The sequence below is a fragment of the Ascaphus truei genome, chromosome 5, assembly GCF_040206685.1.
Source record: "Ascaphus truei isolate aAscTru1 chromosome 5, aAscTru1.hap1, whole genome shotgun sequence".
NCBI lineage: Eukaryota > Metazoa > Chordata > Amphibia > Anura > Ascaphidae > Ascaphus > Ascaphus truei.
In genome coordinates this window covers 33,651,548-33,795,726 of record NC_134487.1, presented here as the reverse complement: position 1 = coordinate 33,795,726, position 144,179 = coordinate 33,651,548, and the positions used below count along the sequence as shown (strand labels likewise).

General features: G+C 41.1%; 1 protein-coding gene across 1 annotated transcript; it reads right to left on the bottom strand.

Annotated features, from left to right (window-relative positions):
* Window positions 1-44,025: 44,025 nt before the first annotated feature.
* Window positions 44,026-139,183, bottom strand: SEMA3C (semaphorin 3C). Its single transcript, XM_075599585.1, has 16 exons — window positions 139,028-139,183; window positions 136,478-136,540; window positions 117,641-117,760; window positions 114,959-115,049; window positions 112,873-112,992; window positions 108,140-108,282; window positions 104,390-104,504; window positions 101,656-101,725; window positions 91,320-91,464; window positions 89,738-89,960; window positions 73,490-73,578; window positions 69,711-69,752; window positions 64,431-64,588; window positions 62,852-62,919; window positions 58,918-59,048; window positions 44,026-46,896 (listed from the first exon to the last, which is right to left on the bottom strand). The coding sequence occupies exons 1-16, from the start codon at window positions 139,115-139,117 to the stop codon at window positions 46,486-46,488; spliced, it is 2,079 nt and encodes a 692-aa protein (XP_075455700.1). The 5' UTR covers window positions 139,118-139,183; the 3' UTR covers window positions 44,026-46,485.
* Window positions 139,184-144,179: the final 4,996 nt, after the last annotated feature.

Genomic DNA, 144,179 nt, shown 5'->3' with positions numbered 1-144,179 from the left:
GTAAAAAAAGTGAAAAAACCCTCCACAGGAAAGCAAATATGCAAATATAACTGTATGCTCATCTGCATGTCTTAGGCAGGTCTGCAACCCCGCCTTTCCCCATTATCACCCAGCATACTGCACTTCCACTGCAGCAAGGGATTCTGGGAAATGACATGCAAATGAGCACACAGTGTCACTTTTTGCCTCAATAACCATTTTTAACATGGTTCCCTATAGGCTTAAGCTTGCTGCATGGTCACAGCTTTGAGCACAGCCAGGGTTAAGGTGCATACCCAGAAAACCACCCACAGACAGCTGTTTCGACCTTGATGGGTCTCATCAGTGTGGGGTTGATTTTACTGGGAATGCAAGAGAGGCTATGGGATAGGCTAAACCATAATACTGAGTTAAGTTATGGTGAGTAAAAAAAGTGAAAAAACCCTCCACAGGAAAGCAAATATGCAAATATAACTGTATGCTCATCTGCATGTCTTAGGCAGGTCTGCAACCCCGCCTTTCCCCATTATCACCCAGCATACTGCACTTCCACTGCAGCAAGGGATTCTGGGAAATGACATGCAAATGAGCACACAGTGTCACTTTTTGCCTCAATAACCATTTTTAACATGGTTCCCTATAGGCTTAAGCTTGCTGCATGGTCACAGCTTTGAGCACAGCCAGGGTTAAGGTGCATACCCAGAAAACCACCCACAGACAGCTGTTTCGACCTTGATGGGTCTCATCAGTGTGGGGTTGATTTTACTGGGAATGCAAGAGAGGCTATGGGATAGGCTAAACCATAATACTGAGTTAAGTTATGGTGAGTAAAAAAAGTGAAAAAACCCTCCACAGGAAAGCAAATATGCAAATATAACTGTATGCTCATCTGCATGTCTTAGGCAGGTCTGCAACCCCGCCTTTCCCCATTATCACCCAGCATACTGCACTTCCACTGCAGCAAGGGATTCTGGGAAATGACATGCAAATGAGCACACAGTGTCACTTTTTGCCTCAATAACCATTTTTAACATGGTTCCCTATAGGCTTAAGCTTGCTGCATGGTCACAGCTTTGAGCACAGCCAGGGTTAAGGTGCATACCCAGAAAACCACCCACAGACAGCTGTTTCGACCTTGATGGGTCTCATCAGTGTGGGGTTGATTTTACTGGGAATGCAAGAGAGGCTATGGGATAGGCTAAACCATAATACTGAGTTAAGTTATGGTGAGTAAAAAAAGTGAAAAAACCCTCCACAGGAAAGCAAATATGCAAATATAACTGTATGCTCATCTGCATGTCTTAGGCAGGTCTGCAACCCCGCCTTTCCCCATTATCACCCAGCATACTGCACTTCCACTGCAGCAAGGGATTCTGGGAAATGACATGCAAATGAGCACACAGTGTCACTTTTTGCCTCAATAACCATTTTTAACATGGTTCCCTATAGGCTTAAGCTTGCTGCATGGTCACAGCTTTGAGCACAGCCAGGGTTAAGGTGCATACCCAGAAAACCACCCACAGACAGCTGTTTCGACCTTGATGGGTCTCATCAGTGTGGGGTTGATTTTACTGGGAATGCAAGAGAGGCTATGGGATAGGCTAAACCATAATACTGAGTTAAGTTATGGTGAGTAAAAAAAGTGAAAAAACCCTCCACAGGAAAGCAAATATGCAAATATAACTGTATGCTCATCTGCATGTCTTAGGCAGGTCTGCAACCCCGCCTTTCCCCATTATCACCCAGCATACTGCACTTCCACTGCAGCAAGGGATTCTGGGAAATGACATGCAAATGAGCACACAGTGTCACTTTTTGCCTCAATAACCATTTTTAACATGGTTCCCTATAGGCTTAAGCTTGCTGCATGGTCACAGCTTTGAGCACAGCCAGGGTTAAGGTGCATACCCAGAAAACCACCCACAGACAGCTGTTTCGACCTTGATGGGTCTCATCAGTGTGGGGTTGATTTTACTGGGAATGCAAGAGAGGCTATGGGATAGGCTAAACCATAATACTGAGTTAAGTTATGGTGAGTAAAAAAAGTGAAAAAACCCTCCACAGGAAAGCAAATATGCAAATATAACTGTATGCTCATCTGCATGTCTTAGGCAGGTCTGCAACCCCGCCTTTCCCCATTATCACCCAGCATACTGCACTTCCACTGCAGCAAGGGATTCTGGGAAATGACATGCAAATGAGCACACAGTGTCACTTTTTGCCTCAATAACCATTTTTAACATGGTTCCCTATAGGCTTAAGCTTGCTGCATGGTCACAGCTTTGAGCACAGCCAGGGTTAAGGTGCATACCCAGAAAACCACCCACAGACAGCTGTTTCGACCTTGATGGGTCTCATCAGTGTGGGGTTGAAAATGGTTATTGAGGCAAAAAGTGACACTGTGTGCTCATTTGCATGTCATTTCCCAGAATCCCTTGCTGCAGTGGAAGTGCAGTATGCTGGGTGATAATGGGGAAAGGCGGGGTTGCAGACCTGCCTAAGACATGCAGATGAGCATACAGTTATATTTGCATATTTGCTTTCCTGTGGAGGGTTTTTTCACTTTTTTTACTCACCATAACTTAACTCAGTATTATGGTTTAGCCTATCCCATAGCCTCTCTTGCATTCCCAGTAAAATCAACCCCACACTGATGAGACCCATCAAGGTCGAAACAGCTGTCTGTGGGTGGTTTTCTGGGTATGCACCTTAACCCTGGCTGTGCTCAAAGCTGTGACCATGCAGCAAGCTTAAGCCTATAGGGAACCATGTTAAAAATGGTTATTGAGGCAAAAAGTGACACTGTGTGCTCATTTGCATGTCATTTCCCAGAATCCCTTGCTGCAGTGGAAGTGCAGTATGCTGGGTGATAATGGGGAAAGGCGGGGTTGCAGACCTGCCTAAGACATGCAGATGAGCATACAGTTATATTTGCATATTTGCTTTCCTGTGGAGGGTTTTTTCACTTTTTTTACTCACCATAACTTAACTCAGTATTATGGTTTAGCCTATCCCATAGCCTCTCTTGCATTCCCAGTAAAATCAACCCCACACTGATGAGACCCATCAAGGTCGAAACAGCTGTCTGTGGGTGGTTTTCTGGGTATGCACCTTAACCCTGGCTGTGCTCAAAGCTGTGACCATGCAGCAAGCTTAAGCCTATAGGGAACCATGTTAAAAATGGTTATTGAGGCAAAAAGTGACACTGTGTGCTCATTTGCATGTCATTTCCCAGAATCCCTTGCTGCAGTGGAAGTGCAGTATGCTGGGTGATAATGGGGAAAGGCGGGGTTGCAGACCTGCCTAAGACATGCAGATGAGCATACAGTTATATTTGCATATATATATATATATATATATATATATATATATATATATATATATAGCAGAAAATAGCCGTGTTAGTCCAGTGCAGAATAAATGAGTTCTTCAGTATTAGGTGATACCTTTTTTATTGGACTAACAATTTATGTCATAGGACAAGCTTTCGAGAGTTCTCCTCTCTTCTTCAGGTTAGCAATACAGGTTTACACAGGAATCAATGGCTAAAACAGTGTATAGAGAGAGAAAAAAAAAAAAAGAAAACAGAAACAGGCATCTCACAACCCTGACCGAATCGTTCAGACAGAAGGGATAGAAACCAAAGACTATTGCCAAAACTATTACATCTGCACTAAAAGCCCCACGAGAATACCTGCTACAATACAGACAGAAAGAACCTACCACACGCATACCACTAGTGACCACATACAACCCTACCCTAGAGGGAATACGAAAAATAATCAAAGATCTGCAACCCATGCTGACAGAGGATGCGACATTAAAAGAAAGCTTTCCCAAACCTCCCATTCTTGCATTTAGGCAACCACCAAACCTCAAACAGAAATTAGTCAGCAGAAAACTTCACAACGATTTTAAAGACATGAATAACGGCACAAAACCGTGCAGCAACACACGCTGCAAACTCTGCAAACATATTTGCCAGGATCCCACAGCCAGTCACAACCATAGAACATTCAATGTTAAAGGATCATACAGCTGCACATCCACGAATATAGTGTATATGATTCAATGCAACAAATGTGACCAAGGTTGCTACATTGGGGAAACCAGCCAAAAATTACAAGGAAGAATGAATATGCACAGACACTCTATACTCCATCACGAAGAAGGAAGATACTGCTCACCTGTGGGACATCACTTCTCACAACCAGATCATTCCATACAGTAAATGATTTAAAAATCAAAATCCTCAATGGAATGTTTAAAAGCACCCAAGAACGGAAAACATTTGAGCTCAGAATGATAAGACTCTTTGACACCAAAACCAAAGGACTTAATGTGGACATGGGTTTTCTCACACCCTACCAAAATTGTCTGTAATTATCCTGCTTGCCTCAACTCTTATCCACACTTTCTCTCCCTCCCCCCACCCCCCCCAGCATCCCTTCCCCTCCCCACCTTTCTTTGACACTGTCTCCTGGCTTCAAACACTTAACACCCTACCTTATCTACAGTAAATATGTTTTTTTTTTCTCTCTCTCTATACACTGTTTTAGCCATTGATTCCTGTGTAAATCAGTATTGCTCGACCTGAAGAAGAGAGGAGAACTCTCGAAAGCTTGTCCTATGACATAAATTGTTAGTCCAATAAAAAAGGTATCACCTAATACTGAAGAACTCTTTTATTCTGCACTATATATATATATATATAAAACCTTAGATGTGAGTGCGCTCTTGACTTTCTGCTCTCAATACTCTTATGGATTTGGATTTAATCCATCCTAGGAGCAGCACTGACCAAAGGACTGTATTTATACATTTTCCTTTTTCACTATCACCAGTGTGTTCACTTTTTTTAAATTATCTTAAATGGTATTTGCGCGTGAACCTGGTGTCCTCATTTTAAAATATGAGCCAGAAAAGGCAAACATAAAGGTGTTTTCCCAGACAGGTATCGTTTTGGGACTGATTGAGCTCACTGGGTTAGGTGTGGAAGTAAACAACAATGGTTGGGTTGATAATCAACCAGTTGGTACTTAAAGCTGACCAAATCTAGATTTATTATTTTTGTTATGTTACGGTTAAATAAAAGCTATGCTTCAACCTGGGAATACATGGCTTTGTAAAACATGGTGGGACATCAAGATCTATGGAGTCATAGGTTTTTATTTACTGCGTTGGATGTTGTTTTGGTGCATGTTAGATTGACCCTGAATGGGATAGGTTCCCAGATACATCTTATGCACAATATATTAACGTTGCACATCTGACATGAATTATAACATAGCACTTATATGTTTGTGACAGGGTTATACCCATAGATGTGAGAGGCATTTTCAGGTGTGGGTGTTTAGCAGAACCAATTTATAAGGTTAGGGTTGTGGTTTCAGAATCCATTTCTATACTTCATGATATTTAGCATATCAGCTATACAGTATCAACTGTTTCTAAGGACTGTCTGGGAATGTCAGTGTTTACAGATAAATGTTAAATGCAGTATTTAGGTGTAGCACAATTATTTTAGATCAATTAAAGTTATAGATCTGGGTAGGTTTAGTTGGACCCAAATGTTATGGGCAAGTTTACAAATCTTTTGGGTAGTGAGAGACAATTTAATCATCCAATTGGTGGGTGAGCGCAGGGGTGCACAAACTTGGGGGCGCAAAATTTTTTGGAAGGGGGCACGGCACTTACACAGGGCCCGCGCTCTTCCCCACAACATTTAAATAAAATACTGGGGGAGCATGGGAGGCCTCTGTACTGTATGTCTCTTACATTCTTTCTGGCATGTGTCACCATGACAACGCAGAGTCAAATGATGTCGCAGGGTCAAATGGCAACGTGTTGCCATTGAATCATGACGTCACATGACATTTTGACATCGCCGATGCCGGAGGAAAGGTTAGGGGGGGGGGGGGAGCAAGCAGGGAGGGAAAGCAGGCAGGTCTGCCAAACAAAAAATGCTGTGGACCCCTGGGTTAGAGAATGACTTTAATAACTCTAAAAGTATAAACTAATTTGCTATTATACCTGTAATTTTGGTGGAGCTTGCTGTAGGTTGAACGCTTATTGAACCAACTCAGCGATACCATGGAAGATGTAGTATGTGATTGTTTTGGCTGGAGAACAAAGTATACATATTTAAGTACGTCAGTTTATTTGATGGCCTTTATCTAAATCTTGATTTGGTTATGATAACAGATGAGATATTGTGAAGTTGTTAAGAGCAATAAAGTGCAGTAGAACAGTGACTAGGGTATGATTGTCGTTAGTTATGGGTTATTGAAGGACATTATGTATTTGGTGAGGGTGAAGCTCAGTTGAAGGTATTCAATGGGCTCTCTGGTGGCAGAAAGACCTTGTCAGAGAAATGAACTGGAGATCAGTTAAGCAGGGTAAAAAGGAAGCTCTCCCCTGCTTCCACTTGGTGGATTGATTGGTAGATACAGGGCCGCACACAGGGGGGAGAGCTGGGACAAGTGTCCTGGGGCCGTTGGTTGCAGGGGGCCCGGTTGGGCCCTGCTAACCATTCTCTCATTGACGCCAGGTCCCTGCTATTCTCAGCTGTGGGCCTCCTTCACTGACACTAACACTGACTTCTGACGTCAGCGTGCGCCAGGTCTCTATGACATCGGTACCCACCGCAAGCAAGCTTGGCACAGCTTCCGGTGTGCACCGGCATGGGAGGCCCGGCATGTGCTGGCTTCAGAAGCTCGACGTGGGACAGTGTTAGTATCAGTGAGAGATGCCAGCAGCTTGGGAGAGCAGGAGCCCGGCGTCAACGAGAGGACCGGCAGCCAGAGGCCCGAGACCATCCCCAAGGTAGGTAAGTTTGTATGTATTTGGGGGGTGGCCAGGTTTTTGTTGTATCTATTTGGGGGGTGGGGGGGTTGTATCTATTTTGGGGTGGGTTTTTTTGTATGTATTTGGGAGGTGTTTTTTTTGTATGTACATGTATTTGGGTGGGTGGGTTTTTTTTGTAATGTATTTTGGGGTGGGGGTTTGTATTTATTTGGGGGATGTTTTTTTATGTATGTTGGGGTGGCTTTTTTTTATGTATTTGGGGGTTCTAATGAATTTGGGGGGTGGGGGAATTTGTATTATTTGGGGTGTGTTTTTTATGTATTTGGGGTGGTTTTTTTTTTAAGGTATTTGGGTGTGTGAGGTTTTGTATGTATTTGTTGGGTGGTGTTTTTTTTGTATAAATTTGGGGAGCGGGGGTGTTGTATGTATTTGGGGGTGGGGGTCTGTATGTATTTGAGGGGTGAGATTTTTTTGTATGTTTTGGGGGGGTTGTATGGATTTAGGGGATGGAGGTTTTGCATGTATTTGAGGGTTGTTTTTTTAATGTATTTGGGGTGTGTGGGAGGTTGTGTGTGTGTGGGGTCGGGGGGAGGGAATAAATGTGAGGAGGGTATTTTGAGTGCGAGTGGAGTAATTGATGGAGGGGGAGAGTGAGAGAAGAGAGGGGGAGTAAGAGAGGGAAAAAATAGAGGGGGCTCGCAAGACTGTCGATATGGGGGGGCCCTGGTCGTAACGCCTATTCCCCAGGAAATCTGTCTGTGGCCCTGAGTTGAGAAGTTGCTACAGCACGTGCTATGTAACAGGGTGTGGTGATGTCCTCTCATGGTGGGAGAGGTGGTGCTACAGCCAAATAGTCACCATCAGGGCATGATGGTATCATCTCATAGAGGGAGAGGCAATGCTAAAGCACATGCTTGTTGGCAGTTTGGTGCTTTGCTCTCATGGAGGTAGAGGGACGACTCATACTCAATGGTGAGCAGCAGGGCATGGTGACGTCCTTACATGGAATCTTGTTTATGGATTTTGGATTGGTCCACCAAACCGGTACTGCTGTATCTGGTGTACAAGTTCACCAGGTCCTCTTCATTTATGTATAAGATTGGGAATAAAATGCTGTGGACAATTTAACCCAGAATTGTGTCTTGGTGTTTTGTGTGTAGGAGTGGAACTTAAGTGGGGTGGTATGGATACAAAGTGAATGGGAAATTGAGGAATCTGCCAGTCATGGAAGCTATGGAGCCATAAGTACAAGGGTGGAATAACTGCAGATCTGAATAACCGGTATCAAGGCCTAAAAGGATTATGTTTAAGGGGAAGTAAACATTTTATAAGATGTGGCTGGCGAAGTGGGAAGTATGATGAAGGCTTTTTTAGGGGGGTGAAGCAAAAGGGGGAAAATTATATATTTTAGTGTTCTTGGATAGGAGCAGATGATAACACCATCCCGCCCACCCTTATAATAATGGGTTAAAGGTTGGGTAGGAGGTAGAAAGTGGTACTGTATAGCTTTTATGGAATGGGGAACCTATTAAAATAATTCTGCTTACTTTGTGCACTGGGCACAGAGATGCAGGCTGCTGCTGGCTTTAACCTTTAATAATACATTTTTATGTTTCAATCTTCACTATGAGTGTTGTGTGCTGTGTTTTGTTTTTTCTTTCTGCTGCTGGCTTCAGCTGCGTTTCATGATCCAGACCACATTTGTTGCTTTCTGGATTCCTGACTTCCTACTGCATATCATCTACTGCTGCGGCCGAGTTTATTCGAGCATTTGCCCGTTCTCGGCCGCAGTAACCTGGCGCGCGCCGGAGGGTGCCGGGCGCGCGCCGAAGCCTCGGAGGAGAGGCCCGCCGATCGGGGCTTCCCCCTCTCCTCACCGGGTCCGCCGGGTCCCCCGGAACGTCCCGCCGCCATCCTCACATCCGCGCGACACCAGGGCTCCCTCGGGGAGCCCTGGGCACGCGTACAGGCGGCACAGGCACCCGATGAGGGCACGCTGAGGGAGTGCGGCTCGCAAGCCGGGACATATCCCGGCTTGCGGAATGAGCCGTACTCAAATAAAGTGTGCCGCCTGTGTACATGCCTGTTCGCTCATTATGTTTGTGAGTTGTATTATCCCTCACTTGGCATACAGAGACACTTGCCTAGACAAGTGAGAGTACCCCTTTTGAACAAGCACTCATAATATAATTGATACAAGTAATTCAAAGAGTAACCTTTATTAGTGTCTGTGGGTAAAATAAGTGAAGTACATAAACACTCAACACAATTAAAACACGTATTCAACTTAATGTCTCTGAGTCTGAATCACAGACTGATGAAGGTAATGTTTGAAGGAATATAGTGTAACTGGCACCATGTGCAATAAAATCAAAACACAAGAAAAGAAAGGATTTTGATGTTTACAGTGTAGGATGAATAGGGTGCCTCAGTGTGGTGTGTATATTGTAGATGAAAGGATCTGGTGTGTGTCACATAGGTAAAGTGTCAATCACACCGCTTTCAAACCACATCTGATTAATATGTGGTTCTCTGACAATATGCAGGGTGTAATGTATTTAGTACTTTTCTTGCCAGACCAACATGATCATTGCTGAGTGTGGCCTGGTTGGAATCAATTGTCAGAGAGACCACCAAGAGGTTAATAAATATCCTTCAATACAACGCTGGATGAAATAAAATGTCAAAAAAGGAAGGAAGGCTACTATGTAGCTAGGGGTAGTGAGGCTAGATTGTAAAGACTTATTGGTATATAATAATACTTATATTGTTTCCCCCTGGTCAGTAATTATTCCAATATTGTTATAGCCTCAATTGAGCTCAACAAAATTTACTTAATAGATGAATAGTGAGATAAATAACTGCTCGTGTCCCCTGTGAAGGTAGCAAGTGTGTTCATAGATAGGCTAGCTGATATCTCTAAAATAATGAAGCCAATTAAAAGGGGATGACTTCAGCTGCCTAAAAAAATAAAGATCACTCTATATCTGCAGACCTCTGTAGATGGTATAGGTAGGTGATTGATTTATATAATATAGCCGCCCTGTTGGGTCAGTCCATGTGAATGTTGTAGATGGGCTGGCTATATTAACATAGACAAATTTGTCTCAGTAATTGCTTATCTTCTAGGGCGAATACGCCCTGTCTGCTGGGTATAGGCGACTAAATGTAGTATAGGTGGTGCCCTGCAGCCGCTCGATGGCGTGCCCTCTACAATACAAGGGTGCTGTGAGGGGGCTGCTGACTTGGAGCGTTTAATTCCTGCTCACGAGTGGCGGCATCTGTTGAGTCTCCGCCCGGCATGGTGTATTCATGAACACCGCTATGTAGTAAACTGCCGGGTGGAGCTCGAAGTGAAGCTGCGGCTATTGCTCCGCGCTCTGAGAACAGACGTCGCCGCACCAATGCGCGTGCTGACGTCACAAAGGACCGCCCACCGACGTACGTTTCGCGTCACACTGACGCTTTCTCAAGGTGGCACCACCTATACTACATTTAGTCGCCTATACCCTACATCTACAATATACACACCACACTGAGGCACCCTATTCATCCTACACTGTAAACATCAAAATCCTTTTCTTGTGTTTTGATTTTATTGCACATGGTGCCAGTTACACTATATTCCTTCAAACATTACCTTCATCAGTCTGTGATTCAGACTCAGAGACATTAAGTTTAATACGTGTTTTAATTGTGTTGAGTGTTTATGTACTTCACTTATTTTACCCACAGACACTAATAAAGGTTACTCTTTTAATTACTTGTATCAATTATATTATGAGTGCTTGTTCAAAAGGGGTACTCTCACTTGTCTAGGCAAGTGTCTCTGTATGCTTAATGATCCTCTCACCCCTGGCACCTAATCACAGACAGTAGCTAGAGCTTTCTATCCTTTCCCCCCTTATTCCCCATTATTATCCCTCACTTGCACACAATTATTTATAAAACAGTGGTGCGCTACTTTCTCTCTTGTGAAGTGAAACTTCTTTGCTGGCACCTCCAAAAATTTTGCTTGGACAAATCTCCTTCATGGTGACGGAAGTGTGTAACGGAAGTGACATCTTCATCCCTGCGAATGCGCAGAAGCCGGTAGCACCTTCCTCTCTGCACATGCGCAGATGCTGCTGATATGTTTCTCCCTGCGCATGCACTGAAGATGCTTTAAGCACCGGCACATGAACAGAGACCAGAAGAAAAGAAAACACACCACAATACACCACAACACACGAACACATAAGAAAACCCTCTGGTCTGTGTACACATACACAAACAACCCAAAGGAACACGGCTATTAGAGGAAATAGCAAAAAATCTTACAAATCTATAATTTATCAAAGAAACCCAGAGTGGAAAAGACCCAGGGTGTTTAAACCGGTAACACATGAAAAAATACAAGAAAAACAGCGCAATACGCAATAGTGAAGCATATAAAGATAATAAAATTATAAAAAATGATGCCATCACGGAGAGGAACCAAACTCAAGGGGACTAATCACCAAGGAGACCGAACGGTGTAACCATATGAGAGGTCACCCACCTACCTGAGGTGCATCCCACAGTTCCAGAAGCTGACGATTGCCATACCGAGGGTGGAGAGAGAGTGATTCCATCAGCCCTGTTCCAGTGTTTGGTAACCCGTGTCTTGGTACACGGAATGCTTGTTTTTTAATCCTTGATGTACGCAGAATTATTACCCTATAAATATAATTTTATTATCTTTACACGCTTCACTATTGCGTATTGCGCTGTTTTTCTTGTATTTTTTCTGTAGTATAGGGGTGTTGAGCCACCCTAATACCAGCAGCAGCAGACAACAGCACATGCTCCTATTATATACCTAAGGTTTTGTATTATTATCACTAAAGTGGTCTTTACTTTCACAGTGGGTATTATTCATTCCAAGAATATTATTTGATGATTATCTAGTTGAGCACAATATCACTTTATTCTCTATATAACACATGAATTGTACATAGATTCATATAATATAGTAACTAATGATTATTTAAAAAAACGGGATGTGTGCCGATCACGTACATTCTAAATCTTTGCGCTTTGTCACTAAAATGTGTTTTGATTTTTATGATTTACATTGAATTAAAGACTTTTGGGAGTAACAGAATTTAAATACTTTACAATCCAATATATATGTAATACAATTTCTGTGATAAAACAGTGACAAAAAACAAAGAAGTTTCACATAAAATACACGTGTTCAGCGCACACACCCTTTTTGTTTTCTTGTCTATTATATTCCTTTTGCTGAGGAAATGAAGATCCATTGATCCCCTTATATATGAAAACATCTGATTTTGTACAGTAACATGTGAGTTTACTACCATTACTGAAACCAACACACCACAATTTATTCAAAGAGCTACACAATTGTTGTTTTTTTTCTGTGTTTTCTTTTTTCCACATGTGAGAGTGTTTGCGCACGGAAGATCTTGCCCCCCTACCACCAAGACAAAGTGAAAACAAGTATTTTCTAGAGCTGCACCACACTAACCTTTTGATATATATATATATATATATATATATACTGCTGCGGCAGCTTTTATTCTAACACATCGCCTTTTTTTCCCTGGAATGCGATGCTCTTCACCTGGCGCATGCCGCGTTTATTTTACGTTCCCAGCCACGGGTCATGCGCAGCTGCCGCGCGGTTGATGCGTTTATTGAGAATGGTTCGGATTTAATAGGTTGCAATTCTTCGCGTGTCCACCAGATGGCAGATATTCATGAATTGTAATGCGCATGCGCTTCAGTAATGTGTCGACTTGCAAGTGTTTCGTTTAAAAAAGATACCACAGTGTGCTATTGTAACTTGGCCTTGAGGCTGAAGGAAGAGGTTGCAAAAAGTATCAATTTAGGCTTTTCATATTAAAGAAAGACAAAGACCAGTTTTGGTTACAGTATTCTCCAGAGACCCGCCCGCCATGAGTGTTCAAGTGCAGCTCGCTTTCCAAAAACCCGACAGAAGTTACGCGTATTTGATATGGGCCACGATTAATGCAACAGAGGATAAGATGGCAACAGTTGTTCAAATTTATCAGTATTTTGTCGAAAACTATGACTTTTACAAATTTTCGCCAACTCCTCATACGTGGAAGCGTGCAATAAGGAAAAGGTTATGTAACGATCCCTGTTTTTATCGTATTGAGCCACAATTTGTTGGAGGGTATTGGTGTGTATCACCGGCTTTTTCCTGTATCTATGATCATGATGACGGCAAAAGGCGAAGGGTCGTGTTAAAACCAACTAAGAAATGACAGTTGCTGCCAAGCAATGCACCAGCACCGGCTTCCAATGACGGTCCCGCCGTCAGTGACAACCCTGAGCCTGAGCCGCATTTCGCGTGCAGTTTCTATCAAGCTTGCATGTACCTAAGCAATTTCCAGCCTCATCAGCTGACTACAGGTGGACTAGTCCCGCTGCAAACTATCGACGTGGATGATCAAGAACGCTGGACTGGCAGTGGACCGGTGCCAGCGCCAGCTGAATGGGAAATTCTATGGTGAGTTTTGTTGCCGTATTATTTTCTGTGTTTTTTTTATTTTGACAATACAGTATCAATATCGGTGCGATTCAAAAGTCAAGCGATTCTCTTGTAAGCAATATTATTGGCTGAGCGGCTTCTACAGTACTGTACTGCAGATACTGAACTACTGTATTGGTGAAACGCTAGGCGCATGCGCATTGGAACCTTCTTGAAACGCATACAGTATGCGTATCATTACATCGACGGTAGGCGCATGCGCATGTGAACAGGAGACTCCCCCCGAGAAAATTATTGGTGGGACTGGCTGGGAACTTCTTTAGGGGGCTGACCATTACAGTAAAACTTTTCTTTTTGTTTTTCCTCAGAAAAGAAAACGGCTAATGGTGGAATTTCGATGGATAATATCGCTTTGTGTAACAATGCCTGCTGAATCGGATTTAAAAAACCACGTACCGGAGTCTACAGTTTAGCGGCCATAGTTATTGCTTAGGATAGAATACTGTAATACTGTACCTGAAACAGTATGCTGATGTTTTCCGGCCGTACAGTATACTGTACAATACTTTTTTATATACAGTACAGTATACTGTGTAATAAACCCGAAAAAATAAAAACTATGCATTTATTCTACATGTATCACATACATTATGTGTCTTCTACAGTATAAAGTGGCAGTACATACAGTACAGTACAGTTTGTGTCTTCTATTTTTTTTTAATACTCTTATACTGAGCATGCCTACAGTATACAGTGCAGTACAGTATGCCTCGACATTCTAGAAACACTGTATTTTGTTACAATAGCAAAGGAGCAAATGGAACAATGTAAAACAAATAAACATGTTCTTTTATTGGTGGAGTAAGTACAAAAACATTTATTTAGAAATACTTTACAATGTAGAAACATTGTAAGTGTACAGCAATTCAAAACATCAACAGGTGTATGGTTTACTGCTACATCTGTGAAAACATTTACAGTATGTCAGTCAGTATGGTTTACAGTCACATGTTTTAAAAACAAATTCTTTATTCATAAAATAAGCAAAACGCAACATCTCCTTTATTAAAGAATGGCAAGTCAAAACATATACTGTACAGTGGGATGGTGTGCAAAACAGTCTGCACCAGTACAGTCCTTGAGGGCAGCAAACAGGGCGGGTTTTCAGGGTAACCTTTGAAAACCGTGCCTGTATGCGGCCCCCAGGGACTGGAATTGTGCAGGTCCTGTGTGTGTGGACAGCAAGATAAAACATTTCTGTATAAATACAAGTAAAAAAACAGACAACAACATCTAAGTACAGTACAGCAGGTCAAAACATGTATAGAGTAGGTTGAAGCAACGCACAGCAAGAAGGGGGTGACAGCAGGTCTGGCAAAAATCTTCTTTATTGTGGAAGCATTAAAAATGTGGAAGGCTGCAACCTTCTACGCGTTTCGTGCAATGAAAGTTGCACTTTATCAAGAAGTTGATAAAGTGCAACTTTCATTGCACGAAACGCGTAGAAGGTTGCAGCCTTCCACATTTTTAATGCTTCCACAATAAAGAAGATTTTTGCCAGACCTGCTGTCACCCCCTTCTTGCTGTGCGTTGCTTCAACCTACTCTGTATTGGATTCTACCCTCTGGCGACAGCACGCAGATTGTGAGTAACCCTGGTGATTTACACATTCAATTGTTAGTACTACTGGGGGCCAGCCCAATGAGGTTAGGGGTGGGTGTTTTCATGCAACTACCCCTGCCTTCAGGGTAACTGGAGCCCTTCTTATAGTTGTACTGTATTCAAGTCCCAGGAGGTTACTTCATTAATGACTTTAACAATCACAAGTAATGGGACTACATACTTGAGCACCATATTACCCTTTTGTATGCCTACAAAACATGTATAGTACAATACAGTTCAGCACAACAGTATGGTCTTACCTGTGATTACAAAAAAATTTTTATTCATAAAATAAAGTATACAAACGAAACATCTCCTTTATTAAAGAAACATATACAGTACAGTTGGATGGTGTGAAAAACTTTCAGTCAGACCTGCACCACTACAGTCCTCGAGGGCAGCAAACAGGGCAAGTTTTCAGGACAACCTTGAAAACCGTGCCTGTTTGCGGCCCTCAATGAAAGGAATTGTGCAGGTCCTACAGTATGTGTGTGGACAGCAAGTTAAAACATTTCTGTATAAATACAAGTAAAAATACACACAACAACATCTCCTTTATTTAAGTACAGCAGGTCAAATCATGTAGAGTACAATACAGTTCAGCACAACAGTATGGTCTTACAAAAAGTCCTCCACATTGTCCGTCCATGGCCGATTCCTTGCATGGCGCAAAATCCCATTAATGCAGTCTGGAACGCCTTTCATTACAGGATCTGTAATTGGATAAAAGCGCCGCATTTCATCCTGAATGTTCTTTCTTAAATTGTCAGGAAGTGCCTTTTTAACGCGATTTCCTTCGTAGTTCACTTTGAAGGCCCAGTCGCAGTACAACGAGTAGGGAACATGGTGCTTAAAAAGTAACAACGCATACTTGTGGGGTGCACCAGCACTCTTCACCCTATACTTCTCCCTGAGCGCCGGTGGCAGATCGCACAGGGTGATGTCGGGCACCGTATCGATGCGAGCGAATGTAGGTCTTTTGGGAGCGGGTGTGCTTGATGCGATGGGCGATGGTAGGTTGTCTGGGAGGAAGCTTTCCTCCGGTCTTGGTAGCCGTGTTGTCTCCTGGCGTGATCTTGACGGGGTTGTCATGTCCTCCTCAACGGCATACATGTACAGTACATCTTCTGGTGGAGGGGGTGCGCTTGGTGATGGAAGGGGGTCGAAGGTCCCATTCATCACATCCATGTCACCCCCCTGCTCCAGCGTCGGGGAAACAGGGGCATTAACACCGAGCAAATAATGTATGCCCGCTATGTCAGCCTCTATCTTCTCCATCCGTCGATCCATCCGTTGATCCATATCTAGCATCTGTTGATCCATATGTATCATCCGTTGATCCATATGTAGCATCCGTTGCTCCACATTTAGCATTGTCTCCAGAAGCAGATCTATCTTTGCTAGCACAATAGAATTCCCGGGGAGATCCACAGTTATCCCATTCAGCATCCGGTCTAACGAGCTGCTTCTTGTGCATGGCGTGTGAACATCTGGGTGGATGGGTGCAACGGAGGATGAGATGGGGGTTCCATGGAGAGAAGCGGCAGCGACGTCGAAGAAGAGTGGAGGAGGTGACCTGTGGATATTCGCTAGAGGAGAAGTGGCAGCGTCGTCGAAGAGGGATGGAGAAAATGACCTTTGGATTTCCGGGCGAGAAGCAGAGTCGTCTAAGAGCAAAGGAGAAAGTGACCCGTGGATTTCAGAGGCAGCATCGTCGGATAGAACTGGAGAAGATGGCCTGTGGGTTTCTGTGAGGGTAGCGGCAGCGTCAAGGACGAGGGGTGGAGAAGACGGGCTGAAGATTTCCGGGACAGAGGCGGCAGAGTCGTCGAAGTGTATGTGAGGAAGTGGTCTGCGGGTTCGATGGGTTGGCTGCCAATCGTTTTGCGTCGAGAGTACATCACTGTATATCTTCTTGACATAATAAGGCTGACGTCTATGAAAACCCTTAGCCTTTGGGGTCAGCAGAAGGTTTTCTTTATTGGCCTTAGCCTGTCGCTTTTGCCTTGGCATGGAAACGGCAACCGCCTTTCGCTTTTTCTGCTTGACAGGCACGGCAGAGGCGAGTGTGTTCATGCGTCCGTAGAATCGGGGTTGCTCCATGGAAGCAGGTGGCACAATGCAGTACAGTATCTGGACAAGGGCAAGTTCAGATAAAGATCCTCGAGTGGTGGGCTATGCAAAGTGTGTAACCTTTTATGCATGGCGACCAGGTACAGGTGTTGAAAGTGGGCATACGCAAATGTGAGTCATTAACGTATAAATACACCATCCATTTTGTGGATTCACTGCACATTGAATACACATCGACTAAACATCGAATATACATTCTTGTGTTTGTATTTCTATCCAACGCTGGTTAGCTACTTCTGGCATCGTTGTGCCAGCAACCACCGTGAGCTATCATGCACACGGAAAAAACAGAGACCGCAAAAGGGCACCAAGGGTAACTACCGCGTAAGTATATTAATACAACGTTAAAAAAAAATTTTTTTTTATTTAAATCTAATATTTTTGTTATTTCTGTTGATTTATATTACAACAGTATATATATTTTGTATATTTATATTTATATTACAACAGTATATATATTTTGTATATTTATATTTATATCAGTACAATATATATTTTTTGTATATTTATATTTATATCAGTACAGTATATATATTTTGTATATTTATATTTATATCAGTACAATATATATTTTTTGTATATTTATATTTATATCAGTACAGTATATATATTTTGTATATTTATATTTATATTACAACAGTATATATATTTTGTATATTTAGATTACAACAGTATATATTATTTATACAACTCTTCTGGTGGACAAAATAAGTGAGGAGAATGATGAGAAGAGTGCATTAAGGGTCAAATACACTCTGCAGGAAAAACACAATCTCACTGTATCCGAGACCAGCATAAAGAAGATGAGACAAAGCATTGGATGGAAATATGGACGTGTGAGTTTAGTACTGGACAGTACAGGAGGTAAAAGTGTTGTTTAGGAAACTGTACTGTACCGCTAAAATTATTTATTCCTTGTCATTACAGAGCGTACCCCATGATACAGGACGCAAACAAAATCAAAAGAGTGGTCCAGGCCCAGGCATGGATCGACAGTGGGGAGACTTTCCAGGATTGCATCTTCACTGATGTATCTACTGTGTCGCTGGAGAGATTTGCAAGCTTTGCATTCCACAAAAAAGGCCGCATATCTTTGAAGCCGCAGCCAAAACACCCCGTGAAGCTGCATGTGTGGGGTGCCATCTCTAGGCATGGACCAGGATGCATTGTCATCTTTGAAGGTAAAATATATCAAATATAATGTAGCCTTATGCACTGTACTTTACTAGTGTAACCTTACTGTATGCACTGTACTGTACTATTGTGCAGTTTTTTGAGCACTTTTCTTTTCTTGCTATAGGAATAATGAATAAAGCTTTCTTCCAAGACAACATTGTCCCTGAGATAGTGCAATATATCACACGCGAGTTCCCCAATGGTCACCGCTTCTACCAGGACAACGATCCGAAGCACACCGCGTCAATAGCGCATATCCTTGAGCGCGGTATCAACTGGGTGAAGACGCCAGCGGAGTAAATGCAGTAGATCGTGTCTCATTTTTTTCCCCACTGTTTTTACTGTGTACTGTATCTCTTAAACTAATTGTCCTTTTTTCCCAATGACAGATCGCCAGACTTCAATCCTATCGAAATGGTCTGGCATCAGCTGAAGGACCATATCCGGAAAGTGGCGAAACCCACCAAAAAGGACGAGTTGTTGAAAGGCATAATGAGTTTTTGGAACGATGTACTCACCGTGGAACGCTGCAATAAATATATAGACCATATTGCGACTGTGTTGCCCATTGTGATCGCGCGTAATGGGCAAGCATCAGGAAAGTAGTACTGTGCAGTAGTATTGTAAGTAGAGTATGATACAGGTAAGTATGGCACAGATTTTTTCTTTCCCAATAGTCAGAGTATACAGTACAATAGTTACAGTTTTTTCTTTACAGAGAGAGCAGCACCAGCCATCAGGTTACATACAGTAGTATTTAACAGTAGTCAGAGTATACAGTAGTTCCAGTATACAGTAGACTAGTTTGACAGTAGTACAGTAACTGCCTACTAACTGGTCATTATTTTTCTTTTCAGAGAAAGCAGCACCAGCCATCTAAAGTAGTACTACATATCACACAATGCCATAATACAGTACACACATACAGTAACTGCGCTATTTTTTGGTTTTCTTGTCGTTTCAGGAAAAAAGGGTGGCCTGGGGGGAGGTGGGGTGTTGTGACCAGTCTAATCTGTTTGTACAGTCAAATGTACAGTATATAAACAGCAGTATTGATGTACACAAAACCTCTCCTCTCTCAATGAACTACTGTACTGTACACGGAATGAGGAACAAGATAACGACGGAAAAAATAATATTACTATGTACACTATACTGTATATATATATATATATATATATATACAGTATACATATATTATACATTACAGTATATATATATTATTACATAATATTCTTATAAATGTGCATAATTCATGTTTCTCCATGTTTTACAAATGTTTTGTAAATATTTATCCAATTTCAATCTGCCAGAAGAACTTAATAAAGACTGCATTATGTATTATTCATGATTTTTTTTTATATTTGTATTTTTTTGTTCCTGATGAAATAAAATAAATATTTATTCACATTCCTGGTAATCATAATAATTGACAACAACCCCACCCCCACCCGTACAGTATAAGAATGAATGACAAAACAACATGAATCAGTTAATTTTTTTTTTACTCTCAATTCTCACAATGCTGTGCAAATCAGATTTACATTTCAAATTCGAGAAGGGATTTTCCAAAGCGTTACCATAAACAAAGCCTCAAAGGGTTGGGGGGGGGGGGGTTGGGTGAATCATGTGCAGTAATCAGCTAGCTCCCATCTCAAAGAGGCTTAGAGTACACGCAGGCGCAGTGAGGCGATTGACGCTCGGCCAGGGACGGATTAAAAACACAATGACTAACTTCAGAAAATGAATGACTGTGGAGGTGGCTGTCAAAAAGAGTTTGTGTGTGCGTGGGGGAGGGATGAAGGATTAGTTGTGCAGCAGTTCAAAGAAATTACATACTGTAGAGTAGAGTACAGTAATTTCAAAAGGCAGTTCATCATAATAATTTGATCAATAAACCCCCAAATACAACCCCCAAATACAGTACATAAAAAGCAAGTCACTTTATCTCCGTGCCTCAGGCACCAAAAACATACAGTAGATTGTGAGCTCCACGGGACAGGGAGGGACCTGTGCCTGCAAAATGTCTCTGGAAAGTGCTACGTATACTGTAACTAACAGCGCTATACAAAAACATGCTATTATTATTATTATAATATCAAGGTAATGCTCTGTAAACAACAAAACAGGTAGCGCTAGCCGCAATGTGTATGGTGTAGTAACTATTACCTTATATATTAAATAAAACTATACATAAGGGGCTGCCTAGGACACAAAGCCTGACCCCCTGGTCAGGAAAACAGTATGGACAGGGAATAGTTCCGTGGGCGCCTATAAACATTTACCACTATAAAGGATATACGAAAACCAAGCCTGTTGGTTGTGAAGATTGTTGATCCTCACGGTGGGCAGATGGAATAGGTTTGCAGGCAGTGGATATTTTAGAGAGTATCCCCTCTCATCTGTGTGCTGCTCTCTGCTTAGCTGGCGTCTCTGTCGGCTCGTGGGTGCAGCTCATCAGCGGGGACTCCTGCAGCTCCAGGAAGCACGTCTGAGCAGATGGAACTCAGCTGCAGCTGATTCAGCACGATGTCAGCCACGGACCACCGTGAGCTCTTCTATCTGCTGCTCACTGCTAGCTGGCGTCTCTATCCGCTCGTGGACGCAACTTGTCAGCAGGTACTCCTGCAGGGCGCCAAGCAGGGCGCTTGAATAATGGGAAACCGCAACAGCTGGTTCAACTCGTCGGCGGCTATAAGAGATGGTTAGCTGGCAGCTCACTTTGAGTCACCGATGTACGGGGGATACTGCACCAATGTGTGCGGGGCTTGAACCTCCACCCTACGCGTTTCAAGAGCCCTGAGGAAGAGAGCAGATCGCTCTTGAAACGCGTAGGGTGGAGGTTCAAGCCCCGCACACATTGGTGCAGTATCCCCCGTACATCGGTGAATCAACGTGAGCTGCCAGCTAACCATCTCTTATAGCCGCCGACGAGTTGAACCAGCTGTTGCGGTTTCCCATTATTCAAGCGCCCTGCTTGGCGCCCTGCAGGAGTACCTGCTGACAAGTTGCGTCCACGAGCGGATAGAGACGCCAGCTAGCAGTGAGCAGCAGATAGAAGAGCTCATGGTGGTCCGTGGCTGACATCGTGCTGAATCAGCTGCAGCTGAGTTCCATCTGCTCAGACGTGCTTCCTGGAGCTGCAGGAGTCCCCGCTGATGAGCTGCACCCACGAGCCGACAGAGACGCCAGCTAAGCAGAGAGCAGCACACAGATGAGAGGGGATACTCTCTAAAATATCCACTGCCTGCAAACCTATTCCATCTGCCCACCGTGAGGATCAACAATCTTCACAACCAACAGGCTTGGTTTTCGTATATCCTTTATAGTGGTAAAAGTTTATAGGCGCCCACGGAACTATTCCCTGTCCATAAGGTAATGCTCTGTGCAAATCAAATTCGAGAAGGGATTTTCCAAAACGTTGCCGTAAACAAAGCCTCAAAGCTCCCGTCTCAAAGAGAATTACATGCAGGCGCAGTGAGGCTTTGTACTGTAGCTCGGCTATGGACGGATTAAGAACACAATGGCAATATTCAGAAAATGAATGACTCTGTGGAGAGGGGGGGGGTGGGTGACTCATGCGCAGTAAGCAGCTAAGCAGCTAAATAGCTCCCATCTGAAAAAGGATCACACGCAGGCGCAGTGAGGCTTTGAAGCTCGGCTATGGACGGATTAAAAACACAATGGCAAGATTCAGAAAATTAACGACTCTGTGGAGAGGGGGGGGGGGTTGGGTGACTCATGCACAGTAAGCAGCTAGCTCCCATCTCAAAGAGGCTTAGAGTACACGCAGTCGCAGTGAGGCAATTGATGCTCGGCTAGGGACGGATTAAAAACACAATGACTAACTTCAGAAAATGAATGACTCTGTGCAGGTGTTTGTCGAATGACTCTGTGGAAAGGGGGGGGTTGGGTGACTCATGCGCAGTAAGCAGCTAAGCAGCTAAATAGCTCCCATCTGAACAAGGATTACACGCAGGCGCAGTGAGGCTTTGAAGGTCAGCTATGGACGGATTAAAAAACACAATGGCAAGATTCCAAAAATTAAAGACAGCCGCATGAAGTTCAAAGCTAAAGACATACTTTAATTTCAAAAGGCAGTTCATCATAATAATACACCCCCAAATACAGTACGTAAAAAGCACACAAATCAACCATGTGCAGTTAAACGCACAGGGTCGCAGACAAAAGCTACTGTACAGCACAGATTGAATATCGTAATACAGTAAGATGGTTTTTGCAGGCTTGTGAATAAAATTTAAAAAAATTACAATAATTTTTTTTTTCACTCACTCCAGTGGTGGGCGAAGTTACAGGCGCATGCGCAGTAAATTCCTGCTGTCAAGCAGGAATGTGATTGAAACCAGACACACGTTCAAAGGAATGGTGTGGGAGAGATGTACTGCATTGCACAGAAGATAAGAAGTTGAAATACCCTGCAGTGCAGTTAATTATCCTGAGCGATGGGAGAGCGCGGTATATGCCGAAATGTGACACTGTTACAGTACTGTACACGCCTATGCATTTCAACAATTTTCAAATGAGAAATACCGTACAGCAGCACAGCACTGCAAATGCATGTATACTTTAAATATGCAAATTTACAATTACTGCACGCTGCACAGACTGTGTTCTGACATAAGTTGAACCGCGAAGGTATTAGACGTCCAAGACAACAGATCGCAAACGCCCCCTGAGTTTTTACACAGCATTGCAGTATTGCAGACAGCGAGAATAAAATGCTAATATCACGAGCGCGAAAATAACAGTTCACTCCGGGCGAAAACGACACAAAACCGCACATAACCGGAATTATCTGAAAATCGCGGATCTAGCCAATTTAGACTAAAGGCGGCCGCCACTGTATATATATATATATATATATGTATATATTTTGCACTCACCTGTGTTAATTTATCACAGTCACTTTATCAAATACACAAAATTAATTTGCGCTTGTTGTTTTTTTGTGTGTGTGTATATAATAGCTGAATAGTTAGAGTTGCTTCTAGGTAATAAAGGTAAAAAGGCTTTTTAGAAGACCTATGAAAGCTCTTTTGTACGAATGTTTACATAAAAGGAATGTCATTCAAACGATGAGCAAAACGAAGTGAGTTTTTATGGCTTGTATTACAACTTATAAACAGTAGATATTTGTTTAAATGGTCATAAGAACCTAGTCTGTGTATTGTATTAGTTTAATAGTTGCATAATTAATGTGAATTTAGGTGATAATGTTACTTAATGTTAAAGATTTACAGAAAGTAAAATGAGGCGGTTGACTAATCTCATGCCATATTATGTCATAATCTTGAAAGAATTATCTGATTTACCAGTATCTAAATTAAATGACGTTGATGTCCTTGACTTTTTCAACATAGATATGTACTGCAATAGAATTGACATAAAGCATGTTTATATGTGTGCTGTGATAACTCATTGTGGTATAAAATACTTTTCTTCACATTACTATTGAAGAACTGTGAAAGTGAAATAATTGTTTTAGCCGAATCATGTTGTTTACCTCCAAAATGAGAATAACGGAACAAAATCCATTATCAGTGCTCAGAATATACAACTGTGGGTCTACAATCGTAAATGTATATTCAGCCCATGCGGAAGTTGCTGTAATAGTGAGATAAATCTGGATACTATGATGTAGTCATATGTCATGAAAAATCATATATTATTCCCATAGTGGAAAGCACAAGCCCTATGATAGTACCTTCAGAGGATATCTGTTGAGCCACGGCCGTGGGACAAACAGGACCTTTCGTGGCTAAAGGGTAATGGCTCCTGGAGTTAAGACGAATATAGTTATGTGGAGATGACTGACTTGAATATCGACGAAGGATCATAAAGTTAGTACTCACAACCTCCTAGATCAAGCATGTCAAACTCAAAGGCTAACACGGGCCAAATAAACAAGGTTTAAGTTTAGGTGGGCCGCAAAAAAACAAAAACTTAAATTTTCATAGAAACGTAGGTTTATTTTGAAAAGTACAGTATTAAAAAAAAGAACGATAAAATTAATGTTTTCTTCCTGACACTTGGCATCTATGACTCTCTCTCTCTCTGACTCTCTCTGACTCTCTTTCTCTCTCTGACTCTCTCTCTCTCTCTGACTCACCCTCCCTCTCTCTGACTCACTCTCTCTCTCTCTGACTCACTCTCCCTCTCTCTGACTCTCCCTCTCTCTGACCTCCCTCTCTCTGACTCCCCCTCTCTCTGACTCCCCCTCTCTCTCTCCCTCCGACTCTCTCTCTTTCTGACTCTCCCTTCGACTCTCTCTCTCTCTCAGACACACACACTCTCTCTCAGACACACACACTCACTCTCAGACACACACACTCACTCTCAGACACACACACACTCTCAGACACACACTCTCACTCTCAGACACTCACTCTCAGACACTCACTCTCAGACACTCACTCTCAGACACTCACTCTCAGACACGCACTCTCAGACACGCACTCTCAGACACGCACTCTCAGACACGCACTCTCAGACACGCACTCTCAGACACACTCTCTCAGAAACACTCTCTCAGAAACACTCTCTCAGACACACTCTCTCTCAGACACACTCTCTCTCAGACACACTCTCTCTCAGACACACTCTCTCTCAGACACACTCTCTCTCAGACACACTCTCCCTCTCTCTGACCTCCCTCTCTCTGACTCCCCCTCTCTCTGACTCCCCCTCTCTCTCTCCCTCCGACTCTCTCTCTTTCTGACTCTCCCTTCGACTCTCTCTCTCTCTCAGACACACACACTCTCTCTCAGACACACACACTCACTCTCAGACACACACACTCACTCTCAGACACACACACACTCTCAGACACACACTCTCACTCTCAGACACTCACTCTCAGACACTCACTCTCAGACACTCACTCTCAGACACTCACTCTCAGACACGCACTCTCAGACACGCACTCTCAGACACGCACTCTCAGACACGCACTCTCAGACACGCACTCTCAGACACGCACTCTCTCAGAAACACTCTCTCAGAAACACTCTCTCAGACACACTCTCTCTCAGACACACTCTCTCTCAGACACACTCTCTCTCAGACACACTCTCTCTCAGACACACTCTCTCTCAGACACACTCTCCCTCTCTCTGACTCTCCCTCTCTCTGACCTCCCTCTCTCTGACTCCCCCTCTCTCTGACTCCCCCTCTCTCTGACTCCACCTCTCTCTGACTCCCTCTCCCTCCGACTCTCTCTCCCTCCGACTCTCTCTCTTTCTGACTCTCCCTTCGACTCTCTCTCTCTCTCAGACACACACACTCTCTCTCAGACACACACACTCACTCTCAGACACACACACACTCTCAGACACACACACACTCTCAGACACACACTCTCACTCTCAGACACTCACTCTCAGACACTCACTCTCAGACACTCACTCTTAGACACGCACTCTCAGACACGCACTCTCAGACACGCACTCTCAGACACGCACTCTCAGACACGCACTCTCAGACACGCACTCTCAGGCACACTCTCTCAGAAACACTCTCTCAGACACACTCTCTCTCAGACACACTCTCTCTCAGACACACTCTCTCTCAGACACACTCTCTCTCAGACACACTCTCTCTCAGACACACTCTCTCTCAGACACACTCTCTCTCAGACACACTCTCTCTCAGACACACTTTCTCTCAGACACTCTCTCTCAGACACTCTCTCTCTCTCAGACACTCTCTCTCTCTCAGACACTCTCTCTCTCAGACACTCTCTCTCTCTCAGACACACTCTCTCTCTAAGACACACTCTCTCTCTCTCTCTCTCTGACACTCTCTCTCTCTGACACACTCTCTCTCTCTGACACACGCTCTCTCTCAGACACACACTCTCTCTCTCTCTCAGACACACACTCTCTCTCTCAGACACACTCTCTCTCTCTCTCAGACACACTCTCTCTCTCTCTCAGACACACTCTCTCTCTCTCTCAGACACACTCTCTCTCTCAGACACTCTCTCTCTCAGACACACTCTCTCAGACACACTCTCTCTCTCTCTCTCTCTCAGACACACACTCTCTCTCTTAGACACACACTCTCTCTCTCAGACACACACACTCTCTCAGACACACTCTCTCTCTCTCAGACACACTCTCTCTCTCAGACACTCTCTCTCTCTCAGACACTCTCTCTCTCAGACACTCTCTCTCTCAGACACTCTCTCTCTCAGACACTCTCTCTCTCAGACACTCTCTCTCTCTCAGACACTCTCTCTCTCTCAGACACTCTCTCTCTCTCTCTCTCTCTCTCTCTCAGACGCACACTCTCTCTCTCTCAGACACACTCTCTCTCTCTCTCTCAGACACACTCGCTCTCTGACACACTCTCTCTCTCTCTGACACACACTCTCTCTCTCAGACACACACTCTCTCTCTCTCAGACACTCTCTCTCTCAGACACTCTCTCTCTCCGACACTCTCTCTCTCCGACACTCTCTCTCTCCGACACTCTCTCTCTCTCAGACCCTCTCTCTCTCAGACATTCTCTCTCTGACACTCTCTCTCAGACACTCTCTCTCTCAGACACACTCTCTCTCTCAGACACACTCTCTCTCTCTCAGACACACTCTCTCTCTCTCAGACACACACTCTCTCTCTCAGACACACTCTCTCTCTCTCCCAGACACACTCTCTCTCTCTCTCAGACACATTCTCTCTCTCTCTCAGACACACACTCTCTCCCTCAGACACACTCTCTCTCTCTCAGACACACACTCTCTCTCAGACACACACACTCTCTCTCTCAGACACACTCTCTCTATCAGACACACTCTCTCTCTCTCTCTCTCTCTCTCCCAGACACACTCTCTCTCTCTCTCTCTCTCTCTCTCTCTCTCAGACACACTCTCTCTCTCAGACACACACGCTCTCTCTCTCTCAGACACACTCTCTCTCAGACACACACACTCTCTCTCTCTAAGACACTCTCTCTCTCTCTCAGACACACACTTTCTCTCTCAGACACACACACTCTCTCTCTCAGACACACTCTCTCTCTCTCAGACACACTCTCTCTCTCAGGCACTCTCTCTCAGACACACACACTCTCTCTCTCTCTCAGACACACACACTCTCTCTCTCAGACACTCTCTCTCTCAGACACACACTTTCTCTCTCTCTCAGACACACTCTCTCTCTCTCTCTCTCTCTCTCTCTCAGACACACTCTCTCTCTCAGACACACTCTCCCTCTCAGACACACTCTCTCTCTCAGACACACTCTCTCTCTGACACACACACACTCAGACACACACACAGACACACACACACACACACACACACACACACACACACACACACACACACACACACACAAACACACACACACACACACACACACTCAGACACAAACTCAGACACACACTCAGACACACACACACTCAGACACACACACACACACACTCAGATACACACACTCAGATACACATACTCAGATACACACACTCAGACACACACTCACACAGACACACACTCACACAGACACACACACACAGACACACACTCACACAGACACACACTCACAAAGACACACACACAGACACACACAGATACACGCAGACACACACATGGGAAATCAGAACGGGGTAGGAAATCTTAGCAGGAGGGCAAGGGGGAAGCAAGGCAGTCATGGAGCAGTAGTCACCTGACTTACTCGATGCCGCAGGCAGCAGGCAGCAGGAAGAGGCGGACAGCAGGAAGAGGCGGGCCTCACTATGCAAGCTCGGATAGAGCTTGCTCCAGGCCAAAAAAAAATTCTGGCAGCGTGCCAACACGTGCCAGCCAATCAGGAGAGAGGGGAGGTTTTTGTTTTTTTCCTTTGTAGAAAGCGCACACAGCGCGAGTTAAATATTGGCGTGCTGGGCCGCAAATATGTTCGTTGTGGGCTGCATGCGGCATGCGGGATGCGAGTTTGACATGCTTGTCCTAGATCAATGTGTATCCAGAGTCGGCGCACACTCAGCTTGCAAAGACGAGAAACCGGAAGTACTCCCATGGGGGAAAAATGAAGTGGTGCACAGCTTGAAGAATGATGGAGGCTGGATCACTCAAAAAGAAAAATCTTTATTCTGTCATCAGCAACAAGTAAAATCAAGGAACAGCAGAGGGACCTCTAACACGTTTCACGCAACTTGTGCACTTTGTTAAAACCCTAACCCTAATAACTGAAAGAAGAAATCCTCCAAAAGAAAATTAAACATTTCAGAAGGGAACAAAAAGAGTAAGAGATGGAATGTGTATATACAGCTGAACCCTGTTATAATGCAGTGCTCAGGGTCCACATAACAAGACTGCGTTATAACCGGGATTGCGAAATGGACACCACGATCAGTGGTTCTGCAAGGACTTACCCGGCATCTGCAGCTCTCTCCTCTCCCTGCTTCATCAGGCTGTGTCCACGTGTGGCACTTACGTATGTTCTCCCAAACTTGGTGCATGAGGAGACAGCTTAATTTGACCAATGACAGCCCACCAATGAATAGAGCCACAATAAAGCTCTTGTGCAGTACTGCCGGGAATTGAACCCCTGGTAATTGATATGCTAGTGCAATTCTCTAACTGCTACACCACAGGGTTGGTGTGATGAATAAACAAACTTAATATCTACTGCATAGTGCAGTCCATCATGAAGGATGAAGGAAGAAGAAAACTATAGATGCTTCTTAAAGTGAATGTTCTTGAACAGACTTGCACAACTTATAAAGTGAAACGGGCCAAACTGCTCCAAGGAAAGCAGATTTGGGCCGCACTTTAATTAAAATTACCCCTCCCCCTTATGATTCTTACCTCCCCCCCTCACAACTCTTACCTCCCCCCTCACAACTCTTACCGGCGGCGGGGTCTGGCGGTGTGATGCGGCAGGGTCCGGCGGTGTGGTGCTGTGGCAGGGTGCAGCGATGTCTTCTCCCCTGAAAATTCTACTGTTTCCCCATGCAGGTCCTGAAATAAATGATCGCATTGCCAACGGACACCAAGACGTCACAGCGCCATGCAAAATGGTGTCGCTCGATGTCACAATGTCCCTTAGCATCTCATTGCGATGGCAATGCTGCGTCATTTGACGTCGCACTCCCAGTTTTTTCAGGACCTGCAGGGGAAACAGGAATTTCTGTGGAGAAGACGGAGATCGCCGCACCTCGCCACCCCACCCAGCCACTGGACTCCGCCGTTGCACCAGCCACCGGACCCCACGGGCTGCACAGTGAGTGTGGGCGGGCCGCATGCGACCTGCTGGTTGTATGTTGTGCAGGCCTGTTCTAAAATGTAGAATTTTCCACAGACAGAATAAGAACTCTAAAGCTAGGCAATTAGTTAAGGAAAATTCCCTGTAATATAGCAATTCTTTACCATATAAAATATAGAGAGTTAAGTCAAATGTAAGAGATGCTATTACTGCCTATATGATTAATCTCTCCTAAGATGCTTCTAAAACAAGTCAAACTTGATCTAATATTGATTTGCTGTAAACTTGGTATAAGGGTATAAGGAAGATGGGTACCCAATCCCTTTTGGATCCACTGCTTGTCTACAGTATTTATCTATAGGATTGTGTTAAATCTATTATACTGTATGTATAGAACACTAAATATAAAATTGTACAGAATACCCCAATTATTTATATATATAGGTGTGTGTGTGTGTTGCGCATGCGCAGATAGCTCCCCGGTGCGGCAGCCAATAGGAAGGGAGTCGCGCATGCGCAAAGAGAGCTGCAGGGTGGCCATTAGCCAGAGAATGTTCCGCTGGGACTACAGCCCCCAGAATGCAGCAGGGCTGATAGTCACATTGGTTGAATCAGACAATAGGGCTGCAGCTTTCCGACTGAACAGAATTAGATAAATTTTGCGGGCAAAGTCACGCCAGTCAGTCGGAGCTGGTACATGGAAGGTGTAGGTTGTGTGTGCAGGTGTCTGTGGCATCTGCACTAGGCCAGATACCCCCTATTAGGCTCAGCTAGGCCCCGATTCCCCTCAGCTTGTGGTTGCTGCAGGGATAGGGCCATATATAGGGACCCTGCCCCTGTAGCGTAATAGTGAGGGATACAGCCAGGACACGCTGCATCCTGGCATCCAGTGGTCTGGAACCAGACCACCACCTCCAGCAAGGACACTCTTCATGGTGACACCATCCAGGCGGGACACCACCCAACGTAGAGGCGGAGGCTTCGCGGATTACGGCAATGGATCCATGGATCCCATCATCATCAGTACTGCATCCGTGCGCCCAGTTGTGGACACACCCGGCAGGTATCCAACTAAGTGCACCAACTCACCTTCACAAATTAGTGTCCTATACTACATTGTCCTATACTACTTTCGTGTCTATACTACATTGGTGTGGCTGTGCATCGGCTCCTACGAGAATACACTTTCTTGCTGATTACCTGCATGGATGCACGCCGGTCTGGACACACTGTGCAGAGGCTTTTCCTGCCTTATTGTTTACGCCCCCTCCAGCTGGTTTGGTGCATGGTAACCTAACCCTTAGAGGATTTCGGCGGTTCTTGAGCTGAGGAGGACGTGCTTATGGACGGCGATGACATCATGTGGGGTGCCATGGAGTCAGCGTGATCGCCTGACCAACACCCAGTGAATATTACCACGAGTGACGCCGCGCTTGCCTACCTCCAGGATTTCCACAGGGGAACCGCCACCAAATGTGAAGGATCGGGGCTCCGGTTTGATCGGGTTCCATCGGTCTGAAGTTGCGTGAGTAAAGCAGCCACCATATGCTACATACGAGCGGCTATTGAGTATACTCTATACGTTATTTCATTAGAGACATTGACTTATGCAAAAAACGCACTCACAAATTAACGCACTTGCAGACATTCATCTCAGACCCTTCAAGTACTGGTCATACATCTTTATACTACAGCATTGGTTCCAGCTTGACACCACCATTATTGTTTTTAGAGCTCCGGATACTTTGGTCTTTTTTTAGACCGATATTCTTCTATTCAAACATTAGTGGGCACCGCTGTACCACACATTGGGTGGGGAGATTTGACTTTGTGGACACCATGTTGGTTGGACACCAATACCCCTAGTTACTTTGGGAGGTACGGCCGTGCGAGGCTTGGTGGGTAGGCTGTACTATATTAGTGTGTATAGTAAACTGTTCCATTATACCACGTGTGTATTATGTCTTATGTATCCTGTAACGGGGTAATTCTACACTATTAAATCCCGCTACCGAGCATCATTCCAGGATACACCTCAGGCTCCCAGCAGCGCAGGCTCAGGCCTCCAGCGAGCCACCAGGTATTGCACCATACACACACCGTAGCTACACTTCTCCCAGGGGGTGGGGGAAAGTGCACTACATTTATAAATATTAATTAAATAACATTCCAGTTTAACTTTATTTTATATTGCACCATAAACCAAAACCAGACCCAAAACTCAAAAACATTTTAGAGGCATTACAACCAAAACACGAGGTCAAGTAAACATGAGCATCTCCACTTAAACTAACAGCAGATGGCAGTGTTGGCAGTGTTGTCTGAAACAAGGAATGCGTAACAGGACAGCAGACGGCAGTGTTGCAGTTGTTAATCAGAACTCCTAGTTACATTTAGAACTTGATAAAATGCAGTCCTTAGTTTTCAGAATATAACTTTGCTTTATTTCTGGAACAATTGTTTTATACTACAAAATAATGTTTATTAGATTTGGTTTGTTTCTTATTTTGAGACTAATGCATAATTCATATAGGTTAAATTGCTATTGTTATGTTTTGTAATCATGTGAATACAATTACTTGAACAAAACAACTGCGTAGTTAAAAGTGCAAAATAAGTGAGTACTTTAGTAATCTTTTGGATCTACTGACAAGCTTTCAAAGCTTCTTTTTATTTTGTTAAACTGATAACGTATTTGATTACAAACATTTTGTATCAAGTTCAAATGATTTGTACATATTTTTAAACATCCTAACCAATCAACTGAAACCAAGGTTATAAAGTATATAACTCAACACATTTTATAGAGAATTTTATTTACAACATTGTATGATTACTTAATGAAAAGTAAAACTATAACTTTATTAAACCCTTCATCGCCAAAGAAGAGGTCAGCTACTGTATGCAGTGCATTGTAGTACCTCTGGGAGGAAATGGATTAATATGTACAAAGATCTAAGGATTTCCACTTTTTACAATGGTGTCATTTAAGAAGTAAGATATACTTTTGGTCAATTTAAATTGTATAGTAAATAGTATAATGCCCTTCTAATTACATGCTGTCACTTCTTCTAAACCACTTCCAGGCATGAAAGGAGGCCAAGATACACTTCACAAGCAGGCTTGGACAGGCTCACTGCAATTAAGGGCAGTGGCCATGCTCTCGGAATTTACAGAAGACTCCCCAAATCTTGGGTGGACTCTGCAGCAACATTGCTGACTTTTCACCGTTTCTTCTGTATCCTTGAAAAAGGGAAATGTTTCACCAAAACGTTGGATCTTTTTTTGTACTAATCATGGGAAAGTGACCCAGCACAGCCAAATGAACACAACAAAAAATTGATAACCCTGTTGAAGGTGCATGTTGCACCGAAACATATTTTGTTGTGCCACCCATTATGGCACAATGCTATAATTGCTATACTCTACGTGGTGGGCCTAACTTCTTCCAATCTAATATTAATGTCACTGGTGCTAAAGTGATTATAATCTGCAGCATCTACTTTTGTTTACAACTATATCAGAATTGTTTGCTTATTTTTTTTGATGTGTTCCTTATCCTGTGCTGGGTTACATTCCCTTATTGAATAGCAATGAGCAATAACTGTAACATTGTCAGATAAGCTGACATAAGACAGTGAATCAGAGAGAACAATTATCAAACATAGGTATAGAATATTACTTAATCTCTTTCTTAAGGAAATGAGTTGTATTGCTTTACAGTAGTCAATGGTTGTCCTGTCACAGGGCCTATACCCAATCTTCCCGTGGGGATGTGGATAGCCCCTGACCTACAACCGCGCAAGCTCGTCCAGAGTGCAGAGTGGTAGTCATGTAGCTGGGTCAGGGTAGGAGAGGACAGATTGGTCGTAATACTCACTGTGATCTTAGATAGGAGAAATTGAATAATCGTTGCGCTGTGCCGGGGTCCTGGAGTATAGAAGGTAGAATCGTCATTAACCGTATCCGTGGTCAAAAGGTCAGAGAAGGCAGGAGTCCGGGTACAAGCTGAGGTAAAAAATACAAGAAGCAAGACAAGGCAAAGGCAGGGCAGCAGGATATTGGAGGCAAGCACAAGTACATAAACAGAGTTTATGCTCAGCCGTTTGTAGCAGGGCTGGCTGAGTATTTAAAGAACACCTGGTTATAACACGGTCTCATTATGTGAGCACCACATTATAACGGGGTTCAGCTGTGTATATTATATATATATATATATATATATATATATATATATATATATATATATATAGTTTATGTAAACACAAAGAAAATATAGTGCAATTTGTACTATGTGGTGAAGTGAGAAAGAATGATTAAGCCCACTCACATGCTTCAAGTTGGGTTCAAGTGCGTAATACTGTAGCTCCTAAGAGCAATATGAAGTGTCTTCTGGTAAGGTATTTAAGGTATATATAAATAGAAAAACAGATAGCTAAAATCCTTACCATATATATATGTAAGGTTTTAGCTATCTGTTTTTCTCTTTATATAAGTAATCTTTTTATTGAATCCTTTTAGAGATTACTTTAGAGGCATCTTATGTATGATATTCATTTTCATAGCTAGAGTGTACCAGAAAGCTTTACCCCATATTTGTATGCTGAAGTTTGTCAAATGTGTTTGGGTTGGACAGTCACCCTTTTCTTCAATGAACAACTAAATAAAAAGAATTTAACATTTTATTATTAAAAAAGTATTTTTACTATTATGGAATAATTAAAAATCTACTATAATTCATATTTATTTAGTATACTCATTGAATCTGAAAATTAATTTATTTTTTAATGATTTTACTTATGATTAATACATACATATTTTACCTTTTTATCCTCATATTTTTCAGTTGTATGTTATCCTCTGTGGGTAATACGGTATGTTGGTATATAACGTTTTTTGATACATGAAGGAGACATACTGTATTATGTTTATTTGTGATATTGATATTGTTTATATGTTTTTATATTATTGTGTGCTGTATATTATGCTGATGTGAGGACCTAGCAAGGATGATAGATAATCAGCCAAGGGTCATATTAAGTATTTATCTTGTGATGACATCATTGTTGCTGGACTATAAATATAAGAGGACTCCAATGACCGACATTTTTGGCCACTGATGAAGCTCTCTGAGCGAAACGCGTAGGGTGATCCATTTTTTCCATGGGAGATCTACCTGCTCTGGTAGCCTAGATCCATAGAACCGTCAGAAGATTTCCTCCACAGCCCCAAAGTGATGTCGCGTTACTGAAGTGATGTCACATAATCGGACAGGGGAGCGTGGTACTTGCTGCATGTGAAGGACAAACTGGGCTGACCCTATTGTGGTCTACATGTTCTTTACCTTTGGTAAAATTGTGAGTGCGATTTTATATCTTTTCCATTTCTTTTGTATATAAACAGTACTTTTTATTGTGTTCTCTCGTTTTATAAGAAATTTTCAACTGAGACCCTTGTACTACCATTAATAGAAGACACTTGATATCGCTTTTAGGAACACACTTAAACACAACTTGTAGCATGTGGGTGGTCTTAATCCTTGTTTCTTATTTCACCACACAGTGTACAATTGTATTGCACTATATTTTCTTTGTGTTTATTTTTATATATACCTGGGATCATTTTGCGCTCTGACGTTGTTTGGCATCTGAAACGGAGATGACCTACAGCACCGAGCACACATCACCATGGATTACCTTAATGGGTGGTGATTAAAGGTGCACATCTTTACTTTCTGACATCATCTGCGAAAACTGGAAAGCTATGGATGAAGAAAATGCCCTTTTCATTTTCAAATTAATCAGATCATTTGTTTGTATTAAGGTTCACTCTTTGTGGTCAATTGAGAGGAAGCCAAGACGTTGTTATGCTTTCCCTAGATAGGATGCAAGTTGTAGATAAAACTAAGAGGGCTATTATTTTTGGAGTGATTCATTCAGTATCCATATGTACACATCAGTGACATCATTTTGGCTAGATATCACAGATGTTTGTTGCTTGAGTAAACAGGATTTCCAAAACTAAGCTATATTCAATGTTCTGGTGTAGACAGTCGCTTCGCTTCACAAGTACAAATCATATGTACTGTATGTTTCTGCTATCCTCCTCAGATTTATTTATTTTGTTCAGAAAAATACAAACGTGTGGGATTTCAATTTAAAAGTGTCTGTCCTTACGGAGGAGCATCTATAAAGATCTTGCTGTGAAATGGCATTTTACAATTGTAGCCCTGGTAAGAAATTGGGCTATATGTCTTTCCTCCTTCTGGTATAAGCCCTGGTAAGGGCAGGCTGCCAGAAGTTATCATGGGTTTCCCCCACTTCCAGCACTGCTCTGAGTGGTGGAGGTAGGTCACCTGACCCTGTGGCTAAGGCAAAAGACACAGGGGAGGGGCCTGCTGAAAGCATAAAGAGCAGGGCACTGCCTATTTATTTGGGGTTCAAGTTAGTCTGCAGTGACATGCAAGAGTTCAGTGTGAGTCTAGTGTGTGGCACTGGCTGGTCCAGTGTGACAGTTAGTAGTGTACAGTTGGAGAAGGAGCAGCCTATGTGTAGGGCTGCTACAGTAGAACTACAGTGTAGAGAGGTGGACCAATGCCTCTCACCCTGCCTACGGGGTGAGGGAAGAGCTAGCCCCATCCTGGGTGCCCTCGGCCTGGGGTGGTGGCAGGGGAAAGAGACCATCCTGAGGGAGAGCGGTCTGGAGGAGTGGACAACCTGTACTTGCCTGACATACTGCTGCTGTTGTTGCTGTATTTACTGCTGCTGCTGGGTGAATAAAGACCTGCTGCTTTTAAGGGAGAGCTACTGTGTGAGACTGGAATCTCTTTTCCCTGAGTGGGAATTCTCTGGAAGGGTTCCACCCCGCATCCCAGGGGCTTACCAGAGATGGAGGCGCTGTACCACTAAATGAGACGAAGGCATTCACCCCAGAAACCTGATCCTGACATCCCCCATACCATCGCAGGAGACTCAGGCCCTCCTGTTGCCAGCAGGTATGCACCACACACAGACCCGTAGCCAGGCCCTAGTACACCTTAGGGGGTCCGATCTGCGACGTGTATATATGCAGGAATGGAAAACATCAACCCAACACCAGCACAATGTTAAATGAAAGAATGGGCACGCTCGCAAGTTTGAAATCCGAATTTTGCTGACTTTGTCGAACTTTGAACTGAATTTCTAATCTGAGTAAAATTTTTGGCAAAATCCAAGTAAGGCTAATTCTGGGATTATGTCTGAAAAAAGTTTAAAGTTTGAAAAAGTTCAACCAAAGTTTGAAAAAAAAATTGGAGTTTTTTTTAAATAAATTTTTGGCAAAATCTAAAAACAAAACCAATCAAGTCCCATCAAAACCAAACAACATAAACAGTTTTAGTATCAAAATACAAATAAAAGCGCACTCAGTTAAAAGTACTACTGCTGTAATCACAACGTCAGTACATTTCAGATAAATAAGCAGCACTTAAAGTTATCATTGGTAAAAGAGAATACTAGGGGCAGACAGTGATTTTTTTTCTGTGAAAAAAGGTAGGAATACTGTGGTCCTCCAGCAATCGTTGGGTGAGAGGTGGGGGAGTTTTGAGAAAGTGACCCAAGTGCATATAAAAATGTTAAACGTATATTTGAATATAATTTTATTTACTTAAAAGTTCAAACAAAACTATATATGAATATTATAAAAAGTTAACAAAATCAACTTCGTAAAAGTTTTATAACAGACTCCAAATCTGAGTCCTGCCACTAACAGCCGTATATGATTTTTTCACAAGTTTTTTTCACACACAACTAGCAAAGCCAGCGCCGGTTACAGTACTGACAGTAGGCAGTACAGTTACTAACCAACTGACAACAGGCAGTACAGTTACCAATCTACACAATCGCCTCTAATGCTGACAGAGTGAAACTATAATCAATGCAACGCTTGAATCAACAACAATGAATACATAAAGACAAATTAGCTTTACTCTTTACTTATTCACTGATTGACACTATGGAATTGTAGTTCAGTTAAAAATGAGGTAAAGAAAAATATCAGGAACTTTGATAAAGCACAGTATGTGCGAAACATGTCGGTCTTATTGTCAATGATTCATGAAACTTTTTATATTTTCTCAGTCACCCTCTTTCTTCATTGATGGTGCGTCGCTGTTTTTCCAATTTTTGTGTTATGTGCCAGTGGGCATAATTGGCATAATTTGGCATAATTGGGCTGCATTATAGTAAGACAAAAAGCAAGGTACCGCCATCGCCACCCCCCCCCCCCACCCGCTAATGTTGGTCTTTTTAATATCTTTCCCCTTACTCTCGGTCTTTTGTATCTCCAAATAAACTTTGAGATCAAAGACTGAAGGGAGAGTAAATCTTTCAGTATCACCGGCACTGGAAGGGTCTGGAACAGATAGAGGATACGGGGGAGTAGGTTCATTTTGATACAATACATTTTGCCAATACATGAGATATTGTATGTGGACAACGTTCTGATGTCCCCTCTCAGAGTTTGTAATAATAGATATACACAAGCACCTAAACAGCCCAATTAAATAAATAAAAGCACTAGCCAACCAATTAAATAAATAAAAGCCTTAGCCATCCAATGAAATAAATAAAAGCACTAACCAACAAAATAATTAATTAGTTTTAAACACTAGCCAACAAAACAATTAATGAATTTAAACCAGTAGCCAAAAAAACAAATAATTAATTTAAAACGCTAACCATTCCTAAAATGTACTAAAAACAAGCCATCCAAATTCCAAACAATTGAATCCAAACAATAAAAACAAATAGAAAAAATTACAATCAATTCAAAACAAGCATTTGCAAAAAAAATGTATTGGCTGTCACTGTATTTATCTGTACACTGGAAACAGATTAACTGAGGACAGGGACCTGGAGTATGTTGATGAGGATGCCCCTCATTATGGCAGGGGTAAGTAGAAAGTTTTATTTACTTTATTTATGCTGGCTGGCTAATGTTTGATTTTATAATGGGCAAATGAGCTATTATCCATATCTGGATAATAGTTATTTTGACCATTACTGTACTGTATGTGTTGGGGGGGTGTATCTATTTCAATGTATTGCAAAAAAAAATTTCCACCAGATTGGTACAGCAGGCCAGCAGGGACCACACGAGGGCCCACAGACACCTGTGGTGACCACCTGAGGACACCCTTGGGGACCACCTGAAGACCCCTGGACACCAGCTGGGACCTCCTGAGGGCCCACACACACCCTCAGGGACCACCTGGGGACCCCTGTAAACCCCCGGACACCCCCCGAGGACCTACAGATACCCGTGGGGACCACCTGAGGACCCCCGGACACCCTCGGGGACCACCCGAGGGCCTAGAGACACCACCCGAGGGCTCACAGACACCCACGGGGACCACCTGAGAACCCCCGAACACCCGCAACTTCGGTATCAATCATGTGGGGGTAGAGGAGGTGGGTATTAGTGTTAATTGAGGGTAGCTGGGGTGGGTGAAGGGGGTATTTGGTCCTTGGTGGGTAGCGGTGGGGTTAACCCCTTCATTGCCTTAGCGGTTAGCCGCTAAGGTAATGAAGTTGACTGTAAATGCATGTTTATTGCATATGATTCATGCCGGCCATCTCCGGTGCTGATATTAATTATTAATGGATATCAGCTCCGGAGACCCCCTGCATCAATCCGATGCAGAAAAAAAGTCCTGTCTAGCCACCTCTCAGCAGCTTCTCACCAGCCTCATACCAACTTTTCTTGGCATGAGGATTTTGGGAGAAACTCGCAATTCTAGAGCCGCGATTAGCCTCGATAGGCCTCGATAACCTAATCGCGACTACTAGAGTTGCACAAGTTTCGAAACCTGACGAAAGTGGCTTATAGCCGCTCACCAGGTGATTTTTTTTGGGGGGGGCGATTCATATCTTTATCGTCCACTTATCAAGGCTTACTGAATAGCAGTAGGCATTTTGGCCAATAAGTGCTTGATAATGGCTTATCGACGCTTATAGCATAGGCCCCTAAGTCTTAAAACTACCAGAAGATGTTGCATAAAGCGTCTATTTTTTCTTATTGTGCTTACTGCAGGTTTTTGTGTCAACCAAACATACTGAAACCCAACATATTGAAATAATATCTAATAATGATGAAGGGCTACAGTATGTTCACCGGGCATTCTGCTAACCCAGCAAAAAAATAACTCAAAGGAAAGTGTATTGAAAGGTGATTAATAAAAAGTGAATTTATCAAAGATTGCATCTTTAAATCTGGCACACAGTCATGCCTCAGTCTTCAGATATACAGTAGGACTCACTAAAAAAGCAATTGTCCTTTCCTCCTAAAGGAATAGATATAGTAGCATCATATCAACATTCAGGAATAGAAAACTTAAAACTGATGTACTACAGTATGTTGGTTTATCTATCAATCAGTGAAGAAAGCAGCACCATATAATATACTGTAAGGTTCATGTTGTTGTACACAATTGACACGAATTATATAGTTTTAATGAATAACCATTGCATTTAATCAAATGTAAATGTATAATTGAAATGAAGGAATCCTAAATGTTTATAGGTCTTCAGCCTAATGACCACTGGGTGACACTCACCAATGTTCTCACTGACACCAACAAAAAAAAACATGGTGCAATAAATGAACAATATTGACTACAATCCAGTGTCAGCTCTTAGTGACCCTGAGCACGTCACTTTATCTCCTTGTTCCTCAGGCCCCAAAAAACATAGCAGTAGATCCTGAGACGGACGCTAATATCTAGCCAATAACATGATTTTCACTACCCACGTTATTTTTCTTATTATTAACAGGCACCCTCAAAGCGAATGAGATGCAAATATAACGTGTGTTAGAAAAGCGACTATCGTAACATTACCTGGTTGAATGGAGATTCTTGCAGCGTTTAGTCTTGTTGATGCATGTGCACATTGGGAAAGAGTATTAAGGAACATCAGTTAGTGACACATTATGTATTAGTGTGTCCCTAACACCGTGCCCATGAGCATGTAACAAATTCAAATAAATACACAGACCCAACTGCAAACCTCAGTCACTTTCGACTGCTACACACAGTAGAGATGGCTGATCAACCTTCTACCTCCACTGCTGGGGCTGCTACTGCTGCTGGGACAGGCAGAATAAGAAGTGTCATATTTAATGAGGAGGAGCTGGAGATGTTAATAGAAGGTGTGGTGGCTAACCACTACAACTTAATGGGGCTCTTGGCCAGAAGACAGGCACTGCTGAAAAGCAGCGCATTCGGGTTCGCATGCTGAAACGCATTAACGCATTAACGCATTAACGCTCTGGGCAATACTGTCCACTCCATTGTTATGCTAAAAAAAGTGATGGGTGGACTTAAGGCCAAATTTTAAACCAAAGTGGCGGATCATGCTAAGGAGGCAAGGTAGATGGAGGAGGCGCACCAGTCTCCTTGCACCTGACGAGGATGAAGTTGCTGGTAAACTCAGTGATCGCACGCTCCCAGGTTGTGGGACTACCTGGGATTGTGAACTCCACTGATCACAAGAGACCTGGTAACTGACACTAGAGTACATATATAATATACTAAATATCAATCTCATGTATACATGTCACTGTAGACACAACATTGAACATCAGAACAAACCTTATTGTCTTAATTGCAGTGAATGCACACATGCAGGTGAGGAGTACTTAGCTAAATAACGTATGTGACATCCTTACATATGTGTCTTCATAAGATTGCAAATTGCAGTAAGGAATAAATCAGTAGCAAGTAATCCTTTGCCTATTTCAGGACCATTTAACTGCTTACTAATTACAAAAACACTACTTTAAACAACACTTAAAGAGCCCCATTATCTCAAAAAGGTATATTTAAACCTGATTAATTATCTTTTGAAAAACATCTAAACACCCACTTCACACAGCACTTAAAATTCATCATCACCAACCTGCGTACTTTCTTACGATTCACTCAAAACTCTTGTTGCTCACCCCACTGCTTAACCTATTGACCTGACATCTGATGTTTGCCATTGCAATCATGTTAGAAATAGTCACTTTTAAGGTTCTTAACATCACTTATTGCCCAGAACATTCTTGAAAATGAGGTCCCTCTAAATGTCATTGCTCCACAAAAGGGTTATAAACGGTTGCATGCCTCAGTCCTCATTCATGCGCATGCGAGTAAAGTCCGTCTAAAGTCTATATATTGTACTGCTAAAATATTATATAAAGAGACTTACAAAGTGGCTGTTTGGTCTATGCAAATCTATTCAAATGTGCTTACGTGTACTCACGTTTTGTATGAATGTATTTGATGACATGATGTATCAAGTGACCGCATCATTAAATGTGCTGACCTGGGTAATCCAGCATGGACTGGACATTTTCTGTGCCCCCTTGAGGCAATGAACTGCCCACATCAGGGATATCCCACATTATGGAGACTCCCCCCTGCTCCTCCACCATGAGAGGAGATGGCCACACCCTCTACACATCTATTGCCAACTGTGCACCAGGGGAGAACCCGTACCCATGGGCCAAGTGTGGGAGACAACGTTTGCTTTTCGCACAATTTTGCCTCGATACACAGGGGTCACAGAGAAGCACAAACGGATTCTCATACAGATGCACACACATTCACATTTCCCTCAGAAGTAGATGTTTTTTTTTGCGGATTTAGTTCTGCTGGTTCCTTGGGAGAGGGGAAGAGACTCAATTTAGTAGTATCTCCAGTTGTATATACTTTATCTCCCCTCAAACATCCCTCCAAATAAATTAGGGAGAAATACCTGTGCTTAAAAAAGAGCACACCTAAGGTACCTTGCTTTGAAAAATACTAATGCCATGGCAACGTTTATATTTAAATGAGTCCCATCCCACACTTCCTAAAAGGATTTCCATACCAACTATCTAGAGTTGATCAGCCTAAATAACCAATATAATGACTGGATTGGTGTTACACCCAACAGGACTAGAACCCACAACCACTGCTTTCCTAGACCTCAGCTTTAGCAGTCTGAGCTAAACCAGCAGATGGGTAGTATCATAACGTGTAGTTAATTTAGCTATAAGCGCAACTCACAGGTATCTCAGGTGTGCTCCACTAGGAACATTACACTGTCAACCAGGAAGTGGAAGTGGTCTGCTTTAAAAGAAGCCAGGGGGAGGGAGCTACTACAGGTATATGGACTCATTGTGGTGGTACATGACGGATACGCACAAAGGTGGCTACAGTATAACATGAAAATAAAACAGAAAACATCATTCTTTTATGACTCCATTTATTTAACCAAGCAAATAATACCTTAATTAAATATCATGTACCGTTAACTACATTTTGTAAACACGTTCATATTCACCGTAATAACAGTTTCATCATGCTGAAAACTATACAACATTTCTATTGTTCCAATAAATGTATATACAAAATGATGGGAAGGAAGACACTGGCAATATTGACAAACTTTACAGACAGACTGGATAACATAGCAAAACAGAACAGGTACCGAGTGCAGAGAAGAGCATCATTATCTGTATTTGGTAGTCGTTGTATGCAAAAAAAATCCAATAAAAAATGAAATTATATACAGTATTTAAAAATTCTCATAGTGAGAACAAATTAAATAGCACAAACCATAACAAACGAAACAATTATCTTACATTAGCATAAGCCTACTTAAGCAATAACACCCCATACATTTATTATAACAAAACGTTGCTTCTTGCTTGTGTGCTGATGATAAATAAACGTTCTCTGGGCAATGCATGTAAGGATACCTTAGCCATGCATCGGCATAAGATTATTATGTAAGAAGTGATGATGTCATGCGTAACAATTAGTATACGATTTTAGCGATAAATCCCTCAAAGAGTCCAGCAAATTAACAATGCTTTTTTGGCATTTGACATACATGCTTATTTAAAAATGTATGTGCACAGCACAAATACAATTCTGCGTAGGTTGCAAAACAAGTCACCACTGTTATGTAGCCCAGGCTGTTAATCGCCGCGTCACAACGGCCATCTTTAAATAAGCCATATAGTAATATGCTAAATGCTGTACCAGGCAGTTATTTTGTGGAAAATATTGTAAAGACGTGTCCGATTTACTAAAGTGCAAACCAAACAATATAAAATGGGAGAGCTTCTAAAATGTCCAACATCAAGGTTTACTAAATATATATATACAAAAAAAATGATTTTAACTAATAAAATAGAACGTTTGCCTAATTTCTAAATAAGTCATGTTGTTCTTTGCCACCCTTAGTGCTGATGAACAGCAATGATGACATGTTGGAGTCCTCAAAAGGGCACCTAACCTTGTGAGCAATTATATGTATAATAGTTGTAACGTAGGCAAATCCTTCATTACAAACAAATATGTAAATTCAATGGATTTTCTGTTTTAAAAAGGCATACATCACCTAGATCAGGGGGGCTCAACTCCAGTCCTAAATCCCCCTCCCCCCCCTAGCAGGTCAGGTTTTCAGGATATCCCTGCTTCAGCACAAGTGGCTCATTCAGAGGTTCAGTCTTCAACCGAGCCTCTGATTGAGCCGCCTGTGCTAAAGCTGGGATATCCTGAAAACCTGACCTGTTGGGGTGGGGGGGTGTTGGGGGAGGGGTGGGGGAGCACCACTGACTTAGATACAACAAATTAACCAAATCATTGCCATTTGCTACTCAGTTGGTCACCTATTTCAGAGTTCTTAAAGTCAGACTGGTCAGTGTAAGCAGACATTCAAAGGAAGTCTTATGTTTGAGATGATTTGCCTTTTAGTAAATGTATTTAGAATTGTATTTATTATCAGAACTAATTTCAAATGATTATGAATACTTCACACTTGGATTTTTTTTATACAGACCTCTTCGCTTACAAGCTTAGTAAATCCAAGCATTCCTTCGTCAGCGAGCAATTTGTGACTCGTCACCTTTTGGTAAATCTGCCTGCAATCTAGAAAATTTAAATCACTTTCAGTTTATGTCAGTGTAGCTGTATTTTTGTTCTTTCGCTTTATTCTAGTTATTACCACATACAAACGGCACCTTATGAAAGTTAGACGGTAAAAGCATCAATGTGCATACTGTATGTTGCAAAACAATCAAATAAGAGAACTTGTTTTTAGATTAACTATGCTCTTGTCTATGATTGTATTAAAGCTGTATATGTGAATGTGTGTGTGTGTGTATATATATATATACACATATACATATATACATATATATACACACATACTATACACACGTGTATTTTGAAGTTTTTCATCTTTTCACCTTTTCTGTTGGTTATTCAGTCAACTATGGAACTATGTAACAAGAAAGCAAATCTGGTTCACTCTACAAGAAGCACCTTTATCCCAGGTGCGTGGTTCAGTTGATCTCGAATTTTAAAGAAAACAAGAGCTAAAAGTACCACACGCTGGAATATTCAATGAACACAAACGGAGGTAGTTTCTTTTCATGTACCCAACGGACCAGTTCGGCTACTAAGGAAGTTTAGATATAATCGCTCTTTTGGCTTATTAGCAATCAATGTCTTTGCACAATATAAACATTAAAATATTATTTGCATATTGTGCCATTTTGACAGCATAGAACACATACTAACATGGCTATCACTGGTGACATGTAACAGAATTGTGAACATAGCAGTTTCAGGGAGAGAACAGGCAGCAAACATATAGGGAGGCAACACCAAATCTGCCCTTTTCTGCCCATATTTTAGGATGTGAGCATATTATATTTAAACTTGCACCTCCTCCTATTTTTGGAGTCAATATTTAAAGGCCTTATTTCAAAAGTCGGTGGATGCATGGCAGCAAAATTGCAATAGGCAAGATACCACCCCACCAGGAATTTGCTTCTGTTTTGCGGTCTTTGGTCAAGGCGGTAAGTATTGGAACTGCAGTTTATTATTTCTGTCTGCATTGTAGAATATATTGTATGTCAAAGAGGGGTTTTATTGAGAGAAGTTAAGATCATTTTAAACTACAAGGAGGAGAGATTGGTTGAAAGACATCAAAATAGATTTACACTGCTGTATGCTAAGTGTTAAAAGTTGCACGGTTACTGTATCGATCACCTGTAAAAATTACACTGGTTTTATTGTTGCATTGCAAGAGTACACAAAGTATAACATGTTAAGAAACATATAACATACTTGTTTTCCCTAGTATTGAATCAGTGAAGAAACCCTGGCATACAGAGAAAATATCCCTTATTCGGCACTTTTAACAGGAAGATTATCTTGATAAATTCCGAAACGGTTTCATTTCTGTGCTAAACTGGACATTGTTTTGAGAAATAGCTTCATTTTTAACTTGGTGCCAAAGACATTGCAACGTTTCTTGTTTTTTTGCCAAATAGCACAAAAAAAGGTCAATATGCTGATGTCATTTTGATTTCTGCAGCTTTAGATCTGTCATTGTATTTGTTGTTAATCCTCATAAAACATAACCCTCCCTGACTGCCTGCCTGTCCCTTAGCAATTCCAACACTTCCCTAATTAACCAACCACAGCTTTGCAGACACACGCATGAAACGTGACTTTTAATACATTTCATCGAATGCTGCAGCTGGAAACCCATAAATCCCTTTTTTTTTATTTTATAAAGTCAGCAGCACTGTAAACAAACCAGACAGAGATTGATTGTCTTACAGAAACAAAGTTGATGTCAACAAGTTTCCTTTAATTTCCATACGAACAGAAAACTAATAAATACGAGTGGATGCAAGTTTCTACGGAGGGAAGCTAGCTCAACAACAGGAAGTACCAAGGTTCCATGAAGGCATTTAATGCATTCGATGCTGGAGGATCATGCACACACGTTTGTAGGCTTTTACGCGGTAGGATTTTAGTTGCAGTCATAACAGAAGAACATTCAGCAGCGTTTACTCGCTGGATGCCGCGGATACAGATATCCCATCATGTTTAATTTTAGTGTTTTCGCATTATATGTTTGCGAAGCGCAACAAATATGTGAGGCCATGAAAAACAAGATCTGCAAAGGGTTAAGATCCAGGCAACTGATTTCTTCGGTTTCTGCTTTTTCTGGTGTTTATAAGGACCTTTAACTTGCCGTAGTCACCTCTCAGTTTCTCGATTTCTGCTTCCTGACGACTTCTCTGTCTACTTTCCTTGCAGTACTGGTTAATCATATGCATTTCAGTGTGACTGAATGCTCCCGTCACATCTTTGGGGTGGAACTGCATCCCAGCTAATGTGCTGGCCCAAACCAAGTGAGATTTGTCCGTCATGAAGGCTACAAGTTCCGGTTCTAAAACTTTTAAATTGACCTTTGCTATTGTTTGCTTGAAGGTGTTTTCTGTGGCTATGCAGTGATAAAGTCCTTGGTCTGTGTCCTGGACAGAGCGGATGAGAAGTCCTTGATCAGTTGAAATCATCCTTTCATTTAATTTCACCTGTAGGAGCAATAAAAAGAAAGCATTTGTAACCTGCTACAGAACTGCTAATACAGATTCATAAAACATCTCTCACCAGGGACGGAAAAATCCCGGGCGCCTAAAATGATATGTGGTGCCTGTGCTGCGTGCAATGCCGACTGACCTGTTAGACCTCTCGCGAGGGCAAAAGTGCGCTCCATCATGCTTTGGAAGCACAACCGCACTGTGCAACTTGGTCTGGCATGCGGGGGGTAGATCGCAGAGCGCGGCAGGGTAGGGGGCAAACAAAAGCACTGCAGGACTCTGCCCACCTCCGCTATCTCAATTCTGACTGTGTCGGGGGCGAGAAGTCTGTGAGTGTCTTCTGTGAGTGTAAGTCTGTTAGTGTGAGTCTGTCAGCATTGGTGTCTGAGTCTTCCAGGGTGCGTGTGTCTGTTAATGTGCGTGAGCCTGGCAGAGTGCGTGAGCGTGGGAGAGTGCGTGAGCCTGGCAGAGTGCGTGAGCCTGGCAGAGTGCGTGAGCCTGGCAGAGTGCGTGAGCCTGGGAGAGTGCGTGAGCCTGGCAGAGTGCGTGAGCCTGGCAGAGTGCGTGAGCCTGGCAGAGTGCGTGAGCCTGGCAGAGTGCGTGAGCCTGGGAGAGTGCGTGAGCCTGGCAGAGTGCGTGAGCCTGGCAGAGTGTGTAACATACTGTTGCTAGCAGAGGGAGGTGGGAGGAGGAAAGAGCCTGGGCATTTCCTCTCCGTCCACTCAACAAATCCCTGGCTCCTAATGTTTTGGCGGGCGCCTGAGTTTTTAAATAAAAAATTCTGGCACCTTAAATTTAATTCAATTACAGTTCCAAATGAGTGTATTAGGACAGGGTTCTCTATTTCTACATTTACAACACAAAGTAGTTGCTTGTAAATCTATAAGAATCAATAGAAAACAGGTCTACCACTACTGTACCTTAAACTAGAATTTAGTTCTAGTCTAAAACTAGCACTGCCTTGTATAGCAGTTAGCACCGAGTCTGGGTGCAATACCCTATATTGGTGCTTATTGAATCCCGATCTTTAGCTCTTTTATTAAAGTTCTGGAACATATAGTTTGCTGAAGGAAAATATATAAAATCTGATATTTATTAAACCTTATAGCAATGAGTAAAATCTGTTTTTTCCATGAAATATTATTCATAATGGTCACGTGATTCTCGGTCACTATGTTCTAGTACTAAAATGTTTCCTTGGATGTTGACCCTAGAAATTATTTTTATGCACAGGTGCTATACCAGCTATGATATCAGCATACAATTCATAGAAAATTGTAACTATTTAAATATTAGTATTTTTATTGAGTATGTTTGCTAGATTGATTTTGTTTGGAGTACTGCTCTATACTGGAATTGATAGGATTGTGGGATACCTTATTTGGGGTTTACTTTGAGTGGACCTAAGTCACCCTATCTACAGGATGAAGGAGGAGTTGTGAGTAATGGCACTGACTTTGATAACAATGACACCGATTTTGAAGTAGAGTAGCTCCTTGTGACCTTGGGTGAATCCCTTTATCTCCCTGTGCCTCAGGTACCAAAAATGGATTCTAGGTTCTGTAAGGCAGGGACATGTGCCTGCAAAAATGTTATTTACCGCACAGCATATATTGTCAGTGCTATTCAAGAAAAACACATTATTATTACTTTTACCCAATTATAGTTTTAAATTAGTTTACATATTTATTTAGAAATGCCTAATTTTCTGCTGATTTTACCTCATACTCCTGCAATGCATCCTGTCAAACCTCCTTAAATTTGATTTGTGTTTTTTTCTCTCTGATTTTTGAAAATTTACTCAATTATTTGTTTGACAAATATTGACAGATATATACAAAGGATGTGATGTGATGTCTATTTCAAAATGCAAATATATGCCCCTTTACAAAGTATTAGTAAGACCACACTTTGAATATGGAGTACAATTTTGGGCGCCACTCCTTATGTAACCCAGGTCTCCAGCAGCTCCTAGAGACCCCCCTCCCTTGGAGCAGCGTGGTCGCGGGTGCCGCCGGAGCCAGCGACGGACCCGACGGCTGCTTCCAAAGGTGGGGGCCGAAGCAGGGAGTAGCGTGCTATCTCTGCGAGCAGGCTGGTTGCCGGGGACGCGATCGGGCCGTTGCTAAGGCCGCAATCGCGTTGCTGCGGTCCCGGCAGCTAGCAAGGAGGGCGCCGCCATTGCGGAGAGACTCGCGCATGCGCAGTGATCGCGCAGGCGCAGGTAAGGCCCCAGAGCTAGGGAGAAGTCGCGCGAGTGTAGGGAAAGTGCAGGAAGGGTTGAGGTGGCCTCCAAAGACTCGCGCATGCGCAGGGCAAGTGCGCACGCGGCCCCAATGTATTTGCAGCCTCCACGGGACTACAACTCCCATGAGGCTTAGGGGCAAGCACATCAGGTGCCTCCGTGTGGCCAATAAGGGCCAAGGATCTCCAGAGGGAGCAATAAGATACATTTCGCGCGCTGAGAACGGCAGTTGGAGCTGGGGAGCTGTGAGGGAAGGAAGGGTGCAGAGAGCATGTGCAGCTCCTGCATCGAGTAAGGTCCCCACATCCCAAGTAAGGCCCCAACTCCCCACCAGGTTAGTGGGTAAGTGTTGAGGGACGGCCCAGATAGGGACGCTGCCCTTAGTGCGTGTCTGTGTGCTGTCTTGTCAGGATCACGGCTGGCAGTGCTGTGAGGCCTGACAAGAAGGCATAGTGATAGTGTGCAGCAAGTGGCTGTACGCGTTATGAAGTTGCAGTGCGTAGCTGCTAGTGTTAGTGTTAGTGTTAGGGTTCAGTGAGTGTCAGGACTGGGATGAGTTAGGGGAGTGGGGCAGGTTATTACCCCGCAGGCCCTAGGAGTTTTCCCCAAGCTACCCCAGGTTGCGGTACAGATAGGGACAGGCCCTAGGTTAGGGTTCCTGTCACGTTAGGGTTAGTGAGAAAGAGATAGGGATATAGCGGCGGTTGCTGTTCCCGTGATGCGGTTGTGTTCCCGTGAAGCGGTGGGACCCTCGTTGGGGTTCCTGGAGAATTACCTGGATAGGATCAGACGGATGCATCGCACGTCTGACCCTTTTAGAAGATAGTTGCGGACCCGAGCATCGGAGTGCTCGGAAGGTATTCACTATATATATGTGCACCAACAGGCCTAACACATTAATTAGTGACTGCGCAGTCACCCACGTTCTCTACTAGAGTGCGGGACATTGGGTGGGGATTCTCGGGACACTGGGTGGGATCACCTAGTGTTGGGAAGCGTCCTGCGCGACGCAGTAAGTGTCTCCTCTAGAGAGGGGCACAGGTTATGATGTTGATATTGCTGTGATCTGTTTCTTGCATGTTGAGTAAAGTCCCTAGTTAATATATATATCTGTGTGAGTATCGATTAATGTGATTGTCCTGTGAGGAACCACTCCCCCTATGGTGGGAGCCATCGCAGGTGGAGGCGCTGCATCGTTGGAAGTAAGTACCCCTAGTATAATGGCCCCAGGTTCCCCATGGCGGACGCTCAGCCCTCCTGTGAGCCAACAGGTATAGCACCACACTAGAAGTAGTCAGATACACCTACACACCCCAATCTCACTTAGGGTGGGGGTAAGAGGGCTACATTTGGAGGCGCTGCTGAGAGACAGACCTGGGGTGCCCTGTTCCATTTTTTTTCCCAAATTGTCCAAGTCTCAATTTTTTTGTCGCCATGTTTGTGAAGTCCGGACACGAGGTCCTTGCCTGGGCTTTGAGGCAGTATATGGAGCCTGGCCGGGTAGTGGCAGTAGGAGGCCTTCCCGCAACTATGCCCGCGGTTGAGGTTCAGTACTCTATGCGTAAAATTCCAGGGTGGCCGCACGCATGTGTTTTAGATGAAGAACACGATTCCACGGCCCCATGGAAAACCATACTTTTTGTAGCAACCCCCACTGCGGATATATGCCTGGCAGAGGCACCGTCCACCCTGTGTATGCCCGGGGGCCCGTCAGAGGGATACCCCCTAGTTTACGCAGACCTAGTAAAATGGCGTCTCCCGCCAACGCAGGAGAACGCACGTGCTGCTGACTGCAAGCCTGCACTAGATTGTGTTGAGGAAAACTGTCTGGGATTGGCGGGAAAACCAGAAGGCTACCCCCCTATCTATACAGAGAGCCCTAGTGTAATTGCAGAGACTGTGATTAAAATGGAGTCTCTCTCTAGCAGTGAGTCACACCTAAGATGGCGGCTCCCGCCAAGTCGGGAGAGCACCAGGACTGTGCAAGAAATTGTTGCAGAGTATTGTCCGGGTTGGGCGTGAAACCCTGAACCCCGCCCCTGCACTGTGAGTGACTCAGCACAGAGCCAGAACCACTCCCTTGTAGAAAGTGCACCTCCTTCAGATTCCACCAGGGGGAGCAAGCCTTGTTATCTTCAACCATACAGTGATGCAGTAATAGACTCTTTCTTCTCTGAGGATGAGGATGAGAGAGACTGTCAGGACATACACCCCAATGTGTATGTGGCCTGGCGAGCGCCAGGAGTAGATGGCCTTATGTTAATGTGCCCCTGCCTGCAAGAAGCCTATGACGAGGGAGCCGAATTGTCCCAGTTACCGCTAGACTTCAAGACGACTGAGGTATGCGGAGAACCGGGTATACAATGTTTTAGTCCCACCTGTGACTGCTCTAGAGGTGCATTGGCGTGGGAGCCCGAATGTGAATGCTGCGGTGTGCGGTTCTTGAAGCCTATTACACCCCAGGCTACGGAGGCAGTTAAAGAAGAAGCGGGGAAGCCTGACCCCTCTGCAAAAGTGAGTGACATTGCTAATCAGTCTGTCCTAATTCCAGTGGCCCCGTGTGTTCACAACCATGTTGCAGAACCGGTTCCAGACCCTCTCAAAGGGGACGGCTTAGTGGTAGAACAGGAACCACAGAGCCCAGACCAACCGATGCCGGAATCCCAGGGTAAGGTGTCTATACCCCCATTTTCTTTTAGTGATTCCAGCGACCAACCTCTTGTGGTGATGCGCCTGCCGGCGGACCACTCTAGTGAAGTTATCGAACCAATTATTTCGGCGGATACAGCGCCTGCTGTGGGCCCGTGTGCCCTGGAGGAGGTGTACTCCGATGTTGCGGACCCTGCTGTGGGCCCGTGCGCCCTACAATGGTCAGTCCGACCTACTACCGAGGTACCATCGGTCCTAGAATGGGGACCAGTACCAAACGACGATGAGGGTGAGTCGACTGCCCCAGGGGTGTCGGGGGTGAGCCTCCAGGTGACCGCGGAGCACGATGGTTCCTTAAGTCTGGTCACCTGGGTGAAGGGCTCCCCTCTACATCGCGTCCTGGCGGAGGTGTCCTCCTTGGGAGAATCCATCCCAATCCAGTGGAGTGGTAAGGAACTCCCTAACTCCCCACAATCTCCGATGGAGCTGGCCGTGAAGAAGGTCAGAGTTGAGGCTTCTGAACAGAGTATGAGCCCGTGCGCTCCGACACAAGTGGTCCCAGGACTGGGATCCAACGCTCCCGAGTTTTCAGCGCGTAAGTGGACTGCCCCAGAAGTACCGGGGGCAGGTTCCAAGACGGCCGAGGTGGGAACTGACAGCATCCCCGAGGACCTGTTGGCCACCGTGAATCACCGCAGTGGTCGGGTGTCTACTCTTTACCCCCGATCAGGTGAAACAGAGACATTGTCCAGTGCTCGCTTTTCAGTGGAAGCCTCGCAAGTCCGTAGGGACAAGGACCGTGTAAAGGAAGATCCAGGGAGACTGGCCTCCTTTAAGCCCAAAAAGGAGTGTGCCATTCGCCAAGTCGTGGACCGCGGAAAAGGTCCTGGCCTCCTGGTCTGCCGCATCCCTGCCGCGGATGACCGGGTAAGGGTCGGCTTCAGAGACACAGTGCTACTCCTTCCACCAGGGGGAGGAAGTAGCGAAGAGCCAGTAACTGTCGCTTTAGAGTGTGCTCTCCAAGAAATTTTTCTAGGGGAGGCTCACGGACGCAAAAGTGAGGTACCCCCACATGTTCAATTAGGGGCTCCCCACAAATGGTCTCAGCTAGCCTCGGGTATTATGTGTGAATTTCATTGTACCCAGTCATATAATTGCCATGTGATGAGTTGTATTTTCTATGCTGTGCATTTTGATTGTATAACTATTATGTTGATTGATGTCGTTCCCCAAGCGGGGACGTTGGATTTTCCACCAGGGGGAGAGTGTAACCCAGGTCTCCAGCAGCTCCTAGAGACCCCCCTCCCTTGGAGCAGCGTGGTCGCGGGTGCCGCCGGAGCCAGCGACGGACCCGACGGCTGCTTCCAAAGGTGGGGGCCGAAGCAGGGAGTAGCGTGCTATCTCTGCGAGCAGGCTGGTTGCCGGGGACGCGATCGGGCCGTTGCTAAGGCCGCAATCGCGTTGCTGCGGTCCCGGCAGCTAGCAAGGAGGGCGCCGCCATTGCGGAGAGACTCGCGCATGCGCAGTGATCGCGCAGGCGCAGGTAAGGCCCCAGAGCTAGGGAGAAGTCGCGCGAGTGTAGGGAAAGTGCAGGAAGGGTTGAGGTGGCCTCCAAAGACTCGCGCATGCGCAGGGCAAGTGCGCACGCGGCCCCAATGTATTTGCAGCCTCCACGGGACTACAACTCCCATGAGGCTTAGGGGCAAGCACATCAGGTGCCTCCGTGTGGCCAATAAGGGCCAAGGATCTCCAGAGGGAGCAATAAGATACATTTCGCGCGCTGAGAACGGCAGTTGGAGCTGGGGAGCTGTGAGGGAAGGAAGGGTGCAGAGAGCATGTGCAGCTCCTGCATCGAGTAAGGTCCCCACATCCCAAGTAAGGCCCCAACTCCCCACCAGGTTAGTGGGTAAGTGTTGAGGGACGGCCCAGATAGGGACGCTGCCCTTAGTGCGTGTCTGTGTGCTGTCTTGTCAGGATCACGGCTGGCAGTGCTGTGAGGCCTGACAAGAAGGCATAGTGATAGTGTGCAGCAAGTGGCTGTACGCGTTATGAAGTTGCAGTGCGTAGCTGCTAGTGTTAGTGTTAGTGTTAGGGTTCAGTGAGTGTCAGGACTGGGATGAGTTAGGGGAGTGGGGCAGGTTATTACCCCGCAGGCCCTAGGAGTTTTCCCCAAGCCACCCCAGGTTGCGGTACAGATAGGGACAGGCCCTAGGTTAGGGTTCCTGTCACGTTAGGGTTAGTGAGAAAGAGATAGGGATATAGCGGCGGTTGCTGTTCCCGTGATGCGGTTGGTGTTCCCGTGATTCGGTTGTGTTCCCGTGAAGCGGTGGGACCCTCGTTGGGGTTCCTGGAGAATTACCTGGATAGGATCAGACGGATGCATCGCACGTCTGACCCTTTTAGAAGATTGTTGCGGACCCGAGCATCGGAGTGCTCGGAAGGTATTCACTATATATATGTGCACCAACAGGCCTAACACATTAATTAGTGACTGCGCAGTCACCCACGTTCTCTACTAGAGTGCGGGACATTGGGTGGGGATTCTCGGGACACTGGGTGGGATCACCTAGTGTTGGGAAGCGTCCTGCGCGACGCAGTAAGTGTCTCCTCTAGAGAGGGGCACAGGTTATGATGTTGATATTGCTGTGATCTGTTTCTTGCATGTTGAGTAAAGTCCCTAGTTAATATATATATCTGTGTGAGTATCGATTAATGTGATAGTCCTGCGAGGAACCACTCCCCCTATGGTGGGAGCCATCGCAGGTGGAGGCGCTGCATCGTTGGAAGTAAGTACCCCTAGTATAATGGCCCCAGGTTCCCCATGGCGGACGCTCAGCCCTCCTGTGAGCCAACAGGTATAGCACCACACTAGAAGTAGTCAGATACACCTACACACCCCAATCTCACTTAGGGTGGGGGTAAGAGGGCTACACTTAAAAAAGACATAATGGAACTAGAGAGTGCAGAGAAGAGCCACCAAATTAATAAAGGGGATGGACAATCTAACTTATGAGGAGAGGCTAGCTAAATTAGATTTATTTACATTAGAAAAGAGGCGTCTAAGAGGGATATGATAACTATGTACAAATATATTCGGGGACAATACAAGGAGCTTTCAAAAGAACTATTCATCCCACGGGCAGTACAAAGGACTCTGGGCCATCCCTTAAGGTTGGAGGAAAGGAAATTTAATCAGCAACAAAGGAAAGGGTTCTTTACAGTGAGGGCAGTTAAAATGTGGAATTCATGACCCATGGGGACTGTGATGGCAGATACAATAGATTTGTTCAAAAAAAGGTTGGACATCTTTTTAGATAGGAAAGGTATACAGGGATATACCAAATAAGTATACATGGGAAGAATGCTGATCCAGGGAATAATCTGATTGCCAATTGCTGGAGTCAGGAAGGAATTTATTTTTCCCCTTATGAGATATCATTGGATGCTATGTCACTGGGGTTTTTTGTTTGCCTTCCTCTGGATCAATAAGTAAGTATAGATATAGGATAAAGTATCTGTTGTCTAAATTTAACATAGGCTGAACTTGATGGACGTACGTCTTTTTTCAACCTCATCTACTATGTAACTATGTAACTATGTAATTATAATCTCACATTTACATTGATGTGCTGTATGGTGGTGTCCGCCGATGTCATATTCTGCTGTCGCACTGCACCACCACAACAAGCACACCCTCCCTTGCCTAAGCATGCACCCAATCTACTCTACAGATTGCATTTCTATTGCACTGCTCTTTCTGAAAGAAGCCAGTCATGCCGTTTTAAATGTGTTCATTTTTTTAACACAGGTTTGCAGCAGGGGGTCTCCATAGCTGAACCCCATTAATTACAACTCACAGGTTTGAAGCAGGGGGTCTCCGTAGCTGTACCCCATTAATTACAACTCACAGGTTTGAAGCAGGGGGTCTCCTTGGCTGAACCCCATTAATTACAACTCACAGGTTTGAAGCAGGGGGTCTCCGTAGCTGAACCCCATTAATTATAACTCACAGGTTTGAAGCAGGGGGTCTCCGTAGCTGAACCCCATTAATTACAACTCACAGGTTTGAAGCAGGGGGTCTCCGTAGCTGAACCCCATTAATTACAACTCACAGGTTTGAAGCAGGGGGTCTCCGTAGCTGAACCCCATTAATTACAACTCACAGGTTTGAAGCAGGGGGTGCCAGCAGCCGCTCCGGGTGAGCTACAGTAGCTGGGTTTTAAAGTTTAAAGATCCCTCGTCACGTGAGCCAACAGGAAGCCGAACCTGATGATGTCACGGCTTCCTATTGCCCCGCAATAGCTTAGAAACTCCATTACGTGAACACTGCTAGCCGAGCCGAGCGGCTACCGGCACCCCATGCAGTGGTCTGTATCTCTACAAGCAGAGAGTCCCCGGAGCTGAAATGAATGGGGTTCAGCTCCGGAAACTTCCTGCTTCAATCCAATGTAAAAATAATATTAAAATAAAACAGAGAATGGCTTTTATTGCCGCTTGAAAGCATTCTAGCTCGGGAACTCCCCAGCCAGCTCTATTCACCAGTCAATTACTCCTATTGATAAAACTCATTCGACCTTTTAGAGGAAGTCATTTAACACGACTTGCTCTAATATTAGTTCAACTTGCAGCATTTTCCTTATCTTCTTTCATTTTCACCTGTCAATTTGCTTCACTGCAAGCAGCCTCCATTTAATTATCCTCGCTTACACTGTCCCGCCTCCTGCATTTGCATGAAATCCTATTATATCTGTTTGGTTCCCACTACACTGCTCAGGCAGTAAGCGCCCCGGGGCAGAACAGCGTCCTACATGTTTTCCATATGGAGAAAATAGCCACCCTAATCTTTACGAGAATATTCTGTACATTGTCCAAGTGTTCGTGCCGATCCTGGGCTATAGTCATACTGTTTATGGTATAGCTCCTCAGTAAATGCACTCTCTATGCCCAGCAAACATCCATCACTGTGATATGTGTGCTGAATAATGGGGGTTACCTAGTTTCATCGTAATGATCATTTTTTATCCTTCATCTTTAAGAATTGCCTGGATAATTTATAGTGTTAGCTAATTTACTGTAGATGCCCATTACACACAACCAAATACATAGCATTTGAGAGCATCCTCTCAATCTCTGCTTAATGGCAAAACATAGCTCTAAGCCTAACTCTAAATCTAAGCCTCGCCCTAAATCTAATCCTAACCCTACTGCATGCCTAACTATACTGCAGCTATCTAGCTTCATGCAGACAGAAGTTGGCAAAAGGGATTAAGGGGATGACGCCCCTTTGTTTGGGTTACCCCCTACTGAGCCCCACGAGGCACACAGAGATATTTTTTAGTTTTTGTAACCTGTTTCTTCTTTTCATATTTAAAACAAATGACATATAATGTTGTATAAGCAAAATAAGTAGGAACTATATGGATTTATGCAGTGAAGTAATGGAAAATGCATTACAATGTACTTTCTGTTAACATAAGTGTATAATTCCTAGCATTGAAACCCTTCCATTAATGTAGTTTATGTCTAATCGCCTGCATTAAACAAAGACATTGTTGTATGGAAGCAAGGCATAGGGATTTAACACGTTTTTTTTCTTCTTATATGCTTAGCTTTATCAAACTAGTTTCGCATCTGGTGCTGAGCGCTACATCTTAACATGTACACCAAAGATATCACAATTCTGATCTTGTTGGGTAAAATAAGTCTGAGCAACATTGCTTTCTTGGCAAAGAAAGGTCTCATTTCCAGACAATGATGCTGGTATTGTCTAGGCTGAAAGTACAGCTGGTGATTTAGGGCATGTTAGAAAGGTTAATGCTTCCAAATGCATAGAAACACTACTAAGGAACGCATTTGTTTTAAGAAACCACCTCATGTAGCACATGCACAGTATGTAGCAAGTATATTTTAGAAATGCAGTCTAATTAAAGCAAGAGCTTGTGTTCATTTAGCTTTCACTTGTTAAATACTAACAATGTAATATATGTTTGTATGGCTTTTAAATTTGGGAACCATCAACATTTTTCTTAACGGCACTGATTGATTATTTTGCTGCAACATTTACAACAATAATGCAGACATTTATAAATTACTCAAAACATGGTAAGTAGAGATGGGTAAAAGTTTACAAAAAAACATCACTCAAAGGGAAGCTACTGCTTCAAGGGCTGTTGTAGTGGATGAGGGTTTTTTATTTGTTTAGGTTGAGTTTAGCTCCCTGTAAAAAATAAGATTGTCATTTGTTTGGTTCAGTGACTAGTTGGTATTGTGTTACTTTATAATGTTCAATGTTGTGTTCACAAGTAGAGCTACAGTATATACTGTAAAAACAAAGTATGTCTATTATTACAATAACAGTAACAGTTTCAATATACCAAACTATTTTGTTCCATAAAACAGGAAATTCCAAACATTTTTGAAAAACTGGAGAGTTTATTCTACCTTAATTCTTAGTCTGTATAATCTACTTCAAATATGTATTTTGCGATGCTGTGTGCCATCTAATTGTACAAATATAAGACTTACTGTAGAAGCAATAACTAATGTAACGGCAATGCCGTTATTAAATCTTTTATTGTGAATGTTGACTTGGAATACAAATGCCTGATATTGTCTTATTTACCGTAAAAAATGCAATACCTGGTGAATAATCGACCCGCTTTAATATAGGTACAGCAGATACAAAACCATTCAAGGTAATATGACATCTTTCTAGCAAATCAAGGGTTATGAGATCCGTAATAATGTTTTCTTAAGGAATACTAATTTGGTCAAATACTGTAAACCTGCTTAAAATATTAGTGGGTATTCCTTTGTATCCAGACCTTAATAACTTGTACAGCACATTACGGTTCTTAAAATAAGGAAAATGTACAATATGCCACAGACGGACAAATTTATAGTACTAAGCTGCACAGACAGGTTTCCTGATGCCAATGCCACTAAAATAAATGAAATCCCGTAACAGTAAATCTGTCCAAGAGAGTCAAATGCTGCCCATTGTAATTTGCGATTTCATATTTCCATGGGTTTCTTGTCGGAGAATGTAAGGACAAAGTTGGTTTTACTTATACGATTAGTACTTGCTACTGGTGTTTGTATTTCAGTGCAGTATATCTCACCTCTTTCCTACGATCATTATCCTTCTGAAGCAGCCACTTGACAGACGCCTGGGGAGATTTTGCACTGCACTCCAAGAAAGTGGTGTTGTTTTTAACTCCATACTGAACGATTTCTGCCGTGTTTCTATATCCTGGAAAAGGAAAATGACGATCATAATATCTCTATCCCAGTGCCAAAAACACAAACCTTTCCAAAACTGAGAAATATATTTAGCTACCTAAATGTGAGCCAAGAAAGAAAAAAAAAAGACCTGTAATTTTATAGGAAGCCACATCACAGGTTTGGAGCAGTCATGGGCAGGACAACCCATGATTTTGAATAGTAAATCATCAATTATTACTGAATCATGACTGGAGTCTGGAAAAATTAGATGGAAAGTGAAACGCCAAGGAAATTGTTAATAGGAAACTATGTTGCGTGTTCAGGTTCTGTGGTACATGTAATTACATAATTTGCTTTTAATTTGAAACATTATATAGTGAGTTGTAAATGTATAACTCATATATTAAGTCTATGCATCCCCCCCAAAATATTAGAAGACGGTGGTAAATGTTATTTTTGCTTGCAAGAAGAAATAATAACCTTTAACAATAATTCAACATATTGTAATGCAATCATTTTATTCTATAGTTATATAAATTAGGCTTTGAAAAATCCTCCACGAAAAATTTCTGCACAAATTATGAACTGTAAAATAATTTCTCTATTCAACAGTAAATCAATTATTTCTGTCATCGTATAAATCTGAAATGGTGCTTTAATTTGAAACTGATCGTAAAACAGCTGACCTGGCTTTTCCTAATTCACAGAACAGGCTGTTTATGGCCAATTTTTGTATATTGATAATTGTTCTTTTATTTTATAAATGTAAATGTCATAAGTATTTAAAATGTGGAAACTTCAAATCGACATCTACGCTATACGTTGAAACATTAGATACAGGGGAGGCAGAGAGCACCAGCCAGAGGTGACAAGATGACACATGTCAGCAACACCCTCAATTAGAAGGCTAAAAATAATTACTAATTGCCTATCCCGCTGCTCTGGCAGCAAAGGGGGCTTACAACTAGTTTGTAATGTGTTTAGATATTTATTGCCTTTTTGAATATTCTCCTCCATCCTTTCCATACCTATATATAACATGGTGAAACTGAAGGAAGTTTCTTTAATGTTTTGCTGATATCACTCATATGTGCTGACAGTGAGCTTTCAACTGTTCTGCAATGCATTGTAGGATTTAGTAACTAAAATGGGTAATAACTGCAGTTATAAATCCCATATGGGATATTTGGAGGTAGACTGTTAACATTTGCTGAGGCACAGTTTTAGTGAGCACATCCATTTCATAAACGGGAGATGCCCGAGACTGTTGACTGCATGTTTTGCATGTAGGAGAAAGTGAGGCCGAGTTCTTAAGTTGCTGCTGTTAAATTTGGAAACACAGCGGGAGTTCAAGTGTAAGATCATTCTGACATTGCAAAGTCACTTTATCTTGCCATGCCTCACACACACAAAAACGTACTGTTGAAGCTTAGGCCTTTATAGTGTCTATAAACTCTACAGAGATGTGCACATTGTAGGTGTGATTATAATTGTAGAATAATAGTAATAATTCTAATTATGAACAGTGACACAAGTTTAGCATACATTTACTTACAGTACCAATTTTATGGGGCATTATTTTGCCCAACACCAATGCTACCCATCTGCTAAATAATACATTGGTAAAACCAGGGTTTACCATTAGATGGAAAAAAGCAATGGAAAAATAATGTGAAAAGTCTTGCCTCCTCTAGATTTGTACACAGATCCACAAAGCTCTTTTAAATCAGGGCTCATAATGTGACGTTATCTAAAACAGCAACAGACATTATGTTCCCACGTTTCCTCAAAGCTAACTACATGCAAAAGCTAAGGCCATTCTACATCTCATTAGCATGGCTTAATGTCACGTTATTGTACAGTAAGATCTTGTTTTCTTCCAATAACGTGAAGTTAAGAATATCTGAGCATTCCTCGGTTCCAGACCATGAAATAGGGCTTTAGCTGAAGTAGAGAAAAAGAAAAGAGGGAAATACTGCTATGTTAGTTAACTTATGCCCAAACTTTAGCGTTACACCATCCAGACCCTATAAATGCACTCAGGGTCTGAATGTGAGTAAGGCCAAGCTTAGCGATGACCTTAACGAACGGAATGTTAAGACCCTGTGTTAACCGTAATGGACTTCCGTGGATATGTATATCATGGTAACACCTCATTTTCTCTCATTATTACTAATGGCTGTTACAGTTAATGCAATGCTCTTTTGCCAGAAAATATGACTTAATGTGGATACAGGATTTCTGTACATTTTACATTATGTTAAGTTAGCTTAATGTCACGTTCAAAAGTTCAGGACCCTACTGGTGTACCAGTTACAGCACGAGGCCAATTCTTGTGTTTTAGGGGCTGATGGGGTTGACCGCTCCCTCCAGTTCTGTTTCCGATATACGGGGTCTAATAACATGATCACTTCAGAAGCAATCAGAACCCTGTTACAGCCGGACACCTGCCACTAAAAAGGTTTAGGTGGTAATTTTATATCTGTAGCAGTGGCTGTTCGGGTCATTTAAGGCCGAAAATCCCAATAGAATAAAGCCCTAAGTGACTTAACAGAAACTTGTGTATCAGGGCCAAAATATCTCTAGTCATGTGGCATAAAAATATAGCTGCCCTCAGTTTAACATTGTCAATGGATCCACTTGTGGCATTAATATAATGGAACCTAATCAATATTATGCTCCAGGGGAAAAAATTGCTATGCTTTGTGCAAATAATTGTAAAATGTTCCCTAATTCAATAAAACATATACATACATGATTTTAGTGCAAGTGTCAAACTCTTGTCAAAATAACAGCAATATTCTGGCATTTTTTTCCCCCTTATCGTCTACAGTAACAGCAATGCAGCCCATTTCGCTGTCAAAGATGCAAGAATATATTGCACAGCAATTTATTGTTGTTGCCATTGGCAATGAAGATATAAATCGGCCAATACCAATTTAAATTAACTGCTTAGTAGCCAGAATGGTGATGTAGGTATGGGAATTCCTTGATTAAGGGGTTATTATAGCTAATTCCTTAAATGCACTAATATTAAACTAAATAGGACTTTTTTTTATCTTCATTTCTATGGGCCTTCAAGAAAGGAAGATCAGGTTGGGTTTGGGTGGGGTTTTTTTTTAATCCACTTACATCCCTTAGCAGTTAGCAAGGCAATGCGTCGAAATTCTATACTCGCCCTTTAGACATCTGATGGGTTGGTATTTATGTAGGCTAGTTTCACAGATTATGGCCCATATTTACTAAACGGTCTTTTGTCATGAGACACTTTTCAGTGAATTGACTGGAAGGGGCTGGTACAGTGGGTGTCTTCCAGTAGGAGACAGTGCCTATGAAAGAAGACTACATATTAAATGTGTCACTATATGGTGTTAGGTGTATTTATCTCTTGGTATTTATGGTGATCATGATGGCATGCTTTACCATACCCATACCCGTACCATACCAGTACCTATCTGTGAGCCACACTGTTTTGGAGACACAATCACCGATTTTAAGCATAAATAAGCTTGAATTTGGTTCACTAATTAAACATTTGTACTTTTCCATTAAAATACAATTTTTGGCCCAAGAATGTCCAAATGTTAATGATTTTGGTCATTGAAGGTTGACATACTTTATTTGCTACTAAGGGGCTCATAAATAATGATATTTTATACATGTGGCTGTTATTAGTATCCTCTAGTGGAGCCTGGTCCTATCCTATAATTTATTGTTAATAATGGAAACTATAATAAATATAATTACTAGCCAGAAATGTGTCTTTATATTTAGGTGAATCTTATATATATATATATTTTTTCTAATGTGACCTTAACTTAGATAAAATACCTTTCAGGTTAAATCCACGACACTGAGTAACTGGGTTTCCATGCTTTACATCTTGTCTTCGACTTCTCCTAAAGTGCAAAAAAAAAAATACAAAACAAATGTTATAACACATAAAAACACAAAAGCAAGAGTAGTTAATATTTTAATTGTACAAAACGTTTTTCAATAGCTTCCTGTCTCACCCTCATATATAGTTCAGTTGTGAAATATCTTTTCGCTGAGAAATATTGATGCACAAACATTTTTCATCAGGATTTTTGATTTATAGAAACTGCTTTACAGCTAGACCTGATCGCTGCAATGTTTTAAACTGGTTAAAGGGCAGCACCCCTGCATGTCATATTTTTTAAAATATTTTCTCCCAATAATGTACATTTGGGTGTCTCTTCTCACGTCACTAGTTTTTTCCATGGGCAACTGCGTATTTTATTTTTAAAAAGTAAGCCCAAAAACAAAATAAATATGGCTGCTAATCCATTCTATATTACAAACCCCTAAGGAACCTTCTCTGAGAAGATTAAAGTAAAACATTGTTTTCTGATATGATCCTTTGTAATCTGCATAGAATAATAAGGTAATGGGCGTCACACTGAGCTCACATTCAAAAATGGTCACATTGGGGAGAACTGCACCTTTAATTATTTGTATGCAGTTAGCTGGATCAGATGATCAGTATTTCTGATCCATGCTATGCTTTTACAGTTACAGTCTGATTCATTATATTCCACAATGGTGAGACCAGTCACTTCAGAACATAAAGAATCAGGCCCTTTGGCTACAGTGCTTTAAAAAGCTATTAATATACTGTATCTTTAAACACACACAATACAAATGTGAAACTCCACCATACTCTGTTTTGTTTGCTTTACATCCACTGCTAAAGTAACTTGGAAGATAAAGGGGTAATTAAAGAGTAGATTATCTTAACCCATGAGTGTCCCAATGTAAAGTGAAAACCAAGTATTTTATTGAATCAACATAGCACACAACGCCTCATTGTCACTATGATGTGCCAGATCCCAATCTCATATTTCTTCGTTTACATTATAAGGAAACATACTGATGTGCCTGTAACACAAGTTACTCAAAGATACTGCAGCTTCTCATTTCAACTTGCATATTCTTAATTGTTATGGGCAGTCATGGGAAGTTTACATTTCAGTTAATTCTGTATCTGTCACCTGCCGTGCATTTTGCCAAGTTTGAACAATTATTTAGTATAAATGGTTTTTGTTAGGCGTGCATAGCATAGACTAGTCCTAGGGTAGCCAACTCCAGTCCTCAAGGTCCACCAACAGGTCAGGTTTTAAGGATATTCCTGCTTCAGTACAGGTGGCTCAGTCATTCCCTGTGCCACTGATTGAGCTCTTGCGCTGAAGCAGGGATTATCCTTAAAACCTGACCTGTTGGTGGCCCTTGCGGACTGGTGTTGGCAACCCCAGGGCTAGTACAACTGACTATGTTACCTATTAAACAACGGCACAACGTTATTCTCTGTAAAAAGGGAAATCAATGAAGTAAGAGAGTCTCCCCCCCCCCCCTCTTTGGAATACAACTTGTAATGCATTCATTTTCTTACCTTTTCCCTGATGGATAAAACCTGGAACAGAACTTTCCATCCCAGGCACAGTAAGGGTCTCTAGCAAGGCAGCAGTCAGCACAAGCAGTTCCATAAATGTGGCAGCGATGCAAAGACACTTGCGTTATGCCTTCTTCTGAGCTGACGTACAGTTGTTGCTGTAATATAACATTTCATTTTGACAAACTGTGTATCAGTTATTGATTCAAATATTGAACTATCACTTTAAAATATAGCACAATTGAAAACAGATTTTTCTGGTTGGTAAAAACAGATGTATGTTTTCCATAATAAGACATCAAGTTTCATTACTTCATTTCTTTTGTATTAAGCCAAAGGGTGATATATGAAGTCACTGATGGAAAGGAAATAAAACACTGCAAAATCTCTATAGCAGCTTAAAATCAAAACTTCATGTTAAATAGAGGAAGATCTCTGTGCATTGCAACCCTGCCCAACTTTGGAAACTTCACACAGAACAATTCAATATTACTCTTGTGTTGGTCTATTAATTGGTATCACACTCTAAGACAAATCTGTTGCTTGATATAAAATCCTGTATATACTGATATTATTGAGGTGCAAATTTGTGTGATGACATTTTCTTGCAGAGCTTCAACTCATCCACAAATAAAGTGAATTGCCTTTCATCCTAAACTGTAGTTGAGACCACGTACAGTATCAAGAAAGTGGTTTAAAATAAATATTGGTTCCTTGATTGGGAAGTGTAATAAAATACCATTGTTAGGTTTGATCCTTTTTACATGTTATTTGTGCAGTGCCTATTACAGAATCTGCTTGTACCCGTACTCAAGACGCCCGAACAGGTCCGGTTTTCAGGATATCCCTGCTTTGACTGAGCCTCTGATTGAGCCACCTGTGCTGAAGCAGGGATATCCTGAAAACCTGACCTGTTGGTGGCCTTTGAGGACTGGAGCTGCCCATCCCTGTTTTAAACAGATTAGTCAGTCATTTAACAATAAAAGGTTTAAACCTGGCTGTATTTTCTTTTTTTTTTATGTTAAGCCTTAGAATGTGTTTGTACAATTCAAAAGGCAAGGCTGCTAAAATGTAGGTGCTTTCCATCATCTGAGTTTAACACTGATCAATAAAACTGTCAAAAGGGATAGCCAGCTACAGAATCGTTATCCTTTCCAACATAAACTTTCATGTGTAACCCAGAGTAAAGCAAAGTCCTACACACTCCACCAGTACATTTATTTATTTTGCAATCTGCTTATAATTGTATAGTGAATGTCATTGTGCCTGGTTGGCTTCTTTGTATCTGTCCTTAATTGTCTAAGGGTTAGACATACCCTATAACATGCTTTACCCATTTAAAGCAGCAAAACATGCGGAATCTCATGTTTGGCTTTAAATAAATCAGATCTGTAGTACAGCAGGGCCCCGCTTCTCGGCGCTCCGTTATCCGGCGTTCCGCTTATACGGCGGCACCGAGAAGGGGGTCGCCATCTTGGATTTCCAGTCACGCATGCGCAGAACGGGCAGTTGCGCCCGGCGTGCATGCGCAGACCGCAGGTTGCGCGCGCATACCATAGGTTGCACATGCGCAGAAAGGCAAAAATGCCGGTTTGCGCATGCGAGGAAGTGAAAATCGCCGGATCCGCTTTCCGGCGATTTTCACTATACGGCAGGCTTCTGGAACGGAACCCGCCGTATACCAGGGGCCATGCTGTATTACATAATAGTGACCTGTTTTTTTTTATGCCATTTTTAATGAGTTTTAGGCAGCCATTGATTTCAATAGCAGGCTTTAGCCCACATCCCAAGTGCAATATCTTTGTAACATTTTCCTGTTTGTGATAAATTGTTGTCAATGTTCCCACCAGTTTGAGCTGTAAAGTGTAACAATAGGCAATGTTGATTTAGTAATATAAGGATACATTGTAGCTGCTGAGTTACACTGTCTGAAGGATTGATTACTGATTTTTACAGATTTATCACAGGAGTAGCAAACGATTGATTGCCAGCTTAGGTAAGAACATTGAATTATACATTGTCACATGCTTTGCATATAAAAGAGGGGGGGGGGAAAGGGGGTGTAGTATTTCTGCTTTAAGTCCTCTAAATTGGTTAATTTCTTGACTGGGGAAGCTCAAAAGTGATTAACACACATATTCCCACCAAGCTCAAACCCCAATACCCACCACATCAAATATGTCAAAAGGAGTGCTAATGAGAATGGCAAATGTATACAACAAAAGACAGGGGAGTCCAATGCTACATCCAATTGACAAAACATATACTGTATGATAATAAGTTTAAAGTTAAATACTTCAATAATAATATTTTCTTGGTTATTTTGTTAAACCCTTGGCCAAAGCCTCATAAGCCTGCATACCAACGTCAAGGTATAACCAAATGAATGCTGGTCCCACACTACAGTGTGAACCTTTCCTTTTACCTCTGTATGAGGGGAAACAACCACAGTGGGTCCTATCCATACAGCAAAATGAAAAATATTGTTTAGTGCTAGGACCTGCATTCATTTGGTTATACCTTGCCGTTGGTATGCAGGCTTATGACGCTTTGGCCAAGGGGTTTAACTAAATAACCAAGAAAATATTATTATTGAAGTATTTAAACTTTATACTTATTACTATATATGTTTTGTCAATTGGATGTAGCATTAGGCACCCCTGTCTTTTGCTCAAATGTGACCAATATGTAGCTTGTTTATTCTACAACAGGGTTCTTTTAAAGCATCAGACCCTTTAGTTGACTAAAAAATAAACATTATTTGGGAAGCAACCTTCTAAGAAACGTATTTTCTCATGCCATCTACAGTGATTCATTATTTCCATTTCTAGCTGATTGCAGATGTCTTCTTTGATATTAATTTATTTTCTGCCAGAAAGAAATAACTGACTGGAGTAGGCTGTTTAAAACTGTGTGGAGCACATTACTTTTTTTGTTGACTTTATTTCTTGAAAGTGTCTTATTTGATCACACTACATACTGTAACCATGGCACAGGATATAGATTTAAACATAAGTGCTCCAGTGATATTCAGTGTTTTGAACAGTAATACTATGCAATCTAACAATTCAGTTGCCTAAAGGCAACTTTTAAAAAATGGCCCTACCAATGAGGCATGTTAATATTCCTTCCTGACACTGAAATGTCCTGACATGAGTAGAATTTTTCTTTATTTTAATATAACTTAGAGAATTAGCTTATGTGTAAACTGTAGTTAAAGTCACCACTTGCATTGGCAAAAACGAGTTTAGTCTCTCGGCAACCATATTAAAATATTCAATTGCATAATATTGTGCTTGCGGCCGTTGTACTCTACATGAAAATGAAAATAAGCTTTTAAAGCGCACTACGGGCTAACCTTTTTTTTATAAAAAAAACCCCCGCTATATTTATTTATTTTTTATTACAGGTTTGAAGCATGGGGACTCCGGAGTTAAACTGAATTAATTTCTTCTTCCAGAGATACTTGATCTGTAGTGATACCAGTATCCTTGCAGGCAGAGAAACTCTTATGCTTAATCCAATTGGGGTTTTAATGTCCCATGTCATGCGGGCCAATAGGAAGCCATGACATCATCCGGTGCGGCTTTCTATTCGCCTGTGTTATCTGGACCTTTAAACTCTGTAGAGATCCAGACATCGCCTATGAAACTAAGTATCTTTGGTAACAGGGTGTGCCCGGAGCTCTAGAGACCCCTACTACAATCCTGTCATTAAAAAATCTATATATATAAAATTGAAAATCTTGGTTGTGAGTGTCTGGAGACCATTTGATTGGTCCGTCGGTTCGCCCGCCCTCCCATGGCTCTCATTGGCTGGTGTGTCTTCCCCCCTCCCCCCTGTGTCCCGCCCCCCCACGGCTCTCAATGGTCAGTGCTCTAGCCCACAGTTACATTCACACACCACACGGCATACCCGCAGCCTCACACACTCCACGCCTTTGAGCCCGCTCACCCTTCCCCGGCGCTCACCCTTCCCCGGCGCTCTCCCTCCCACAGACCGCTCCCACTCCATCCCCCCCCCCCCGGAGCACGCTGTCTCCGGCTCTCACCTCCCACAGGCCGCTCCTCCAGCTCCCCATCCCCGAGAGTGCTCCTCCGGCTCTCTCCGCCTCTCCCTTCACATGCTCCTACCTGCAGCGTGGGAGGACGTGAAGGACATGCTGTACCCCCCCCCGGCCCTGCCTTTAACCCCCCCGGCCCTGCCTTTAACCACCCCCCCCGGCCCTTTCTTTAACCCCCCCCCCCCCACCGGCCCCGCTTTTCACCCCCCCCCACCGGCCCTGCTTTTCACCCCCCCTTGTGCCTGCTTTTCACCCCTCCTTTGGCCCTGCCTTTCACCCCCCCCCGGCCCTGCCTTTCACTGCCTTTCACTCCCCCCCACCTTGGCCCTGCCTTTCACCCCACCCCCTCGGCCCTGCCTTTCAACCCCCCCCGGCCCTGCCTTTCACCCCCCCCTCGCCCCCCCATCCCTGCCTTTCACCCCCCCCATCCCTGTCCTTTGCCTTCCCTGCCCTTTGCTTTCCCTGCCCTTTGCCCCCCCGCCCTTCACCCCCCCCCCCCGCCCTTCACCCCCCCCGCCCTTCACCCCCCCACCGCCCTTCACCACCCCCGCTCTTCACCCCCCCGCTCTTCACACCCCCCCCCGCCCCTGCAATCCCAGGCATATCAGCTAGTATATATATATATATAAAAATTTTTTTTTTTAAGTTAACCCGTATTGCTGCATCAAGAGCTGTGAGAAGGGTACATTACAGGTGCAGGTTTCCCCAACATTACCTATTTTAAAAGTGAGCTGTATGTGATGCCCTTTAAAGCAGATTAACCAAATGTATTTACATTTCTTGCCTAGATTTTATTTACATTTTTATTTAAAGGGCTCAAACTCTACAACAGAGACACCATCTGAACTCCTGTGGTGTATTCTCAAGTTCTCCTCTTTACTAGGCAGCACAGGTGTGTTTTCTTAGCAGAGTACAAGGGGCCGATCAGGAACAACCGAAATGTAATCTTCTCAGATAAGGTTTTATAAGATCTACTCTATTGTACAGTGTGGGAAACAAATCTTTTAAATGATAAAAAATAAATAAACACGCTCATTTTAAAGAGTAATGTTCTCCAGGACTGAAACGGTAGGAATGATGTTATCCAAGAGGTAAAGCGTAGAAATAAAAAAAATAAAAAAATAAGCATACTGTAGGTGGAACAAGAATTTACAAATGAATCTGCATACCAGGACAGTCTGCGAAGTAAGATAATAGTCACATAGTTATGTTGTTACCTTTTTAGAAGAAATCTTCATTGATGTTATGGGAGCGTGACTCTAAGGCAAGAAAAAGAGGTCTTGTTAAAAAAAACCACAAACTTTACCCAGACACAACTTTTCCTAAACATCAGTCCTTAGGCTGCGCTTATAGTGTCGGCAACGGTGCCGCCGCTTCAAAACAAATGCATGGTCGCTTATGTAGGCGCTTATAGTGGACGCGACGGCGACGGAGCGACCAGAAATTTGGTAGCCAGTATTATTTGATTTTTTGAGAGACGGTCTCCTCATGTGACTGTCTTTTAACCAATCAAATAGCTTCTGATGCAGGGACAGGGGGAATATGTATGTGTGTGAGTGCAGGGAGAGGGGGGGGTGGATGTGTGTGTGTGTGATTGTGTGTGTGTGTGGGGGGGGGATTGTGTGTGTGGGGGGGTATTGTGTGTGTGTGTGTGTGTGTGATTGTGTGTGTGTGTGATTGTGTGTGTGTGGGATTTTGTGTGTGATTGTGTGTGTGGGGGGGGGGATTGTGTATGTGTGGGATTGTGTGCGTGTGTGATTGTGGGATTGATTGTGTGTGTGTGGGATTGAGTGTGATTGTGTGTGGGATTGTGTGTGTGTGTGTGTGTGTGTGGGGGGGGATTGTGTGTGTGATTGTGTGTGTGTGTGTGGGGGGGAGATTGTGTATGTGTGTGATTGTGTGTGTGTGTGGGGGGGTTGTGTTGGATTGTGTGTGTGCATGTGTGTGTGCATGTGTGTGTGTGTGGGATTGTGTGTGTGTGTGTGTGTTATTGTGTGTGTGGGATTGTGTGAGTGTGATTGTGTGAGTGTGATTGTGAGAGTGTGATTGTGAGAGTGTGATTGTGTGTGTGTGTGAGATCAGGGCCGCCAACAGAAATCATGAAAAATGAAAGGAGCATCCCCCCCCCCTCCAACCCATAGCGCACCTACCACGGAAATATTTTTTTAGCGCGTAACTTTTACTTAGCCCCTCAATACATATAAAAACACACCCCACCCCCCCAATACATCTAAAAATATATCCCACTCACTCCCAATACATCTACAAATAGACACCACTCCCCCCAATATATCTACAAATATAACCCCCCCCAATACATCTACAAATATACCCCAACCCCCCAATACATCTACAAATATACCCCAACCCCCCAATACATCTACAAATATACCCCAACCCCCCAATACATCTACAAATATACTCCACTCCCCCCCAATACATCTACAAATATACCCCACTCCCCCCCAATACATCTACAAATATACCCCACTCCACCCCAATACATATATAAAATACACCCCCAATAATATAAAAATCAGGCTTACCTTGAGGATTATCTCAGGTCGGGCTGATGGCTAAAGGTGGGTGGGGGGGGCAGTGTGGTGGTGGGGGGGGGCGGTGTCTGGCAATGGGGGGGGGCTGTGGCTGGCGGTGGCCCGGCGGCTGGCGGGACTGCGGGGGGGCGGTGGTGGGGGACCAGCAGCTGGCGGGACTGTGGGTGGCCGACGGAAATGTGGGGGGGCGGTGGCTGGCGGGACTGCGGGGGGGGCGGTGGGTGCGGCGGTGGCCCGGGGCTGGCGGGACGGCGGGGGGCTGGAGGTGGCAGGGACCCAGCTGCAGTTCACAGCAGTTGCTGCTGGCCCTGCCCCGCTGCAGGCACCTCTCAGTCCCACAATGGCTGCTCGTGCGCGCACCGGGCCTCCCTCTCACGCCGGTGTGCCGGAAGCTTAGCCTAGCTGACTTCCGGCGCTGCCGAGAGACCCGGCACCGGGTGCAGCGTTTTATTATTGGGGGTGTATTTTTATATGTATCGGGGGGGTGGGGGTGTATTTTTATATGTATTGGGGGGTCAAGTAAAAGTTGTGGGCTAAAATTTGTTTTTCCGTGGTAGGTGCGCTATGGGTTGGAGGGGGAGGGGGGCCCTGCTCCTTTCATTTGTCCTGGGGCCCCATGATTTCTGTTGGCGGCCCTGATTGTATGTGTGTGTCTGTGTGTCTGTCAAGTGAAACACACTATATGAACAACTTTAAAATAGTAAAGTCTCCCGTAATTTAAAGTAAAAGTACTGTAAATTCAGCATACAAACAGAAATTACAACTCTCCTCATTTTCAGCCTTCCCCCTTGCTCTTGTCCCCGCCCCTCTGCCTTCCGTCACTCCCCTTGTAGCAAGAGACATCTCCCAAACTCAAATTACAACTTTCGCTTGGGCTACGGAGACGGGAGACGTCATCCGTAGCCGTAGCCGGCACTATAAGCGCAGCCTTAGGTAGCTAAATGGTATTTGATACCGAATTATACTTGCTTTGCAAAACCAAAGGAAACTTCAGGACACCACAAATCAAAGGCTAATCAGTAGAGATGGGCAAATTATTCGCACAAATTCGAATTTTTCGGACAAATCCCACTCTGTGTTTTGTTAGTTTGCATGATGTATTCATATTTTTGAATGGGTTAACATTGGCATGCCGATAAACCAATCAAATGAAGCGAATAATTTCAACATTTGTCGAACCAAAGGTAAAAAATTGTTTTATTTTAATGGATAACAAATATTTATCAAAATAAAGACAAATATTTGCAGGTTTTAGAATGTTTACAAAAATTCTTTGTATTGTTTGCCAACCGAACTTGGACACTTTCACATTTACTAATCAGTACAGATGGAGTCAGATTTATGGTCCCTTGCCCGCGGACCGACATGACGAAATCCGTGGCCCCAAAAACAGTACATTTTTGGGCCCGGTTGTGGCCTGTTATAGCTACGCAAGGATAGTAGAGAGAAGCAGTCTCTCTCTGTCTCTCCGAGCAGCTCTTACTGCACCAATACATGCACTTTAAAAAAAAAAAAAAAAATTACATAAAATTTAAGTCGGTGGTCTCCAGAGCTGAACCTCTTTAATTTCAGCTCCAGGGACCCCCTGCTTCTGGAGATACGCTGTGGTGGTCCCATTTAGAAGCATGGACCACCACTGAGTTAATCCTCCAAGGCCACTTTCTGTTTTAGGAGCTGTGCTCGCACGCGGCTGCACTGCATACCAGCCGCCGCACCTTCAAATGCGGCTTGAGGATATTAAGTATGGATACTTACAGGGAGAAGGAGCGGCTCAGTGAGTAAAGACACTGACTGGCACTGAGCAGGGGAATCTGGTTAAATTCTCAGTGTCGGCTCCTTGTGACCTTGGGCAAGTCACTTTATCTCCCTGTGCCTCAGGCACCAAAAATATAGATTGTAAGCTCCACGGGGCAGGGACTGTGCCTGCAAAATGTCTCTGTAAAGCGCTACTTAAAACTAGCAGTGCTATACAAGGACATGCTATTATTATTCTTAAACATCTGAGAAGAGACGTGAGGTTTTAAAAGCTTACAGTATGACAGCTACTTCTCAAAAGAACTCAAAACGGTAATATAACCTGCAGTTTAACAATTCAGTTTCTTTAATGTTCCTTTACCTAAATTAAATGTAATCTATTCGTCTTTACAAATGTTGCTTAAATTTTTTTATCTACGCAGTTAGTATTTTAAATTACTTGGAAAGTCCCTTTGTAGCGGTCACTTTCATTGTCACCGATTTGTAATCTGTGTTCACTGAGATCGTGACTATCGTAGTTCACCAAACTTTATGTTATTGCTAGTCTCGCTTCCACTAACTCAAACACACATGAAAACACCAGTGTATTTGATCTTTTAGTTACAGCTTTACTTTAATGCCAAATCTGTCAGATCAAAGGTTCATATAAACATGCACATTTCAAGCAAGAGAAGAGCACGCCAAACCTGAAAGACTTCCAATTCTTCTAAAATGAGCTCTCCATTAGTTGAGCTGTTGGTGGGAAGGACCACCACTTTTTGAACAGTTCCTTTGTCTGAAAGACAAAAAAAAAAAAAATTATATTATGTGATTCATTTGTTTCTCACAACACAAAAGGGATGCCACCTGACTGGAAAAGAAGACAATAGCTTAAAGGACCGAATTAAAATCAAGTGTATTCTATGATTCATAAGCAAAAGACAATGTCAGCACTTGCTTGAAAAATACTATCCACAAATTGCAGTTTATACTAGCAAGAAAGTGAAGTTTTTAAGGTAGAAGTGGATGACAGAATGATATTGTTATAGGGTTGGTAGCTGGCGTTTTCAGCTTTATATTGTACTGTGCTGCTTCTGTAATATTAATGCTCTGAAAATACATGCCAAAAAATGTTACTGTGGTGCACCACACATTAATAAGCAGACTTCTGTTTAGAAATGCATGTGGTAATTAAATCTGCCTTGTTGTTTCATTTTGGAAATTGCATCTTATTAGTGCAACCGAAAAAAACATATAAAGGCCACCGCTCATTCAATGGCAATGTTTAAGTATTTGCATATTTGCTGACAAGCCAGACATTGAATGCATTTGTCACAGTTTGCACATTAATGCTGTCTCGTTTTCTCACATGCATTTTATTACCAGTTTTACATTGTTGAAACGTGAGCTGGATACAGTTTGGGTGGTAATGCCCATTACATTGCGTGCTATAACTTTTAACATTCTTGAGAATAATACTGTACTTCTCTGCTTATGGTTTTCCAGAAAGCAGAATATCATGCTATGCTTTCTACTTCTGTGAGAACATACATGCCAGTATAACCACAGGTACATATAATAGGCCCCAACTTCCCTATTAGTTTCTGAAGTTAGGAGCCTGGATTCGCAGGGTTATATACAATGAGTAATTGTGTGGAAATACGCTGGTGGTTTCTACATGTGTATCATGAAAATCCGTGACTAAAAGAATAAGGTTCTGAATCAAGTATTGTGTTATGTTGTAAGCTTTTGTATACAATGGGGTAGATTCTCACAAGGTCAGTCATTTGTACCTAATAACGTGACATTCACGAAATAGCGAACGGACATTATTTTTCTTATTATTAGGATCCTTAGAGCTAATGAAATGCAAAAATAACATCCGTTCGTCTAAGTAGTATCGCTATTACCTGGGATGTTCAAGTCTCAGAGACACGTTCTCCAAAACACTGCACATGCGCATTGGTCAAACTCTAAGGCTAAGGCCCCATTGCACGCGTCCGCACGGCTGTCTTGCTTGCATGCGGCGCGTGCAACTCACTGAAACCGCGATCTGCGGTCTGCAGGAAACTTTTTTTTTGGAGCGGGGGGGCGTGACCAAATGGGTCGGGTGGGCGGGGCCATGACGAGGGGGGGCGCGACCATGACGTGTGTCCGTATGCTGGAGTGGAATATAAAATTGACATACAGTATCTCCACAGTTTAACCGCGTGCTGTAAAGTCCCCCCCCCACGTCCACCCCCTCAGTTTGCCCTGAAGCCGGTCCCCGTCCCCAAGGCCCTGCATGTAAATGAGTGTGAGGACAGGCCTGTGTCCCGCTCCCCGCAGCCTCCCTGCTCCCCGAAGCCTCCCCTCCTCCTCCTCTCCTCATTGCCAGGGGTTCCCCCATCGCGTGCATCTGCTTACACTGCAGACTATGAGGAGAGAGTCTATGGGAGGGAGCAGGGGGGGGGGGGCTCCCTTGATGCTGCAGCCGCTTTCCCTCTCCTCCCCGCTCCCCGAAGCCCCCCCTCCTCATTGGCTCACAGCCACACCACGTGACGCGTCGCCGCTTGGGATTAGAATTCTCTTGTATCCCCTGGCGGTTGACGCGTCACATTTTGTAGTGAGCCGTGCAGGGAGGAGGGACTGGGACCGGCTCGGGAGGGCACCATCACATGGTGAGTAGCACTCACGCGGCCGCCCGCGCCGCCGGGCGCAGCGGGTCCCAGCCCAAAGGTGCGTTATTAAGGCAGCGCTGTTAATGGAGATTTTCATGTAAACATAAATCTAAATGTATTATGCAGTACATATATTCCCAGTGTGTAAATAAAAAAACATCAATCCATATTACAGGAATTGAACAAATCACCCACGGAAACACTAATAATATGGTTGTGAGGATCAGGTGCAGGCTACGCTCCACTGTTTGATTCAGACTTGCTGCAGTTTTGGGGACCATTGGACAGTCCACTATAAGGGTGTAGAGCTGCTGCATTCATTTATTTTTCTATATACCTCACTATATATTATTGCACTAATTATATTCACTTGTGGTGAAGGTTATATAATCACTTTTATTATATGTTAGGTATTTTTAGAGTTATTTCACTGTTATTTGGGTGAAAAAAGAGAAAAAAGAAAACCTGGCGCCAAATGTTCAAATGGAAAGTCCTGTGATCTTCAAAGAATCCTTAACAGGCCCTTAACAGGCCATGAAACGAGAGAAGGAAAAACCAAACACAAATCATAGCGTATAACTGCTGGGTAACTCAGTATACCACTATATAACATAAAACAGTGATACTCCTAGTGACAAACTAAAAATGAATTTAATAAAAAAAGAACTATGTCATAAAAACAGCATTGAGAGCATATGGAGGGCAGCTGGTCATCCGGAGATGGTAAAATCAAAAACCTACTTACGACAAGCAGGGTGATAACAAGTGGTGCTATAACAGTGTCCTCTCGGCGCAGGGGAATGTCCTGGCAGAGTGTATGCTCTGCTCCGCCGGTACTCTCGCCCGAAATCCCTTCCGTGGTGCACAAGGAACGTGCCGGTGATGGAGGCAGTCTCACTGGGGTTCACAGTCCAACAGCACATGTAGCTGGTTCCCCTTCCTTCCTCCTCCTTTTTCACACACAGTCAAAGCGCGCCCGCGCGCAAGTGTGCCCGTACTGTTAAAGGGATAGGGGCTGTTGAATAGATGCCGGAGGCTAACAGTAACACTGAAAGCACTAGACTAGCTGCTCAAACAATTGCTCAATGCGATCCTCAGGGTGACCTTGTCACCCGCCCTACGCGTTTCGTAGAAATGAATCTACTTCCTCAGGGGCTACATACTGATTATACACATGACTTTCTAATATACCCTCATCAATAAAGGTTAATTACCATTTAAAGCGATATAGCCTACATGTCATGAGTATTATATCTATCACAAGGCTCACTACATAACATGACCCAACAAACCAAAGAATACAAACATTACATAACACAAACACATATATAAATACATATGATACATAATAAAAAATACATATTACAAAAACACCTAAATTGGCCAAGGATCATTCAAACTCCCACGAATATCTCTGATCAAATACTTATAGAGTCAAACATTTACTCCTTCAATGAAATAACCATAACTTGAACTGGCAATATAGATACTGGAAAACACCATATGACACCATGCATGTAAATAACAACATGTACTACCAATTGAAACCTATATTCAGTCCCAAAAGGACCGCATATATTAATAGTATATCAATTGACCAAAAAGGCCCCCAGTTCAAAATCAATGTTAAGCCCATTAGGCGAAAGAGTTTTTAGTTCATATATCCAAAAGGCCTCTCGCCTATTGATATGTTTAAACTTATCTCCACCTCTCCAGTTTGGTGTACATAGCTCAATAGGTTGGCAAACCAGGCATTTAGGATTTTTATCATGATGAACCAAAAAATGGTGAGATATGCTATGCGTGGTCAAACCTTTCTTAATATTATAGACGTGCTCATAAATCCGTCTCTGAAAGGTTCGAACCGTGCGTCCCACATATTGCAGGCCACATGGGCACTGCAGTACATAAATGATAAATTCAGACTTGCACGTAATATGGGAATTGATTTTATAGGTCTTTGCAGTTACGCTAGATTTAAATACTCTACTGCATGTACCATACTTGCATGCTATGCATTTTGTGCAAGGTCTAAAGCCATTTTGGACTTGAATATTTTTCCCTTTTTTATCTGCTTGATTTAAAGGGCAACTAGGGGCCAATTTGCTTTTAAAGTTGCTTGCTTTTTTAAAAACAATAGATGGTTGTGGTGTCAAGATCTGTGATAGGGTTGCATCCTGCAACAATATTGGCCAATTTTTGGCAAAGATGTTCCTGATCCTTGGAGCCATAGCATTATACTGCATGATAAAGAAAACTTTATTGCAAGCTCTTTGGCCATCCCCTTTATCTCTATACTCCAGGAGTTCATTCCTATCCATATTCTGAACAAAAGACATAGTGTTTTCAAGTTCATCTACCGGATAATGCCGTTCAATAAATTTATTCTTCAGTTCACCCGCCTGTTTAGAAAAAGACTCCAAATTGGAACAATTTCGTCTCAGACGGATGAACTGACCTTTCGGAATATTACGAATCCATTGTGGATTATGGTGACTATTGGCCAATACATAATTATTGGCCTGTACAGGCGTAAAAAATGTTTGTGTCTTAATCTGATTGTCAACTACACTTATATTTAGATCTAAAAAATCCCTCTATACAATAATAGATCACCAGTTGGGATATCAGGCTATACAAGAAGCCTTTGAGGACGATCACACTATGTCATTTGCCCGTAAGGCCTTTCTGATGGATGGGATTAGATTTATACTTACACATAATTATTTTTGTTTTAATTTACAGTATTTTTTACAGATATGTGGCACCGCCATGGGTACTAGATTTGCACCAAGCTATGCTAACCTTTTTATGGGCCAATGGGAAAAGGAAGTTATTTGGAACAACTGCCCATTTGGTGCAAGTCTCGTGCTCTGGCGGCGCTACATTGATGACGTTACTGCTGCGGCAGAGTTTATTCGAGCATTTGCCCGTTCTCTGCCGCAGCAGTAACCTGGCGCGCGCCGGAGGGTGCCGGGCGCGCGCCGAAGCAGCTGGGCAGTGGAGATACGTTTAAACATATCAATAGGTGAGAGGCCTTTTGGATATATGAACTAAAAACTCTTTCGCCTAATGGGCTTAACATTGATTTTGAACTGGGGGCCTTTTTGGTCAATTGATATACTATTAATATATGCGGTCCTTTTGGGACTGAATATAGGTTTCAATTGGTAGTACATGTTGTTATTTACATGTATGGTGTCATATGGTGTTTTCCAGTATCTATATTGCCAGTTCAAGTTAAGGTTATTTCAGTGAAGGAGTAAATGTTTGACTCTAAGTATTTGATCAGAGATATTCGTGGGAGTTTGAATGATCCTTGGCCAATTTAGGTGTTTTTGTAATATGTATTTTTTATTATGTATCATATGTATTTATATATGTGTTTGTGTTATGTAATGTTTGTATTCTTTGGTTTGTTGGGTCATGTTATGTAGTGAGCCTTGTGATAGATATGATACTCATGACATGTAGGCTATATCGCTTTAAATGGTAATTAACCTTTATTGATGAGGGTATATTAGAAAGTCATGTGTAATCAGTATGTAGCCCCTGAGGAAGTAGATTCATTTCTACGAAACGCGTAGGGCGGGTGACAAGGTCACCCTGAGGATCGCATTGAGAAATTGTTTGAGCAGCTAGTCTAGTGCTTTCAGTGTTACTGGTAGCCTCCGGCATCTATTCAACAGCCCCTATCCCTTTAACAGTACGGGCACACTTGCGCGCGGGCGCGCTTTGACTGTGTGTGAGAAAGGAGGAGGAAGGAAGGGGAACCAGCCACACATGCTGTTGGACTGTGAACCCCAGAGAGACTGCCTCCGTCACCGGCACGTTCATTGTGCACCACGGAAGGGATTTCGGGCGAGAGTACCGGCGGAGCAGAGCATACACTCTGCCAGGACATTCCCCTGCGCCGAGAGGACACTGTTATACCACCACTTGTTATCACCCTGCTTGTCGTAAGTAGGTTTTTGATTTTACCATCTCTGGATGACCAGCTGCCCTCCATTTGCTCTTAATGCTGTTTTTATGACATAGTTCTTTTTTATTAAATTCATTTTTAGTTTTTTTTCTCTAGGAGTCTCACTGTTTTATGTTATATAGTGGTATACTGAGTTACCCAGCAGTTATACGCGATGATTTGGTTTTGTTTTTCCTTCTCTCGTTTCATGGCCTGTTAAGCACTCGTGCTGATTCTTTGAAGATCACAGGATTTTCCATTTGAACATTTGGCGCCAGGTTTTCCTTTTTCACGTTGTATTCTGTTTGTACTAGCAGTAGGTACTAGACAGCCTACCTTTATTTAAAGGTTATTTTTCACTATTGTTATACTTAGTTGGTGTTTAAACTTTAGCGCTTTAATCACATTTTTTTCTTTTTTCGACTGTTATTTGGGTGTATACAATATTAGGACACTTGATATAGTTATATCACATTAGAAATAGACGCGCCCGGTTCCATTTTTTTTCTGTTGCTGCAGTTTTACCTCATCAGCACTTGCTGTGTGCGCACTGCACAGCAACGAATCAGGGCTCTGGATCCACTATCAGTCCCTGCTGTTCAGCACTTCACTGATTGGCTGTTCATCCTTTATACAGTATGCACAGCATTTGCCTGTGCAAATTGGCTGAGCATAACAGTTTCTTTCTTGTGACATTGTGCTGGTCGCAAGCACTCTGTTATACCTTGTCCTGCCTTGTCTTCCCTTAAAGTTCACCTCGGCCTGGGTACCCACTACGCTTCCTTCTACTACCCTCGGCTACATGAACTCTACTACCCCCCAGTCTCCAACTTCAACCACAGCGAGTATATCTACTACCCGACTTCTCCTACCCTGACCTGGATACACGACAATGAACCTACACACTGGACATGCCCTCTCGGCTTTGGGTCGGTGTTTACTATTCCCCACCTCGGCCTTGCGGTCCCGTCCTATTTGTGGCGAGCGCTCGTTACAATGGTGTGTCCAGAAAGTGGACAAACAAAGTGTGTTATATGTACAGGTTTAAGCCAAACAGAGCTAAAAGGGCGCCAACGTTTGACAAACTGTAGTGCGTGGAAATGGGCTGGAAGAAAGGCTCTTTACCCAGAAACGCTGCCCTCTATTAGTTGAAGCAGTTTGTTCCTGTTTGGTTCTTTTTTGCCTCCTTTATATTCTGACTATTTAGTACCGTTTTTGCCCCCACTTTTTTTAATTACTATATTTGCTCTACTTTTGTGTTGTCTGCCTTGGTGTGTTCCCTCTTTATTTCAGGTTAAACATTCTACTGTACGTATTAGTGTCTTAAGCTTATTCTACACTCAGCCTCATTTAATGTTGGGTTTGAACTCATGCTCTTTTGCAATATAGAGCAGGGGAGCGCAAACTGGGGGGCGTGCCCCCGGCATTTACAGAGGCACCGCTCTCTCCCCCAAAGCATTTAAATGAAATGCCGGGGGAGGCGTGAGGCCTCTGTAAATGTCTATTACCTGATCTCTGCCATTTCTTTGGCGTCGCCATGGCAATGCGGATGTCACATGATGTTGTGACATCATATAAAGCCACCATGCCACGGAGCCAGTAAGAAGGGGAGGGGGGGGTGGCGGGTGTTGTGAGCAGGGGGGAGAGCAGACAGGGGGTGCAAGCAGAAAAGTTATGGAGACACATACCTGTGGACAGTAAACCTAACCATCACGTGTCTTTAATATAGCTCTGTTATGGCTTAAACCTCTACATACATTCACACTTTGTTCATCCACTGTCTGGACACCATATTATTAGTGCTTCCGTGAGTGATTTGTTCAATTCCTGTACTATGGATTAATTTTTCTATTTATACACAGTGAATATATGTATAATACATTAAGTTGTATGGTTTTTGTACTTGTAAGTCAAATCAAATATTTAGCATATCTTATTTGTGAATTATTACCAGCAATATGAATGCGGGGACCCCATGGATGTACAGTATTGTTTCTAGGGATTTGAGGGGTCAATCTATTGTTCCCTTCGCACCTACTGTATATAGATTTCAAAACTATTTTCTACAGTGGTGTTCCTGTCTGCCACTCCCCTTTTCTATATTTTTTATTAATGTACAATAAAAATAAATGGACATCTTTCATTTATTTTAATTGTACACGAATAAAAATGAAATATTAATTTATATTGAGACTTTATAAAAAAAAGTGACTTTGATTACCTATAAACTTAATCTTGTGGTGGTTTTCATCCTTTTCAATACTGTATATGGACAATTTCAGCAGCATTTTGTACAAGTACATATTTACTAGAGATGCAAATGTGTCCAACTACAACCCGCATATTATTCACAGAGTTTGGGACAATATTTGATTCTCGCAAAAGTTCCAGAGCCCCTTTGTCTTTCTCTTTCCTAAGTAAAACCCACATTTCAGTGTCTGGATCTTCCAGGCCTATTGAATGTGTGAATAGTGGTGGCTGGCAGTATTGCATACATTCGAACAAAGGTAGGCTAATCTCCCCCCCTTTTTTTTTATCAAGCCGCGGATATTTGCATGTTGACGAAAGTCGAATGTCGGCAAATAATCATTTGTACATCTCTAATAATCACCTCATGTAATTCATTTCTTTTGGGATTGCATTGGAATCCTTAAACACACATCGTTTCCAGTTATATGAAATAACTTGTAGTGAAAAGGTGAATCTGCGCTCGTGCTTTCAAGGGTGTTGATAAATGAGAGGTACTGTAACTTGCACTCCTTGGAGCTGCTGTGTGTGGGAGCCCTCCTAGCTCCACAAAGTTCCACCAAAGAGAATCCTCGGGGAACAAAGCAGGAAAGAGAGAGGCACGCAGAGCGCTGCAGAGGTAAGTCATTGGTATATTTAAGAAGATAAAATAAGCAAGAAGCAACTTACAATTGAGTCATATACAGTGGGTGAATCACAATGCACTGCACCTTCGTCCGTACGAGATGCCAGGGAAGTGTGGTGTTTAGCCAGCTTGAAGTCCTCCCTTATGTGGGGCCGGAAGGGAAGAGCAAGCACGAGAAGCCGGAGTACTTTCATACTCATTAGGGTAAGGGTAGAGCGTCTGGCCATTTCTAACCTGGAAGTGCAGGATCGCAGGCACCATCAAGTCTGCCCCAGAGAGCGGGACTTCAAGCTGGCTAAACACCACACTTCCCTATCATCTGGTACAGCCGAAGGTGCCGTGCATTGTGATTCACCCACTATATATGACTAAATTGTAAGTTGCTACTTATTTTATCTACATAAATATACCAATTATATACCTCTCTGCGTGCTTCTCTCTTTCCTGATACGAAATAGTTTGTATAGCTTTTCCATAGCTTTTTTTTCTTAATGGTTCGACATCAATTTTAAAGAAATAATAAATTGTTTCTTAGACTTAGTTTTAAAAAGAGACTTTGTATTTTGTTTCTGTAATAAACACGCCTCTCCTTATTGTGAAAGAATAGCAAACGTATGTATTGGGCGCTGAAATAAGTCAATATCAAAGCCACATTTTCTTCATTATGATAAACTTTTTTTTTTTTAGAGTTTGTAATGTGACTCATTGGATACTTGCATTATTAGAAAATTATAGTAGTTTTGAAAATATAATCAATCACCCAGGTTGATTCCATTTCTATATACAGTATGTGTGTTTCATAAGGGAAAATAAATAAATAAATAAATACATTACTGTCTGTGGACATGCAAGTTTAATATGGGCCAGATACATTTTTGTAGCACAAGGAGTGGGAAGTATTCCTTCCTTATTATTATTATTTTTTTTTTTCAGTTATAAAATTATTTTGTTTCAAATAATTTTTACAGTTCAGTCTGTCTGATCTGTTTTTTTTTTCTCCTAGTACAGTATATTAAAATGTTTGTTTTTAAATCTTTTCCCCATCATCTTTGAAACTTGAAAACGAGAGGTAACTCTCAATGTATTATTTCCTTGTAAAACATATTTATAAATCTTTAGTATGCCAACATATGATATCTTACGGCAATTATTATTTGTTACAGATAACTGCTGGTAAATTCCGCAATCAATACCCTATGTAACAAGGAGAAATGCTTTGCAGTTGCAATGATAACATGTTCCAAGAGTGTTGATGGCTTTAAGGGAATCAAGAAAACTATTACTAGACTAGAAGGTCTGGTATCGAAATAAAGAACAACCAACTTCTTCACTGGCTGGCACTTTATAGATGAAAACATAATAAAATAAATAAAGGTCAATAAAAAGACTATTGGAGAAGAATTAAAGATCACAAATACTGCATTAAGAAAACTTTAGTAACGTTTCTGTAACTCAAAATCCAAACTTGGACAGAATTCAAGGGATAACCCAACCTAATTTGGCAGATAAAGTACAAAGTAGTGATGTTTACTGTTTACATTAGTTGCGTAACAAATTTCAACTATCATATCGTAAGAGAACAAATAAGGAGAAGGAGAAGGAGCGGCGGCTCAGTGAGTAAAGACACTGACTAGCAGTGAGTCAGCAGGGGAACCTGGTTCAATTTCCAGTGTCTGCTCCTTGTGACCTTGGGCAAGTCACTTTATCTCCCTGTGCCTCAGGTACCAAAAAATAAAGATTGTAAGCTCCACAGGGCAGGGACCTGTGCCTGCAAAATGTCTGTGTAAAACTCGCAGCGCTATACAAGAACATGCTATTATTATTAACTATTGTTCTACCATACATTATATTAAAAACTATGATAATCAAATCATCATTTTTAATTCATCACATGAATCATATACAACTTAGTCCTGATTATTTCTACTACATCAGATATTTCAATAAAATAAATGCTATAAATAATGCATAACTGCCCCAAATACTCAATACTATCTATTCAGTATATTAACAGAATTTAACAGTACAGTATGTTCCTGATAATAATCAGAATGCCAAAAGTTTTGAAAGAAAATTCACTGCCTTTTACCACTATCAATTTTTATTTTCCTTTCTATCTGCTTATGATATTCAGCTACACAAAACTACAGCAATACCATTGTTTTGAATTTCACAGTAAAGAGAACATTACACAAACAAAATAAAACTGCCAAAAAGATTCTAGGTGAACCAAGTTCTTAAAAAGGAAAATGGTCAAAAGGGTGCTTTCAGGTTTTAAAAGTCTGAAATCAAGTCACTTACTACTTTAGGTTTATTCTGGGAAAGACAGAGGAATTGTTACTTCATGCATGAGAGTAGTCAAAAATGGGCCACCTACAATCCAATTTAAATAAATTTAAATCAGGACCGCTGGGTAGAAACCTGATGAAGGGTTTAGAACCAAATAGGTTAATATTTCATGTTTTGAAGACAACATTTCCAGAATGATTCGTGAATTGTGGAGGAAGTCTGAAGAAGGGTAACTACAATGGCACAGTATTTAAAACATAATTCCAGTGAGCAAGAGGTAAGGATCACAATATGTATGGCATTATAAACAAAGGTAAACTATTAGTGTATGGAAGAGAAGTGGCAAGAACCATATGTGATGCTACTGTACTACCATTAGTGGGAATATGGTCATACTAAATTGGTCCTGTGCCCTTCATCTAACATCAATGACCATGCATATGTATACTGATGGGTTTAGAATAAACATATTTGTGACAAGGGATTTAGGATGGTCCTTGCCTCAGCGTTGGATCAACCCACGTGAACAAATTGACTGTAATATATAAAATATACAATTGTTTTCTGATCTGGACTTTCTTATTTGTGATGTTCACAATTCATTCAAGCAAATAACATAATTCTAAACTACAGTATATGGGCAAGGTAACTGGCCATGAAATATTCAAATATACCCCATGTTTGTGACAAGGGACATATTGAAATCCTTAATATCATCTACAGAATCTCCCAACGATGGAACTGTTCTTTATTTATCATGCTTTTTTTTACTGCAAATTTTATTGTTAAAAAAGTTAATGTAACTTCCCAAAGAAAACAGAATTCACATCTTTGCTGAGATACTTACGCTGACTTGGCTGATGCCTAAAGAATAAAACATCTTTTCATGTCCCCAACTCTAATTATTTACATTATGTGAGTTGCTTCCACGTGTTCCAAAAATGTATATTTGTTCTCATTTATTTTTTAATTCTGTTGTAATGCCAAACTATTGCAATGCCTAGAGCTAGGAAAGGGAAGCAAATTGGTTCCTATAGCACATCCTTTGGCTCTAACAGTAGGGAGAATAAATAATGTGTGTGCTATGTAGCTGGCAAGACATGAAGCACTTCCACATAAGATATTAGACAGGTCACTGACAGTGACAGACAGTGCTGCCAACATCTCAGCTACATAGCAGTTTTCTTTATCAAAGACTGATTCTAATTGTCACCAGGTGTTAAGTCGTATTCCACACTGCCTAATAACAAAGCTTGGAGCGTTCCAAGCAATTATCAAACAAAGCATTGGTCCAATCTACGGTTGTTCCCTTCATACTGTAGAAAGAGAAGGATAACAATTCTGTAGCTGGCTATCCCTTTTGACAGTTTAATTGATCTGTGTTAAACTCAGATGATGGAAAGCACCTACATTTTAACAGCCTTGCCTTGAGTTGTACAAACACATTCTAAGGCTTAACATAAAAAAAAATATATATATATATATTTTTTTTAAACAGGCAGCTTTAAACCTTTCATTGTTAAATGACTGACTAATGGAACTGTTTAAAGCAGGGGTAGCCAACTCAGTCCTCAAGGGCCACCAACAGGTAAGGTTTCAGGGATATCCCTGAACATGTGACTCGATCTGAGCCACCTGTGCTGAAGCAGGGATATCCTTAAAACCTGACCTGTAGGTGGCCTTTGAGTACTGGCGTTGCCCACCCTGATTTAAAACAATGATTAACAAATCCAGTTAAAAGAACACTATAAGTTATACATTAATACATAGGATTATTTAAAGTGGTGGCTGTAGAGTATATTGGTGATATAGGCAAATACTTTATTGAAATGCAGCTTTTTGCAGCATGATCATTTTCAGGACAATCCTGTCCATTTACTTTTATTTAATTCACACCCCTTAGTATTCTCATGGTGTAAAGCCCAGAAAGGGAAGAAATGGAGTCATGTTTATTTACATTAGTTCTCATGAAGAGAGGCCTTTATATTCCAGCAAAACTAATCTTGTGGCGTTTTCTTCCTACCCCTTTTACTACACAATGACAATGTATCACTGTTGCTACATGCTGTAGATCCCATACATTCGTTCGATGCACTTTCAATGCAACAATGAGAACCAAAATCAGATGTTAAGGTTAAGTATCCCGTCAACATTATGTTCCAACCTGTAATTCTGACTATAAACATGGTTTATACTAAGCCTATTTTAAATAATAACTTTATGTGATAACACAGCCATAAACAGGTAAAAAAGACAGCTTTCCCAATGAAGATTGGTAAAAGCATCCATTAAGAATGTACGTGAAAGTTTAGACTGGATTGTCTCTGCCGTGGAGATCTCCATCCTTTACCTGGGACCAATATGACCACTAGAACATTCAGGTACATTATTATATATATAATTGTTAATTGAAACAATAGAGTTGATTCTGCAGTTACAGACGCACAAGTGTCTTTTAAATCTCAGACTGTATTCGTTTTATAGCTGCTAATATATGTTACATATTATGGCCCAGATCCACAAAAGGGTGCGAAGCTTTAGAATGCTTTAACTAAAGGTTGGCACCCTTTGTGAATCTGGGCTTATATCAGCCACTATACAATAGGGCTAGCAGGTTTAACATGATCGTTTGTTTAGTTTGTATAGTGTGCACAATGAGAAACAGCACAACCTTTCAATGGTCACATCCCCTTTGTAAGGTGGTGCCATATATTCGTCCCGAAGAAATGCAGTACAATACACTTCAAGTAGAAATCAATGAGGTTTTGAAAGATCTGCACACTTTCATTTCATCTATAAAAAAAACACTTGCATTGGTCCGCTAAAAGGTTATACAAGCTGCAACGAATCTGCATTAAATACAAATGAAACGCGATAGCTGTGGGGTATTTGTGCAGCATTTTTTTATATTCTATTGACCTAAATTTGGTTTCCACCACTGTAGCATAATAACATGTGGTACAGAGTAATAGTTATTACAAATGTAGACCACAAAGTAGATGTAGAGACCAGTATTCTGGATAACTACAGTAGCAAAACAGATGCATTTTCATCCTGTACCAATTGCTCCAATGTATCAAGATTTCTTTCTGAAGACATATTATAATGTGATGTATAAAGTCAGTAACTGTATTTACTGTACATACATATATAGGAATTAGTCCTATATCGATTAAATTGATGCATTGATTGAAATATAGCAAAACAAGCCTAGTATAGTAGTAAACAGGAGTGATGAATGACCACTGGAACATCACAGATATCATAAACAAGATATGATCCTTTTAATCCATTGGTCTTTTTGTAGTGAAAAACAAAATCTGGAACACCAAGCAAAATTAATTTATATCTAAACTACAATACATAATTAATCTTTAAATACAGAAATCTGTCAGAAAAAAAAGCATTAATCCACTGACCACTACTATTCCAGCCCCATACAGTACTTAGTAATTTTATTATCACCACAAGGAGTTTCTTGCTGATCCACAATAACGGGCCAGAATAACAATGACATTCACTTACTACTTCAGTTTTATTCTGGGGACAGACAGAGGAATTGTTACTTTAAGCACGGGAGTAGTCACAATGGGGCCACCTACATTCCAATTGAAATAAGTGTAGACTACATGATGAAGGGGTTAGAACTAGAACCAAATAGGTTAATATGTCTAGTTTTTAAAACAACATTTCCAGTATGATTTATGAGTTGTAGAGGAAGTCGGAAGAAGGGTAACTAAAATGGCACAGTATTTAAAGCATAATTCCAGTGAGGAAGAGGTAAGGATCACAATATGTATGGCACAATGCATCACTAAGCTGATTTTCATGCATCTTTCACACAATTATACAAGGGATACGTCACATTTATTTTCTCTTTTGTTAATCCTTTTATGTACAGTATGGAAAGTCAAATGTTTCTGCTGCATTCGTTTCAGTATGTAAACAGCCACATACTATATCTAACAATAGAATTTGGTTTGCAGAATATCTTGTAGCCAAACTTTAGCAAGATCAAATACAGTATATGGCAATACTTCAGAGACGCTTTCACTCTCTGATGTATTGAAAAGTACAAATCCATGTTAGGAGAGAAAATAACATTTTGCACACTGTAAGCAGATGTGTAGGAGACAATGTGTGTCAAACAGTTAGTAATTTAGGATCACCATGGAGTTTGGTCAATAGGAGAAAGTGTGTCAGAGAATGTGTGTTAGTATACTTGCCAATGAATTAACACAGGGATTTGTATTTATATAAGTAATCTCCATACTAAATATTATGACATGCAGACCAATATCCCAGTACTACGTTTTCCTAATATTACTTTTATGCCTCAAGCTCTTACTCCCATTATGTGTTATATTATTATGTCACATGTATTACTGCTGTGAAGCTCTATGTACATCAATGACGCTATATAAAGATATACATACTTAAATACATACTGTACGCACATTGAGCTTTTCTCAGTTTTGCTTTTGAATTCAGTCATAATAAAACTACTGGTTTCTATATGTCACACTCCACAAATTCCAGAGGGACCACTCCCTCTGGAATTTGTGGAGAGTTATACGTGGCGGGGACTTTTGGAAACAAGTTCCCACCGGAGGTTTTTGAGACATTTTCACCCAAATATTATATTTCACTATATATATCTATATTGTTGTTTCACTTAGTCACTTTAGTCACGTGATAACTTATTTTATACAGTGTGGAAGCACAGCTCAATATCACTTTTTGGTGTTCTATATGTCACGGACACTGTATGCATATACAGGCGTTTTGAGGACAGAATGAGTCCCTGCTAAAAGAACTTCTAATTTTGATGCCTAAGGTAGAGGGAGATAAGGGCACGGGGCGAATGTCATAAGGAGATCTAACACAAGGTTCACCCACTTCAACATAAGTATTCTTATCACTAAGCTACTTCTTTAGCCCCTTCAGTCATGAAAGTTTGCAACTCACATTAATGACAGGTCTAAATTCTTGAACTTGTCAGAATAAGCATTATGATCCATCCTATTACAACAACTTCCACCACCGCAGGAAATGTTACAGCTTATTCAAGTAGCATTTTCAAATCATAAAGAGTATCAGTGCTGGACGTATACACCCCCTGCACGTAAACATATGTACCTCAAAATATTGTTATCTAGTTTCTTCATCTTACCTGTTCCAAGAAATAAGACATGGTATTTCCCATCAGCTGCATTCACTCTGTCCACAGCTATTTTTGTATACTTATAGTCTGTTCCTGTCCTTATAATTAGTGGTCTCTTATGAATTGGATAGATGGAGTTAAACATAAGTGGGTGATTCCTGATGAAGGTAACAACATCATCTGGGAACTCCTTGGTTGTCAGCACAGTTGGCGTAAATGCACCTCCAGGGCACTATAACAAAACATAAAACATAGCATATATTACCCTCTACGAACTATGTGTGTATTACAAAAAGGGGTCCTCGTTTATTATAAAAAGTACACTTAAAATCCTAATTAGCATCCTCATTCACAATGAGAAGGAAGCACAAAAGAAGAAATGAGACACCCCATATGAATGAAAATATAATGTACACTATAATTTTGAAAAACAAGGTACTAGACTAACAAGTCACATCAAACATGTGCTCTATATTGAGCTCAACCTCTGATGGTTTTATATATATATATATATATATATATATATATATATATATATATATATATATATACATACACACACACACACACACACACCCATCATGAAGAATAGTGGTGCATTGATAAAATAAATGTTTCCATTTTATTTATATATATATGTTCCTGATAAACCTTAGACCACTTATCAGCCGGTTCTGAAACTTGTGCAATTCTAGTAGCCTTGATTAGTTTATCGAGGCTAATCACGGCTCTATAATGGTGAGTTTCTACAAAAATCCACACGCCAGGAAAAGTTGGCGTGAGGTTGGGGAGAACCTGCTGAGAGGCGGCGAGAGAAAACTTAGAAAAAAAAATGAAGGGGTTAACTACAAGTACCATGTTTATTGTGGGTAGCGGGGGTGGGTGAAGGTGGTATTTGGCCCTTGGTGGGTGTTTAGGCCCTGAGGGCTGTTGCGGGGGGAGTTAACCCCCTTCATTACCGTAGCAGTTAATACTGCTAAGATAATAAAGGGGTTAACCCCACCCGCTACGCACCCAGTAGGTATAAACATCCACCAAGGGCCAAATACCAACTTCACCCATCCTCGCTACCCACAATAAACATTCAAAAACACACTATTACCCACATCCTCTAACCCCAACAACTCCCCAGAACACATACAGTACTGTAATAGGCAAAATAGAATGGGCCCCTTATGGCGAGACTTGAAGATTGCAGTCCATCGACGATCTCTAACAAACTTTTCAGAACTGGATCAATTTGCCCGTGAAGAATGGGAAAAAATATCACCAGCCTTACTGTGCAAAGCTAGTAGAGACTGATCCAAAAAGACTCATAGCAGTAATTGCAACCAGTAAATGTCACAGCTTTCTTTCTTATCATTTTGCAGACATTTAACCATTTAACCCCCTCCTTCTCATAGATCAGTGCTCAGTTTAACCACTACAGCTTTGTAGCTTAGAATAAAAATAGTTAGTTTGAAAAAAAAAAATGCACCTTCAATGTTTGTAATTCAACAACTTGTGACATTACTGGTAGGGGGTGAATATTTCTGCAAACGACTGTATATTAAGGGGGAGTAGAATACATGTAAACATCTGTGTTACTTACTGTACCAGGTCTTGGATATGGAATCCTGCCCTGGTATGGAATCAGTTGGTGGTTTGGGCCTTCCTTGTGCGCAAATGGTCCATTAAACACAGTTTGGATGTCTGACATGTGGTAAACACACACAGCCGATCCTTTAAATACGGAGCTGAAAAATAAAGTAAACACGTGTTGTATTGTCATTATTCTTTTAGATTATTCAATATAATTACAGTTCTATTGAAATGTAAGTAACAGAATAATTCTAAAATGGAAAATGTCCATGCAGGGTAAGAACAAACTCTTATTGCTCAGAATTTTGCAAATGTTGCCTACATTTTTACAGACTTTCACCACTTTTCACTAGAGCGCAACAAAGATGGCGGTGGGAGGCTCCTGTGACCTTTACCTTTTTTCAAAGCTTGACGATGTCCGTAAAAGTTTCAGGAAAGAAATAGGCAAATTTCCCCTGGTTTGCTAAATTCAGCGAACATTTTATTTGTTTTGATCAAATAAACTTTGCTTTGTTGCAATATACAACTGTTTTAAATTGAAGTTTTGGACCAAAAATGTTAATTCGATGGAAAAGTACGGATTTTTATTAGGCACATTCAACTTAAGTCTACGAGGCTGGTTATGCTCAAAATCCATGAGACTGGCAGAAAATTAGTGACAGTTGACATTGCTTTTTCAATCATTTATAATGTCAATGGAGTGGCTCAGTGATAAAGACACTGACTGGTTCTGAGTTTGCAACAGGGGAACCTGGTTCAATTCCTGGTGTCGGCTCCTTGTTACCCTGGGCAAGTCACTTCATCTCCCTGTGCCTCAGGTACCAAAAAATAGATTGTAAGCTCCATGGGGCAGTGACCTGTGCCTGCAAAATGTCTCTGTAAAGCACTATGTGAAACTAGCAGTACTATACAAGAACATGATGTTTTTATTATTATTATCATGAACATTATTACATTAATGATTAGTAATATACAAAACTAATATGTAACAGTAATACTGATATTAATTGTTATTATGTAATCATTACAGTATTTCATGAACTGTATTAGCAACCCCACACATTTATTCCATGGTCTTGTACTACAGTACTTAGTGATTCCCCAGTCAACCATACTTTGCGGTCCGATCCCTAACATGCACACAGCTGAGATCCCCTTTTTTAAATCTCAAACTACAGCTCGCTTTTAATTCATAGCTGTTTTAAGGAAAACATTACCTGCAGAATATCTAAAAACTGTGCATACGGTATGCTTAATCCCATATGTAAATGGTGTATTAACACTAGGGATAACTTGATACCTACCGTGCTATAATTGGATTTTACATATGTACATATAGATGTAGCAGATATTAATGCTCCTGTAATACAATGCGTTTTGTTAACGCTACTGTGACATTTAATTCAAGAAATCAAGTGGCTCCATTGAAAACAATTATAACACATGCATTACAGTATATCTTTAATGTATGTATTATATCCTGTGTAATTTCTTGCATCAACCCGCGTCAGAGGGGTAATAACATTGGCTACATCTGTACAAAGACAAAACAGGAAAATCTTGATGTGATGTGCAGTACCTTTCTACTATTAGAAGAAAGCACCGAGAAGTATATGTTCATAGATAAAATATCTTTAAAAAAAAAAAAAAAATCTACATTTAATGCCCTCTCCATAAAGAGTTTCCGGTGTCTACCCAGTTAAACTAACTTTTATCTTTCCTTCACCAATCACATTTAAATCTATTCCTTTACATTTTCCCTCAATTCATTCTCTTAGACCTACTCTAGATACTATCTCCCTTCTTCCACGATGGCACATTGAATGGTTTTATAATTGACCCAACAGATAAAATAAAAAAACTATTTGCAATTATCGATCACATCGACACAAATATTTGTTAAGCATTAATGTTTTCTATTGCATACTTATGTGTAAAAATCTGTGCGTCGGTTCAATTTTGTAAAGCAGGCACTCTCTATTTCTACTGATATAATGGCATGGAACAGTTACTTTCCAACATACTCAGACACCGAAGGTATTTGATATAGCAAGTTCTGAGAAAGAAGAAACCTATTTATGAGGTCATGATGATGGGAAAGGATTTTACTAAGCTGACATCTTAACGACTATTTGTAAGGTAGATGTTTCAAGAAATAGAAGAGTACAACCATCTTTGGACAGATGAAGCATAGTGTACTGGAGGTGGGGCATTTTGCCAAGATATGGTTGAAAAGTCCACATCCTTCTGATGTGCTTTGGAGTATGACAAAGGGAACCTAAGAAGGGAAACATACCCGAATCTGGCAAAGTTTTCCAGAAAGATGCTTTATATGGTAAGCTTTGTCTTCTCCTTTCTGTGAAGCTGTTGTTGAGGGAGTGGTGTGATCACCATTTGGGGGCTAATTCAACAAGCTCTGAAGCGGCCCCTTGCACTGTAATAAGATGCTGCAGAGCTTATTGAATATGCACCTCAGTGTTTATTCAATAAAAATGACTTACATGTTTTTCCATCTATAGCACTAATAGTGTATGCAGCACTGTACACAGAATTTTGGAGGCACAATGGGTCCCTGCTCTGTGGAGTTTACAATATTTTTTTGGTGCCTGGGACACATGGGATTAAGTGACTTGCTTGAGGTCACAAGGAGCTGATACTGGGATATGACATTACCACTGAGCTACTGTTTAGTTATATCTAGAGGAGGTGCCGAGCTGCCCACAGGGGGTGGGGGAGAGCTGGAACAAGTGTCCCGGTGGCTGCGGGGTGGGGGGGGGGGCTGGCCGGCCAGTGCTGGAAGTTGGGCCGGCCAGAGGTCGAGCCCAACTTGTGTGTCCAGCTGCCAGGCCTCTGGTTGTCGCCAGGTCCCGGCTCTCCCACGCTGCTGCGGGCCTGCCTTTCTCCCTCACTGTCCAACGCCGGGCCTCTCTCTGATGTCAGTGTGCACCGGAACGAGAGAGAGGCCCAGCGTAGGACAGTGAGGGATATCTGTCGGCAGCCCTGGGAATGTGTGTGTATTTTGCTTTAAATTATTCTTGCGTGACCCAGTCTTGAATACAATTTTTTTTGGGGGTGTGTTTTTATGCCTTGTATTCAAATTGTACTCAAATTCTCTTATTGTATTCAAATTATCAGTACTCTAAGGTCTTTTATGCGAAGCTCTGTGTACATGGCTGAATATATATATATATATATATATATATATATATATATATATATATATATATATATATATATATATATATACATATACATATATATAGCCATGTACACAGAGTTTCGCATAAAAGACCTTAGAGTATTGACTATATATATTCAGCCATGTACACAGAGCTTCGCATAAAAGACCTTAGAGTACTGATAATTTGAATACAATAAGTTATTGAATACAATAAGAGAATTTGAGTACAATTTGAATACAAGGCATAAAAACACACCCCCAAAAATATTGTATTCAAGACTGGGTCACGCAAGAATAATTTAAAGCAAAATACACACACATTCTCAGGGCTGCCGACAGATTTCCCTCACTGTCCCACGCTGGGACTCTCTTTCATTATATATATATACACACTCACACATTTCTGGACCCCAGACAAATCTCTGAGAGCAAGCAGCAAAGATCAGTACTACAGGCGTCGCCCTGCAATTTGACTCATTAGGTGGAGACAAGGTTGAGGAGATCCACAGACATGCAAGAGAGACCACACTGGAGAGACAACACAGTGTACTGTACAGTGTCTGTTTGCGTCATTTCTTTGTGCTGGGATTGTCCCAACAATGCCTGCTTTCACTGCCAGATTGTAAGTGGCTTTTCATTATTTGCGCAGTAAATATTTTTAACAATACTTCCCTATGTTTTGCCTTTTGAACTTTACTGTTTAGAACTTATTCCATCAGAAGATTTGATCAAGAGCTTCATATATCTGCTTTCCCACCAGTTCTTATCAGAGATTGGTTTTTAACCCAAGAAGAAAATCTGTGGATGCTTTTTCCACATATACTGTAGGTGCATAGCTGAGACTGATCACACTGACTGTTTTTGATTTCATTCATGCTGTAGCTTAGGTCACAATTTGAACATTTTTTCACCCCTTAATGATTTAGTGCGGGACCTCAGACAGTAAGCACCATAGAGAGAATAACAAATGTTTGCCAAGTTGTATTGTCACTTTAAACACTTTATTTCACCACTATATTGTTTTGTATTGAGCTTCATATATCTGCATACCCACCAGTTCTTATCAACGATTATTTTTGAGCCCAACAAGAAAATCTCTGGACTGATTTTCCACATATACAGTAGGTGCATAGCTCAACATCACTGAGACCCATCACACTGAATGTTTTTTCTTTCACTGGTAGTGCTTAGGTCACAATTTGAACTATATACGGTACATATTTGAATATTTGCCAAGGCAAACTGTATGTGTGTGTATCTATCTATATACTATATATATATATATATATATATATATATATATATATATATATATATATCCCATCAGATCAGCAATACCTGAGGAAGAGAGAGAACTCTCAAAAGCTTGTCTTCTAATATCAATTGTTAGAAAAAATTAAAGCGGTATCACCTAATAATGAAGTAATCATTTACTCTGCACAATATTATTAATGAGACTCATACACTTGTGAAAGGAACACAAACGGGGCTGCAATGAGGTTGTTAAACACCAGTGAAGTTTAATGCTGTGCCACAGTACCTACAGTATTGAGGAGAGCTATCAAAGGGTGACAAAGGTGCTATGGCTATGAATCCCATCAAGGCAGAGCTACATTGGAATTGTAGGCTAGATGTGTGTGCATGGTGAGGAAAAGAGCATCATACAGGAATTCAATGTGGACAGTAGAAATAAAATGACTTAGCAGAGTTTAACAAGCAACACTGTATAAATGTAACTTCAAGCAAGAAAACACGCAATGAGCAGCAACTTGTTAGATACTTGTATATTAACACATGTAGATTCAGTATGACTATCATGTTCTGAGTAGTATTTTATCTAAACACAAGGGAAAATGCGGGCACTGTAAAATAGCAAATATACTCCTGTCTGCTGGTACCCCAATCCACAGGGGCATCCAAAGTGCCAAAATATCAACAGTGAAGATGAAAATGTGATGGGCACACGTACGTGTTAATAATCAGAATGCATTGTGCCAAGAACTCCAACGTTTCGGCTGCGTGAACCCACCTTCCTCAAGGTGAAGACAACTAACTTGCCCTCACCTTGATAAAGGCTGGTTCACGAAGCCGAAACGTTGGAGTTCGTAGTATTTTATCTAACTCACTACAAATTATCTATATGCATAAAATAGCCCAGGGTGGCCAAATGCAGTCCTCAAGGGCCACTAACAGGCCAGGTTTAAAGTCTATCCCTGCTCCAGCACAGGTGGCTCAATTAGTGGCTCAGTCATAATGATTGAGCTACCGGTGCTGAAGCAGGGATAGCCTGAAAACCTGAATTGTTGCCGGCCCTTGAGAACTGGAGTTGGCCACCCCTGCAAGTAGCCTATTTCTTTCCTTCTTTACCTTTTCCTTGGTTCAATTACCACACTAATCTCCTTTAGGATTACATCCACATTTTAAAGGTTTATATAGGAAAATCTGAAATCCTAACCACCAGTCCTGACTTCCTACCAATCACGTCTTTTCATTATTTCAAACATTTTCTGTTTACATGTGGAAAACCTTGAAGGGGTTAGTCTCTTAAATAAACTTAATTTCATAAGTACAGAAAAGGGCACTGCTATCCTTCACTAATTAGATTAAAAAAAGGGAATCATAAAAATCCTTTAAAAAAACCCACACAGCTGGATATAGCGTGTAGCTGTCATGTTATATTTCCCTACTTGATAAGCTTCCTGTATTGCGTTCTAAATATACTTTAAAAGTCTACAAGGATAAAGACTAATTGAAAAACACATTTTCCATAACCGCACTGGCAAGCTGCCCGATGTGTCCACATTTCTATCTTTGTAATTTATGACGGATGTTATAATACAGCCCCTCAATGTGGGTTGTAAAAGGGGGTACTTTGAGGATGTACTTAAATGACAATTTATTTCTATGAAACTATTTAAACTGCGGTTTAGATCATTTTCCCAGAATTAAACATATCATTTATCTACAACACTATTACATTTTTTGAAAAGGATTCTAGAAAACTGTCCCTTTGCTCAATTTATACATTTATCTCGTTATAATAAATTCTGGTATCATCAGACAGCTATTGAAACTGCCAAGTAAAGTTGAATGTCAGCTGCTTTCGGAATGCATTGAATTCTGCCCAGAAACATATTACTTACAGTGGGGAGTTGATAAACAGCATTTCAAACAGTATGAACCACCCACAGTGGAAGATATATTAGTTAGATATATGAACATTTATTAAATAATCTTGGTTATAGCAGACTACTTCTTTCAGAAATTAAAACCGTCCCCCAGGGTCATCACCAAAAATAATTTGTCCAAAAATCTTATGGCCGGCCTGAAATAAGAAGCTCCCTTGAGCAGTTTCATGTGATGAAAAGGTAAACAGTGATGCTAAGCTTAGATCGTTTGATAGTGTTAGCTAATGTTAGCTCATAAATCTTTTTAATAGCATTACCAATTCTATGGAAATATATTCAGTTTGTATACAGAACTGCGTAGAGAGTAAAATCAGTATGAAAATAAACATTTATTCATACAGACCCTTTGCTAATTTAAATAACAGAACAGGGATCAGTAGAATATTTTTTTAAACTTTGGCTATGTTGTTAATCATTATCTAACGTGGATCTCCAACGTGATTGTTTGACCAGTGTTAATTGTATATTTTAAGAGTTGAACGGTACATTATCTCCTTGAATTACAATGTACCAATTATGTGAAAAGTTGTCACACCAGCTATCTCAGAGAAAATCAGCACATCCGATAGCTTTGCTTCCAGTTTTTTGTTGCAAGGACCTTTTCCATAGCTGACACATTTTAAATACTGTATGCATTTCTGGAAGATGTCCCATTTATTCATGTGGTGCGAGTAAAGTGACATTAGTTTACAAAAGAAGGAAAAAGGCATAACCATCCTAAAATATTAAGGACGGGCATTTTTGCTTGTTGGAAATCAAAACTTGGGGAGCTTTGAAGACTGTTCGGGAGTTTGAGTCAAACTTCGTGAAATGAAAATTCAAGCCAAAACCCATGGACGGATCGTCCCCGGATTAAGTATTTTGTAAACTAGGTGAACGTATGGATTCAAAGGGAAGAAAAAAAGTTGCAAACTTTTGAAAATAAGAGTTGGAAAAAGTTTGCACACATTTCAGAATTTTGGGGGGAATTTTTGTCCATATTTTTTTGTTACAAATCCAAAACCAATCACGTTCTGGCAAAAGCAAAACAAAGTAGCTTTTTATTTCATTCAGAAATGTTCTCTGAATAAATTAATGCACATCCCTGTGTTATGCAGACACTTAGAATTGTTACAAATGTGCTTTCTCTTTCAAAGTTTGTCTTATTTAAAAAAATGATGCTCTGAGATTGGATGCATTACATGTATCTTTATATAATGTACTAAAATATAATATTTTTTTGTTGAAAATTGAGGATTGCTGCAACATTCTATACTTAAGTAATAATCCCCTCAGAACAGGGCATTACTGGCCAATAATGCACTGGCTGGAAGAGCTGAAGTTGGGTTAAAGTCCCTCGGCTTTGCCTTGGGCCTTCAGCTCTTCCAGTCAGTGCATTATTGGCCAGTAATGCCCTGTTCTGAGGGGATTCTTACTATTATAGGCTAAATGTTGGCTTTTTTCATCAAATAATTGACAGTTTTTTATAAATATATAAATCGAACTACGCTGATGCACCTTTGAAGGAAAAAGAAGTAAAGTAGCAAATGAGAGGGGAGAGAGGTGAGGCGGGGAGAGTAGAGAGAGAGAGGTGAGGGGGGGGAAGAGGAGGATGAGGGGTGGGGAGAAGTGAAAGAGAGGGGTGAGGGGGTTGGAGGCGAGAGAGGTGAGGGGGTTGGAGGAGTGAGGGGGTTGGAGGAGAGAGGTGAGGGGGGGAGGTGATGATGGGGGGAGGGGAGAGGTGAGGGGGAGGTGAGGGGGGAAGAAGAGATTGGTGAGAGGGGGTATGGAGAGGGAGAGAGGGGGGAAGAGATTAAGAGATGAAGGGGGGAGGGGGAGAGAGAAGTGAGGGGGGAGAGAGAGAGAAGTGAGGGAGGGAGAGAGAAGTGAGGAGGGGGGAAGAGGTGAGGGGGGAGAGAGGTGAGGGGAGAAGAGAGTGGTGAGGGGAGAAGAGAGAGGTGAGGGGAGAAGAGAGATGCAGGGGAAGAGAGAGGTAAGGGGGGAGAGAGGGGTAAGGGGAGAAAAGGGGAGGGGAGAGGTTGGGGGATTTGCTGTGAGAGAGGGAGAGACTGCATATGTTGTCGAGCTGAGTGAGGAGAGGAGCGGAGGTACTGCCAGAGCTTGGACCAGGAGAGGTATTTACAGTCAAGTTTTAAGATTGGCGTTTTTTTTCTCAGCGCGCTCTCAATGCATTTCTCAGCGCGCTCTCCCTGCATCTCTGAAAGGTGAATTGGCAAGTTGACAAAAATTCCGGGAATTACTGAATGAATAATGCTTGGAATTCTAAGCAATCAGATAGCAGGGATTTCAATAATGCTCGGAATTGTACTGCTTTGGCCTATAATATTTAATAATAATTTGATGCAATATAAACTGTTTGTACATTCCATTTAATTATTCTTGTGTTACACCTTTGTTACGTTGTGTCCCAGTTCTGTGGGCATCTATACAGCATGTACAGCATCTGTATCCCTTTTTTGACTCCTGCCAAACCAAGGAACCTTGCATAGAGGTACCAAAAATCATTTCAACACACAGGTGCATTTATTATTCTTGCATTTGCACCAGATTAACAACCGGTGTCACTTGTTTAGCAGATTCTTAAATCAGAGATTAAATCAAATCACACTTGGCACAGATTGCTACACACAAAAACTAAGAACTTTACATTATATATCCTATTATAACATATATATTTATTTATTTATAACATTTGTTAGTAACTCCTTTCAAACACAAGCACATGGGGCAAGAGAGGTGAAAATTATCTTTATGCATTGATGCACTTCAAACATGTTCAAACCATCTCTGTAACCATTTAAAGAGCCAATCTAAGCATCTTAATTTTTTTTAAATGTTTTAATATATGCTGCCTTTAATTACATTTATTGAAAACTAATTACCTAAACAGCCAATCGATTGGTTCTCCCGTGATCGATCAGCAAAATTCTGTTTCCCAGAGTTCACTAAATGGCTGCCATTGAGTTTCAAATCAATCAGTCATTCACTCAATGTAACTCACTAGCTACAATGCGTTCTTATATTACTAAGGTAACATTATCTATTGTTACAGTTTACAGCTGAAACAGCTTAAAGATCTTGCACTGCTTGGAAGGTGGGCTAAAACCTGCTATAGAAATCAAAGGATTCTCTGTGTATTAAAAAAAAGTAGTAAGTATTACGTAATACAGCAGAACTGATTTATTAAATAAAAACACACATGTAGGATATTGCTTGGATTGCGCCTTCATTTTCTTTCCAAAATCTTTGTTTGTTCTCCATGCTAAACTGTATTTTCAAAAATACTACAGCAGTAAAACATTAGCAGGGACTAATACTTTTACAGGTGACTTCATTGAAGAAGCCAACCATATCATACACAGAAGGGATTCCTGGGGCTCGATCTCTCTTTCTCCAGTTTCCTTGACCCTTATTCTAGAAACGGCGATAGCGCCGGATGAAAAGCTCCATTGTCTTCAATGTGGCTTTTCAATACGATAGCAACAGTCCTACCTCTGTTTATAGTATACGGTCCCTTTTAATAAGTAAGGACTAAGGAGAGAGAGAGAGACACGTCCAATGTCACACACCAGTAAAGGAAAATAAAAAACTGCAAAGAAGAAGGACATGTGACTAGGGCTTGTCATTGTATCTGTTGCATAGAAAGAGGTGAGGGAATGCCCCAGGATAATGTAAGGTATGCTGGACTTTGTTGGCAATAAATAGTGTATGGTACAAATTACTGTCGTTCGTACTGTACGTCATACAGCATTTTCCAAAAGCTGTCTCCCAGAGCATTGGGCAAGCATAATTAGTCATTCCCGAATTTCATACAACAAAGTTATCTGCTTTCCAAATAAATATACAATGTAATTCTGCAATCTTTTATATAAATAAAAAGCTTGTTCTCCACGCAAAACATCGACAAATAACAATGTCTATGTATGAGGCATGTCTACATTTAGTCTATTTTTAATTAATGGTAAACAGTACTCTACCTTGACGTTGTGAAAATTCCATACACCAATGTAGTTCGGGGATTGTCTGTTTCCATGAGAAAAACATCCTCTACATCAAAGAAGAAACATAAGATCAACATTGATTTGAGCATACTTTTGTGGTAATTATTATAGTTACAGATGTAGGGGGTGACATTATTCTCTTACACTACACAAATATTAAAAAATACTATTATCCATAGGCATCCCACAGGATTTTGGTGAAGTATATACTACATTATCGCAGACAATGAACATTAACTTCAATTGGCTTAAATGAAAAATACATACTGTAGTTACATATTAGATGAGGTAGAAAAAAGACATACTGTATGTCCATCGAGTTCAACCAATATTTTTCCTTAAGCAAATTAACATTTGCCATCATTTGTAGATTGACGTTTAGTTATAAAAAGACATGAGGACTAAAACTCATGGCACACTATGAAAGCATAAAAGAAATGAAAGGCTAGTCCAGGATTTGAACCCAGCTGGGACCTCTTGCATGCTAAGCAAGCACCATATTCCTAGAGCCTAGACCATTGGGAGCATATGCCCCAAACTGATCTATAATTAACTGTCACCCGGCTTGTCAATATATTGAAGAGGAACCAAAGTACAAGGAAGCTCTAAATTTCGAAATCAAGTAATGTCATTATTAAAAGTTGACATGTGTCATATTTAAGAGGTATCTCATTAGCAAGTGTCCTGAGTTGGCAACAGTAATTAACAGCAAAACAATGCATACATTCAATGAACAAAAACTTTGCGGAAATTCTATTAGTTTTAATCGCAGTTTTAACAAATAATTTGTTATATGTTATTGAATAGCACGTATGGACGACCCACTTTACTAACTAATTTCACTTTCACGCATAATTGCACTACTCAATACAATCTTATAAAGTATTATTAATGTTATGTAATGGTCACAGAGAAGTGTATCTGTTGCAGGTTTTGATGCATTTTAGTGCACCGAAAAGATAGTATTTCATAGACAAACTTGTTCATGAAATTTTTAAGAACACAGTTCTTCAACATATTTATATAATGGTCTGAAGAATAATATCATATCCCAAATTATTACCTAGTTCTTTAAAAGGTATTACCATTTTCCAATGCCTTACTAATAAGTAGTATCTGTCAGGAATCGGCGTTCTCCTCGCTTCCCACACATAGCACTCCCTCCCCGCAGGGAGCCCTTGGACACACAAAACAATCCTGCCTTACCGGCCTCCATGGCTCCTCGCCCCTGCCGCCATCGCGGGATCACTCCCCTCGGCAATTCCTCTGCTCAGCGACGGGCGCGCCCACGCCCTCCTGCACGCACACCTGCACCATCCACTGGCTCAGTTCACGCGCGTACACGAGTTACGGAGCACGCTCAGTCTGCACACTCTTATTCCCGTCCCCGGACCTCAGGCTCCGCCCCCGCACACTGCACGGGCATACTCAGGTTACTAACAAGACTCACCTGGCCTGTTATGCCTGCACCAATCTGCAGTGTCTCCCTGTAGCTCTTCCTGTCCCGCCTCCGTTCCTAATTGGACCTTTATCTAGCTCCTCTCTACTCTCAGTCTTTGCTCGACATAGTCTCTGTATGGAAGTACTTCTGGATTCTCTCAGTGTTTTCACAGGTTCTGACGCAGCTCGTATGACTACCCCCTCTGGCTCTCGATCTCGGCACTCCTTGGACAACGCTCACTCTGGTAACCCCTTGAACACGGCTTGGACTACGACCTATCTCCACTCTCCACTCTCTGACTTCAGCAAGGCATTCTTCACTCTATCTCTACAACCGGTACCGGCAAGTATTGTCTACCTTACTACACCTGGCCTGGCAACGCTTCATACCACACTCCGGACACGCTCCCTTTGCTGCGGGTGCGTGTATTACCACTTCCCCCTTCAGCTCAGGGGACGGGTCTGGTCTGCGGGCAGCACTAGCGTAACAGTATCCTACAGTGTGTATCAAAAATTATACAGTCTCAGCCCAAGGTCCTCAAAAGGGTGGTAAGCTTTACATCCCAATTCATATCAATGGTAGTAAAGGCGGGGCTAAAACTTAGTACTGTACCCTTTTGTGGATATGGACCCTAGTGACAAAAAGATGAAGTGAACCCAGTTTTGCAAAAAAACACTACTGCACACTTTTTAATAACCAAAGGGCCTGAATTATGGTATCATCACAGCACATACATTAGTCAACAACAGCAATACTAATTCCCTAAGGTCAAGATTGGACATTGTTTATGTGAGCTACTGAATAAAAGATATTAGAACCATGTCCTTTCTGGTTTAAGGATAAAGCAGCTCAATGATACTGTAGGTAACGGGATAAGAGTCACAATAACCTACATGCACAAAATGTTGACATATTTAAAAGTGAAATCCAACCTACAGTACACTCAACTGTGAGCTAAACACATCATATTAATTAATTGTCCCACATCTTACAAATTATTTTAGTTTGGTATTTTTTCAATCTATCACTAAGGCTTCATCTGATTCCACCTGCCATGTTTCTTTGAATTATTTTTTTTATCACAGATCATATGATATGAATTTTCACAGGGACCTTCTTTCACTAAGAGGGATGTCTGAGGAAGTTTATGAGTATCCTGCAGGAATCTTTAGATATTCATTTTCAAAATGGGAGGAAAAAGAGTCAAGAAAAGTGGCTTGCCCTTTCAAATATAACCCATAACATGCCTCTTGCATTAGTTGACTGTACCTAATTCATCAAAGTAGGTTTCTGTTCCATCACCATCCATCACTGAGCACACTAGCCTGGCCTTTAAAAATGTTGTCCATTTGTTAACAAGACTCCGCTGCCCACCAATGTCATTCTGCAAAGTAAAGACAAAACCCACAATTAAATGACGTGCGCCTCTGGGGGTTTCAAGGAAAGCAGATGCACATTTATAGATTACATTTGTACATATAAAGAAATACTAACATATCTATACCAATCACACAAATGCCACTGCTCTAATATCCGAGGATAGCTCATATAGCTGTACTGTACAAAAGATTCAAAACTACATTGATGGTGTGTATGTATATATATATATATATATATATATATATATATATATATATAAAACAGAAGACAGGTGTGCCCAATGCTACATCAAATTGACAAAACATATATGGTAATGAGTATAAAGTTTAAATACTTGAATAATAATAGTAATTACTTGGTTTTTTAGTTAAACCCTCTGGCCAAAACGTCGTAAGCCTGCATACCAAACGTCAAGGTAAACCAAAAATGCAGGTCCTAACATTAAAACTGTGAACCTTTCCTGTTACAGTTTTAGTGTTAGGACCTGCATTTTTGGTTTACCTTAACGTTTGGTATGCAGGCTTACGACGCTTTGGCCAAAGGGTTTAACTAAAAAAACAAGTAATTCCTATTATTATTCAAGTATTTAAACTTTATACTCATTACCATATATGTTTTGTCTATTTGATGTAGCATTGGGCACCCCTGTCTTCTGTTGTATACATTTGCCACGCTCAGTAGCACTTATTTTGGCATAAATATATATTCATGATGTGGTGGATGTAGGAGTTTGAGCTATCTGGGAACATGTGTGTGTGTGTGTATATATACATACATACATACATACATACATACATATATATATATATATATATATATATATATTTATTTTATTATATTCTTATTTTATATTTTTTATTTTTATCTATATTATTTATTATATATTTTTTATTCATTCTTTTCCAATTTCTACATTTATATTTGTGCTGAATCAACATGTAGTTCAGGTATTGTATATTATATGTTATATATATACACATGTATGTATATACTTTTATGTATGTTTTGAGAAATTTATATATGCTTTTCACTAACATTCCAAGTTTGTATTTTATCAGATAATATGTTTATTACTGTGTATTATATATCAACATCTGAACCATTTCAATATCTGTGTTTAGTAACATCGATATTTATACCCTTTTTCATGTCATTTATGAATATTTATATGTATATACACATATCTTTCATGATTATAGTTTTTGTTATGTTATATGTACCATGTATTCACCCTATGTTCCCCTTATGTTTCATCCCCCTTTTCCCTTTCCAGCCCTTCAAGAGTTAATGATTGCAGCAATCAATTTGTATTCAGGTGTCTTTAATGTGCTCTATTTAATTATGGCATATATATATATCTATGGCATTTTTTGTTAGTACAGCTCTTACCCCTGAGGAAGTCACATATCGCGCCGAAACGCGTAGGGAAGTAGCTAGCATTGGACTTTTATTGTACACAACTCATATTTTGAGTAGTTTTATCTTTTGCTCGCTTTGGAGCCACTCCGTCTTTCATCACAATTGGAACCCTGATGCAGGAAGTCTGACTGCCGTGTCAGCATCCCTTAGTATCGGTGGACACATACTCTCGCGGGATTTACAACCAGGAGGAGTGTGTTGGACTCCACACACGGTATCTATCCACGGAGGCTCCATCGAGTGATTGTAAAGACTTTACTCACTGTCTTATTTCATTTTGCACAATGTAAGTGTCCGTGATTCATCTGCACGTTCATTTTAATTATTAAATTACAGTATTATGCTATGGGAGCCGCGCTGTCTTCTTTTCGTTATATATATATATATATATATATATATATATATATATATGTGTGTTTTGCATATATATTGTTTTGCATATGCGTATGTATAGCTAAATGTGAGAGGTAATCATAATCATGAATAAATACCCATTATTTTGTTATGTAACTTCACAAGTGGGAAAGCACTTTTAAATATTTTAATACAATATGTGCATGGATATTTTTTTCATGTTCTGTAGCTTCACAGCAACACTTTTTGATGGCTCAGAGGAAATAACTCCTGCCTTTTTGTATTTAAATGTATTTTATGTGGATCCATTTCTTCTTTTATGCCAAGTCAAAATAACCTTCTACAAGGATCTGTCAGATTTGTCAATACAGTAAGGTGAAATAAACATTTAATAATATAATTTAAATGATTTATAATTATATTAAGTGATAAGTGATTACATTTTTAACATACAGTATATAAAGACACACAAGGTTGAAACAGTCTGTCTGTGAGTGGGTTTATTGGCTTTGCATCTCATCCCAGGCTATGTTTAAAAGCTGTGTTTAAAGCAGCATGCATTGGCTTAAGGGTTTCCCATGTAATGTGGTCTTGAGACAAAGGTGGCACTGTGTGCTCATTTGCATGTCATTTCCTAGAATCCCTTGCTGCAGGGAAAGCTCTGTATGCTAGGTGATAATGGTGAAAAGCAGGGTTGCAGACTTATCTAAGACATGTGAATGTGCTCACAAGTAATATATATATATATATATATATATATATATATATATATATATATATATAAATATATATATTATTTTTCTGTAGCCCCATCCAGTCAGTGTGTTTACATTTTTTCAGCGTGATGGTAACATGGTGGTGAGTGAAGGATAAAAAATGGGCGCCAGGTAGTTTTATTAAAATAGCTAATTTGACTGTAAAATTTTGAACAGCACCAATGATTTTCTTACAACAATACATTCCCCCAATAGGTGATTCCTGGCCCTCAACCTAAAGGGGGTGCTTGCTTCAGGAGTTTAGGAGGGCTATCCAAGAGGAGACTTCTACCAGGCAAGGACTAGGCATACTGTACCAACTTCAAATAATAATGGAAACCTTTAAGACCCCAAATTACTCACAGGATCCTGATCCTGCTTGATACTCTGGTAGTCTTCTGGCCACTTGTCCAGACTAACCCATGTTGCCAAAAGATTGCACACAATTAACCATATTTATGAAGAAAATATATAAATGAACTAAATAATTTGTCATACTGGATGTGCAGTGCAGCTTCTTTGTTTATGGATGTATATATAAACTGATTTAGATGTTATTGCCTCCATTATTGCTAAATAATGCGCTAAATAATGCATGCGCTTTCTCCTTAACAATCGTTTTTAACGGTCCTACTGTTAAATAATGCACCAGTGTTAACGCAATTTATCGGGCTGATGGGGATAATAAAGTTGGATACATATATACAATAGATACATCTATCGATGGATGTATTAATCTCCTTGCAGCTCCTCTGGCTTCTTTCCTGATAATTTAATATTTCGAAAATAAAAGACATATGTTATGGACATTACAAGAGGGCAAAAGTTCCAGTAAATTTTTATGATTATCATTTGCCCTTTTTCTCCTCCTAATAAGCGTGGAATGTTTCTAGAGCACTCATTCATTCACATCTAATGAATGTAAAAGTATTCCAGATACAGATAACGATATATGAGATACAAACACATCCTGTTTAATAATGTATGTCCTTCATTCCTCGGCTAATCATGAGCAGGAAATGTACTTGCGCTGAGTTTTGGAGTTGATATAATTATTATTTTGTTATTAGATTGTCTGAAGCCTGCTGCAAACAAACAGAAACCAGCTTACTGGACAAACTCTCCCTATCACGGAATGAATCTGCTTCGTGCTCCCGCTGTTGTCCGTCAGTCGCTCTTTCAAGAAGAAGTAAACTTTGGCATCGTTTGGATCAGTTCCATCTGGGAGGAGCTGCGCGTCCACAAAAATTGGCTCTAGAACATAAAATATTACTTATAAATATCACATAATATACATGTATGGTAAAATAATGTCTTTTATATGCAGTGTTGATAGGGTTTATTACTATGCATATTATTTTTTTATATTAAATTGAAAATGTACTTAAAGTGAAGCAGTACCTTTTTTCCACTTTACAATGCATGTACTGTACTGTAAACATCATATATGTGCATTACTGATGTAATAACGCATTTGTAACCAAAATAAATACAGTAGGCTTTATTGAAATAAAATCTTTAATGTCAGCTGATTTTTCTTATGTGCTGACAGATACAACATGGATGAATGGAAAATTATTTTAAAAATATGTAGGAAGGATGAAGGAGAGGGCATATCTTCTACTGTACAGTATTTTTACTGAAAGGGCAGGAAGGTGAGGTGCATTTATTTGACTGACTGATATATTTTTGGGACTTATTTTTTGTGACTTTGGTGAAAACAGTACAGTACAATACTGTACAGTACAGTGTTTTACAATGCTGTGCTTCCGTAGGCCGCGCGTATAGTGCCCGCGACCGGCGACGTCACCCATCCCCGCTAGCGAAAGTTATATTTCGCTTTGCGGCGGCATCGCAGACTCCCGGGCATTTGATTTGTTCAGGGGCTGTCACATGAGGTGACAGCCCTTGAAAATCAAATATTCCCGGCTTCCAAAGTCCGCTCCGTCGCATTGCCGCTCTCGCGCTTACTATAAGCGCACGCGGCGGCGGCAATGTGTCTGTTTTTGGGCGGCATCGCCGGCACTATACGCACGGCCTTACTCAGGTCCTTGATCAGCTTGGCTTACACGCACGCACTCCCTCAGTCACACACGAACTCCCTCAGTCACACAATCTCTCACGCACTCCCTCAGTCACACAATCTCTCACGCACTCCCTCAGTCACACAATCTCTCACGCACTCCCTCAGTCACACAATCACGCACGCACTCCCTCAGTCACACAATCACGCACGCACACGCACTTAGTCACGCACACGCAGACGCACTCAGTCACGCACACGCAGACACACGCAGACACACGCACACACCCGCAGACACACACGCAGACACACACACAGACACACACGCAGACACACACTCAGACACACTCAGACAGACACACTCAGACAGACACACTCAGACAGACACACTCAGACAGACACACACACACTCAGACACACACACACACACTCAGACACACACACACTCAGACAGACACACACACACACTCAGACAGACAGACAGACAGACACACACACTCAGACAGACAGACAGACACACACACTCAGACAGACACACACACTCAGACACACACACTCAGACACACACACACACACACACACACACACACACACACACACACACACACACACACACACACACACTCAGACAGACACACACACACACTCAGACACACACACACACACACACACACACACACACACACACACACACACACACACACACACACACACTCTCAGGCAGACAGGCAGACACACACACTCAGACAAACACACACACACACACACACACACTCAGACACACTCAGACACACTCAGACACACACACACACACACACACACACACACACACAAGCACAGAATGCAGTAGAAGAGGACCTCCTCCTCCCCCGTAGCCTGTAACTCACATGCAAAGTTCCGTTCTGCTGCAGCAGCAGCAGCAGGAGACTAGAGCGAGATCTGAGGAGGGAGGAGGGAGGAGGGAGGAGGGAGGAGGGAGGAGGGAGGAGGGAGGAGGAGAACGGAGGGAGAAAAGCCAGGAGCTGCAGTGCGGGCGGAATCACTGCTATAGCAGCTGATTGATGGCGCGCCCGATCTCCCCCTTCCCCCTGCCATCCGGCCCCGTTCCCCGTTACCCTTTAACTGCACTCCCACTCAGTTAGGGATGAATGAACAATGAACAATGAAGGAGGTTGCTGTATTGGAGGTGCGCACGCACGCACGCCGCCCCCTGGTGTCTGTACTCGCGAAGCACGTGTACGTACACAGGGGTATGGTGTAACTAAAAAAAAATGTACGTACTTGCGAGTGTACGTAAAGTGGGTGTATGTAAAACGGGGTATGCCTGTATATATATTATACTGAAGAAATAATAATAAAAAAATAAAAAAAAGATATTACTGTCTTAGATAGTATATATATATATATATATATATATATATATATATATATATATATTCTAAGACAGTAATATCTTCCCCAAATAATATATTTATTTGGAATCTCAGGTAGGGAAACATTAAATAACTTGACCATGTTTACATGGAGTCACTACTGGGCATTTATTTTTTATATTTTTTTGCTTCTTGAACAAGCTGCAGGTTTGTATGAGCCCAAAGTAAATAAAAGTATTGTGCATGGTTTGCTACACTGATTTAGGTTTGCATGACTCATTTCCGAAAGCTCATAAAAACATCTTAGATTCTGAAACAAAAAAATTAAATAGTGGAAAATTTGGTCACATGGTGGATTGCTTTCATTGTATCACACCTCTGCTTCTTATTTCTTATATATTTAAATTGGGTAAAGCAAGGGGGAAAAGACTGCACTGGCTAAGGTAGACTTTAATGCAGCAAGTCCGCCCCCCACCCCCCCATCCCCACGAAGCATCTAGGAGTTTAACTCATATAATGTTAGTGTCTTGCATCCTGAGCATCTCCTGCTCCTTTTTCCTTTTTTTTAAAGAAGATTCTTTTAGTGTTAAAAATCAGGATTTTCTTAATCTCTACCATGGTAACCTTTAAACTGCACTAGGCACTGGTGGAAGTTCCCTTTTAAACACCCAGAACCTTAGGGACCTATGCACTAAGCAACGAAAAGCCACTTATCGAGGCCTTTTAGCCAAAAAGTAATTGTGTCCATGATGGCAAGCCGTCCAGGTCCTGAGGAAGCAAAGCAGCTCCCAACCATCACACTCCCACCACCATGCTTGACGGTTGGGATGATGTTCTTGTGTTCGAACGTAGTGTTTGGTTTTCGTCAAACATAACATTTCTCATTGAGGCCAAAAATTTCAACTTTTAACTAGATTTTCCAAAGAACATTCTTCCAGAGAACATTCTTCCAGAAGTCTTGTATATCATCTATGTGCTCTTTGGAGAACTTCAGACGTCAGTAATGTTCTTTTTAGAAAGCAGTGGTTTCCTCTTGCTGTCATTCCCTGAATACCATTCTTGTTCAGTCTTTTTCTGACAGTTGAGCCATGAACACTCACATTAGCCAAGGCGAGAGTTACCTGCAGATGTGTGGATGTTATTCTGGGGTTCTTTGTGACTTCCTGGATGATTTGCTGGTTTGTTCTTGGAAAGATTTTCGTAGGACGACTGCTCCTGGGTAGAGCGACTGTGGTCTTGAACTTTCTCCATTTGTCTGAATGCGGATTGGTGGAGTCCCAAATCCTTAGAAATTGTTTTGTACGCTTTCTAAATTAATGAGCTTCCATAACTGCTTTTCTGAGGTCCTCCGAGATTATTTTGATCATGGCACGACGTGTTTCCACACACCTGTATGGTGAAGACCAAACTCACAAAGTTTCTGATCTATATATAGGGTGGGGCCTCCCAAACTCACCTATGAAGATCTACCTATTTATTTAAACACCCGATTGTAATAATCCCCTTTAATTTAGCTGGGGGGAAAAAACAAGGGTGTCCCTTACTTTTTCACATACCCTGACTCTTAATTACTCATTGTTTGTCTGACTCATACATATTTTGTTTCAAAAGACATGGAATTAGTTAATATCAACCCTACGGGATATTTAAGAAAAGACTGGTTTTAATTCAAGAAGGTTATCATGGAAAAACTATAGAATTTCCATAATTATCATTGCGGTTCACAAACTTTGTCTCGCCACTGTACCTTCCTACCTGAAATAGAAAAGCTTGTAATAAAAAGTATTATACAGCACTAATTACACCGTGTCCCATTATTTGTTTTCCAGTATTTTATTTTTCCCTTCTTCAATAAGAACAATACATGTGTAGCTTCTGATGTGAGAGCTGGCTTCTTACTGTGCTACTGACTGTAGATTGAGGCCTGGGCAGCATATGAATGTACTAAAAGCTAAAACGGAACAACATTGTGGATTTCATTGTGTAAGATTCAAACAATTAACAGCTTTAAACCTGGCCACTCCAGTCAGGCTGTTCAGTGGCACAGTCTTTAGGGTGGAGGCTTATCCCATGGCCAGACAATGAGGATCTACCCAAAGAGTGAAGCTGGTACACACAGCTAAGGTCCCCAATACTCTTGAACCACATCATGCATCCTACGTTGCCAATCGTAGGGTGTGCTTTATTGGCCACAGGCTCTAGCAGACCAGTGGGTGCAGTGGGCACCAGGGTCTTGTTTTCCCTCCTAATTATCCAACAGCAGACACTGCTATTTATAGTTTAGCCTAAAATCACTCCCTACTGCTAGGGTTGCTAAAACTACTCCTAGATGGGACAGCACACGGAAGCTTTGAGAGCTAACACATGCCTGTCTAAATAGCTGGAAACATGCGATTAGCTAAATTAGAATGCAGAACTAACAAGGTTGGTTATTCTCAAAAACCTCACCACTTAGCCACTTTGAATTGTGCTGGTCTGTTCTCACGGCATTGCGCTTGGTGAGACTGCGGAATATGGCAGAGTCCGTGCCCATGAAATCTATATACATTCCAGAGAACAGCTCTTCATCTATAAAAAAAGGAAAAATACGTTGACATTTTACTTGTTACATCTGTTACTAGATATCTATGTGATATATAATGTGTTTTGAGAGAGAGAGAGAGAGAGAGAGAGAGAGAGAGAGAGAGAGAGAGAGAGAGAGAGAGAGAGAGAGAGAGAGAGAGAGAGAGAGAGAGAGAGAGAGAGAGAGAGAGAGAGAGAGAGAGAGAGAGAGAGAGAGAGAGAGAGAGAGATTTCTCCAGGCACTCTGGAGCTTAAGTACTGTAGCAACGATTGGTGCTCACTTCATCAAACCGGCTTCCATGTAACGCCCATATACTCCCAAGATATGTAGATAGAAATAGAGGAGGGCACTACAGGCTTTCCTTACAGAGAATTTGATTAGCCAAAGATTAGCAATGTTTCAGCAGGGCACAGCAGGATCTATCAAGCACAGCCCTTGAGCACCTGAAGGCTGCTTGTCCAGCCGACCCATTATTAATCTTTGGCTAATCAAATTCCATGTAAGGAAAGTCCGTAGTGACCTCCTACTTCTATCCACATAATACATTTATTAATACACACATTTTTGGGCAATCGAGAACGGCTACTGAATATTATGTTATACTATTTTAGACTGTCGAAGAACAGTCTCGTTATAAAGCAGATGTTTGAATTGTAATTTGCATATTGATTCAGTGATTATACTGCGTGATGAGACCACTATATTATCAACCTACAGTATGTTGAAAGGCACTTTTGAACTATACATGTTCTGTTGTCACATCAGAATAGTGAATAATAATTATGGGGGATTCCCAAAGCTGCAATAAGGGACATTGGAGCTCAATAGTAGTTACCTGCCATTCAAGTCAATGGTAGGTAACGTATATCGATTTTTGTGAATCCCTCCCTTATAATAGTTACATGCAAATGAAACATATTAATGTGTAACAGTTAAATAATTGTATACATTGAACTGCAGATTTCAAGGGAAGCAGATCATGTTTGGGAGCCCAAGCTGACCAGAGGATCCCACACTCTCTTTCTTAAGAAGGTTAAATAGATAAAAAGCTCATTGTTATGGTTTACAGTAATTCAGACTGGAGACATCTGAATCATTCAGTATGTTGCAACGCATAACAATGTTTGAATGCAATATTTATTTTTTATTGACCTTTTCATTACATACTGTATATAGCATTTACATTACTGCTGCATTGGTTACATATTGTATAGTAAGGCAGGGGTGCTCAACCCCAGTCCTCAAGCCACCACCCACCCCCCCCCCCCCCCCCAATAGGTCAGGTTTTCAGGATATCCTAGCTTCAGCACAGATACAGGTGGCTCAATCAGTCACTGCTTTAGCACAGTTGGCTCATTAAGTCCCTGCTTCAGCATAGGTTTCTCAATCCGAGGCTCAGTCTTTGACCGTGCTGAAGCTGGGATATCCTGAAAACATGACCTGTTGGGGGAGACTTAGGGAATGGAGTTGAGCACCCCTGCAGTAAGGTACAAGACATCCTGTACTTTATTTATGTTTTGTAATGAATTGTTTTTAATGGCTCTTCTTCTAAATTCTTGTGGTCATTTCTCCAACCCAAATAATATGAACACTTATTAAAGCTTCCAATTGGTAATCTTGTTTCCTACCATCATTATTATCTCAAGCATTTAAATATATTGGCTGTTAATACCCCTTTATGGGTTTTGGGGCACCTCTTTCCAAGGTTTTCAGGCTTAAAAAAAGATCAGTCAATGAGATTAGTTCTGTCGCTATGCAGCTAAATTCCATTATATCAACTCTGCCTGCTGCCTCATACTGAATCCCCATTTTCCTCATTGTTTCTGTATATAAGACGGTATTTTAGATTTTTGGACTATGTAGAATGTCTGTCTGAACAATTATTTACTTAAGGTATATATATTTTGCACATTTTCTATATTATATAATAAAACAAATGTAAGTATTTTGATTATTTCTAGGAATACTTACTAATCATAACAGACACGGTATTCACTTTTGGATTAAAAGAACAGCGCCCTTTTCCGGATTCATTCTTGTAATCAATTAAGAAAAGGTGATCCTACGAAAAGAAAGGAAACATCTTAATTTTAGGATTGTTAACATAAGTTTTTAGGAAACCTAGCAGAAGAAAATGCATTGACACTTCAATTGTGTGTAAATACCTTTTTTTCATGGACTAACAAACTTTTTTTATACTGATGAACTTTTAACCTTCTGCATTCATCGGGATAGAACATATGGCAAAATAAATAGTATTTAAACAAGTTTCCATATTTGCTGAAGTGGTCACAAAGGAGTTCTTGTACATTTTGCTTTGCGAATGGTTTTTCCTTTTTAAAAACCAGGGCGGTTTTATTAAAGTAAATGTATATTGTCTGTACGGTTTTGTATTATCATGCAATATATAGTCATTTCCTGTAGGTATGGAGAGGGGAAAATGATATTGGCCCATATTTACTAAGCCATAAGTGAATGTGCTTTACTGTGTCTTCTAGCACCGGAGGGTCTTATAACATAAGACAGCTTAGTAAATTTGGCCATAATGGGTTCCAGGATATTATATTGCTCTGTAATTCTAGTTTTGTAAAGTATGATTTCTAGATAGATGTATCGCTGTGCTCTACAGTAGAATATAAGAGATAGACCAAGGAAAATGCTTAATTGAAATAAATCTTGTCATTGCTCAAAATTTGTTGTTGTTAAATTTACTTGAACTGGGAAGCAGGATCATGTTGACTTTGCTACCGTGAGCCCCCAATTCTCCTCCTCTTCTTCATGAGACATGGATCTCCCATAGCTAGGGACAAAAAATGGGCATTCCCCTTACCTGCCAATGAATAAGGTAAATAGTGGTAAAAGTGCTCATCATCCCTCATTGTTCAGGGGCTAATTTCAATTCCTGAATGTTTTAAATTAAAATTCTTTTTTTTTTTGTTGTTGCATGGATGCGTGCAGTATAAATACTCTTCACATTATTTTTGTGTATATACAGAGACATTTATAAATATTTATTTTGGGCACAACTGCTGAGATTATGTTTTATAATGTTGGTGTATGTATTGCTCTGAATAACACCAGATTTGCATTCGTATATGGCCCTGCTCATATTGTGTAAAAGGCACCGAGCAGAGTTCAGTGAAACAAAACCAACCCGGGGGAGGGGGGAATAATCCATAGATTTGAATGGCAGGGTGCGATACCCCACATCTGAACTTGATAAATCTGACCCTAAGTGGTTTAACGTCAAAGAGCAACTACAATGCACAATAGTTTCTAACCATCAAATCTGCAGCACATGCCTTTCAATGGAGTCTTTTGTTCCTTGCATTATGAATAACATCTTTGATTTTTAGCCTCACTGTGTAGAAAGAATGTTTTTCTGTGAACTTTCATACACTCTTATAGTTTCAGACACAGCCTAGGGTGCAGACAACCAAATATCTCCCACTCCTTTATAGAAGAAGAGGGACTCATCTGCAAAGCAATATATGCACTTTAAACTGACTTCAGTTCAGTAAAAGTGCAAATGAGATAGGATCTGCTGGTAAACAGGTACACTAAATTAAGGAATAGATGCATCATCTTTACTGAAACAAAGAATGTCTTTAAATTCTGGTTCTATTATCTACTGTGCTATTGTTGGCTTAAAGATTTGCATCAACTTGTTGCTGTCAGCAAAATAACAGATATACAGTCCTGTCGTCATCTCTGACCCAAGTTGATTTAATCAATTGATCAGAGGCATGTTATTTTGAGGAAATGTATGCTGAAGTCAAGTTTCTCTTTCAGAATAATGTGTGTCAAAAATAACACATTAACACAAAAATAAATGTCAAAAAGTTCTCAATCATTTCCTCAATGAATTGAAGTCTTTTTAATGCCCGCTTCAGAAGTCTTGTAGAACATGTCCAATTTCCCAATATATTCTCGTTGACCAAAGGTTGGTATGTTTAATTTGAAATGTACAGTATGGGAATCTCTAAAGAGTGATCTTGGATCAGTGAAAGCTTAATACATGAAATAACTGTTTCACAAATCCCTTGTTGTGGACTTGCATGTGTCTCTGAGAAAGAATGTAACTAAGTTATTACACTGTTTCCTAAATATGGACTGTATGCTTTTTTACATGGCTTTTACCAATATGTACCGTTGCATTTGTACACTATAAGAGCTGTACAACATTAATTAGATGTGTATCTTCTTCAATGGAGCCAGGATGCAGTCAGTTTAGATTTGTATAGCCCAGCGGTGGGCAACTCCAGTCCTCAGGAGACACCAACATGTCAGGTTTTTGGAATATCCCTGCTTCAGCACAGGTGGCTCAATCTTTGACTGAGCCACTGATTGAGCCACCTGTGCTGGAGCAGGGATAGCCTGAAAACCTGACCTGTTGGTGGCCCTTGAGGACTAGACTTGGCTACCCCTGCCATTCATATCAAGAACATTAAGTCAAGAGTACAGTTCAAAAGCTTCACTTAGTTCTATATTGCTGACAAGACCAACACACACACACAATGGGTTGTACAGGTCCTGCTAGCAACACAGCAGTTCACAGATACAGTTCGAAGTGTGATACAAATTACATCAGAAATAAAGCATAATGGAATATACATATCCATCAAAACCAGTCCAATGAAGGATAACACTTACCTCAGACCTACGCCCTCTGTTGACATACGTACAAACTGGACTGAAAGCGCCACTCCCGCAAATATACAAATGAGTTCGGTTGAAACTCTGAATTACGCGCACAAAATTTCCACAGCCATGCTTTAAAGAAAAAGAAAAGGACAGTGATAGCAATTAAATCATGGGCACATCATAATTATATTAGTGCATTAGTACTATAGATTGTTACTATATATGTCTGATTTACCAACGATATAGTAAATATGCACATACATACTCACATTAGTATGTAATTAAATCAACATATCAACATTAACCCATTCACTGCTAAAGGGATAAGCACTGACAGGGTTAAGAATTCAGATATGCGCTCTATGCGATATATATATAAAGAAAATTCTGAAGGAATGGCATAAAAATTCCACGTTGTACTGCATTTAAAATAAGAGTCCATATGCATTTAAAAGTCAGCATCTAGTATATTTATATATTTATATATTTATTCCTTGTAACTCTGGAGTGAATCAATGGGAGATATGTATCAAGTGTCGTAAACTGGAGCATTGTTCCAAAACAGGTGCAAATGTTGTCATTTTTAATTCTGTGTGACTACTAAAGTCCTTTTTGCCCCAATTTGCTCCACGGGGCACCATGATTGTTTTGGGGAGAGGTTCCGAGAGAGTCAGTTCAACATTATATTGATTGCATATTTACATACAGTACAATGGCCCCCGATCCACAAAAGGGTGCTAAAACCACACTAATACAAAATACAATTCCCTAAATGAGAGATAGATACAGTCTATCTATCAAAATGAAGAAAACAATAAATGGACCAGTGCCTCAGTATGTTGCAACAATATATAGACTATATAGACTAGCTAAAGTGACTAAGATTAAGTGGTAGCTTGAGGGTTGTGTGATGGGTTCATGCCATTGCTGATATCATCAGTTGTCATTGCTGATGTCATTTGTGATGTCATCAGTGATGTCATCAGTGAATTCTATCCAAACAAACAAAAACCTGCTCCTAGATCTCAGGAACCCTCATGTAAAATTTGGTTACGATATCTTCATATGTGTCAAATGCATAGCGAACAACAGACAACTTTCCAAAATATATAATAGACATATACTGTATATACATATACAGACAAGAGGTGGAGGCACACTCAACATAGACAAGGGATAGAAAAGGACGGGGCTCTTAACGGCAAACCACAACAGTGTTGCGCCAATACAAAAAACAAATGCTGTAGGCACACCCCTTATGCAAAATGAAATGTATTAAATCATTTACATCAATGTCGGTCCCTCTTCCTGGGACCTTTCTCAAATAGGGTTTCACATGTAAAAGGCTGCAACTCATACTGTAGATGGCCGCCAAAAACAAATATATATATTTTCAATATAATGTTTTATTTTATTGATCTGTAAAATAAACAAAAAAATAAATAATAAGAGTTATTGAAGGCAGCAGTCCTGGAAACACTTTTTTGTGTTTTTCTTTTAATAGGATTGAAGCAAAGGGTCAAAGTAACAGAACACAACCATAATGTGTTGCCAGGAGTGCAGCTTTAAAGGGATTGGAACAATATAAAAATGGTCTACCTAAAGGGGACTAATTGATATCAATATAATAGAAGGGTCTCTACCTACATAAACTTACCTCCCCTAAGTAAATACCTAGACAATTTCATAAGGGTTGTACATTAAAGTATAAATAATATTTAAAATTGACATCTAAGATATATTACAAATATACGCTCCAGCACAGGATGTTTTGTAGATTTGTAGGATTTTTATATCACATTTTATTAAAACTTAAGTTTTAGATGTTAAATTATGATTTAGAGTGCAGTTTTTTTAAGGGACTTTGATTTTGCTTTATACTATTGTACAATATACATGAAGAAGATATTTGTAAACCTTCCAAGCGGTTTATAGTATAATTTCATTTATAGTACAAAGAACTCTCTTGTTGATTCATTAAAAGTTTTCACAACATACACAAAAATGTAGAGTTGGGTATAAGTACATGTTTTGCTTTTGAATGATCATGTCATCTCACTACTATGGCCCCTATTATTAGCCACAATGGTAATTTTGGTCATTTTCAGACAATATTCTCCATCGACTTCAATTGGGAATTTGTGACGAAAACGGCCCTATCGTCAGCTGTGGCTGATATAGTATAATAAGACACTAACTATGCTGTGAAGATATCTTCCCATTGCTCAGAAGAGTTCAGATCTACTCAGATGAAAAGGACTAACAATTCTCCATCACAGGAAAAATATCTCCACAGTATATTGAATAGTGGCATCTGACAAATAACATTGTAACTCAATTCCATAGACAATATGTCAATGGGAAAAAGTCAACACATTTCTAACAGAAACCAATGCAACCTGCGTGCTTGTTTTCTTACATATCTTTAGCAAAGCAAAACATCCAGGCCCATATTTTGGCTGTCTTGTGCCATAAGACATCTTCCGGCACTGAGAGACATGTTACAGCCTATTGAAGTTTCAGGGCTGTAAGACGTCTTCCAGTGCCGGAAAGTCTCATAAGGGAGAAGACGGTAAATAGTAAATATGGGTGTCATGGAACAAGTAAGCCCATTTCTGCTCTCTCTGATCACCCCCCCCTTCTTTGCAGCTTCTGCTTGTCAGCTCCTTAAGTTCAGCTGGATGCATTTGTTCTACACACACACACCGTGCCTGTGTGATGTATCAATATGTTGCCCTTTCTGCCTGTGAGCAGGTAACCAGTGAGTTGCTACAGCAACCTCTGAGATTCTTCTCAGAATGGGCTATTCTGCCCTCCCCCCTGTCTTTGTTCACAGATAGTCTGTCCCAAGACTATTCCTTTTACCCACATTGCTCCTCACTTCCTTTTTCACCTTGGAGACCGTGAGTACAGCACCGTCTCTGCTACACCCCTATGGCAAGGCCAATTCTTTTCACCTGCCCTTAATTACGAAGCACCTATAGAGAAGCAATCTCACAACACCATTACATCCACAAGTGCCTGTATATACTGCTCCTTTCCTAACAAAGTGAAGAAAATATAACAGGACTTGGTGTGCTTTGGAAAGGGGGCTGAGTTGAAGCTATCTGGGTTCATTCATAGCCTAGACATGACCCTGGGTCCAGAATAATGGGCCAATATATCAAGAACTGACTATGGATCAGATCTGATTTTAAATGCAGCTCCCTGCCAAAGGATCCAATTCGAGCAGACTATTGCTGTACCTCATATTAGAGAAATTGTGATGCATGCATTTTGCATATTTCATTTTTGTTATTTTTATGTGTGTAAATTCAATTTATCAGCAAGTTGTAAGTAGTTTAATGAACTGTAAAGCCACATGCTGGTCTTGCAGAGCAAGCTAAAATGTGCTGTACTTGCAGTAATCATGTATCTGGAACTGCTTCTACCCAGGGGGAAATCTATTCATAGTGTGATAACACTTCATCTGCACCTTAATCTCTTCAACTTTTTTTTTACTGTACATTTAGCATTTAAAATTGTATAGCCTTAATGAATAAGTGTTCCACAATTGATTTCTTATTGAAATATAATTTTATAATGGAAATCGGAATAATATACTTTTTTTTAAGATATAAAGCCTGCTTTAGACTAAGGGTGTGCACTGTTCTGTTCTGACATTTTTTCATGTTTTGTTTTGGATGATATTTTGGGTCCAAAAAGAATTTGGACTTTGGCTCTGTTTTTTTTTTTAAAAAAAAGCAGGAAATGCATAAATAGAATGGGTTTGGTTCTGTTTATGTTAAAACTTGTTTTATTTGGTATTTGTTTTAGATTTTTACCAAATTATTAAATAAATAAAATAAGCAGGAAAATGCTAAAATAGCATAATAAAGCACTAGAAATGCTTCAAATATGTATACGATCATAAATCAATTAAGAAACTAAAATAATATAATATAGATATTTTTTTTAAGTTTTGATGAGAAACATCTAGCCGCAGGCATTTGGACTGGTGTTCTGGTCTTGATTTTGGAATGTCAGATTTGGATTTCACACACTATTTCTACCATACACATCCGAAATGTTGATACTACACAAAGTCTATTACTTACTTTTTCTTTTAGAAGTAATGAAAATGAACGCAATTGGAAATAATAATTATACTGAGGTGGTAGGTGCAAGTTTCCAACAATGCAAACATACTTTGGTTCCTATTTACAGTAGTAGACAGTAGTAACCATTAGCACACAATGGGGCTCATTCCCTAAAACGTGATAAGTGACTTATACCATTATAAATGCCCTTATGGTGCGATATTGCCTGTGTAGCTATTCACAAAGCTCTGATGCTATTCACTAAGCTGTAATAAGCATATAGTACTATAAAAACTTGCAATATTTTGGTGCCAGCTACAGGCTGGTACTAAAGGAATTGCAAGATGCATAAAAGGAACTTCTTTTAGTTTTACTGAATAGGATTGATACTGGAGGCCTGAGGGGAGACCCCCCACCAGGGTGTTCCCATGGGCCCCCGCATCTCCGCGAGAACCCGCATCTCCGGGGGTCCCTGTGGGTCCGTGATTGGTTGGAGTAACATGTGATGGCAGCCATTTTATTTTGGTGATGTCATCTTAAAGGGAGGGAAGCATACCCTTCCTGATTGGCTGGCTTTCCTCCCTTTTGGTGATGTCACATCCTTAAAACTTTTTTTTTTTTTAATAATCTGTCACATGGTACACCAGCCAATCGGATTGGTTGTGTACCATTTGACACTCAAATGTGCTGACACAGGCCTTATATAAGGCCTGTCCCGTCTCATTTGATGCCAAGAAGCTGACGGGTCAACATTCGCCCCAATTGAATTGCAGGGATAGAAGAAAGAAGGGAATAAAAGAAAGAAAAAAAGAATGAAGAAAGAAGAAAAGAATGAAGAAAGAAGAAAAGAATGAAGAACTTTCCGGGGAGACGTCTCTTGAGTCAAGATATGATCACGGACTTCTTTGCATCAGCTGTTTGAAGAATATTTCGTCGTGGGTCAAGAGTTGGTGCTTGCATAGGACGGGGGTGAAGATATCAAAGGTAAGAAACACATGGATTGTATGTTAATTGTGGAATCATTTTCGGATGCCCGTGGACAGCCAATGTGTTTATCTATGCTCCTTTCAGGGAATAGATAAGCACATTGACAAGAAATGCATTTTTAGGTAAATGTTGTTTTTTATTTCATTGTTATGTATTGTATTTTTTGTATGGTGTTTTTTTTTAGGTTGCACATTGACTGCCAATGTGCTTATCTATGCCCTTTTAAGGGTATAGATATGCACACTGACAAGCAATGCATTTTTTCCCAAATGCTTGCTTTAATTTAATTGTTATGTATTGTATTTTTGGTGTTTTTTTTTTTTAGGTTGTCCATTGACTGCCATAGTGGCAAATCATGCCCATATTATATGGGAATGGTGTACCACTGTGCCAATCAATTTGTTTAGTGGCATTATTTTTTCTTATTGAAATGTTATGTATTTTTATTTGGTGCTTGGTTTTTTATTTGTTGTGTGCCCATTCATTGCCATAGTAGCAACCCATGCTCATATTATGGGCAGGGTTTTACCACTGTGCCAATCAATTTGGTTTATTGTCAAATGCTTGTTTTATTTAAATGTAATGTGTTTTATTTTGTGCCTGTTTTTTTATAGCTAGCCCATACATTAACTATAGAGAAAAAGGACTCCAATTATGTAGCACTCTCTCACCTAATTGGATGATTTCTGTAATAATTAAAATATAATTTATTATGAACGATAAAATACAGGGGTTTAAAATAAACAATGAAAAAGCACAGTTTTGATCCAGGTGGAGTATTGGAACCCTAGATGGCAAACAATGCTTATTACAGGGTATTGTTATGAACAATGTCCTTACTGAGGTAAAGTAGGTGGTACGTGCATGTGAATAACACAAACTGACATGTAGGCAGAGATCTCTAATTGACAGATCAGTGTGAACACTAATACTCTTGATGACGAACAGCTGTATGGTAGGTAAAGGCACTGCTTGGAATCCTATGTCATAAGACAAGGGGACCATGACTTAACAAGAAAACTGTGTAAGCAAATAGTAGCAGTGCTCTCCAAATAAAGAACCCTGCAGCTAAATAGTGTCCCGTTAATGTAATCATGGCAATGGTTTAGGCACCTCAGGTGTTGATAGAAAGGTAAAGTCCAACTCCCACAATGTTAACTACAAAATATACCTAAATAACCCCAGGATAGGGTTATTCTAAAGTGGTAGTGAAGTAAGTAAGGTACACGGTACTGATGTAGGTATGGTAAATACTGTATGTTCCTATTGTACAAGGTGCAAAGACCAGTTGTGACTATTAATTGTATCTACTCTCACCTTAGAAAGAGGCTCTGCAAGACCGTTGGGTCAGCCGAAGTGTATGCTGTGCAAGAGCAGGGCAGCGCAAGTACTCCTGTCTGAAGTCTATGCCTGTGACGCCATTGGTTAGCTCTGCGCCTGTACGTTGTCAGGTGTGCTGATGCGCGTTTCACTAAGGAACGCTTTGTCAAGGCCAATAGGAGGGCTAAACGGTACATTGTCAGTGTGGCAACCCATGCCCATATTGGGGGCATTGTTTACCACTGTGCCAATCAATGTGTAGCAGGGGTGGAGGGTGGGTGTAGTTGCCCTGGAGATGGGGGTTAGGCCTCCCAGGTGGGTAGCAGGGTAGGGAGGTTAGCCCCTTAATTACTATAGTGGTTACTAACCACTAAGGTGATTAAGGGGTTAGTTGCCATTAGTTTTTTTTTTAAATTATTATTATTGTAATGTTGCTGACCACAGAGGACAGGGAGGAAGATGAGGACAGCCTTCCTCCTGGCAGGGGTAAGTAGAACTTTAATTTACTTTATGCTGGCTGGTTTTATTTTTAATGGGCAAATGCACTATTATGCATATTTGAATAATAGTAATCTTGCCCATAATTATACTGTATGTGTTGGGGGGGGGGTTTGCTTATTGGTAGGTATTTAAATGTTTATTGGGGGTAGAGGGGGTGAGTGAAGGGGGTACTTGGCCCAGGGTGGCCGGTAAGGCCTATCGAGTGGGTAGTGGGGGGGGGGGCTTAAGCCCTTCATTACCATAGCAATTACCACCGCTATGCTAATGAAGGTGTTAACTCCTCCCACAATCTTCCTGGTAGGACTAACCACCCAACCACCCAGCGCGCGGGTCTGATCTCTCAGAACTGAGATTACCCTTCATACTTCCTATGTGATGCCCTACTCCTGTGATAGACACCAGAATCGGGGATTATTAAAGAAATTTTATATGTAAGTTACTAATTTTATTATTTGTTGCTAATACAATATCTATCTCTCATCTTGGTGCGCTTTTGTGTTTTTTCTTGTTTTGCTAACCACCCAACCGCTTTATTAAGAATTGAAATAATAGTGTACAGAAGCAGAGGTTCTCCTGATCTGAACAGCATTGATCTCAGCCTTGGGGACGCCCTGCTCCCGAGTTACAGGCCCCGTTATGGGTATTTAAATCCCCCGGTCACGTGGGCCGTAACGCAAAGGATTTAAAAATGGCGGGGTTACCGGCACCCCATACCGGGCCTGTAACTCGGGAAGCAGGGGGCATCCCCAAGACTGGAATCAATGTGGTTCAAGTCAGGAGAACCCCTGCTTCTGTACACTATTAATAAAATTAAACATTTAAACTGCACGATCGCCTGGAAGAGCTGTGCACGGAGATGCAGTTCTCTCCGTTCAGCTCTTCCAGACGGTACTTTAAACAAACATTTTCAGTGCAATAACACTTAGAACCCCCCCAACCCCCCCCCAAAAAAACAAGTAGTGAGATCTTGCATTTTTTGACCGCAGTTTAAATAAAATTGTGTTTGTTCTTAGTGAATCCGTTTTGACACACATGTTTTATAGTGCGGTAAAACAATGCAAAGTCGCTTGCCAGTACACAGAATTTATCAAGGTTTAGTGAATAGGCCCCAATAAGTTCATTTGCTTAAATTCGTTTTAGGATGCACTAAGGCTTCGCGCCATTTGGAAAATCTGGGCCAAACCTATGGAGTTTGAGACTATCCTGGTGCAATAAATAGCCCCAGATTTAGCAGTGAAATAATAAACTCTCTATTTCTTTTGTGTTTATAGTAGCCATTATTGATGCTATTTTTGAACCCCGCCTGCTCCAGTTTTGCAGATGGGAGACTTTAATACACATTCCACTATGTTTGGGAATATCGAATGAGGCATTTCCTGCTAGCACAACGAGGGCAAAAACAGAAGCACATATGAGAGAAAAGAAATCCTCACAGGAGTTATTATGTCTCATTATACTGTATGTGAACAAAAATAGAAAGGCCAGCCCAACATACAAAATGACACAACATATAGTACAATACTTCAGTGCTTATCTGCTTCTGACTAAGGTTAATTTAGTTAAACCCTTTGGCCAAAGCGTTATAAGCCTGAAGCCACTTCACGGCATGAGCAGTATGCAGGTCCTAACACTACCTGGCACAATCTCATGTACCTTTCTTTACTGCTGGAGGGACAAAAAACATTCTGGGTCTGTGATACACAGGATCATGATAAAAACTACTAATGGGAAAGTGGGGCGTGGCAAGCTTAACACCCTTTGGAGAACACTGTTTATGCAACAACAGTTGCATAAACCTCATTATATGTAGTTTATCTCAAATTCTACGATAGGACCACCCCTCTGAGAAACTTTACTTTGATGCAAAGACATAGGTATAGTGGGTACCCTTTTGTTTTATTGTCAAAAATTGGCGCAAACAAATTGGTTTGAAATTTATTTTTTGGCCCTAGTTTTGCAGGAGATTCACATGTCACATTCTGAAAATCAAAGAGAGAACCATGCTAAGGATACCAGCAACATGGTACACAAACTGAATCCAATTGTCCAGAAAAGGTCTACCATGCTATTATTACCATTGTAAGAAATTGGGTTACTTCCCTGATTATAATATTGCCAGATGGAACATTAGAGACGGTACTCATGCAAGGAGATTCCATTACATTTGCCTTATAATTTATAAATAATGTGCGAATATTGCATATGTTAGCTTTATTCTTTCCTGTATTTCATACCATATGTTTTTCTAAATGATGTCGAGAGTATCACGCTTTCAAGCTCGTAGCTGAGGTATTTTCATGCAATACGTTGAACTTTCATCAGCAGAAAGAAAACAGAATGAGTTCAGTCCTCATGCGCAAGTCATTGTTATAAAAGTGCATCAGACATTTTATTTGATGTGCGTGCTCGGGTTCCACAAAATTAACTGTTCTTTTTCACATAGCAATATTATGATCCACATTGAAGTAACTTACTTTTTTCTTTTGTAAGAGGTTGAAAAAAATGGAAAATGAAATGCAGAATGTAATAGTTCAAAGAAATAGCCACTATGGAATGTAACCACCTGTAGCATTGGTGCCCCTAGACCACCAGAGACCCCCCTCCTTTGTGTCAGCGCGGTCGCGGGTGCAGTCGGAGGCAGCGACGGACCCGCAGGCTGTTCACAAAGGTGGGGGCCAGTGCAGGGAGCGCTCGGAGTCCCTGGAGCTCCGGCGGCACAACGCGAGGGTGGGGGCCAGTGGAGGGAGCACTGAGAGTCCCGGCGGTGCACCCGGTTAGCGGGGGCCGCCATTGCCGCTACTCGCGCATGCGCAGTGATCGCGCATGCGCAGAAAGAACCGCAGAGCTCTTAGAGAGTTGCGCGAGTGTAGGAAAAGTGCAGGAGAGGTTGCGGCGGCCATTAGGGATTCGCGCAGGCACAGGGAAGGCGCGCACGCGGCCCCAATATGTTTGCAGCCTCCACGGGACTACAACTCCCATGAGGCTTAGGGCCAAACACACCAGGTGCCTCAGTGTGGCCAATGAGGGCCAAGGATCTCTAGAGGGAGAAAGTAGATACATTGTTTGGGCTTGCAGCACGCTAGTTAGTTGGAGCTGGGGAGATGTAGGGGAAGGAAGGGTGCAGGGAGCAAGTGCAGCTCCTGCATCGAGTAAGGTCCCCCACATCCCAAGTAAGGCCCCAACTCCCCATCAGGTTAGTGGGTAAGTGCTGAGGGACGGCCCAACATAGGGACGCTGCCCTTAGTGCGTGTGAGTGCTGTCTTGTCAGGGTCACGGCTGGCAGTGCTGTGAGGCCTGACAAGAAGGCATAGTGTTAGCGTGCAGCAAGTTTGCTGTACGCACTCCGCAGGTTGCAGTGCGTGGCTGCGAGTGTTAGTTCTTAGTTAGTCAGGACTGGGAAGAGTTAGGGGAGAGGGGCAGGCTATAAACCCCTGTAGGCCCCTAGGAGTTTCCCCCTAAGCCATCAAGGTTGCTGTGCTGTAGGGACGGCCTATAGTACAGTATTTCCCTGTAGTTATAAGAGTCAGTTAGGGACTCAGCGGGCGCTGCGCCTCCGTGCAGCGAGGTGGGCACAGTTCATCGTTGTGGCTGCAGCAGTCCTCCGGGTGGGTTCGTCAGGGAGGTGGTTCCGGTGTTCTTCGGTCGCCGGATCCTTTGTGAAGCCAGTTGCTGATCTGAGCACAGGAGTGCTCGGGCAGGTACTTTATGTCAACAAGTGCACCAACGGGCCCTTAGTTTAATAGTGACTGCGCAGTCACCCATATCCTATCTCTCTACACGAGTGCGGGACATTGGGTGTGGATCCTATGGACATGGGGTGGGATCATCCTGTGTTGGGGAAGCGTCCTGTGAGATGCATTAGTTAGTGTCTCCTCCCGAGAGGGACACCCGTCATTCTGTGCATGTTTATGGAGTGTTATGTTTCCTTAAGTAAACAGTATTGGTTATCATACTTAAGGTGTGTGAGTATTGTATGTGTCCTGCGAGGAACAATTCCTGCTCTGCTAGGAACCATCGCAGGTGGAGGCGCTGCACCGAGTACCGTGTCACTCTTAATATAATTGCCCCAGGTTCCCCGTGGTGGAAGCTCCACCCTCCTGCGAGCCAACAGGTAAAGCACCACACCGGGTAACACCGTATGTTCTCCGCACCCACACTAGATCTGCGATTGGGGGGGGGGGAATACCTGTTACACACCTATAGCTGATATTCATAGTATTTACCACAATAATGTCAAAAGAGCAAAAAGTATTGGGCAGGATTAATACAGGGGTACATCCTTCAGAGTATGGCTGTGCATTTAATCTTCTATTGTATGCAATAAAAGTATAGTATTTGGGCTTTATAATATATTTGATTTCCTTAGCTGGTGCCAGTAGGTAATAGCAAAGGTAATGGTTGATTTGAACTAATGCTTAAATCAAGCAATTTGATTGGTTAAATCAAGCAACCAATCAAACTGCTTGATTTAAGCATGCATTCAAATCAACCAATCAGAATGCTGTATTTAATCTTGATAGTGCCCTAATGATGTACCTTGTCCATCATTAGACCTGGTACACCAAAGGCCCTTATGACGGACTATGTACTGTACAATATGGGCACTTGCTCATTTTCAGGGACATGAATGGGCAGCAAGAAGTGGACAGCTAGAAGTAGAGTGATCAAATGATCCGGAAATGCCAGATTCCACGGCACTGTAAAAGTCAACTCATGATCCTAAACAAATGTGTTATTTGAGGGTGACAGGCCCTACACAAGGGTTGTGCCCTCACTTAACGTGGCAGTTGGCAATGGAGGGGGGGCATGACAATGGGGCTGCAGACAAGAAAAAAGAAGACAAAGAAGAAGAATGGATCAACAAATAACAGGAATGTATTACTCTTCAATCAACTGAGCGAGGATCCATGGCTTCAAGCAAAATTAAAGGAGGACACTTGTTTTACCCAGATATAATTGGATTTAGTCTGCTGGATTACTGGATAACTTTTTGACTTTTTGCTTTCTTATGGTTGTGACAGTGGGCCATTGGATTTGCTTTTTTTTTAACTTTTCCGGGGTTTTGGGGGTCTTTTTCTTATTTAGCCGTCGGGTCAAAGATTATTTTAATGGACTATTTTTAGTGGGTCATTGACCCCAATATTAGAGAGGCCTCATTAACCTCTTTGTAAAGTGCACAGGAGCAGTGTTTGCTCTGTGTATGCGCTATACAAGACATTGAGATAGATAGATGCCAAGGAGCCTACTTAGGCTCTTCCTGAGAGGGCCTGGGTAGCCTCAAGGGCACTCGAGGGGTTAAAGGTCATTTTATATCTATTGCAATATATGCTTTAATATTGCTTTATTCTGTGTGCATCTTTACATTGTGGTTTATGTTATTTAAGTTTATAGCATGATTTACTGCCCTATTAGCCAGTTTTGTATCAAATGGATTGAAGTCAGTCCTAAAGATGGGAGAGAGGATTGTTGGGGTAGGGTGTTGAGGTAGGCTGGAGGGCAGGGTGCGTGGGTGATGCAATAGGGGCTCTGGGGTGTTGGTTAAATCCCCTGTGGTGGAAGGTGGTGGGGGGGTGGGGGGCTGGGGGTTAGTCCCCCTGTTTGCCCTACGTATTAGTAATGCGATATTGGCCTATTTGGTATGGAAGAGGGTAGGCAGTGTAGTGGTAGGAATACAACTAGCACCTAGTAGATCTTAGTGACCAGCTAGTCATGGGCTTCAGATGACTATCTGCCTACTTGGGCTTCTAAAGGTTTAATAGATTAAAAAGTTGTTAAACGTCTAGGTAAAATATTTTTATCATCAATTTCAGCCTTAATTTACATAGGCAAATAGGCCTACCGCCAGCTTTGGATAGGCGATACTTTTTTGGGGCACCAACTCGATACCTTTAGATTTCAGAGTTTAATGAGTAGCATACAAATTTGTAAATTGGTGTAGTTAACTCATTTTCATGTTTACAGTATTTCGGAAAAATGTTAACACACGTTCAAATATGCGTTTTATATAATGCTGTAACAAGTGTATTAAATAACTCAGATTTATTCCTGTTAACGCATATATTTTTGTTCGGGAATTCACAATATTGGCTATTTTTAGAGGTCCGTGCAAATATTTTTCAACATCAATATTTCTCTGAAATATAGGATTCCAGAACTATGGTATAAGTATTTGAATAAAAATGAAATGTAAAGTGGCCAATTTCAAAAAAGTGTTTAAATTCTAATGTAGGAGTCAGAAACTGAGACAATACAAGTGGCAGAAATCACATACAGCCTTGACTTTTTCTCTCATTCTGTAACGTATATCCATTGTATTGTTTCTTGTGAATGTTATTTATTGTTAATACTTACACAGTATGTCACAAAAAAATTATACAGTACATAAGTAATTAACGTGTGAGTAATTAATGTGGTTATTAAAACATCACAGCGATTTTTTTTAACAACAGAATTGCTTGATGCAACTTTTTACTTATTTTTTTTTAGAAATTGACCCAGATTATTGAGAACTAAAAAAAACACACGCCCATGAACTTCTGTAACCAGGTTTGGTCAAATCTGTATAGGCTTTTTGCAATAAAATGTTCCCAATAAAAATGTTGTGTTGTTTTATAGAATCAACATGGCTGGCATCATTAAAAATGTGGCAAAGATTCATCTGGATCTAAGGTCTATTACTTCAGTTATAAGACACAGGAGTATTATTATTATTTATGATCTGGTGCCATAACATATTTAAAGATGATGCGAGACATACTGAAATGTGAGCAATTTAAATCCCTTAGTATATTAGACTCAAAACTTAACTAAAACCTAAACTGCTATAGGAGTCAACAATGATTTTAAAACAGTGTATTGTTGTGCTGGTAATGGACTTATCAGCAGAAATACAGTACTATAGTGTGAAACATCTTACCAGAAAGGCAAAACTAGTTTAGTTAAGTTAAAATGCCAAATTAAAGATTAAACTGGCCATCCACCTGTACAGTGTCTCTACTTTATTAATGTAAAAGAAGAAAAGATGCACTCACATGGCTCAGTTATAAGACACAGGAGTATTAATGCCTCCGGTGCACGCACGCACCTGATCCGGTGCTTTGAATATAAAGTGTTCACCCAGAGATGGAAGAACATAACAGGACTCCAAAGGACTTGATATAATAAAGTGAAAAATGTATTAGAAAAGATGATCGACGTTTCGAATCACCACTCGGACCTCTATCAAGATACTCAAGCGAAAAATACTGTTGAAATAAGTTAAAGAGTGGGTGTGTCCACGTGAAAACAATGTGTGCTGCGTGCTTGTAGCACCAAAGTGTAAGTGCGTGAATGTTAGGTAAGCATGCCATAACAATAATAAAACACACAACAGAAAAGCGTAGTGTCATGAATTGTTAAAGCAAGTGTCGTGTTCCAGTGCTCAAAACCACCTATGTGTAGCATAAAAAAAGAGACTAACATTGACCCAAAGCTAAGTAGAAGACTGTGTAACAAAAACAAGAATGTTAGTCTCTTTTTTATGCACTGGAATAAGCACTATTTTGAGCACTGGAATAAGACACTTAGGGGCATATGCAGAGAGCAGCGAATTAAAAAATTGGCGAGGGTAATAAAAAGTAGCTTTTTTGGAGAGTTTTATTCTCCATATGCAGAAATGTGCGAATTCTGCAATTTATAGCATGAATGCGTGTGGCGAGTTTAAAATGGAGAGATGCGCGCTGCTGAAATGTGTTAAAAAAAAATCGCGCATTTTTTTTTTCCTTTCCTATGGCCGGCGAGCTCCAGCTTCTTACCAACTTTTCTTGGCGGAGCAAATTGTAGAAAATCGCGCCATTTTATTGGCGCGAACAGCCGCTAGATGCCGTTCGCGCCTTTCTGAATTAGGATATTTTTAAAACTGGCGAGATGTAGGTTCTCGCCAGCCGCGCGGCGAGATTTACAAATAGAAAAAAAAACCTGGCGCGTTTTTCGTACCTCGCCATTTTCAGCTGTTTTTGCGCGATTTTCTCCGAAAAATGGCGAGATTTTAAATAGCGCTGCTCTCTGCATGAGGCCCCAAGTTTAACAATTCATGACACCACTTTTCTGATGTTTGTTTTATTATTGGGAAGGTAGTGTATGGTTGCCTAGCATTAACACATTTAAACTTTGGCGCCACAAGCACACAATACCTGTTGAGGACACACCCACACTTAACCTTATTTAAACAGTATTTATCACTTGTTTAAGTATCTTGATAAAGGTCCAAGTTGTGGATCGAAACGTCGATCATCTTTTCTAATACATTTTTCACTTGGTTGTATCAGGTCCTCTTGAGTACCTTTCTACTTTATTAATTAGAGCAGCTGTCAAGGGAAAATTGATAGGAATTGGAGGCTTTCAGAGTGCTGTCTCTGGCTGGCAATGTAGCTCTACAAACACCAGCAGCATCCTGAGTGACTGCTACTGGTAACAGGGAACATGTGGTGAGAGGCCACACATCACATCATCTTACAAACCCACATTCAATAAAAGTCGATAAGTGAAAAAAATCAGCGTTATCGGTATTCCCCGCCAATTTTACATATGGTTCCATTCACTAAAGCTACAGTATATCACAAGTGTTAAGTGGGGCATTTTACTGTGTTGATATGTCAGTGTTATGTTTAAAGGCTAGTGCAAACACGCATACAAATGTATGCAAACGAGGAATATCGTCTAATTACTTATACACATGCTAATCACTAAACTCTGATACCTGGCTAACAAAAAGAGATCAATGTATGACCTACCCCAGGCGGGTATTAGGCCTATCTTGCCTATTTATATTATGGCCAAATTAGACGTAGGCAACATAAGACTAGCCAACCTCGAATAGGTGATACAAATAAATTATTGTAACCCTTCCTGCCCGGCTTATAGCAAGTTTACATCGTTGTACAGTGTTAGCTAACCAGTATGGGTTACCATGACTCAGGGTGATGGATTCAGGTGGCTGTACAATGAGGTTGATAGGATGAAAATAATGGGTGCCAGGAACTTTTATAGTACAACATAAGTTGTTTATACTCGTCCCCAGGCACGTGGACATTCCACAATCATGCAACAGCATTTTTCTAGTATTGTAGTTCTACATGAATACTGCGTTTCCTTTAGTGCTTACTTTTAACACTCAAATGGAGGTGAATTGAATTACAGTAGTTGCTCGAAGTTCCCCTTTGTTGCTTCGGAATAATCATCTTTTTTACCTCATTTATACTAGGCCCATTACGGGGATCCTGGATGGTCCTTTGTAATTTACAACTGAACCTTTGGCTTGTATGGGGATTGCCACTTCCATATAGACTGAAACGAGTATTACTGCGGATCCGCGGTTAGAGCCAATCTACCAACACCCGGGAGCCCTCTTTTCTGAGGCCCTCATTGGCGTGCCGCCTTCCTATCATTGGGACTTGCTGGACTCCATTAGTCTTCTTCTGGGATCCTAACAAAGGCACTGCCTCTCTGCAATATAATAAATAAAGGGGACCTGGTCGGTTCTACTATTTTATGGGTCTATCCCCATCTCCTCTCCCAGAGGGACCTCTCTTCATATCCTCCAGGAACCTACTTTCTAGAACTTTCTCCCTATTTTAAATAGTCTCCCGTGATGTCAGAATCCCTACGGTAACACAGGCTTGGACCCAGCATACACTAACCTGCTAATAACCCTTTAGGAGGGGGGTTACATTATATTAAGATTGTAGAACATAATATATTAACCACTTGGTATTCCAAGTAGCCAGCTAGTCATGTCAACCTGTGACTAGCTGGCCAATTGGGACACAAAAGTTTTAATATCTACAGAAATGGATGTTATGTTTTTTATGGGGTGTTTTGTAGGATGTTAAGTTGTATATTAACCCCTTTGGTGCCTGAAATGCACCAATGTAATGCATTGGTAGCCTCGGCCATCAAAGTGGTTAATACATTTTCTGCCATAGGGTTGTGTAAGAAACCTATTTCTTTGCATCGCTGGCGCTGGTTCATACAGATTTCTTTGGGGCAATACTCATTTGTATTTACCACTACGTTAACACAATTTCCATGTATGCAAATGTAAATAAGTATCGCATTCCATTTATGAATACGTAATTCTTAGTAAATACTGTGCTAAAATTATACTTATAATTATTACTGTCTAAAAATTATTGCTGCAATGCCTTTTTTTCGACCCTTAGTGATTTGAGCCCATAGTGTTTGTCAAAATACATTGGGATATATGTATCAGAAACTGTGCAAGTTCGACAAACACAAAGTAAATATTAGCATGTGTACATTTTTCAGCAGCTTTATATGTATGAATCTTTCAAAACTTGCTTTCTACATTTGGCGCAGATCAATTAGGAACTTTATTTAGTACAATGGAATAGAAAAACTGCACCAGTTATAGGCGCAACATTTGATACATCTCATTATACCATTATTCTAACTCTCTCCTCCCCAACTCCTGTAACCACTCCCCGAAATGCTTATGGCACCAGTGGATCAAATTGGGAAAACAAATTGATTAAAGCAACTTGATACAAAGTCACAAAGAGTTAAAATGATGCAATTTTAGAGCAATGCTCCATGTTGTGACATGATACATATCTCCGTATTTGTTTTGTAACATCTCCAATTTTATGTATTTACATTATTACTTGATGAAGAGAATATGGATGTACCAGGATTTAGCAGCAACTGCTTTTGTGCTAAAATGAAAATAGAGAGTACACAGTAATCTATAGATCAGGGGTGCGCAAACTTTTAAGCCTGTGCTCCCCTGACTGATCTCCACCATGCCCATGCCCCCCCCCCCATCCCCCACCCCACTTCTCGGCTCGGCATCAAAACACTCCCTGGGGTCATGTTACATGGCAACACAACATCACGTGACCCTGAGGCGTCATTTGATGCTGGGTTGCCAGGGAGACGCCTCCCTGGAAGCCAAGGTCAGTAAATTTACAGAGGCCTTGAGCGGTACCCCACGCATTTAATTTAAATGCCTTCGGGGAAGCGCGGGGCTTCTGTAAATGCAACGCCACCCATAGAAAATCCCAAGCCCCCCAGTTTACACACACCTGCTATCGATAACTGATCCTAACAACAAGTGAACCGTAAAGAATTCTAAGCAGAACAGTGGTATATTACACATGCAATATGTGTAAGTTCCCTCTGCTCACTGAAAACAGAGAATGCAACAATGATACTCAAATCCCAACATACAATGAGTTTCATACAGCACCACAGTTTCTGATGAAAATGCTGACTTTCACAGCATATGGAAGACACTGAATATGTGAATGTCTGTGCTGTAAACTTCCAAGATAATAAGTGAACTTCATCAAAAGAAATATCTGACATTTTAATTTGTTGGTCACTATTTGCTGGGAACTGGATCTTTTGATGTCTGCTTTTTCTTTTCATGGACCAAAATGAAAACTATTCATGGATGTGGCTGTACATGATCTCATAAACAACCCTATTATATTATATGCCAAATAATACACCCAGGAAAGGCTCCTACTTGGTCTTTAAAGATTATTTAATAAATACATATGCCCATATTTCATGTTGGTCCAATAATGGACAAATGCATTACTTTTGTAGTCTTATGATTATGTTGTCTTGTGATCGGTTTTAATATAAACATGAGCATTTGTAAATATAAGTAGAAATAATATGTCAACTGACCCAGACACTAACAAATAGTTTCTATGTTAACTAACAAATAACACCTGTTTAGTGGACTTGCTCTGGTTAAGCTAGAGGCCAGGGACATAGAAATGACTTTTTTTTAATGTTTAACAGATACAGTATGACAGTAACAGCACTAGATGTACAGCAATGCCATCAATCCAGTGGGGAGAACTCATGTAAACTACACCCTTACATTTTTCTTTTGGCTGCACAGTAGTAAACCTGACTCACAGGACAAGTATTTTCCTTATTGACTTACTGTGGGATCCTTGCCAGCCAACTTGCACTCTTCAACTTTGTTAGCCGAGGCCGGCCAAAAAACCTGATTAGAAATAAAATAAAAAATTACAAATATTTACAAAATATGACTTTTACAATTCCAGAAACATTTTTAAGGATGTGTAACATTAGTATTGCCATATTTTGTGTATAGCAGTTGGACTAAATATTTAAAAAAAATCAATTTTGAAGCGTAGGTGCAACTTTATTTTTCCTATATTAAACTAATTTGCTGTCAAACAGATGTATTGTAGATATGTTACACTGTTGCCATAATGTGGCTGGAATGCAGTTTTAATGCATCCCAGGTGAGTTTTCACAAGATGTGCTACTTTCAAACTCTTGATGATAAGCCCAGGAAAGTCATAAAAAAAAATATGAGTGGCTACAGGTTCGTTCTGCCTTTTCTCCAAAATGTCACCGTACATGCTATTTAAGTGGGATATTCATGCATGTCTCACATAGCTGAGGGAGGCCGGCTGTGGAGTCCCAGTAATAATATAAAGGGTAGCCCCAATAAGGACCAGTCTCCCTGCATCACGTATAGACTCGGTCAGTGTACAAATGTTGCACCCTTAACAAAAAACAGAACAGACTCTGGAACAAAACGAGGAACGCGCCTTTAAATGGTATAAATAGTGCATTTATAAAATCATTTTTTTTAAACTTAACATTTCCAAGGTATATGCAGCAAATGCTTCAGGGGGGTTCTACAATGTTTGCTAAACAATCTTACCACCAATATACTTTCCCTGCAATATACTGTATATGATGCTATTCGGGATTTGTTGTATTAACATTATTTTCTATTAATTCACTTTATTTGAACCTTTATGTTTAAATCCAAATGTGGTATTTAAATGGATGCTAGGTCCAATTTGGATTGAGGAATTCCTTATTTGTCCATGCTACTCTTTTGGATGTTTAAAAACCATGTATTTGATATGAAAATATTTTTTATTTTCCATGGGTAATTAGAATTTTGGGAAGTTATTTTTCTATAAAGAACCATAGGAACTTGAAAAACATTCTGTGGCTGAAATATAGAATTGGTATGTCATTGTTTCATGGTCTATATCAGCGCCATAAATATCCTTTTGAGTGGGGTGAAAATAGTACATTTTATTATACATTTTATTATCAAAACTTGCTAACATGTTAACATATCTCCATTTTGTCTTGAGGGGCCCACTTAAAGGACAGAAGAAAGTTCAAGATCGCTAATTACAGACCAAGCATGTGTTTTACTATAGAGCCAACTTCATTGTCCACATGCAAATCAAACCACTGATTGCTACTTGGTTATCTTTAGATGATTGTCTTAAGGAACTCCCCATGCATAGTGGACCATACAGGGTTTAAAATAAATGAGAGTTTTCCCAAAAGCATATCCTTTTTTTATATACTGTACAAGTTCCCATTACTCCAAACCTTAACAAAGCACTCAAGTTTTTTTTAATTGAACTGCAATAGTGCCAATTGGGGCACTATTGCATGAAAACTAGAACTACCATACAATAGTGTTCTGATCAGCACTTTCACAGTTTAATGAATAACCCTCTTAAATGTAACAGTAATGTGTCTTGCTGCATTGATGCTTCAGAAATCTTTAATGCAAGAAAGCAGAAATGATGGAAGTGCTGGTAATGATGACCCAGAATTACAATTATAATGTTTGTGAACAAGAATGAATTAACGCTTTGTTCACGTGCTTCAAGTGTAAATGAGGCCTAATATTCTCATTCTAATTAATGAGGCAAAAGACGACAGTAAAAATATGTTTATTTTAAATAAGAAATAAACTCAAAATTTAGAAAATCCTCATCAATTCGGGAAGAAGTCCCATAAAATACCGGTAGATCCCATTGATATCAACTATTTATAACCCTGTGGGGCTTATGCAGAGAGCTAAGTACCGGAAAGGCTTAAATCCGCCGCAGGATTGGCATTTAATTGTTTCCTATGCAGGGTACTCCGGTAGCGCGGTGTGCATTAAATTGTTAAGTAGGCGAGTTTCACTTGGCGTGAAACCTGCCATTCTGAGGCGCGCGGTATCTGGCCACAATACAGCCAACTTTTGGTGGCGGGCAAAATTTCACCCGAACGCGCCATATAGTAGCTCCGATTGGCGCGTACATGCGCATCGGAGCTACTGGAATCGTGCGTGTTTTTGCAATGGCGAAATCACGCTTCTCGCCACCCGTCTGGCGAATTTGACTTGGCCCGCCAAGTTCTCGCCACTTGCTCTTTAAATGCTGACTTTTTGCCACAAACCTGGCGAGATTATCCTTACCGTACCTCTCTGCATAAGCCCCTGTGTTCGGTATTCGTGTAAGTTTTTTTTTCTCTACAACAGCTGATCTTATCAGTATTGGTACTCTTTATTTTTGAAGGATAACAACTCTGTAACAATACACATTAAGTGTTAAAGTATGCATTTCTATTCTTCTTATAGTCAACGAATTGAACTAACAGAACACACAGTACGTTATGTAAAATAACAGCAGTGTCATCAGTTATAGGAACTTACACTTAAAGGATCGTGACTTATGTTGTTAATGTTCAAAGACAGAATATGATCTTTGCTGCCCACATAAATCCTGTCCTGATCTTCATCCATCAGTAAAATCCTGTAGTCCAGTGGGCTCTGTGATATACTGTAATATTCAGAAGTTTTGGTTTCTTGAAGTTCTGCAAAGAAGAAGAAAAAAAAAGAAAAGTTGATATGTTTCTGTTTTACGCCACATCTGGTTGTAAGAAGAAAATCATTGATAATTTTCACTTGTAATAATAGGTTTTTTTTTTTTTCTAGTATAGTGCTGACAGTGTATGCAGTGCTGTACATATAATGTTTACAGGCACAAATCCCTGCCCCATAGAGCATACAATCAATTTGGCACACAGAGACAACGTTATTTGCCCAAGGTCACAAGGATCCCACACTGAGATTTGCACCAGGATCCCTTATATTCAAGCTCAGTGTCTTTTCTCACTGTGGCAGGCTCCTTCAGCCATTTGACACTATTTCTCGTATTACTAGTTTTGCAACGAGAAGCCCTGGTTCAGAAGATATTGAGCTCTGTTATTCCCATTACAAGAATGGGCACTGCCAGTTAATGCCAGCCTTATTCACTGGCATGCGGGTATGACTTTATTAATAGCCTGGTTTTCTTCACAAAAACATTGGCATACAATGGGTATGCATGTGACTTGGCTATATAAGGTGTCTCAGGACCACATACTAAATATGGCTGTACATTGCCCAGTGGGATCATGTTTTGTAGACCCCCTATACGGGTAAGTGAAAAAAGAAAACATCCAGTGCTTGCTGTTGAACCCTTTGAGTGCCAGAGGGGTCACGGCATTTAAGTGACAGTGCCCCTATGCCTATTGGAGCTATTTATTGTACAGCACTTCCTGAATTTAGCAGTGCCTCACCACCTTTGAGTGAGGCTAGTCTGTCCCAGCAAACTGCCAGGACTCCCTCAGGGGAGTGGTGTGGGAGAAGACTATTCCTCTTACGCCATCAGGGAGTAAGGGAAGAGTTAGGGCTGCTTTCAGTGCCGTTGACTTGGAGTGTAGGGCCAGGGACTTCCTTTGGGTTGACAACCTATGATGGTCGGCTAATAAGACCGGCTGCATGATGGGCAGTCTGCCATGTGTTGCTGGAATAAAGTATGCTGTTGATAAAGATTCCTTCTTGCCTGAGCCTGGAGTCATTCAGGGAGAAGCTGCACATAGAGGTTCTCTTTCAGAGACTTCTCCCTACAACATTGGGGGTCTGGAAGAGATGGAGGCGCTGTACCAAGAGTGAGTATAACTCAGCTGTACCTCTGAAGCCAGTCCCGATGATATACCCCATAACACTGCGGGAGACTCAGGAGTCCTGTAAGCAAGCAGGTGCACCACACTACACCACATGTAACATGGGTCAGTTTCCAATATGAGATTGGGTGGGGGAAACACTGTTACATATGCAATATTAGATTGTTAGGTTTCTAACAATAAACTACTGTATGCCAGCATCACATTCCCATAAATTACCTTTTTGTAAAATGTGCTTATTCTCCCTTTTTTTGCACCCTATACAGTACAAAAAATTTGATTTTTCAACACACTTTCCATATAACACAGGATTTAATGATTCAATATGGTAAAACTACAGATCACCTTCTTTTTGACATTTTAACAATACTTTAGTAATAAAATACAAAAAAAAACCTCACTATATTTAAAAAAATTCTAGAAAAAAAAATCTCCGACACAGAGCTTCGAAGAAAACACGCTAGCCCTCCGGTACTTGTAAAATAAAAGATTTAGCAGCTGGTTGCAAACCCCACTTCCAATGATACAGAGCAAATGATTTCATATAATTCTCCATTCACCAATGAAGGATTACATAATCTGAAAATAACTGGTAATCATATCATACATCATATACTGCCTTTGTTGTAAGAAGGTATATGATTCCCTTTCCCTTCCTTAAACCTTTCCAGTCCTTAGATTGGGTGAGGTGTTCCCAGTTGTGCTCAGCAGCCACAGTTATTGAGCAACTACAGCCTTGAAGCTACATCCACTCCGCAGCTGTGTGGGATTAAGAGTCTTCCGTTCATGTGTTTTGCTCAGGTTTTCTGCCAGACGTGGCCATATATTAGGGCTTTCCCTTTCTGCGAGCATGACTTAAGTTTCCACAGGAGGATTCAAATATTTGGAGACGAGTTCTTTCAGGTACAAAAGCTGGCAATGTCCCTATCTGGCGCAACTATGTAGTGTGCACTCATTGCGGTGACTAGGTAAATGAAGATTTTTCCAGCACTCAGAATGACCAAAAGGCTGTCATTTCTTCTAGAATGTATTATTAGGTATTTTATTGTCAGAGCTCTCTGGGACTAAGGAAGAGCTCCATCATGTGTAACAAGAACTCTTGAGATTATTACTTTTGTAATGTGGCATGTGCTTACTTCTAGATCTTTTTCAGCATATCGTGACTGCATTATGCGCTGTTGCACACACTAGATTTTCTTGATTTTTTTTTCTATCCTCACCAAGGAAGTACCAGAAAAAAAAGTTGTTTCTGGGAACAGGCCAGAGGAAAGGCCTAAACAGGCTTGAAAACGTTTGCCCCGCTGTTTTTTTAGTTTGAAGAAATATCCCTCTGTATCGGTTTTCTAGGAAAGTCTTCAGGAAAGTTTTTCATACTAAATTGATTTTGACTTTTGTCTTTAGCCTTCTATATGAAGGGAAACTCTACTACCCATATTTACCCAGTGAATGCATGTTTGTATATAGTGCAAATACCCCCTTTTCTTTATGCTCTTGTATGTGGTTTCTTTACCTTTTTTCACAGATGTGGTCAATATTGTGGACAAATTTTAACTGTATTACAATGTCTTTTATTATTTCTACAATAACTGATAGTACATTCTAGAAGAAATTAGTCTTTTGGGCATTTATCCAATAGTTGCTTGGACATTGAGGGAAGGTCCCTTGTTCCCGCATACCAAGCTATATAGGATTGAAGTTCTTTTTGCCTTTCCTTTTTGTTCATAAAGTAGCCTTGTCTGCCCTATAACTTTTATACTCAATACTGGGATGTACAGTATTTACTAATCTATGATGGTTCTAGATGTTCAAGCATTTATTATTTTTTCTTGTTTAGTTCTCACAAACAATGCTGAGAAGCTGCTTCTTTCTATTTCAACAAAATCTTATCAATTTAGATAAACTGCTAAGAACCTGTTTGGTATACAATTGCCTTTATACGTCTGATAAAGGTTATTGATTTACTACTTAAATATAACATTTCATGAAATTATCTCAACAGTTTAGAAAGCTTATGCACAAGAAAACCTTTTATGATTGCTATATTGGTCCATTAAAAAGTATCACAGCCGACAAAGTAACTTTCTCTTTATGGGACCAATGCAGCTACTAGAACCTTTCAACACTGGCTTTTAAAAAATACTCAGAGACATCGAACACATGTAGCATTTTAAAATAAATAAAGGTGTCTGTTTGCTCCAAACCAATCCTAGCCATTACTGAGAGCCCTGTCTTATGTACTGGCTAAAATTATCTGCCTGCTTTACATTTGGTTTGCAATTTTTTCTGCACTGGCTGTGAATACAATACATTACAAAACTAAACAATATACAGTTTTTACATGTCACATTTCCCAACTTGATCTTCAATTTTCTATCTGTACATTATTGTGTATAAATTTGATATTCACACACAAAAAAAGTATGCCCCAAAGGGGTTATTTTATTTCATGCTAACTTTATACTAGAGAAAAATGGTTCCTTGAGTTACTATTAGTTCTTCTTGTTGATGAAATTAAATAGTTTGCAGCAACCCAGCCAACGACAGCACAAAGCTCCAATTGCATTTATTGTAGAAACGATCAGGGCGTAACACTATTTGCAATAAGTGACTGTGTGTACATAAGTCACCTCTGTTAAGATTAGAAGAGTGTGAAAAAAATTCAATGGTTGACGTCAATGGGGAGTGAAATTTGTTTCCGTTCTGAACAGAGTAACACCACGTCTTTGGTAACTATAAATAAAAGATCTCAATGTAAACTAAGGCACAGGTGACTTTGTTGCTACGCCTGATTTTCTTGTAACCCCTTGTAGCTGTAACCCTTCCCAGGACTGACCAAGTGCTATCGTTACTTGTATTGCTTGCAAGCTATTTCATGTATGAGTGCAATTTAAACATGATTCCCATGATACCAGCGAGCTGCTGTTCCCCTTAAATGTTGTCAAACATTTTCCAACACTGATACAGATATATTGAGCGACATCAGTGGCGTACCACATATCCGCAGGCATTACTTTATTAGGTAAAGGGATTACAATTATTTTCAAAATACAAATGTGTAACTGCAGAAAAATCACCATGCTGTTCAAACTGGTCTACTCACTGATTGAAAAACTTGTATTATATGGAGGCTGTTTCATAAGGGTCAAAGCGAGGCCAGACTGCAACAAAAAAGATTGTATACAAGTCCAAGAGGACTGCTGTTGAAAAGACAGTAAAATATCTGCTTTTTCAGCTGGTGCTCCAGGGCACTAAGATACCACGACCACATGGCAAAGTGGCAGATTTAGTCTCTAGATTCATGAATTTTACTACTTCCCTTCCCACGTGTATTTTGAGAAAGGTATTTATTGCGTGTGATAAGAAAACAGCAGTATAGGTTTGTGCAGGCTTGTCTATTAACTCTGATGGCAGGAAAAGGGGCACATCGTTCAGTATAATGGTTTATATTATATACCTACTTAAGATACAGCGTAGATAAGGCAAACAAAGTCACTCCCAGTTCCATTACATCACCGTATACTATAGAATTATAGCATATGATTAGTACTATAAGGAGATAGCAGAAACATACCGTATAATGCATATGATAATGCATATACAGTACTTCAATGTAACATTACAAATAAGAATTATAGTCGAGAAGAAGAACTTAGAAAATGATCACTTTTAGTCTATTGTATATAACAGATGAACCGAGGCTCTCACTGGTGAAATGATCATCGCACTGTCTTTTCTGAGTCATTCAATACAATTTAACCTGGTAACAAATGTGCAAAATCAGAGAATTCATCAATAGATATCTATTTTATTTTTCTCTATGGCCCCGATGATAGCTAAATGTGAAAATCATGGTGCAT

Excerpts from the sequence above, each read along its gene's own strand:
- SEMA3C (XM_075599585.1), bottom strand. The coding sequence starts at position 139,117 with ATGGATGAAGATCAGGACAGGATTTATGTGGGCAGCAAAGATCATATT. Across the intron at positions 101,726-104,389 it reads AACCTACTTTGATGAATTAG|AGGATGTTTTTCTCATGGAA; the intron begins GTACAGTCAACT and ends TCTTTGATGTAG. Across the intron at positions 62,920-64,430 it reads TTTTATCCATCAGGGAAAAG|GAGAAGTCGAAGACAAGATG; the intron begins GTAAGAAAATGA and ends TTTGCACTTTAG.